Here is a 144,179-nt window from a genome sequence, read left to right as displayed (position 1 = left end):
GAAAACTTGGAGAATAAGCTAGAAATCCTCTCCAATGAGAGGTGGACATGTGACCACTATATGAGAGAATCCTCTCCACTCATGGAATGACACATGACCACTACTTCTAGCAAATCATTTCCATTAGGAGAGTACCACATGGCCTCTACTTCACTCATGTCTTGTTCATCAAATTTCAAGACTACTATTTGACCCTTGGTCAACTCTCTTTTATGCACCCCTTTTTGGTCAACCTTGGGCGTTAACCCAAGTTGACTTAAGTTGACCAATATTCCTAATCTATTTTTGTCCATTATACAAAGTCCAAAATGAATTTGCTATACTACTTGGTCGAGAATGCACAATCCAAATATTATTTAAATATATACAACGAATCTTAGACTAGGTCTTCATAATTTTTAGTCCATGTAAACATCAATTTGAGTCTATTTAGCTTAGTCGAATCTCAATCTTCTTATATCCTTCTTATCATGATTCTTGTAGTGGGTCCTTCGGCTAAAAATTTGTCATCAAACCTCTTATATTGTAGGTCATAACTATTAATCTAACAAAGAAAAGAAGTTAAAAATTGAAATTTTAAAAATATTAAAATTAAGAAATTATAAATTTATAAAAATATAAAATTATGAAAATTATAGGATTATAAAATTAAAAATAATATGTAATAAAAACAAAACAAGGTGATAAATTAAGATTACTTTAACATAAAATTTAAACAATAATGATTTAATTAAAAAAATATAAATTTTTTAAATATTTAATATACTACAAGAGTTTAATAAAGACTTAAGTAAACATTCCCAAGCTTATTATAAACTTAAAACTTAACTAAACCTAAATTTATATAAAAAATATATTTTATTTTTAAAAAAGTAAAGTAACTGTAATAATAGTACATTATAAGCAACACGCAAAATGTGTAATATAATTTGACAATGGCAACATGAACACATCCCTGCGAATATGAACACAACCCTGCACCCATTGGTTAACAAGGTGAAGTTGTCAACAGAAAATGAAGTGGCACGAAACAGGTACCATAGGCACGAATGTGGTCACAACGACCCTTACGTTAGCAACAACCTTAATCCACCCCCAAATATCTACCACACCCATTCTCTTCTCTTCTCATTCTCATTCTCAACGAGTTCACCATTGCGTCTCTCCAATTCAATGGCTTCCACGCCTTTCTCCACTCTCTGCCACTTCCACAAACCCTCCCTCCGCTTCTTAGCGTTGGACAGGTCCACATTTTGCGGCGCGCCGGCAATCTCGTTCCCAAAGGTTCGGAAGAACCGCAAAATGGGAACCTTACCCGTTTGCAGAATTAGTTCTGCTGTCGCCTTCCGAGACCTCGACGCTGACGATTTTCGCCACCCGCTTGATCAACAGGTGCGTCCAATTTATTTCAGGTTTCTTCATCCGTCTTCGACAAATATCTTACTTCTTCTGAGTTAAAATCATCCTACTAACTTTTTCTATGAGTTGTGTAAATAGTTTTCTCTTTTATGATTTTTTGTTTTCTGGGAAGCGCTAATGATTGGTGGTGAGATTTTAATTTTGATGTTCCAGAATACGGTGATACTGAGAGCGATTCCAGGATTAAACGAACTTGGAAAGGCTCTTCTAGGTAACAAACAGATACCTCGTGTTCTAAGTAGCGGTGTTGTGGTTTATTGAGTTCTTGTGATGTTTAATAGCATGTGTAATTTGTTGAGATCTTAGTTGACGAAGAGTATTATGAAATCATAGTATATGAATGAGAAAAATTATGAGTCTTAAGTTCGGTTTTGTAGAATTGGGTTTTGTAGGTTTGCGTTTCACTAAAACTCCATATTTTAAGACTGCTCTAATTAGTAGTTCTGGTCAATTCTAACTTCTTTTTTTGCACCCCACTTTTTTAGTGGACGATGGAGATTTATCGAGCAATGGTACCTGTGAAAAATTATATTAACGTAAAGATTCTTATGTAATCCTCGTTTACTCAACTTGGGTGTTCTAAGTATAAAGTGGTTGGAAAGTCACGTTGAGTAGTGATATGTCTAAAGTAGTCTATATAGAAGGAGGACAATCCTCATACTAGCTAGCTGAATTTGGGGATTTGAGTTAGAAAAAGTGTTGGACAAAACCTATATGAAGTTATTTAGGTGTATTTAGTGTTGTTCTCACAATCAGAAGTGAAATTTTACCATCGAACTTATGCTGACTATTAGAAATGTAAGATAATATCTAAATATCTTTGGATATTTCTTATATTTCTAACTAACCTTTAATGCAAACATTTATTACATAGAAGTGAAACTATGATTCTGATAAGAACATAACACTAAAATTATATAGGAAATGTATTTAAGTTGTCATAAGTATTGAGTCATCATCAACTGGTAACTACAAGGATCATTGGTGTCAATAGTTTATCGACCCAGTACACCTTTGACAGGTATGCTAAGGTAGAATTTGGCCGCACACCAAATGAATTAGAAAGGTTTTGCTCTGTTCTCCGTAATATTCCAATCATTTAGTGGAACCAAGATGTGCCATCTTTTTTAACTCCATATTTTATTGTATTCTGTTTTTAGAACGTACAATCATGGAATTTACCATTCCCACATGTTGACCAAACGCGCCCTTGATATACAAGAATCTCTATGACTCATACCCCTAATATATTTCCATGCAAATTAACGTAGTTTATGCAAGCATCTGAAATTATTTAAGTTGGTAAAAAAGTCACAATATATATTTGCCCACACAGCTAGCCATTACGTTATATACTTTGTAGAAGACCAGAACAATCAACCGTAAGTAATAAATAGTTACAATAAGTGGCCCATGAATGGTTTTATTATATCTTTTAATATCAGGATCTCCACATCTGTTCACAATTTTGTGCATGGTTGTGGAGTGGTTATTCTTTTCTATATAAATAGTGAATTTGTCTGCTTTTCTATGATGATCAATGATGTTCAATTGGTTTTTTGGGGCACAAAACACCACCGCTATATACTAATTAAGAATATTCATAACTGCAACATGCTTTCAGATACCAGTGGGAAAATAGTTGTCATTGTAGTGTAGGTCCATGTTTCGGACATGGGTTTTATTGTATGACATGGTTCCTTAAAATGAAATGCAGGCACTGTAGCTGAGCAGGTTATGCTCCTTGAGAACATCGGGACATCTGTCCTTGTTTCTAAAAATCAGGTATCCTTTACACTAATCAAAATCCTTAAATAAGTACCTGCAAAGGACATTATAGGAAGATGCGCAATATAATAGATAAACTTTTCCTGCATCGGATAGTCCTTGCCTATTTTGTGGTGATGAAGGATTTCGTTGCAGTTCACTGTTACTACTTGCAAAAGAACGAAAATACAGTTATGATGCAGTTGTCAATGAATTTTTACATATTTGAATTCAAATATGACAATGTATATGCATTGGAAAAAACAATGCATGTCGGAAAACTATAATTATTTGTGTGAATTCCACTTTCTTTTTTTTATTCTTCACAAATGAAGAATCAGACTGTCAGAGTACATTCAATTGATTGTGTACTTGTAGATATGAATGTGCATGAGTCTGTGTAAGCCTCCTTGACAGATGAGGAATTTAACTTGTCCAATTTATCTATGTTGGTTCTGATTAAATATGAGAACTGTGAAGTATCCTCCCTTCCGATTTTTATTTCCACTCAGTTGAGCTGTGATATAATTATCTTTAATTAATGCAATTAGTTTCTTTCTGATTCGTTGACATCTAATATTACCTCAAGTAATTAAATAAACTTTTCCTCTTGTTTTGTCAGCTTCCTGATCTTTACCACCTAATGGTCGAAGCTGCAGAAATATTAAATGTTGATGCCCCTGATCTATATGTTCGTCAAAGTCCTGTACCAAATGCGTATACTTTAGCTATAAGTGGTAAACGACCTTTCGTTGTCATTCATACTAGCCTTGTGGAGCTCCTTACAAAAGCAGAGTTGCAGGTTATAATCTATTTCGTTTTTACAGTTTTTTAGTATCCACAAAGTGCTCCCATCTCCCTACTCAATGATGTTGGGTGTACGATCCATTGCATGATATATAAGCTTTCTCTTCAAAGATGCCTGATCAATTATTATTCAAACCATCTTTGTCTATCGTGTCCATTGTTCTGGTTCTGAATGTTATTTACTTGTGATCACTTCACTTTAACAGGCTGTTTTGGCTCATGAGCTAGGTCATCTAAAATGTGATCATGGTGTGTGGCTTACTTACGCAAATATTCTAACCCTTGGAGCCTATACTGTACCTGGTAGGTTACATAGAGTATTTTTTTTTTTTTCATAGACGTATTAATACCCACATAAATGGATATGTATACACTGCTTAAGTAGTTAGCTAGATTGAATGATCAAAGTTGGAGAAACATTTTTTTCTCTTACTCCGACAGGTAGAACAGGGAATAAAATCCATGTCACTCTTGTCACTAGTTGAGTATAACAACCTTAAAGGCTTGCTCATAATGCAATATTTTCGAACTTTTCTCTTTGACCTTTGAAAGGGTACCTTATTTCGACAGTGAAGTCTTGTCTTCTTTGTTCAACTCAATTTTTCATAACTAGTGCCGTTTGATGTAGGCATCGGTGGTATGATAGCTCGAACTTTAGAAGAGCAGCTATTCCGCTGGCTTCGAGCTGCTGAGCTGACTTGTGATCGAGCAGCTCTTCTAGTTGCTCAAGACCCTAAGGTATGCTACTATGCTGATACATGTAGATTGGTTATTATTCTATATTGATTAAAATACTGAATTATAAATTTTTCATTCCCCAACCCCACAAGAGGTCGTCATCTCTGTCCTCATGAAATTAGCTGGGGGATGTCCTTCTATGGCTGATCAACTAAATGTGGATGCATTCCTGGAGCAAGCTCGCTCTTATGAAAAAGCTGCTTCCAGCCCAATTGGATGGTATATAAGGTTTGTAGAATCTTGTTTAGGGCACTGGAAAATTATGTTGAGATTTTGTTTCCATTCAGAAGCTAAACTTCTGGCTGCTGATTAGGAATGCACAAACAAGGCAACTGTCACATCCTCTACCTGTTCTACGTGCTAGGGAAATTGATGAATGGTCAAGAACTCCAGCTTATAAATCCCTTTTGAAACGTGGAATTCAGATCAAACCAATAGAACAGAGTGTCTAGCAGTGTGTGCATGGATTTTGTTCAAAGTGCTCGGCAACTCAAAGGTTCTTCGAAGGTAATTTCTTTGAACTCTAATTTCTGCTTTACTTTTCTGCCCGTCATCCATGTCGGCAATATCTAAAAATATTTTGTAGGCTTAATTAAATTTAGTATTACGGCTGTAGTTAAATTCAAATTTGGTCTTACTTTTTTTTTCATAGATTTAATCCCACTAAATATTTTAAATATGCAATTTTTGGTTCATCTAATAATTTAGCATCTCATATTTAATGGGAATGTTAACTTGACCCTATCTATGTAGGACTATTGCATCGGTACGTCTATGTTGACGTGACATATTATTACACTTAGCATTTATGTTTAGAGTACAAAGTTATGTTAAGAGATGAATAAAGAAAAATAGCTAGAGAAATAAATTCGAAAATGTAAAAATAGGGAGACTAAATTCAAATTTGGACAATGAGAGAAAGACACTAAAAGGTCTATTAATATATGAAGTCCATTAATCTGTTTGTGTATAGGATGCAATTAATGTAATTTGTAGATATGGTATAGGTAATTTAGGTAAATTTATACGAAGTGTTTTTCAAATAAAAAAATAACAAAATGAAAATAAAAAATAAAACATATTTTTCAAAGGAAAAGTTAAAATTAATTTAGGTATAAAGTAGCAAGTTTTTTTTTATATTAACTTTTCCAAAATCAAATTTTTAACACGTCTAGAAATAAATTTCTTTATTATAAAACTCATTTTAGATATATCACTATGAATCTTGACACATTAGTTTCGGTAATTCAAAGTCCATCAATCGTACTTGTCACTTGAAAAGTTATTACATATAAAAACGGAAACAAGAAACATGGGAACCAAACTAAAGCCATGCCAGGAAACATAGAAAAGCAAACTCAAAAGGATAACAGAAAATGATTTGATATTTATTATGATTAATCTAGAGGTAAAACATTAAATCACTTCAAATAAAATCTATTATCGATCCTAAAATTAGATAGCCTCTTTATAGAGTGATTATTTTAATGAAAAATGTGATGTGAGATATCTTAAGTTTCATATCCTCTCAACTTTTAATACATTTTCTCTATCTACTACTTCTGAGGTCCCGAGGAGCAAAGAATTACACTCCAACATATAAATGTCTATCTCATTCTATATTATGAAAGATAATTAATATGAAGATTAATTTGAGTTTAACTTAATTTTACGAAACCAGAACCTGAGGTTTATAATAATCGGTGACAGATCTTGATCATAAATTTTAGACTTAAAATTTATATATGTTGCAAGAATTAATATAAAACTCCTCATATGCATCTATAATTATTTAAATATTAAAGAAGAGTTTTTCTAATTCAACAATCGGATCTTTGGATCTTTAGTATGATGCTTAGACGGAATCATTTTATCATTCTTAAATAATAAATTTATTATTTTATTTTTTTATCAATATATCTATTTTACAAAAAAAGTTTGAAAATAATATAATTTATCAAAATCTAATAAAAATTAAGAGATGTAATTGGTAAAAAAAGTTTATAATATTCAAATCAAATTAAAAAATGATTATAAAAGAATATATAATACATCATTTTTCTTTTTATATTCATAAGAAAAACAAATATACAAAAATTTCATGAAATAAAAAAATGTTAATTAATATTTCATTATCAAATAAGGTAAAAGATAATTATATTTTTTTTATCTTCAATAATAAAAGAGAGTATATGAGAAATGAGTAGATAAAAAGTGAGTTTGTACCTAATTTATTTTTTCTGCATAAAAAAATAAAATAGGTGAGTGAAAGATAAATACAATCTTGTGAGAAATCCAAAATATAACAAGAAAAAACATAAAAAATATCTCTTTCTTATTGAATTAATTTTATATTTTTTTATAAAAAAAATTAAAAATTTACATAATTTAATTTTCATTAATATAATATATATTACATAAATTTAACAAATTTTAAAAAATTTAGGGCCATGGGCCCTGTAAACCGCCATTTTATAAAATTATATTTACAATACATTTATATATTATGTATTTTTGGTCATAATCCAAGACGCTTGCCCAAGGAAGGAATGAATATTTTGAGTGAGAATATAGAAATCCAATATCGAAGGACTGAATAGGCCTGATATACCTTATTAGGGACAGACAATGATAGGTTTTGATATCATATTAGAAAATAAATTTAAAGATTAACTAATTTATAAATTTAATTTAAAATTTAATTCAATATAAAAAATTAATTTTATAAGGTGATGTTTAAATTTATAATGTGAAATTTCTAACAAGAACAATGAAAAAAAAATGATATATATATATATATAACCGTGCATGGGAGAGAGATCTAACAAAAACAATGCATAAACTTTTATTTCGCATAATGTCCCTTTTCAACACTTGGTAGCATTTTTATTTCTCACTATGTTGTTTTATTTTATTTAGTGGAACAGCAAGTGCTTGGTGGCGGTTGATTGTAGCAGGCTGCTGCAAACTTCTTGTGTAAATCTACAAATGTGTATTCAGTTTGTAATATAAGTGAACCTGTAAGTAGAGTTTTGATGACATTGATTATTATTTCATAGAAATAGTTACCCTTATAAAGGTAAGGATTACCTGTATAATTCTAGCCTAGGAGGGAAAAATAAATAATAAACCTTTTAGTACCTCAGATTTGAATTAAATTTTATTTTAATCTCTGAATCTTAAAGGGATATTTTAGTCTATCAAATATAAACCTAATATTTTAAATCTCTCTAATTTAAATAATAGTTTTAGCAGTCCTCTAAATTTAGAAACATTCCTTTAGTTTCAATTTAAAGTTCGTTTTTAAGTTTTCTAATCTAGAAATAATTCGTTTTTATTTTTAAAGATAACAATTCATTAAATTGAGTAAGAAAATTTTAATTTTAATTGTCTTTTTCATATTATTTTCCTTTCATTGTAATAATGGTACGAGTGAATGCTATTATGATTAAAATGGTGTGGTCTCTGGTGACAAAGGGGACAATTTGGATAGATTTGATTTTGATTTATAATCAACATGGTAAAATAATTTGGATAAATTTGACTTTGAATTATAATGCACTAGATAAAATAATTTATTTTAATTCATAAGAAATTGATCCCATTTTCATTTAATAAAAACTCAATCAATTCATCTATGGAGAATTTTTTCATAGAAAGATATCCAACTCATCCGTCAAAAATTTAAAAACAAATTATAATTTAAAAATGTTCAAAACTAATATTTTTAAAATAAATTTAATATTTTTAAATTAAAAAATATATGAAATGTTTAATTATAAAAAAGTTCGGATTGTAACACTCATTTAATTAATAATACTAATTAAAGGAAATGTCACACAGGATAAAATAGTAAGCACGGTCTTGGAGTATAAATGCTACTCCTACAGTTATCCCAAAAGGAATAAGAAGGATTAAGGCACACCACGATGCCAGTAACAAAGTATAGTAAGAATCAACAATAATTCAAAATAAAGCCTAGAGGTAAGACAATACATGGGTCGTAGCCCTAGGAGAAAAACCCAAGCAAAAGGAATCCAGCCCGAGCAGGCTATGTAGTGGAGTCACCATTTCTGTTGACCACGAGAATTTCTCGTATCTGCTCACATCATTAAATTGATGATCATTGCAAAGAGAGAAAACCACACAAATAGAACATACAACAAACAAAAGGGGTAAGCTAGACCAGAAGATGATTTATCATACAATTACATACAATTTTATAATTCAAGATGTATAAGCCAACCAATCATGTTATGACTTGCAAACAATACATTAAGACTCAGACACGACTCATCTGAATACATATAATTAGTCGGATTCAGCGAATGCTTGCACTTGTGGTGGACTTCCCTGCTCTATTGAGCTAAATGTTACAGTGTCTCACCTCCCACACACAAGGTTAACCCTTAATGGGTTCCAAGCCTCCTGCTACTCTCACCACTAGGGTCAGTACGCTCTATGTGAGACTAACTGACTCTTTAGAGTGTCAGGATGCAACCTTACCTTGAATCCTTACTAAATTATATAGATGGGACACCATCATGAACTCCCACTAACAGGGGTCATGGAATTACATCCCAACCAACTGAGGCACCACCATGAGGTCTCACCTAGAGGCTCATGAAATTACGCTCTAACCAATGAGGCACCACCACGAAACTATTGTGGAATTACGTCCTAACCACAAACGAATCATGTTCCACCAACCAATCAAATACTTATCATGCATATAAATCTCATGCTAACCTTTATAACCAACCTTCATTCATATTCCATGCCAAAACCATACCAAGTTCATCATTCTCAATCCATGAACCAATCCATACATGCGACATCACTCCAAAACATACTTTAACATACTAATCCAAACCAAACAAGTGGCATACATCCAAGAACAGAGGAAAAGCATAACAAAACACTCTCTCGCCTAGCTCCTCGCTCAGGCAGAAAGGTCTCGCTCAGGCGAGAGGTTTCCCTCGCTCAGGCGAGCTCCCTTCGCTTAGGCGAGAGCTCGAAAAGAGGAACATGGAGCATTCGCGTTCTCTCGCTTAGGCGAGACCTCCTCGCCTGAGCGAGATGGATCTCGCTTAAAACAGGAGCTCGTCGCCTGAGTGACAACTCACGTAAACTCCAGGGAGAAACCCCTAGTGCTCTCGCTTGGGCGAAAATACCAGGGTTCTCCACTGTTCTCGGGTGTACAACCAAGGATTCACAACCAAACAAAGTTTTAGCACTTTTTTCAAGCACTCACAACATCAAATAAGCCACCATAACATAAAACCACACCAAAACAAGCATAAAATCGAAGAACAAACAAAACCCTAGCTTCCCTTACTTGGAAGGAGCTAGTACAAGACCTCGACACTGAACCGCGGAGCACAGCAGCTCTAGAGTTAGATTTCACGAGGTGAGCAGAAGTGAGGTTATAACGAAAACCCTAACAATGACCACAAAAACTAGACCAGAGAGGAATAATATGAGTTGATGAACACTTACGTAAGTAAAAACGAGGTGGGGCTAATCTTGGATCTCATTGAACTCTAAACCCTAACAGAGCTCTGAAGTGGAAAAAAGAAGAAGAGTAATCAAGGTACTATTTTGCAAGAATGGAAAATGTGAGGGGGTTTGACTACCTTAGGAGCTTTGTATACCCTATGGGCCAGCCCTAGGCCCAACTATTTTGGAGCAACCTTTAAACGTAAGGGCAGAAAAGAATGGGCCATACAGGGATTGAATTATTTTTCTTCCAAACTATTAAATTTTGAAAAGTAATGTTGAACCATTAAACATCTACAAAATAAAAATAGATTAATTTAGTTTAATTTATTTTTTTATTTTTTATTATGGATAATTTTAGTTATCTATACATAATCTATTTGAAGGGAGCACAAAGTGCAAAATTTTTAAAATGTTCAAAACTAATATTTTTAAAATAAATTTATTTTTTTAAATTAAAAAATATATGAAATGTTTAATTATAAAAAATTGGGATTGAATTAATTTTCTTCCAAACTATTGAATTTTGAAAAATAATGTTAAATCATTAAACATCTACAAAACAAAAATAAATTAATTTAGTTTAATTTAATTTTTAATTTTTAATTTTTATTATGGATAATTTTAGTTATCTATAGCACAAAGTGCAAAATTTTTAAACATCAAACAAAACACAATTAAAAAAACTAAAAAAAGAAAATTTTCAAACACTCCACAACATGACACATGGTTAGATAATAACATGATGACATGTGACAATGTCTCTTCTTGATGTGTTCACTTATTTTATCTCTTATTTTATGACTTTTATTATTTTTAAATATTCAAAACAATATACATATTTAGTTATGTATAAGTACAAATATTTTTTTATAATATATATTTATATTTAAATAAATAAATAAAAATATAAATAAAAGGTTAAAATGATAATAATAACAAAATGAAATAAATTTTTAGTACTGAAGTCATGATTTTTATATTAAAATTTAAAAGAAATATATAAAAATATTAAAATGAATAAAAATAACATAATTTAAAAATTATAAATATCTAAATAAAAATATTATTTTTACAATCAAAACAACACAGTTAAAATAATAATAAGAATACATTTGACCTCTATTAAAAATTTAGTACCACTACACCATGATTTCTATATAAAAAAGTTCAAATAAAAATTTTGAAGGGAGCATATGTTCGAATGACATATCTATCTATACATAATATAATTAATTGAAAAGCAAAATTAAAAAAAAAATCAAAAAACTAGAAAAAAAAAAACGAAATTTTCAAACATTTCGACACACGATTACATAATAACATGACATATGACAATGTCTTTTCTTACAATGTATCTATTTATTTTATCTCCTATTTTGTGACTTTATTATTTTGAAATATTCCAAATAATATATATATATATATATATATATATATATATATATTTATGTATAAGTATAAATATTTTTTCATATTAATTAAATAAATATAAATATAAATAAAAAGTTAAAATGATAATAATAACATAAAGAAATAAATCTTTTTAGTACCGTAAACATAAATTTTATATTGAAATTAAAAAAAATATAAAAATATAAAAATGAATAATAATAACGTAATTTAAAAAATATAAATATCTAAATAAAAATATTACTTTTACAATGAAAACAAGAAAGTTAAAATAATAATAACAATAAATTTTACATGTGTTTCTATTAAAAATTTATTACCACCACACTATCAAAACGTAAATCCCACAATGGGTTATGTTAAATATGCATAGAAATGATAAAAATTAGTGCAAAAACATAAAAAACGAGTGGAACACCTCCACAGACACCCACCAAAGTTTGAAGAACGAAAATGGAGGTTCGAAAGGAGTGAAGAAGAAGGGAGTGCGACTCCCTTATGCATGAAGACCTAATTTTTGTGGTCACCTCAAATCTGCTAGCATTATTTAGCAAAATGCCATTTTGTCACTCAGAATTACAAAAATGTCACTACTAGGCCTCAAGTGTTGGCTCATTCACTCAGATGACGTGGAAATGACGTGGAAATGACGTGGAAATGATGTGGCAATGATGTGGCAATGATGTGGCAAGTCTCTTCAACTAAATATTAATGTCCAAGCTCCAAAATTGCTTCACCCAAATACCTAAAAATAATTAAAAACGAAAATTAGGCCAAATAATATGAAATTAACCCAAATTCGGAACAATGACCCAATAAAGCCCAACAGATGAAAACACACTAAAGATGAACAATTAAGCACTGAACAACTGACAAATAGGTACACAAAGGCTAGTGGAATGAAGGAAAATAATGACTCATCAACCACCTGGCGGCACCTTGCTAGCCGTTAGGCGCTAGCGCAATAAATTTGGAAATTTGTGGGTTATGAGATGGAGTGCGAGGTTGGGAGTGGTTGTTTGCTTTTGATGTACGTGGTCTACAAGGCTTTGGTGATACCTCAAAAGTCAACTTGCTGGAGTGTTCCTTGAGTTGTGGCTCGAAACATATCCCTTGAGTTGTGGCTCGAGATGGCAGATGAACACAAGGAACTTTTGAGTTGTGGCTCGGGTTGACGAGTGTTGTCGGTGTAAGTGTACGAGTTGTGGCTCGTACAGATGGGTCCTAATAGATTGCCCTCTTTAGTATTTATTTAACGAGTTTGGTAGTCTTGGGACGTTACGAACTATGTTCGTATTGAGAACTCCACCTGGCGTTACATAAAACAAGAGAGAAAAAAAGAGACATAAGACAAACAGACTCAAAACAAAATAATGGAGACACATCCAACACAGAAGGGTTCAAAGCTGCTAGGTATCCATGAACATCATCCATGCAATTCAAAACATGTCAAGTACTCAGTTTAGCTCGAAGAGAGAATCGAAAGCAACATAACCTCACAAAATATGCACTGTATCAGTCAAATTTGTAGGCTACTGTTTACTCTCAAAGCACCCTTGAAAAACAAACATCAAACGGACTTAGTAAGCCTTTAGAACCAACAACCAAACCAAAACGCATGCAGGTTAAGATCAGAAGGACTTTTCAAGGTTGTAATAGGACTGAGGACAAGGTGTGGAACATATGGATAAGTAGCTAAGCAACAAAGGAAATAGAAGAGCAATGAGGAATAAGTCTCAATCAAGCATGAAAGTAATCCTAAACACCAACACTTCCGAATTCGGTTCTCATACAGTGCTCAAATCCAAACTTCTTTTATTTCTTTTCTTTTCTTTTCTTTCCTTTTTGTTTTATCACTTCTCTTTTTTTTTTCTATACAAAGAACATGCAGAGAAGCAACAATTTTGAAATCCCATATGGGTATACAAATGAGCAATTTCAAGAACCAATAACAAGTGCGCGCACAACCACACTTGTTGTGCGCGACCACACTTAATTGAGCACCCATTCCCAAAACAATTCCAAAGCTCCAAAATTTCCTAAGGCAGGAATAATCATGGTTTTTCAAGCTAAGGGCTTGTAATGAGCTGTAGAACAATGAAAAGGTAGGCATGCTCAAAAAAGGGTATCAACGGACACAGTTCAAGGTGCGCTCATCTGGCTATAGGCTCACAGAACAAAATTGCCTAAATCATATCCCAACATGCATTTGAATCAGAAAAGCATCAAAAAGAGTCAAGCCAAGGCCATTGTGCAAGCATTCAAGAGGCATATATCACACAATCAAAGAACAGAGAGTGGCTCAAATCATCACACAGGGTAAAACAATTTAAAAGTAACTTGACATGCAAAGAGAAAGCAAGGATATCAGTCCACAGAATAACCAACAACTCATCCTCCAAAAGTGAAGTGAGTGTCCCAAACAGAAAACAAAAAATAACACAAATTAACACAAATTAACAAAAAGGAAACAAACAAAAGGAAACAACAACGGACATACCTGGACAAGTGCAATAAAAGTAAAGAAGGAGAAAGGAAACTCCCTGAATCATAGTGAAATAGAAGTGGGATCAAACTGGGAAGTCTCCTCTACAACAATATCCACCAAGGCAGGATTGCTGAGGAATGACTTCAGACGATGCCCATTCACTTTGAAGCTCTTATTGGTGGATTGGCTTTTGATCTCAACTGCACCATAAGGATAAAAATTAGTCACCACAAAAGGACCAATCCACTTTGACCGCAACTTACCCCCTATGCGTCCAAGTCTAGAGTTATACACAACAAACTCCTTATAGAACATAAAGTTCTGATATGCTTCTACATGGATCTCATCTAACTCGTTCAACTGCAGCTTCCTTTCCTCACCAGCTTGATCAAGTGAGAAGTTGCATGACTTGACAACCAGTAGGCTCGGTGCTTAATCTCCATTGGAAGGTGGCATGGCTTATCAAATACAACCCGATAAGGAGACATCCCTATAGGTACCTTGTTAGCAGTCATGTGAGCCCAAAGAGCATCCTGAAGTCTTGATGAAGGCGTGGTTCAGGATCGTCATAGGGATTTCAGAGCAATTGATGGAATCATGCCCAAGACCTTCAAAGAGATCTCAGATTAGATTCAAATTGTAGAATATGAACTCTTTTATAATTTTTGTAAAGTTTTTTTTGTTTGGGCTTTATCGGACCTTTATTTGTGTTAGGCCTTTTTGTGTTTCTGCCCATAGTATATAAGTCCTTGTGACACACATTTGTAGGGAGATTTGAGTTTTATGAAACAGTGAGTTTTCTCTCAAGTCTCGAGGTTCTCCTCAGAACCACCGATCCTTATCTTTGAATCTCCAATTCAAAGTGGCGGATCTTCCTCACTTATCTTGGAATCTCCTCCAAGTGGCATGAATTCCTCCTGTTCCGAAAACCCCCAAATCGACGTCCTCCATTTTCTCCCATTCGTTCTAGGGTTCATACCCATTTTCGTTCTAAATGAATTTCCACCCCAAATCCGAGACGATCCTTCATCATATGGTATCAGAGCTCGGTTAGTTGTACTTTTGATATTGGTTTCAGATTTTCTCGCTTGTGCTTCCAAAATTGTTCGTGGTGCATTCGTTTGTTAACTGTTCTTGTTCGTTCTTCGGGGTTTTGTTGTTTTTCTTCGTTAGTTCTCGTTCATCATTATGTTTGGATCATATTCGTAGCTCTTCGTCTGGCTTGCTTTTGAATTGGTGAATGGAGCTGGTTGTTTATCCATAGCGGCACAATTTTGTGGCTTTCAAAATGACAGTGTCGCAATGGTCGTTCCGTGGTGTTTGGGGGTCGTGAATTGCCACAAGTAGTTGTTCTTGGTTCAGTTGTGGGTTTCTAAACCTCGACAATGAATGGACTGTGGTCTTGGTTCATCTTTTATTTGAAGTTTTGGTAGACGCACAACACTAGAGGAGTGGATTGTGTTTATTGCAATTGAGTAAAGAGGAGTTAAGAATGCATACAAGATGTTTGCGAAAATGACTCACTAAAGATTTTTGAAGATTTTTGTCTCATATTAAATTGGTGAAACTCCAAACAATTGGCATATTGATGTGGTTGGATTGGCACTGAATTTGTGAACACAACAGGGTGTGTGGTGTTGAAGCATGCGATGTGTTGTGTTGCTTGAAGCGATGGATACTAGTGCATAGTAGAAACTTCGTACTTGAGGATTTGTTGGCCCTATCTTGAAGCAACAAAGGTCTTGGTGCAGTAGAGAGAATTTGATTGGAACAATTGGAGAAAGTGCAGCCAGTGTTGATTTTTGTTTGCAGATTCATGTGATGGCAATTTTGTTGCAGCAATAAGTTTGTGGCCTTTTGGTGTAGAATTCTCAGTGGTGCTGCAGCAGTCTGATGCATTTGGTGGCAGCCAACTTAAGTCTCATTCGGTGCACACCAAATTACAATTGAAGTTGATTCATTCGGTGGTGGATGAAACTAAAATTTTCCCTGACAAAGCAAACACGTCGTACACATTGTTTTTCTAGAATCATCAAAAGCCACATGAAGTATTGGCATTGGTGACAACGTTTTAATCTAATTTAAATGGGGGCTGGTCTAGTAAGTGAGTGGTTGTGTGAAGTTGTTGGCTGAGTCAAATAGTTAGAGACATAGACAATTTTTTTTTTCTGAATTAGTGCGGTCCGAGCAGCGGATTTATCTCATTATATGATCTTGTGTTTTAGTGTTGCACTTGGTTTAGCTTGGTGCTAGTCTATACGGTGACAACAGCGGGTCTAGGCCATTGGGTGCAAAATTTCTTCAAAACCTCCTCGCTTAAGCGGGGTTCCAAGCGGTGCAGTGTGGTTGGCTCCTTGCTACATTCGGTGGCAGCCTTTTAGGCAATTTGGTGAAGTAGCTTGGACTCCTTTCTGTGCACATTTTAGAGTGTTCCAAGCGGTGCAGATTTGGAAATGGTTGTTGCTTTCATTGGTGCAGAACAAGTTGGGTATGACAGCCAACTAAATAGGTGAATGAGCAGTGTGCTTGCTGAAAAATTCAGTGCAACAATCACATTAGGCAGTAAGTGGTGTGTTGGTTACTTCCCTTTATCCAAAGTGAGTTTGGTGCAAAAGGAATTCATCATATGAATTTGGGACGTCTAGTGGCAGCAGCGAGAACTACCTTGTGGCAGCAAAGTCAGCAAGATTCATTGATTACATCGTTTTATTTCTTTGCTTTTGGAATTCTTGGTGCAATTTGGATTCTTGCAGCTACATACCAGATCGGTGAGTGATGTTAAAGGAGGGACCACTTAAGATAGCTAAACGATGTAGCTGGACAGCAGGCAATTTTGTTCTTCTCAAGCGGTGACAATAACTTTTTTTTTTCTAGTTCATTGGTTAAATTCACGTGAATTTTGGTTGGATTGGCTGAATCTTTTGGAGGCTTAGATTGGATATTTTGTCTTGGTGCATCGGTGACAAAACATAAATTTTGTGTAGTGTCGCAACCATTTATTTATTTCAGTTGGTGTCAGCCTTTTTATTTTGATGTGGGAGTAACCTATAATCCTGTTTCGGTGCAACAGGTGTAGTGAATTGCCACGTGAAATTGGAGTTAGAAGTGCTAAAACAGTTTGGACCAACTATAGTAGCGGTAGTGCAACAGTGCAAAGAATCCGTGAATTAAGCGTGGCTTAGTCCTTTTGGTGCAGAAATTTCACTTGAGTATCTAGTTCATGCGGTATTTCTTTGATTGGCACGTGAAATAGGCTAGCGGTGGAGCATGGTGAAAGTAGCAGATTCAAGTTGTTGGTGATTGTGATTGGCACGTTGTTTGGTATTTGGGTTCAGTGAATTTGGTTTGTTTAATGTCAGGTGCAGATTTGTTTAAGCTGCCAGTGCTTAGTCATTTTGATGTAGGACATCAACCCCCTTGCTTAAGCGAAACAATTGGGTGCAACAACTTTTGTTTTATGCAATTTCATTCGGTGCAGAATTGGCAACAGTGCAACAGTAGGCTGATCCAAAACTAGCCCCTGCAGCCACATGTTCATGACTGCAACTTGCCTAGGCCATTTGGTACAATTTTTTTTTTGAAACGTGTTGGTGCAGAACATTTTGACCAAAGCCGTGATTCTAGTGCAACACTCTTCGTTTGGCTAGTGCCTTTGTGGTTCAATGTTAAGTTAGTGAACGTGGATTAATGCAATTTGGTCCCTGTAGCATTTTCATGTTCTATTCCTAGTGCACTCTCACATTTTGGTTTGCCTAGTCTTGCCATTTAGAGTTATTATTTGTTCACCTTCGCTTTGCTTGAGTCTTTTGTCTATCACATTCCTTTGAGTTTGCTTTTCGTTTGTTTCTTGTGTTGTGGGACAATGTACCTTGAGCTAAATTGTTGGAAGTATTGCTTGTGAGAGTTTGAATTAATCATCACATTTTAGCTTGAGTATGTTATTTCACATTTCTAGTAGTAATTCTAAATACACTTGTGAACACCCAATTTCGTCCGGGTAACAATGATAAAAATAATAAACAAAAAAATTAATTAATTAAAGTTCAATTGAGAAGAATAAATAAATAAATAAATAATAAAAAAAGGGAAAAAATATGTTTTAGTTCGAGAAAAAAATAATAAATATCTATGTTTATTTTATTATTATTATTATTTTTATTTTTTGATTTAATTTTGTTTTATTTATTTATTTATTTGGGCTTATTTTATTTTCCTTTCTATTATTACAACTCCATTTTTGTTTTACGTCTCTCATTTTAGTTTAATAAAAAAGAAACAAAATAACAAAACAAAAAAAAAAATAGTAAAAACTACAGAAAAGGAAAAAGGGAAAGAAAGAGGTAACGTAAGGTCTCTTTGTTATCAGACCCATGCCTGCTATGCTATCATGGTTTTGTATTGGGAATGATCTGTAGCATGGTCATGATGGCTGAAGGAGCAGGAAGCAACATCTGCTCTCAGCCTTGTCCCAAATTTCGAGATTGGGAGGTGCATAAAGTTACGTAATAAAAAGGGGAAGATTCATGAGAAGAGGGGTCTTTTTTTTTGGGATTACTACTGAGAGGGGTTTGGGCACTAGAAATCAGTGAGGGAGAGAAGGAGTCAAATTTTAAAACAGAAGCAAAAGCTGTTAGTGCATTAAGTTTTATTTTCACAGTAAGTGTTCTTAACCCCTCCTTAGCTTATGTTACCGTGACTTGATGTTGCTGTTGATGTTCATGGGTGTATGAATTAGAGCTTATGTTAACGTGACTTGATATTGATGTTCATGAATGTATGGATGAAAGATGGTATGAGATGAGCATAGTTACATCTGTTATTCATTTTGTTTATTCCCATCGCACCTGGGTACAGTAAAGAACAGAGCACAATGTTTTTTTATTTTTTTTATTTTTTTATTTTATCTGCCAAAATATGTTCTTGTTTGGGTGTTACTGCTGTCCGAATGAGTGCTGGAAAATAACCTCACCCTCAATCTCAATCTCTCTCGCCACCATCATCTTTCCCTTATCACCTTCTACCTGCGAGAAATTGCCAAACCAGAACCCAAACACATTTCACCAACAATTATATTTTGCAGAACACATTTTTACTAACTTTCTCGTTCACCATCATCTTCATGTCACACCTGCATATAAAAAAAAGGGACATAGACCCAAAAGCAGTACTCACACGGTCATCCACACTATTGTCCCATCATCCTTCGTTGTCCACTCATCCTTTCATTTTCACTCCACTCCCATTATTTCTGCACAACCGAAACTCTCCTATCATCAGCCTCATCATAAGCCCGCACCAGTCCGCCATTAATGAACCTTCATCACCAAATAGCAGATTCAATTTTGGACTCTTATTCTGCACTACAACCACACCCATTCTTCATCATCAATAGAAACCACCTTGTTTCTGTTACAACCCATCCCTACGATTCGTCATCACAACCCAACACAAATCGAAAAAGCGAAACCACAAGAGGAAGGTGGTGGCAACTGGCATCTCGGACAGTGCTCTTTGTAAGTGGCTGTGGCGCCGTGGCGGCAGTCCAGGCCGCGGCGGTTGGAGATGACGAACACGAGGCTAGACCGGCATGGTGTGCGACGGCGGAGCTCCAGGATCTGGTCCTGTCTTGCGCGAGAGAAGAAACGACGATGAAGGCGATTTGGGGAGCTGAGTTCCCGCCGGCGATGCTTTCGGTGGAGGCTGGCGTTGACGGCAGCGCGTCTCGCCAGCCGTGGGACTTGCGGCAGTGGCACATGCGGCTGGAATCTTGTGGCTCGGGAGAAGAGAAGAAGAGCTGCCGTGGGTGAAGTTAAGAGAAGGTAGGCTTGAATTAAAATTAGTTTTCTCCTTTTCCTTATTTCAAAATCAGCCCACTCCTGCTCGCTGCACCTCCATCTTTATCTTTCACACCCTCTTTGCTTTAGGAACTCCTTCGCGCAACCCCCTTTTTTATTTGTACACCTCCATTCATTTGTTCTATTTTTGTTGTGTATTATTTTTCTCCGTTGCACCCCCATTTTTAATCCCTGCGCACCCCCTGTTTTTAATTTATGCAGTTTCACACATTCTCTTTATCCCTGCGCACCCTCTGTTTTTAATTTATGCAGTTTCACACATTCTCTTTATCCCTGCGCACCCCCTGTTTTTAATTTCTGCAGTTTCACACATTCACTTTGTCCCTGTCCACCCCCTGTTTTTAATTTCTGCAGTTTCACACATTTTCTTTATCCCTGCGCACCCCCTGTTTTTTGATTTCTGCAGCTTTACAATTTGTATTACTTGCTCATTTATTGCAGCCCTTTGTTTCACTATGCATACACCTCCCAACTTTCACTTCCTCGCGTACCTCCATAATTGCTAATCCCGCACCCCTGCACACACTTTTTACTCCTATTTTGGGTTTGTTTTATACTTTATTTACTACACCCTCCACCCTTAATAAACACACCTCATTTACTTCATGTACCTCCCACTAATTACTCATATACTCTCATATTTTGTTTTCTAGTTTCATCTTTTAATTAAATTGTCTTTTTTTCATTATTATTATTAATTTCTTATTTATTTATTTATCTTTTATTATTTTATTTATTTTCTTTTCTTTTATTTATAATTTTTTTTGAAAATTATCAAAAATTGCAAAAAATAGAAAAGTAAAAAAAAGGGGTAAAAATACTCTCTTTCACTTTATTGTGTCTGTCCGGTCGCTCGCACCATGTGACACTTACTTTCTAAAAAATACCAAAAATAGTTTCTTTATCTTTTAGTATTTGTTCGACCGCTCGCGTCGTGTGACATATTTTCTAAAAAATTCAAAAAACCCAAAAAAATACAGTTTTCAAAATATAAAAATATCAATATTTTCAAACAAAAAATGTCGTTTTAAGGAACTACGTAACCCTGATTTCTTATTTTTAATGAGAATACGTAGGACAAAGGTCAATCCTTGTCGGGCCCAAAAAATTAAAAAAATATATTTTTGTTTCTTTCTAATATTTTTGTCTTATTATTTTTGGGCAAAATTAATATTTTGAAATCCACATCAACTTTGCATTTTTAATTAAAGGTACCGCCCTCGGGCGGACGTGGTAGGATGCTAACACCTTCCCTACGCGTAATCGACTCCCGAATCCAAAATGTGGTTTTTCGCAGACTTGTCTTATCTTTATGGTTTTCCAGAATAACTATGGTGGCAACTCCAAAATCTTTTTTAAACCTGTTTTCTTTTTTCGGTTCGCCTTCCCGTCGTGATTCCGGTTGCGACAGCTGGCGACTTCACTGAGGAAGCTAGAGAGTCAAGCCATTTAATTAGATATGCGAACTTCATGTGGTTTTTTCCTTATGTTTTATTTCCTCTTTCTTTTTCTTTGTTTATTATTGTCTTTATTTGCATGTGTATATATTTGTCTCTTGAAGTGATTGTGTGTAAATTGTTTTGCATATTTTGCTATATATCTGCCTAGGAAGTTTTCTGGTTGTTTTGCAGGTAGGGGTTATGGTATGCATCATTCTCCCTCCACACACACACTTTGTGCATATCATGAGCGGGGCCCTATACCCGGGTCTATGTAACTTAGAGTTAGAGGGGATTGTGTAGCAGTGCCACAGTGGATGAACTTCCCAAGTGGTCATTGTGAGAACCCCAGCTAGAGTTTGTTTACTTCGTTGGTACTCCCACATCTTGTTGTCTACCAACTGTTGTGGGAAATGCCAAGAAGTGGGCCATAGCTCTAGTGACCTTGATCCTTAAGTATTAGGGAACCATCCTGGCAAGCGCATATATTTTACCTTAGGACCATTAGGGGTCGAACCTCTAATAAGGCACAAGGGGAGACATGTGCATTACCTTAATTCTCATATTATTTTTCTCGCTTTATTTGATATAGCAATGAAGTCATGTGTCTGTACATTCTTTCGCGGCATCATCATACATGCATTTTGATTATTTCTTCATGCATAACATGTATTTTGTCATGCCATGCCATAACATTTCTTGTGATTCTAGGTTAGAAATTTTAAGGTTGTGATTGAGTTTGTGAAAAAAAAAAGAAACAAAAGAAATTAACATGGGATTTCAAGTCGAAGGGAATTTAGGGTCGAATGCCTAGAAGAAGAAGTTACCTATCAGGGTTATAGATAGCAATCTGAATGGTCTAAGGGAAATAGTGCAACAAATGAAGACTATACAGAAGAATGCTTTCAAGAAGCGGTATGGGAACTTATTGAGGTTGTTGAATGTGGAAGTCCAAGCGTCCACAGTCACCGCTTTGGCCCAATATTATGATCCGCCGCTCAGATGTTTCACCTTCCAGGATTTTCAGTTGGCACCAGTAGTAGAAGAGTTCGAGCAAATTTTGGGTTTGTCGGTGGAAGATAAAGTCCCTTACAGATATTCTGAGCAACGAGCATCTATCTCTACGTTGGCAGGAATCTTGAAGGTACACCCTGCTGAGCTAGAGAGTAAAATGGCCTCCAAGGGCAACTCGAAGGGGATCCCCCAAGGGTATTTAGAAGGGCACTTGCGTCGTTTGGCTGAGAAAGAGATAGGGGAGACGTTTATGGATGTGTTGGCTCTCACACTATATGGAGTCGTGCTCTTTCCTAACATGGAGAATTTTGTTGATCAAGCAGCCATCGATGTGTTTGTCGCTTACAAGATTCATTCGGAAAGCCCAGTCACTGCGGTTCTAGCTGATGTCTACGTGGGTTTGAATTTGTGCTACGCACTCAAGAGGAAAAAGATGTTGTGTTGTGTACCTATATTGTATGTATGGTTTATATCCCGAGTCTGCTTGGGTACAGTAAATGCTGAATGTCAAATTAGGGAGTTGCCACATGGTGGCGTTGAAATTTGAGGGGCGAAGGAATGGGTCCAATTCTGTGCAGGTTTGAATGGGGGAAAGATTAGATGGTATGTCCCTAGGCTGCCCAAGTTGCATGTCATCTCTTGTGGGGACTTCCCTAACGTCCCTCTGATGGGCACCAGAAATTGTGTGAATTATAACTCTGTTTTGGCTCAACGTCAGTTTGGGTGCCCAATTAAGAGCTCTCCAACTCCAGAATCTCTGGTTGACATATGGACTTATTATGAAGAAGGAATTTCTCAAGATCTAATTCGACGAGTTAGGAGTGCCTGGGGTGAGGTTTTGCGCACAGAAAAAGACCCAAGGCCATGGGTAATAGACGGAAAGATATCTTACTGACAATGGATTCTGGAAAGGGTTAATGTGATTAAGTTACCCTTCAGATCAGACTCTCCTACTCTGGAGCGATTGGAACCTGTTGAGTCTGAGAAGGTGAAAGGGCTAAAAGAAGAGATCGAGAAGATGAAACTAAAAAATGCCAAATTAATTAACGAGCTTCAAAGTCTCCGACATGAGTATGTGGATCTGAGGCGTGATAATGAGGAAATGACAAAGGCGTATGAAGGGATTCTTAGGCAACAAAGAGAAGAACGAGATCATGCTTTCAGAGTGAAACAAGATTTGGCCGCAGCAAGCACCGCACTAAAGTCAAGGGACAGAGAGAGAGACGCAGCAGCAGCATCTAAGCGCCAAAGGGATCAATTGTGTGAGGAATTTAAGAGAGAGAGAACCAAAGCACTGAGACGGTTGCACAATGCCCAAATGAGAATTAGTGAGGTCGAACGACAAATGAGAGAGGTGGTGTCGACCTATGAGGTGAAGATGGACGAGGAGCGTTGGCATAGAGCTGAATTGGAAAAGGAACATCGAGGGGTGATTAGTCGGATGAATGAGTACACAGTTGAGCAGGAAATGACTATAGAACATTGGAAGAAATGTTTCTCACAGCTGGCTGCCTTGGCGAATGGAGCAATTGAAGAAATCCCACGATTATTAGCTGAAGTAGAGACTACACTACCGATCTTCAATCCGCCAAAGGAGATTGAAGCCTTCTTTAATCATTGCAAGAAGTTGATGAGGGAGATGAAGAGCATGATAGTCAGGGTTAGGGAATATGTTTTCTTTCTTTTCTCGTTTAATCAATGTAGAAGACTTGTTAATGATTGGGTTGTATCAGTTTCGTGTTAATTTCTATGATATATTTACCTTAACGTTCTCACAGCTTTAAATTTTCGACTAGAATAAATGTTTTGCATTCATTTTCTTTATTTTTATTCTTCATAATTGATTTCATTTAACGAAATAATAGAGCAAAATCAAATACAACGGCAGAATTTCCACGACATCCTTATCGCACACGAGCTAACCATAAAAGCATGGAAGATTGGGAAGAAGCCCATGAAGCTGTGAAGGCTGACATTAACGAGCTGAAGGATCAAGTGGGCCAAATCCTAGAGGCTTTGAAGTCACTGAAGGCTTCAGGGGAGGCCTCATCCGCTAGGGTCGAGGAGAATGCTCATTCTTATGGTATGCCTCTAGGCGCGTCACTTCCGTTCCCGATGTACGGTCTGCCTCCGGGATACACTACTCTAGTTGAAGAATATTCAGATGCATAACAAACTTCTTTCTCTTTTCCTGCAGCTAACAACACGCTATCGAACGGTACTCAAGGGCCGATGTTAGCTTTGACTCCTGTGATAGGAGCGGAGATGAATGAGACAGTCACATTCACAGGACCGAGGATGACTGTGGCGCCCCAGCCTCCGAAAACATTCATCGATGCAGATGCTGCGACTAAAGCTGCACCACACACTACAATCCAAGCAATATCCACTGTTGTTGATGGGGCTAAAAGTAAGCTTGAAATTTTTGAGGAAAGGATTCGTGCCATTGAGGGTGGTGGAAGCTATGGGTTCGGTGATGTGGCGAGATTAAGCCTGGTTCCTGGTGTGATGATACCACACAAGTTTAAGGTCCCAGAATTTGAAAAGTATCACGGCACCACATGCCCTAAAAGCCATCTGACAATGTACGGTAGAAAGATGGCTGCTTATGCCTATGATGAAAAATTGCTAATACATTGTTTCCAAGATAGTCTGGTTAGGGTAGCATTGAATTGGTATACACACTTGGAGCCATCTCGAATCCATTCCTGAATGGATTTGGCCGACGCCTTTGTGAAACAGTATAAATACAACACAGATAGTGCGCCAGTTAGATTGCAATTGCAAAACATGGCCAAGAAGGATATCGAGTCCTTCAAGGAATATGCACAACAGTGGAGGGAATTGGCTGCTCAGGTTGAGCCACCTCTACTTGATAAGGAGATGGTGGCGACGTTTATAAACATGCTGTAATCACCATTTTATGAGCATGTGTTGGGGAATGTGTCTTCCAATTTCACTGATATCATTATCATAAGGGAAAGATTAGAAATCGGGTTAAAAAGTGGAAAGATTGCATATGGCCCATTCGCGGCTGTAACTCCTAAGAAACCCAATTTTATTCCCGGAAAGAAGAAAGAAGCGGAAGTACAGGCAGCCTCAATGATGCCTATGTGGGAAAGTCGGGCTCCTACACATAATTATCGACCACACTTGAACCAACCTCCTTATGTGGCCAATGCAGTGTCTGTTCATCAAACACGACCTCAACAGCAAGGGTTTTATCAACCGTCGAATCTTTATCAACCACTACATGCTCCAAATAATGCTTGGAAAACTGAACCTAACTCGAATTTCAACAGAAATGCGGGACAAAACGCTAATCTAAGGAGGAATCAAGAGAGGAACTTCGTTCATTTCACTCCTATTCCTATGTCATATACGGAATTGTTGCCTCATCTCCTCCAAAAGCGTTTGGTGGCCATTTGTCCGATGAAGCCTGTGCAACCTCCGTTCCCCAAGAATTATGATCCAAATGGCAAATGTGATTATCACGAAGGGGGAGTTGGTCACTCTATTGAGAATTGTGTGTCCCTTAAACACAAGGTGGAAGCTTTAATCAACTCGGGATGGATAAAGTTCCATGAAGACAAACCTAGTGTTGAGGCTAATCCCCTTTCTGGTCTTGGGAACCCTTCGACAAATGCCATTGAGGTTAAGAAACACCGACTGGTAAGGGATGTGAATGAAATTCGAAGCTCCAAGCGGTTTGTTTTTGAGACACTATTAAAATTGGGAATATAACTTGAGTGAAAAGTGTGGATTCCATCCGAGTGCTAAACATTCTATCGATGAATGCACCGAGTTTGAGGATGTTCTACAAAATCTTATAGACAAAAACTTTGTGCAAGTATGTCACGGGGACATGGAGGAAGAAGTATTAGCACAAGATGGTGCGGAACCATGTGTGACTTTGCCAGAGCCATTGGTGATTCATTTCACTAGATCCACCTCTACCCCGACAATTTAAGAAAGGCAATCTATTATTATCCAAGCACCCTCCCCATTTCCCTACAAAAGTGAGAAAGCTGTCCCATGGAAATATGGTGCATACATGTTGGGTGAGGAACAACGGGTAGGTGGTCAACCTATCAGTGGTGAAAAATATATCAAGCATCGGTGGAATTAAGAGGAGTGGTCGAATCTTTACGCCTCCAAACTTGGTGAAAGATGAAGTTGGCAATAGTGAATCAGTGAATACCAAAAAGGCTAAGGAACTCTTGAAAGGGAAGACCATCCAAACTGACGAGGGTCTAAGAAAAGACGATGGGAAAGAAGTATCTGATGAGCAGGCTTGCGAGTTCTTGAAGTTCATACAACAAAGCGAGTATAAAGTGGTCAAACAGTTGAATCGCCTGCCTGCTCGAATCTCACTTTTAGAACTACTCATGCATTCAACCTCTCATAGAAAGTTGTTAATGAAGATACTCAATGGAGCGCATGTGGAGCAAAATATTTCTCTGGATAATTTTAAGGGAATTGTTTTCAATATCACTGCTAATAATTACTTCACGTTTAGCGATGAGGAGATACCTACTGAAGGGAGGGGACACAACAAGGCCCTCCATGTCTCTGTAAAATGCTTGGATCATGTCATAGCACGTGTATTGATCGACAATGGATCTTCCATGAATGTAATGTCGAAAACAACATTGGGAAAGCTACCGTGTGAAGGTATTCACATGAAACCAAGCGTAATGATAGTGAGAGCTTTAGATGAGAGTAAAAGAGAAGTAATGGGAGAGGTAGAATTGCCAATCCAAATAAGGCCATGTGTCTTTCAAATAACTTTCCAAGTGATGGACATCCTTCCAGCATACAGCTGCTTGTTGGGTCGTCCATGGATTCACTCAGCGGGCGTGGTACCTTCAACCTTGCACCAAAAGTTAAAATATGTCATGGGTGAAAAGTTAGTGATTGTTTCAGGGGAGGAAGATATTTTAGTAAGTGGACCTTCATCTTCTCGGTATATTGAAGCAGCAGAGGAAGCCCTCGAGACAGCTTTCCAATCTTTGGAAATTGTGGGTAATGCCTATGTGGAGCCCTTTCCAATGAACCCACACTTGTCGCGTACTTCCTTTATGACGACCAAGGTCATGTTGAAAGAGGGATATGAGTACGGAAAGGGACTAGGCAAGTACGAGCAAGGATTGATGTATCCTTTAGAAGTCACCGAGAAAAAGAATAAATACGGCCTTGGATACAAGCCTACTAGAGAGGATAAGAACAGGCTAGCGGAAGAAAGGAGAGAGTGCGGTGTGGCTCGAATCCAAGGTAAAGAACTGAGGTTAGGAAAGATTCGCATCTGCGACATCAAAGATAGCTTCCGCAGCGCGGGATGGATCAACACTAGTCAAATAGCAACTGTCAGAGATGAAGATGAACTTGAAAGCTCGATTTTTGTGCAGCCTTGTGCTCCAAATGCACTACTCAACAATTGGGAGACTTTGGATCTACCCGTGATGTTTAATTTGGTTAAAATGTAATATTTTTAATTTATCCTATTGCTTTACCAGGAGCTTTAGGATTCATGACTTAACGGGATGACACCTTTTTCCTTTATGCTCAGCGTGATAATCAATTTGTGTTTGCTACCTTTGTTATCTTTGTTTGCATTTTTCACTGTTGTTTGTTTATTTATATTTTTTTATAAACTCAAATAATGTAGATATGATAATGAATGTTTTGAAAATAACAATGTCGATATCCCTAATTTCGAGCACCTTGTCAATAACATGGAAGATGATTATGAAGGTGATTCGGAACCCTCCCCCGAACTAATGAGATTAGTAGAACAAGAATGTAGGGAAATAAAATCCCATCAGGAAGATGTTGAAGTGCTTGACATGAGTGAGGGGGATGAAAAGAAAGAAGTGAAAATTGGCACGAGTATAAAGAAAGAAGTGAAAGAAGAATTGTGTGCGTTGCTAAAGGAGTTTAGGGATGTGTTCGCTTGGTCGTACAATGATATGCCTGGTTTAGATACTGATATAGTACAACATAAGCTTCCACTCAAACCGGAATGTCTTCCAGTCAGACAAAGGCTAAGAAGGATGAAACCAAAAATGTCATTAAAGATTAAAGAAGAAGTGCAAAAGCAATTTGATGCTGGATTTTTAGCTGTGGCAAAATACCCTCAATGGGTGGCAAATGTTGTACCAGTGCCCAAGAAAGATGGGAAGGTTCGGATGTGCGTTGACTATCGAGATTTGAACCGTGCGAGTCCAAAAGACAACTTCCCATTACCGCACATCGATACATTAGTGGATAATACAGCCAAGTTTTCACTATTTTCATTTATGGATGGCTTCTCGTGATATAATCATATTAAGATGGCACCTGAAGATATGGAGAAGACCACGTTTATCACATTGTGGGGAACATTTTGCTATAAGGTGATGTCTTTCGGACTTAAGAATGTTGGGGCAACCTATCAAAGGGCCATGATGGCGCTTTTTCATGATATGATGCACAAAGAAATCGAGGTTTATGTAGATGACATGATCGCCAAGTCTGAGTCAGAAGAAGAACACATCCTCAACCTAAGGAAATTATTTGAGAGATTGAGGAAATTTAAACTTAAACTAAACCCGGCTAAATGCACATTCGGTGTGAAATCTAGAAAGTTGTTGGGTTTAATTAGTCAAAAGGGGATAGAAGTCGATCTCGACAAGATGCGTGCGATAATCGAAATGCCTGCTCCAAGTACAAAAAAAGAGGTACGAGGTTTCTTGGGCAGACTGAACTACATTGCTAGGTTCATCTCCCAGTTAACCGCCACTTGTGAACAAATATTCAAGCTATTGCGTAAAAATCAGGTGGTTAAGTGGAATGAAGACTGTCAGGCTACTTCTGAAAAAATTAAACAATATCTACAAGATCCTCCTGTGTTACGCCCACCCGAACCGGGAAAACCACTCATTATGTATTTAACGATACTCGATGATTCAATGGGTTGTGTTGGGTCAACATGACGAAACTGGAAAAAGAGAGCATGCCATATACTACCTGAGCAAGAAGTTCACGGAATGTGAACAGCAATACTCGTGTTTAGAACAAACTTGTTGCACATTGGCATGGGCTGCCCATCGTCTAAGACAATACATGTTGAGTCATTCTACCTGGTTGATATCCAAGACTAACCCTATCAAGTATATTTTTGAAAATCCCACTCTCACTGGAAGGATAGCCCGGTGGCAAATGCTATTGTCAGAATATGACATTGTGTATGTCACTTAAAAGTCCATCAAGGGTAGTGCTTTGGCTAAATATCTGGCCCAACAACCCGTTAACGATTACCAGTCGATGCAACCCGAATTTCCTGATGAGGACATCATGGCCTTGTTTGAAGATGACCAAGAAGATGAGAACATAAAGAAATGGACGTTATTATTCGACGGGGCTTCTAACGTCATGGGACATGGTATATGGGCAATACTAATATCTCCAGAAAACCAATACATTCCGATGACAGCAAGGTTGTGTTTTAATTGCACAAATAATATCGCTGAATGGCTATGGGCATCCAAGCCGCAATTGAGTCAAAGGCAAAATTTTTGAATGTATATGGAGATTCAGCGTTGGTTATCCATCAACTAAGGGGAGAATGGGAAACTAGGGATCAGAAGTTGATTCCCTACAAAACTTATATCATGGAATTGGTGGAGTATTTTGATTTCATTGAATTCCACCATATTCCGCGAGAGGATAACCAATTGGCAGATGCCTTAGCTACTTTATCATCGATGTTCAAGATTAATCAGGATGGGGTAATGTCGATGATCCAAATGAAGAGCCATGAAGGGCCAGCATATTGCCATTTCCTCGAAGAAGAGTTAGACGGTAAGCCGTGGTATTTTGATATTAAACGCTATATAAAAACCAGAGAATACCCTGAAGAAGCATCTAAGAATGATAAAAGGACACTGAGAAGGTTGGCTACAAATTTTATCCTGAGTGGGGATGTGTTGTACAAGAGAAATCATGATATGGTTCTCCTTCGATGCGTGGATGCAAAAGAGGCCGAGTCAATATTGGAGGAAGTTCATGAAGGAACTTTCGGCACACACATGAATGGACACTCGATGGCTAGAAAGATCTTGAGGGCTGGTTACTTTTGGTTGACTATAGAGAATGATTGTTGCACGCACGTGAGAAAGTGCGAGAAATGTCAGAAGTATGCAGATAATATCAATACGACACCCACTACTTTAAACTTAATGTCTGCCCCATGGCCATTTTCAATGTGGGGGATAGATGTCATCGGAGCTATAGAGCTAAAAGCCTCAAACGGACATCGCATCATTCTAGTTGCAATTGATTATTTCACTAAATGGGTGGAAGCTGCTTCCTACGCTAGTGTGACTAGGAAAGTTGTGACTAAATTCATAAAAAGAGAGTTAATTTGTAGGTACGGGTTGCCTAGCAAGATAATCACTGATAATGCCACCAATCTAAACAATCAAATGATGGCCAAATTGTGTGAAGGATTTAAAATTCAACATCATAATTCTTCTCCTTATCGTCCAAAGATGAATGGGGCAGTCGAGGCTGCTAATAAGAATATCAAGAAAATTATACAGAAAATGGTGGTCACATATAAAGACTGGCATGAGATGCTTCCCTTTGCTTTGCATGGGTATCGCACCTCGGTACGTACATCAACTGGGGCAACACCTTTTTCTCTGGTGTACGGAATGGAGGCAGTACTACCCTTCGAAGTAGAAATCCCATCCCTACAAGTGTTAATGGAGACCCAATTGGAAGATGCAGAATGGGTTCAGGCCCGATTTGACCAGCTTAATCTCATTGAGGAAAAAAGGCTAGCAGCAGTGTGTCATGGACAATTATACCAAAGAAGGATGAAAAAGGCGTTTGACAAGAGGGTGCGCCCTAGAGAGTTCCATGAAGGCGAGCTAGTCTTGAAAAAGATCTTACCTATACAAAAGGATCATAGGGGCAAGTGGACTCCAAATTATGAAGGCCCGTATGTGGTGAAGAAAGCATTTTCTGGTGGGGCGCTAATTCTCACAAGGATGGATGGAGAGGAGTTACCGTTACCGGTCAATTCTGATGCGGTCAAAATTTTTTTTACATGATGATTCCTTAATAGGAAGTGCTACTAGGGGATATTGACATTGTCTCCAAATTTTGTTGTATTCTGCTTTGTTTTTCGTTTAATAAACACCATTTAGTTCTATCCATAAATTTAAAGCAATGAATGTCACACTAAGTTTGTAAAGAGAATAATAAACAAAAAGAAGGGAATAAAAGTATGTGGATACCAACGAGGCATCACAAGTACAGTCACTAAGAGCAGACTCATTTTTGGAGGGTGTCGTGGAAAAAAAATTAATAAGTAAAAAGGCAAAAAATAAAGCCGCCTATAAATTTTATCCATGCATCCATGCATTTATGCATCCTCACTACATTACATCATTTGCCTAAAGATTGAATCTTGCCGGCTAAGCATTCAAGCAGTGTTTGCTGACACATCAAAATCAAACTTCGGGTTCTCCTTTCATATATAGACATTCTCCCCTTAGTTTTCTTATGTTTACATCAAGGCCCTCTCCGATGGAATGGTCATTGATTTTCTTTCTTTACATCAAGGCCCTCTCCGATGGAATGGTCATTGATTTTCTTTCTTTACATCAAGGCCCTCTTCGATGGAATGGTCATTGATTTTCTTATGTTTACATCAAGGCCCTCTCCGATGGAATGTTCATTGATTTTCTTTCTTTACATCAAGGCCCTCTCCGATGGAATGGTCATTGATTTTCTTATGTTTACATCAAGGCCCTCTGTTATCAGACCCATGCCTGCTATGCTATCATGGTTTTGTATTGGGAATGATCTGTAGCATGGTCATGATGGCTGAAGGAGCAGGAAGCAACATTTGCTCTCAGCCTTGTCCCAAATTTCGAGATTGGGAGGTGCAGAGAGTTACGTAATAAAAAGGGGAAGATTCATGAGAGGAAGGGTCTTTTTTTTTTTGGGGATTACTAGAGAGAGGGGTTTGGGCACTAGAAATCAGTGAGGGAGAGAAGGAGTCAAATTTGAAAACGGAAGCAAAGCTGTTAATGCATTAAGTTTTATTTTCAAGGTAGGTGTTCTTAACTTCTCCTTAGCTTATGTTACCGTGACTTGATGTTGCTATTGATGTTCATGGGTGTATGAATTAGAGCTTATGTTAACATGACTTGATATTGATGTTCATGAATGTATGGATGAAAGATGGTTTGAGATGAGTATAGTTACATCTGTTATTCATTTTGTTTATTCCCATCGCACCTGGGTACAGTAAAGAACAGAGCACAATGTTTTTTATTTTTTTTTTTATTTTTTATTTTTATTTTATCTGCCATTGTTAAAATATGTTCTTGTTTGGGTGTTACTGCTGTCCGAATGAGTCCGAATGAGTGCTGGAAAATAACCTCACCCTCAATCTCAATCTCTCTCGCCACCATCATCTTTCCCTCATCACCTTCTACCTGCAAGAAATTGCCAAACCAGAACCCAAACACATCAACAATTATATTTTGCAGAACACATTTTCACTAACTTTCTCGTTCACCATCATCTTCATGTCACACCTGCATATAAAAAAAAGGGACATAGACCCGAAAGCAGTACTCACATGGTCATCCACACTACTGTCCCATCATCCTTCGTTGTCCACTCATCCTTTCATTTTCACTCCACTCCCATTATTTCTGCACAACAAAAACTCTCCCATCATCACCCTCATCATAAGCCCGCACCAGTCCGCCATTAACGAACCTTCATCACTAAATAGCAGATTCAATTTTGGACTCTTATTCTGCACTACAACCACACCCATTCTTCATCATCAATAGAAACCACCTTGTTTTTGTTACAACCCATCCCTACGATTCGTCATCACAACCCAACACAAATCGAAAAAGTGAAACCACAGGAGGAAGGTGGTGGCAACTGGCATCTCGGACGGTGCTCTTTGTAAGTGGCAGTGGCGCCGTGGCGGCAGTCTAGGCCGCGGCGGTTGGAGTTGACGAACACGAGGCTGGACCGACATGGTGTGCGACGGCGGAGCTCCAGGATCTGGTCCTGTCTTGCGCGAGAGAAGAAACGACGATGGAGACGATTTGGGAAGCTGAGTTCCCGTCGGCGATGCTTCTGGTGGAGGCTGGCGTCGACGGCGGTGCGTCTCGCCGGCCGTGGGACTTGCGGCAGTGGCACCTGCGGCTGGAATCTTGTGGGTCGGGAGAAGAGAAGAAAAGCTGTCGTTGGTGAAGTGAAGAGAAGGGAGGCTTGAATTAAAATTAGGTTTCAAAATCAGCCCACCCCTGCTCATTGCACCTCCATCTTTATCTTTCACACCCTCACACCCTTTTTGCTTTAGGAACTCCTTCGCGCAACCCCCTTTTTTATCTGTACACCTCCATTCATTTGTTCTGTTTTTGTTGTGTATTTTTTATCTGTTGCACCCCCATTTTTAATCCCTACGCACCCCGCTATTTTTAATTTATGCAGTTTCACACATTCTCTTTATCCCTGCGCACCCCTTGTTTTTAGTTTATGCAGTTTCACACATTCTCTTTATCCCTGCGCACCCCGTGTTTTTTGATTACTGTAGCTTTACAATTTGTGTTACTTGCTCATTTATTGCAGCCCTTTGTTTCACTACGCATACACCTCCCAACTTTCTCTTCCTCGCGCACCTTCATAATTGCTAATCCCGCACCCCTGCACACACTTTTTACTCTTATTTTGGGTTTGTTTTATAGTTTATTTACTGCACCCCCACCCTTAATAAACACACCTCATTTACTTCATGTACCTCCCACTAATTACTCATATACTTTCATATTTTGTTTTCTACTTTCATCTTTTAATTAAATTGTCTTTTTTTTATTATTAATTTCTTATTTATTTATTTATTTATCTTTTATTATTTTATTTATTTTCTTTTCTTTTTATTTATAAAAAAAAATATTTGAAAATTATCAAAAATTGCAAAAAATAGAAAAGTAAAAAAAAAGGGGTAAAAATACTCTCTTTAACTTTATTGTGTCTGTCCGGTCGCTCACACTGTGTGACACTTACTTTCTACAAAATACCAAAAATAGTTTCTTTCTCTTTTAGTGTTTGTTCGACCGCTCGCGTCGTGTGACACATATTTTCTAAAAAATTCAAAAAACCCAAAAATATACAGTTTTTAAAATATAAAAATATCAATATTTTCAAACAAAAAATGTCGTTTTAAAGAACTACGTAACCCTGATTTCTCATTTTTAATGAGAATACGTAGGACCAAGGTCAATCCTTGTCGGGCCCAAAAAATTAAAAATATATATTTTTGTTTCTTTCTAATATTTTTGGCTTATTATTTTTGGGGAAAATTAATATTTTGAAAACCATATCAACTTTGCATTTTTAATTAAAGGTACCGCCCTCGGGCCGGCGTGGTAGGGTGCTAACACCTTCCTTACGCGTAACCGACTCTCGAATTCAAAAGATGGTTTTTCGTAGACTTGTCTTATCTTTATGGTTTTCCATAGTTTTCCAGAATACCTATGGTGGCGACTCCCAAATCTTTTTTAAACCTGTTTTCTTTTTTCAGTTCGCCTTCCCGTCTTGATTCCGGTTGCGACAACACTATTTAGATTACTCTTGTCTTTAAAAGTGCTTTTCTCGTTGTCATAGTCCTAGTTTTGTCACATATTTACTCCCTTTGGTTTAGCCCTTTCTTGATTTTGGTGCTTTTTTAGTTTGTCTTTAAATTTCCCTTGTTTTGTCTTGGAGTTTTCCTTTACTTGGCCTCCTGAGTTGAGCTTAGATTCGTTACGTCTTTCACTTTGATGTTGAATTCTGGATGGATTGATTGGAGTTTTTTTGCAGAACTAAACAGGAACTTGAGTGCGAGTGAGTACACTTTGCAAGTGAAACACGAGTGGAATTGAGTGTAAACACGTAAGGAGTGGTGAGGCCCATTTGATAATTTTATCCACATTACTTTTGCTAACCACTTATTGTGTTTTGTGTTAGTTCTTGCTTTCTCTCTTTCCCTGCAAGAATTAGGAATTCTGAGCACTCCAGAATGTTCCATACACGTTCGACCTTGATAGAAGATATCAACTTCATTGTGTGTAGAATTATCAGGTTAAATAACAAACTTGGGAATCTTAGAAGGGAGCACTATGAAGATAGACGATCATTGCCAAAACAAGTGTTGTTAGGTGCACCAAGTGTTAAGGTTATGGACCCGAAAATTATCAATGTCCTAATTGGAATGCCAAGTACATGACTGTTCAAGAACTCTAAGATTACATTGTACACTTAAAAGAGGTGAAGAGGAGTGTTAGAAAAAAGCTCGAAGTCAAACAAGCGCAACAAGCAAAAAGGGAACATGAAAAGGCGGAAAGAACACTAAAGGAAATATGGGAAAAGGCCAGCCCAGGGATGAGATCAATGGTGAAATCCACATCCCTGCTTGGCGGTAACTCTGGGATTTTGTCAAGGAAGACATTCGCGTATTCATCTACCACAAGAATCAGACTAATATTCTCTACAATACTCTTCTTCTCCGTCTGAGCTACTATCATAAAAAACGTAGCCCCCGCTTCAATCTCCTTCTCTGCTTGGTTGGATGATATTAATTCCAGTCCTTCTGCATCTGGAAACACCACCCTGCATTGCCCACAATCAAGCACCACATGGTTGCTGGCCAACCAATCCATACCCAGAATCACATCTAACCCCTTTATTGGTAAGCAGATGAGATTCACCTTGAACCTGCGGCTGGCCACCTCTATAGGGCATCCCACACAAACAGATGTGGTGGATACCTCTCCAAACGCTGGTGTCACAACTATTAACTCGCATGCCAGCTCTCGCATCACTAGACTGAGCCTCTCACGCATTCATTGGATACGAATGAGTGGGTAGCTCTTGAGTCATAAAACACAACAACCTCATGGTCAAATAACAAACAAGTAGTCTACACTAGGTTACCTGAATGGGCGGCCTCGGTAGTCGTCAAGGCAAAAACACGACCAGGGGCTTTAGGTCGATCCCCTACTGGTTTCTTCGCTGGTGCACCTCCAACTAGTTTTCTATTCGGGCAGTGTCGTGAAAAATGGCTTGTCTGATCACAAACATAGCACTTGCCAGTGCTACCACCACCAACACCACTAGAACTGCCTGAGGGTTTTGGACAATCCCTCCGATAATGCTCTCCACCACAGTTGTAGCACTATAGTTTCTTAGCTGAGCTCTGTGGCCTATCATACGACTTCTTCTGTTGCCGTGAATCCGAGGTAGTCTTCTGTGGTCAAGCCCCTTTGTTGGGCCCATCTCCAGCTGCTCTACAACCTTGGTCTGCTCCACCAAAACTGGGAACTCCCTGATCCGGAGAGGTACAATAAAGCGGCGTAGCTCATGTTTCAACCCGCCTTCATATTTTCGGCATCTCCACTCCTCGGTAACAGTAGGTGTGTAGAACCTGGCCAAATATTCAAACCTGTTTGTGTATGCCTGCACAGTTAGGTTCCCCTGCTGGAACGTGAGGAATTCTGCCTCTCTCTCATGCCTGGCACTGGCTAGAAAATATTTTTCCAGAAATCTCTCTGAAGGAAGTCCAGGTAACCTCCTCACCCGAGTCTGCATGAGCTGCTACATGCCTGCCCACCAGTATTCCATATCAGCTATCAACAGGAAAGATATGAATGAGAGCTTCTAGGGGTCTGTACAATCAATCACCTGACAAATTTTCTCGCACTCTTTAAGCCAAGCATCGACTTCATCTGGAGAAGATTTGCTTGCAAATTTTGAGGGCTTATGCCTCATAAAATCCTCCATCGACACCAGACGTGTGGGTGCTACCACGGCTCGAGGTTGCGCTGCAATGGGCTGCATCGCATCTACCATCTGATGTATCGCCTACACGATCTCATCAGCCCCAGCATTATTCCTCCTCCTCCTATTTGCCATAGCTTGAGCACGCCACATATAACTGTTCACATCAAACAGCTTGGTTAAGACTTCATACTAAAAGTCAGATAACAACCAATGATCAAAATGATCTCACAAGCACACGCACGGTAAGCTCACTCCCCATAGACCCTAAAAATCATTTTGAAAACAAAGCTCTGATACCAAATGTAACATCCTACTCGGATATTACGAATTTAATAAAAATAAAATAGAAGTACACGTCGGCATCATTTATTAAAACCTCATTTTATAATAATACCACGTTTCCCAAAACACAGGAAAATGTAAAATTTCATTAAATTACCAGAAGTTCATAAATACAAAACTGTGAATTTAGTCAAATAGGCCATGAGCCTTTACATCATATATTAAAAATAGAGTTACCAAAAACATGAACATAAAAATCCCCCATTATCAGCCCCTCTCTATAGCTAAGCCTCACCAGCTCCACCTGTATCATCACCTGTTCACGTGTACCGCGTACACGATCATCGCCAAACACAAGTAGATAGGGTGAGCTAAGAGATAAAGCATACAAAAATATATATACCAAATATATATATGCATCTTTAACAAATACAAATAATAAACAACAACACAAATTCTTTCTTTATGCTACATGGCACAACCATATCAAGTATCCTTTCTTTTCCCATTGTATCTTACTCTATTTACATCACATGGCCACCACCATGTACACCGATGCACCTAATGGAAGTCACGTTACCTTCCCTCCACATGGCCACCACCATGCATAATAGGTACATTAAAACCTCGTTCGAGTTCTTCTTATGGCCACAACCATGTATGCAGTGTTCTATATCTTCTATTGAGTATCTCTAGGTGCCTTGCTGCCACACCTATCGGCCACAACCGATAGAGTATGTGTGGAAACCATGCTACGGATCACACACCGTAACGCCAAGTGGAGTTCCAAAATACGAACATAGTCCGTAACGTCCCAGGACTACCAAACTCATCAGCAACCACTGAGGAGGACAATCCATTTAGACCCATCCGTACTGGCCACAACTAGCACACTCACACCGGCACACTCGCCAACCCGAGCCACAACTCAAGGTTCCTCATGTTCATCCGCTATCCTAAGCCACAACTCAAGGATACGTTCCGGGCCACAACCCATGGAACACCAGCAAGCCCACCATCAGGATTTCTTTAGAAGCCTTATAGACCACTCCTTACAATTTCCATCAATACAACAATAACTCAGGCCTTGAACACTCAGTAACACCTTTGCTCACTTAGGCCAAAAGCCTTTGTTACGCCAATCCAGCCTATCTCGCTTAAGCTAGATCCACTAGCTTGGGCGAGCCTCTAGAAGGTCTGTAGAACACGTACTCTCGCTTAAGCGAGCTCACCCTCGCTTGGGCGAGACCCTCGCTCGCCCAAAATCATAACTCATCTCGTTCAAGCGACGAGTTCTACCAAACAGCACAAGTCATCCTCGAAATTTCGCCTAAGCGAGAGACTCTCGCATGAGCGAGACGTCCCCAATAGCCCCCTTCAACATGCGCGTATCCTCGCCTGAGCGAGACACGCTCGCCTAAGCGAGATGACCTGTTGCTCAGGACCAGACCCCCTCACCTACGCGAGATGATCGCGTAACACAAGGATTTCCCCTTTGCCACTCTCGCTTAGGCGAGCCTGGCTCGCCTGAGCGAGAAATGCAGACCCCCAAATCTGTTCATGCACACACACCAGCAACCATGCCCAATTCAACATTCCAAAACATACCAGAACAGTGTACACATATTGCAACAACACATAGGCATAATTCTTGACTCTAAAAGGTTCTCAAACTTCCAATTTAACAAAATTTTCATCCTAGCTCGTGCATGAACCCATTATATTCAGAAACTTAGGTTACACTTTCAATAAAATAGTACCAAAATCATAAACCCCAAATCTCACCCCTTACAGCACGAATTCATGGTACAAAACATATCAGAATCGCAAACATACGATGGTTTAAACGAAAATACGGATTCAGCTCCCCTAACCTGAAATTTTCCTTTGCTTAGACAATTGCCGAACATTGGGAATCTCTCCTTGATCACTAGGCAGCCCAACACCTTCCCTTCACTATACTCTCAAATACCAAAACCCCTCTCAAATTTTCGCACCCTTGCAGCACCTTCAGAAAATAGCTTCTCTAAACCCCTCTTCCTTCCTATCTGGCCCCATTTGCTAGGTTTCTCTTCCCCTTTTCATATTCTCGCCATACCCATTTTCGCAAAAAGAGAACTAAAGGTGTTCCATCAAGATTTGAACCCATGACCTTCACAACGCCAAGTCAAAGTTAAACCACTAGGCCAACTTATATTTCTTGCTAACACACACAATTCAAGCATTATCTCATACACAAATGTGGCCCAACATACTATTAAAATAATAATAAAAAAAATACACACAATTGGCACACATAGGACTCGAACCCAAGTCCTCTCACACAAGCCAAGTACTCTCAACCATTTGAGCTAGTACTTTTCCACGTCATACATAACAGAATTTAATGTCATAAATGCACTACTCTCTCGCATTTATTAATTAATCATTTATTTAATTAATTAAATTCCTCGGATCTTACAATCCACTTGCTTTGTGATAGTGGCCCAAGAGAAGATGATGAGTACAGAAGAGAAGATCAGTAAAATACCAGTGGTGGATGAATATGCTGATGTTTTCCCAGATGAGAGACTCGAGTTACCACCCAGTAGGGATATAGATTTCTCAATTGATCTAATCCTTGGAGCAGGGCCAGTGTCGGCAACACCGTATAGAATGGCACCGACAGAACTAATAGAGTTGAAGAAGCAGATCGAGGACTTGCTAGAGAAGAAATTTATCAGATCTAGTGCCTCACCGTGGGGAGCTCCGGTGTTACTGGTAAAGAAGAAGAATGGGAGTTCTCGGTTGTGCGTCGATTATCGACAGTTGAATAAATTGACGATAAAGAACAAATACTCGCTGCCGAGGATTGATGACTTGCTCGATCAGTTGAGAGGGGCAGGTGTGTTCTCTAAGATCGATTTAAGGTTTGGCTATCATTAGATCTTAGTCAAGCCAGAGGACGTTCAGAAGACAACTTTCCGATCGAGATATGGGCATTATGAATATGTTGTGATGCCATTTGAAGTGACCAATGCTCTAGCTGTCTTCATGGATTATATGAATCGAATCATTCGCCCCTATCTGGATAAGTTTGTAGTGGTGTTCATAGATGATATTCTCATCTATTCTCAAAATAAGGAGGAACACGTAGAACACTTAAGGATTGTACTGGAGGTATTGAGAGAACACCACCTGTACGGTAAACTGTCAAAGTTTGAGTTTTGGTTGGAAGAGGTACAGTTTCTAGGGCACGTTATCTCTTCACAGGGTATTGCAGTAGACCCAAGCAAGATTGAGACAGTGCTGAAGTGGGAAAGACCTCAGATAGTAACAGAAGTCAGAAGCTTCTTGGGGCTGGCAGGGTATTACAGGAGATTTGTAGAGGGGTTCTCTAAAATGGTGAGTCCATTAACTCAACTCACTAGCAAAGATCAACCCTTCTCTTGGACCAATAAATGCAAAGAATGCTTCGAGGAGATGAAGAGGAGGTTGACAATAGCTCCAATGCTTGTTATTCCAGATACTAGTAAAACGTTTGAGGTATACTTCGATGCATCTTACCAGGGTTTGAGTTGTGTACTGATGCAGGAGAAGAGGCCAGTGGCCTATGCTTCTAGACAGCTAAAGGTACATGAGAAGAACTACCCTACCCATGATTTAGAGTTGGCTGCTGTAGTGTTTGCTCTCAAGACATGGAGACACTACTTGTATGGCTCCCAGTTACAGGTTTTCAGTAATCACAAAAGCTTGAAATACTTGTTTGATCAGAAGGAGTTGAATGTGAGGCAGCGACGATGGATGGAGTACCTCAAGGACTATGATTTTGAGTTGCTTTACCATCCTGGTAAAGCAATTGTTGTTGTGGATGTCTTGAGTCGGAAAAGGATGCATATCTCAACCATGATGGTGAATGAGCTATAATTGATTGAGAAGCTCAGGGATAAAAACCTGGTATACAGTTGAGTGAAGATTCCATCAGATGCAGTGTTCTGACACTGACCAATGATGTATTGAAGACCATCCATGATCAGCAAAAGAACGATGCTGAGCTACAACAGTTTATGAGTTGGATAGGAACTGAGAAAGGAAAGGATTACATGATGGGATCAGATGGTATCTTACGGTTCAGAGATAGAGTTTGTGTGCCGGAAAACTAGAGGTTGAGGAAGAAAATTCTAAAGGAGGGACACAAAAGTCGTCTTAGCATACACCCAAGTATGACTAAGATGTACCAGGACCTGAAACAGTCCTTCTGGTGGAACGTGATGAAAACTGATGTTGCCAACTTCGTAGCATCATGCTTGGTATGTCAGAAGGCCAAGATTGAACATCAGCGACCAGGGGGTACACTAGAGCCGTTAGACATTCCTTAGTGGAAATGGAATAGTATTACCATGGACTTCGTGACTCATTTGTCGAGGTCTATTAAAGGGCATGATTCAATCTGGGTAATAGTGGACAAATTGACTAAGTGTGAACATTTTCTCGCCATTAACTAGAAGTGGTCATTGGATAAGTTGGTCAAGTTGTACGTGCGAGAAGTGGTCAGGTTGCATGGTGTGCCAGCTAGCATAGTATAAAACAGAGACCCGAGATTCACATCTCATTTTTGGCAGTCTCTACAAGCAGCGCTGGGGACCCAATTGAGGATGCGTTCTGCATATCATCCACAAACTGATGGGCAGTCAGAGCGAACAATCCAGTCTTTAGAGGATTTGTGTAAGACCCGAGAATATTAAATAGTTAATTAAATAATTATTTAATAAATGCGGGTAATAAAAGCATTTAAGGCATTTAATGCAGTAAGTTATGATGTGGAAAAGTACTAGCTCAAGTGGTTGAGAGTACTTTGATTGTGTGAGAGGACTTGGGTTCGAGTCCTATGTATGGCAATTGTGTGTTATTTTGATTTATGCATTATTTTGATGATATACTTGAATGCTTGATGTGATAGTAAAATCCTAAAATTGTAGGAGTTATCACAAATATGAATTGATTGATTTGGTTATGCTCTTGATCTGGTGATTGATAGGTTGTGGGTTCAAGCCTTGCTAAGAACCAAATTAAACTCTCTTTTTGGCTTAATTTTATTTTTGCATGGAATTTGAAAAGGGCAGCATAACCTAGTTGTCTAATGGGCTAGAAAACTAGATTAAAATTTCATTGAATAGCTATTAAACCTCTTTTATGGTAATTTTTGTTTTGGTGGAGAAAACGAGTAATTAGAATGGAAATAAGTTAGAGAGAGAGTGAATTAGTGAAGGGAGAGGTGTTGTATTGCGTGTGAACCTTGGACAGAAGGATTATGGTGAATTGGGGCTGATTGCAAAGGGGGAGTGAGAAGGAGAAACCATCGTGGGAGCAAAGGCAAGGAAGCTTTTGGATTAGAGATACACACACTAATTTGAATTTGAAGCGAATTCCATGTAAGGGGAGTTGTTTCTACGTGTTTTTAGTTGTAATCCTTATACTGAGCTTGTATGATCGCAATTGTATGATTACCATTCTGTTTGCACTGTTTTATTAGAGTTTCTGGATTTTTCCCAGAAACCGCCTGGCGGCCTAACCCCTGCCGTCAGGCGACACATAAGAGGTGTGCCTTGTTCTTGATTCTGCCATGAACCGCTTGGCGGCGATGAAGATCTGCCAAGCGGCGCGACATTGTGCGCGTGTTTCTTTTGATTTGCTGTGTGCGTAGGGGTCAATGGGACTTCTGATTGTGATTTTGGGTATGATGCTATGAGTCAATAGTATGAAACTGTTAGAATTGGGGTTTCTTATGGTGCTTTGGAAAACTCTTTATGAATAACCATGGATGGAGTTGGGGGTTTTGGAATCGGTAGAATCAGAATTTGAATTATTGTGGTGCATAGTAGGTGCGACTTAGGGGAAATAATGTCATAGGAAGTTGGGTGGGTAAACCATGAGAGAATTATTGTGTGGTATTGAATTTGGAGGCTGAATTGAGTCATGGACGTCTTGAGCAAGTCGCGGGGGCAGTGGCACAATGTTGCATTGAGTTTGGTTGGTCGTGAGGGAAGAGGCTGTGAGTGATATTGGAAATTAAAGGGGGACACAGTAAGATATAATATACTTATGTAAGTGAGTATGGGAATAGAAAGAGGTTTGATGGTATGACTATGTGATGGGTGTTGATAGACGTGTTAAGGAAAGAAAGAGGGAAGGATAACATTAATTAAGAGTTTAGGTGTTGGAAGCATAGTACCTTGCATATGTGTTATTAAATATATGTGATTATGATTTATGAGCTTTTGGTGTCCTTAGTGACTTGTAAGCTTAAATAAAAGACATATGATTATGCAATATTGTGTGGGACAACACTCATGGCAGTATAGTGTGAGTGGAGTATGTGGTGAAGAGGTGTGACATTATTCTTGAACAATGCTATTTAGGTAGCGAATGGTGTGCCTTGGGTACTGGTGTAGTGATTAATATTGATAAGAGAATGAAATAACTTGAGCATGAGAGACAGGAATTTAAAGTGATGGTGGAGTGGCTAGAAACTAACAGACCCTGATAAAACAAAGGTGCAATATACTGTAGAGCATTCTGGATTGCAGAACTAACCAATTTAGGTGCCAAAACCAACACCAAGGAGTTTCTGATATGGCGCCTGACGGCCTACTGATACTCGCTAGGTGATAGGAACTGCAAGAGGGATCCCTACATCGCGTGGTGCTTGGCGGCAGGGTGAGCCCGCCAGGCGGTGACTGAAAGACAATGAGGGCTAGAGGGTGCTGGCGCCTGGCGGTGGGAAGGTACCGCCAGACGGTCTGGATCAGTTTCGCCTGGCGACGCTAGGTGTCGCGGCGGGCGACAATCCTACAGTCTATGGCTTGTTTTCGTCATTTTTTAGCAATGTTGCTATACTTGGATCGAGAGATGCTGTGCCATGAGCGGGTAGGTTCATGGATGGTGGTTAACATGTAATGATATGAGCGGAGAGGTTCATATCCAGTTACTCTCATGTGGGGATACGAGCGAGGTAGGTTCGTATGTTCTGTGCTCACGTTCGAGAGATGCCACGTGCGGGGAGGTACGGGGCTGGAGGATTACATGTGTTGGACTACGGGCGGGTAGGTCCGTAGAGTAGGACTATGAGCGGGGAGGTTCGTAGAGCAGGACTACTAGCGGGGAGGTTCATAGAGGCAGGACCACGAGCGGGCAGGTTCGTGTGAGCATCATAGTATCGAGTCCAAGGCTAACCTTTTGTGTGAATTGAAGGCTATACAACCTTGGGGTGAAGGTTCTTGCCAAGAACTAAGTAGGTTGGACTAGACGGGTGTATGATTTATCTGATACTAATATATATATATATATATATATATATATATATATGCTATTTCTTTATTTTCTCAACTCAACCTTTTTGTTTGTGTATGGCGATGATCATGTGATTCGTTACACAGGAGCAGATGTGGATACAGGTGATGCTGAGGACGCTCAGGCGACGGAGTGAGGGCTAGCTTGGGGATTAGAGCTAGGAGTTTTCATCTTATATTTATGATGTTTTATTTATGATTAGGGATTTTTTTTGGAAATTATAACATCATTATTATTGCTATCTTATAATTTTGGCACGTGTTTAAATATTTGAAAATTTTTCTGCGTTTGGGAACAATATTATCGTGACGTTCTTTTCATTTTATTTCATTTTATTTATTTATTTATTTAAAAATTGGTAATATTCCTTAGGGATGTTACAATTTGTTACGAGCTTGTGTGTTGGATCATATGGAAGGCTAGAGTGAGATGCTTCCATTGGTGGAGTTCACGTACAATAACAGCTACCACTCCAGTATAGGCATGGCACCATATGAGGCCCTATATGGGCGACGATGCAGGACACCGCTATGTTGGAACCAGGATGGTGAATCCCTGGTATTGGGTCCAAAATTTCTGCAGTAGACTTATGAGAAAGTCAAGACAATTCAGAAGAATGAAAGCTACATAGAGCAGACAGAAGTCATACGCAGATAAGAGGAGGCGGCCTTTAAAGTTTGAAGCTGGGGGCCATGTATTCCTCAGAATGACATCGACGACAGGTATTGGAAGGGCCATCAAATCAAGGAAGTTAACTCCGAGGTTTGTTGGGCCCTATCAGATATTGAGGAGGATTGGCGCTGCAGCTTATAAGATCGCCTTGCCACCGCACTTGGCGAATCTGCACAATGTGTTTCATGTCTCTCAGTTAAGGAAATACATAGCAGATCTGTCTCATGTTTTGGAGTCAGATGAAATGCAGATCAGGGAAGACTTGACGGTGAACACCGGACCAGTGCAGATTCTAGACTCGCAAGTGAAGAAGTTGCAGGGGAAGGAGATCAGGACCGTAAAAGTGCTTTGGGATGAGGCTACTCAAGAGATGATCTGGGAGATAGAGGATCGCATGAGGCAATCCTATTCGTACTTGTTTCCTAGTAAGTCCTAATTTTCAAGGATAAAAATCTTTAAAAGTGGGGGGAATGTAAGACCCGAGAAAATTAAATAGTTAATAAATAATTATTTAATAAATGCGGGTAATAGAAGCCTTTAAGGCATTTAATGTAGAGAGCTATGACATGGAAAAGTATTAGCTCAAATGGTTTAGAGTACTTGGTTTATGTGAGAGGACTTGAGTTCAAGTCTTATGTATGCCAATTGTGTGATATTTTAATTTATGCATTATTTTGATGATATACTTGAATGCTAGACGAGATAATAAAATCCTAAAATTGTAGGAATTATCACAAATATGAATTGGTTGAATTGGTTGTGCATTTGGCTTGGTAAGTGATGGGTTGTGGGTTCAAACCTTGCTGAGGACAAATTCATTCTCTTTTTGCCAAATTTACTTGGCATGAATATGAAAGGGTTTAGGAACCCTAGTAGCTAATAGAGAGGCAACGTAAGGGCTGAAAAAATATTCGGTAAAGGGTATTGAATAACCATTAAAACACATTTTAACTTAATTTTCGTTTAGGGTGTTAAAGGGTAATTAAGAGTGGATTGATTTTGAGAGAGAGAGAGAGAGAGTAATTAGGGTGAGAGAGAACTGTGGTGTGAGTGTTGGGCAGCAAGTTTTGTCATATTGGCACGTACTACAGAGAAGAATTGGAGTGGAAAACCAGTTTTGGGGTTGTAAGCAAAGAACAAGAGTGTTTTGGGTTAAAGACACATCAAATTCACGTTTTAGCAAGGAATCCAAGTAACGGGGTTGTCTCTTACGCTTTTATTTCTCTTTCAAATAACTGTGCGATGCCATGAGTCAATATATGATTTTTCTCACACTGTTTCTACATTGTTTTGAGGATTTCTGGGTTTTTCCCAAAAACCACCAGCTGGCGGCTCAATCCTTGCCGCCAGGTGACACATCAGAGGTTAGTGTTGTTCTTGATTTTTCCAAGAACTGCCTAGCGGCGATGAGTATCTGCTAGGCAGCGCGACACGGTTCGCGTTCTTTTTTATTGTTTTGATGCTGGTTGTGCGAAATGTCAATTGATTTCTGGAATTCGATGTGTGTATACCCCATTGGGTGCTTTGCTGATATGAAACTGATTAAAAATTGGGTTATGGTAGTGTTTTAGACACACGCGTGCATGTTAAACCATGATCATATGGCAAGGGTGGAAGGAAACGAAAATTGGATTGAATCAAGAGAGGAAAAGATCAAGAAAATCTTATGAATTGAATTAAGAACAAAAAGTTAGTCTCTTATATTATGCATTGTCACATTATGGTGTGTTTAGCATCAGGGATGGATATTGGTCATGGGCTAACATACTCGTAGGTATGGAGAAGCCTAGGTTTAGGCTGGTTCTGGTGTACCCTTGGCGGCGCTAGGCTTGCTGCCAAGCGATGGCGAGGCATTGGGGATGTTTTACGAGTTTAGGTAGTGGAAAATGAAGAGGAAACCTAGGTGAGTGATTGGTATTGGAAGTTAACTGATGAAATAGGAAAGGACACCCTACCTATGGTAAGTAAGTATGTGATGGTAAGAGGTTTGAAAGTATGAGTGTGTTATGGTGGGTTTGTGGGAATGTTAATGCAAGAAAGAGGGAATCATAATTCTCAATAAAAGTTTCAAGTTTGGAAAGCATAGGTTGGCTTGAGAGTGTATAATTGGAACGTGAGATGGTGTGTCTTAATGAATTGAGGTATAAGCTATGACTTGTGTAAGAGAAATCGAGAGCTAAATATGTCGAAGTCGTAATACTGTTTGGCTTGGCGCTCCAAGAAAGGGTCTGCACTGTTTGGCGCCTGGCGGTAGGGTGAGATCCGCTAGGCGGACACGGAGCAGTATGTGTTCTATATGGGCTTGGCGCCTGGCGGTGTGGCTTGAACCGCCAGGCGGTCTGCACTGGTTTCGCCTGGCGGTCTGCACTGGTTTCGCCTGGCGGCGCTTGGAGTTGCACCAGGCGATAGTGTTGTAGATTATGACTTGTGTGTGTGTTGCTTTTTAAGATATAATGCTATACTTGGATCAAAAGATGTTGTGCCATGAGCGGGTAGGTTCATGGATGGTGATTAACATGTGATGATATGAGCGGGGAGGTTCATATCAATTTACTATCGCGTGGGGATACGAGCGAGGTAGTTTTGTATGTTCCGTGCTCACGCTTGAAAGACGCTACGTGCGGGGAGGTACGTGGCTGGTGGATCACTTGTGTTGGACTACGGGTGGGTAGGTTCGTAGAGCAGGACTACGAGCGGGGAGGTTCGTAGAGGCAGAACAACAAGCGGGCAAGTTAGTTTGAGCATCATGTTTCCGAGTCCAAGGCTAAGCATTGGTGTGATTTGAAGGCTGAAAAGTCTTGGGGTTAAGGTCTTGGCCAAGAATTAAGTAGATTGATTAAGATGGGTGTATGATTTATCTTATGTATCATATATATGTTATCTTTATTTTTATCAACTCACCCTTTCTGTTTGTGTATGGCGATGATCGTGTGATTCGTTACACGGGAGTAGATGTTGATATAGGTGATGCTGAGGATGCTCAAGCGACGGAGTGAGGGCTAGCTGGGATTATAGCGAAGGATTTTTATTATGTTATCATTTATGATTTTTGACTTTGGAAATTGTAAAGCTTTAATACTACGACTTTAATAATTTTGGTGCGATGTTTAAACATTTTAAATTTTCCCGCGTTTTGGGAATAATAACATTTTAATGTTTTAATTTATTTTCTTTAATTATTTATTTAATTCAGTAATATTTCTTAGGGACGTTACAGGTTGCAGGGGTCCAAGAGAAAGAGATTTAAAAATAGACAAAGGCATTACATTTATTGAAGCACCAAGATCAAGCATTGCATTTTCAAATTTATTGTTACATATGATGCAAGGTACACAAAATGTACCTGGGTCCTTGCACTTCTCAGGAATTTATGGAACAACTTTACCTATCAATGCTGACACATTTCTCCCCATGCTGATCTTCTCCTTCCCCTTTAGCCTCCTCTTATGCGTGCATAGCTCCTTCAAGAACTTGACATATATGGGAATCTGTTTGATGGCGTCCAAAAGAGGTATGTTCACCTCCACCTTCCTGAATGTTTCTAGGATCTTCCTGTCAACCTCTTCTATCTTCTTGCTTGGAATGGCTCTTGGAGGGAAAGGAAATGGTATGGAAAGTGTAGCAATAGAGGTGGAAGGCGTAGAAGTCACACTAGATATGGAAGGACCAGCTGCATGAGCATCACACTTTCTCTGAAGTGTGGCAGGGTTGACTTCCTTTTGAGGTGTAGGCTTAGGAGTGGGAACTTCAATGTTCTTCCCAGATCTCAATGTAATGGCACTCACATTTCTCGGATACTCCACCGTCTATGATGGCAACTTGTCAGAATTCTGAGCCTATGATTGGTTTAGCTGAGTGGCCATCTGCCCCATTTGATTTGTCAAAGTCTAGATCGAGGCTCTAGTCTCCTGCTAGAATTGCATATTCTGAAGTGTCATCATTCTAACCAACTCCTCCAATGAAGTAGAAGAAGAAGGTGTAGGTGCTGCAGCAGGAGCTAGTGTGGGTACAGGTGGAACAAGAGCAGCTTGTGCAGGTGTATCTCTTTGTTGTAGAGGTGGCTGCACATTTTGAAATTGTTGGTTTTGCTACTGTTGGTTGCCCTGGTTTCCCCATCTCAAATTAGGGTGATTCCTCCATCCTGGATTGTATTTGTTTGTTGACAAATCATGGTTTTGTTGCTGGTGTTGGGGCCTATTGTTGTAGAAAATATTAGTTGCATACGCCTAAAGAGTATCCACTGGTGTAGAAGAAGTAGCAGCCTGTTGTTGCAATGCTGGGCAAAAGTCTGTGAAATGATCAATAGATGTACAAAGGCCACAAACTCTGGCAGCAGCTGAGGCTCTCTGATTGGAAGCAAGTTGATTGACCAGTTTGGTAAGAGCATCAATCTTACTCTCCAACTTCTTGGTGTATTCGGCTGCCCCTACATCAATCCTTAAGGAGGAAGACTCTCACAATGGTTGATACACAAAGGTGTTTAATTTCTCCAAAATGCTCAACCCTTGTACAAGTGTTAGAGGTCCCCTTAAATAGAAGTTTTTAGGGGCCTCTTAGCAAAAAAAAAATAAGCTGAAAAGGATTACAATGCAAATATAAAAACCTAGAGTCTAGAAAGTAGGTCAACAAAGGAGCACATGGACACATTCTAGAAGCCTTCTTGGTCAAGGCAAGATGGATGCTCCTTCTAGATGTTTCTAGACTTCTTGGTGGCCAAGGCATGTGGTCATCCTTTCTAGATGTTTCTAGAAAGCTTTGCTCCTTCTCTTTCCTCCACATGTGCTCTCCAAAAGCCATCTAAATGTGCCACTTGTCCTTCCTTGTCCCACCTCTTAATGATCCTACAAAACAAGTTATTTTTGAATTAGCATGTTGGCTTTAGGTTAAGCTAATTCTTTGAGTCCACAAGTCAACTTAAAAATAGTCAACCAAGACAACTTAATGGAATTTTAAACTAAAGAAAATAAAAGCAAAGGAAGGAATAAAAAGAACTCCCTTTCTTCTAAGCATGTGCCATGGGCCATCATCCTTGGTAGGGATCAATCCTTTATCATTCTCCCCTTGTTGGGGGCAACTTGAACAAAGATTCTTGAACCTCTCCCAGTACTCATAGAGGGTCTCCCCATATTGTTGCTTGATTCTGGAAATTCCTTCCTTATGGCTGTTGTCCTTGAAGCTGGGAAGAATTTGGCAAGGAACAATCTCTTTAGGTCATCCCAACTCGTGATGGACCTGGGTGCAAGGTAGTACATCCAGTCTTTTGCATTGCCCTCCAAGAAATGAGGAAAGGCCTTCAAGTATACATGGTCCTCCTGGACGTCTGCAGGCTTCATGGTGGAACACACGACATGAAACTACTTCAAGTGTCTGCATGAGTCCTCACCTGCAAGTCCATGAAACTTTGGCAACAAGTGTATTAATCCAGTTTTTAACATATATGGACCTCCCTCCTCAGGATATTGAATGCATAAACTATCATAAGTGAACTCTGGTGTAGTGAGCTCACTCATGGTCCTCTCATGAGGTGGAGGAGGTTGAGCCATATTATCAGTATGAAAATCAGAATGATCAGAATAAATAGTATACTCAGAATGCAAAGAATGCACAAAATGAGAAGTATCAGGAGTATGAAAAGAATTAGAGGAATCAAGAAAAGTAACAGTATAATCAACATGCAAGATGGAATCCTAAGATGCCTACGTCCTCTGTGGGATGTCCTATCAATCTCAGGGTCAATGGGTCGTAACTCACTTGGGTTTCCCCTAGTCATGCACCAAAATACATTAATTCTAGTGATATTGGCACAACATAGGGTATAACTACAAGTATACTTAAACAAACTCCAAATTACTTGAAAATTGGTAGAATTGTCCTTTGAGTGCTCAAACAATACCACAAAAAAATCAGATCAAAACTCAAAGTGCAAGTATTTTTAAAATATTTTCAAAAGTGGAAAAAATGAAGAAAAATCACAAAAAACATTGCTGAAATATAGAAAATGACATTTTCTGGAGAATCGGAGTTTACAAATTGGTAGCGCAAGTTCCAACAAGGTAGGAAATTAAATTCCACCCCAAATCCATATAAATAATGATGATTTTGATAACCAGAGCAAAAGTTATGGTCCTCTGAAGTTTAACTAAAACTCAGTCCAATTTTTTTTTTTTTGAATATCTCAAATCAGACCATACCAACTACTCCAGCTATTTTTCCCATCAAGTTCAATGTCTTAGAAATGGGGGAAAAAATTCAAGTCAAAACAAGCATCGTAGCTACCAGAACAAAAATCCACAAGTTAAATGCCAGAATCATACATTATTCAACATTATTCACTACACTAGAATTGACATTATTCATGCGCGTCGCAACACTATTCATTCCACTACATAGACAACACACACACTACACAGAAACACTATCACAATGAACATATACCAACTCAACCACACTTGAACCACAAACACACGAAAACACCAATACACAAACACAAACACAAACCCACTGAAAATTTTACTTTGATGGTCATTAAGAATCTTGAGTGAGTGTGACTGATAGTCATTTGATAGCATTGGAAGAAGGATTGCTTGTGAAATTGTAGGAATAAACAGAGAATTGCATTGGGAAGTCTTGGGAGGGTTGCAGGTGCAGTAGTTTCTGGTTGTACCCAGAATTCTATGTACCGCTGATAGAGGTCGTACCCCACCAAATTAAAACACTTAAAATGCAGTTGTGACAGTTGAACCAAGTCGTCTCCCAACGACCAATGTTCTTGTTCAAAGCTTCAATTTCCAAATTCAAACACAAGGGGGGGTTTGGCAGATTCAGTATGCTAATTAACAGATTAAATTAAATGCGACAATGATTAAAAACGTATTGACATCCTTGATTCAAACACAATTTCACTTATCATAGGCCACCAAATTAACACCTCTTCCTTCTCTCAATACACTAGATAATAATATACTAAGCAAAACTTACAATCCAGCTTCATTATGCAATTACAATGCACACATCCTTAAATTCGTCACAGCCAAGCTACATACATTAAGCATGAACATAACTTAACCCAAACACATGCAATTACTCAACAAATTAAGCACAAACAGATTCACCACATACATTCCCTAAATTCAGAACAAAGAGACATGACAGATTTCACAAAACAATCATATATTTCCCTCGTTTTTAGGAAAAAAAGGCAAAATAAATAAATGATTATTTATTCTTTATCTAATTTTATTTTATTAAAATTTGTAATGTCCTGCCTGGATGTTACATTAATCATGATTGAATTCATCTTTACTATTATACCCTAGTTATGATTGTTTCTTAACATTTCTAACCCAACAAATGGTATGGACTTGATATAATTCAGTCTTGGATTGAACAATTTCAACCGAATGGTTCAACATAGTTTTTTATAAAATTGATCTCACAATTCAATTTTTCATAACTTTGTACTGTGTTAATTTGGAAAAAATAATAAACAATAAAGGAAGAATCTATCAACTGAACATTGTTTTGTAATAACGACTATCCAAAGAAGTCCCCCAATTGTTCAATGTCATTCCCCAAGTGTAATCTTTTATTGTTTTTATTGTATAAATCTAATGTGAAGTGCTTGGTAGGATGATTGAATTGTTTTACTATGCTTTCTACTTCAAATTTTCAATTTTTAACAACTTGAAATCTCTTCTATTAGAGATCTAATTAAGTTATGTCCCTGAAAGTTCCAAATTATGTGAATCAATCTAATGGGTGAAAGTAAATACCATTATTAAATTCATAAATGAAAAAACATAGTAAAGGAAAACTATGTGAATCAATCTATTGATTTCACAATAAGGGTTTCACAACAAGTAGGCATGGGTGTGCCTTTTTCCTTTACCATGTTTGATCCATTTTGAATATTCACATTGATTAGCATATTGTATCATATGTAGGGATGTCAACGGGGCAGGTAGGGTATGGGTAGTAGCTCCCTCGTACCCTACCTGTTGGATAAATATCTGCCCCATACTGTACCCAAATCCGTGCAGGTATCCGTTATGTGGGTACCCGTATATTTTTTAATATCCATGAGTACCTGCGAGTATTTACAAAAAGGAAAATTTTATATTTAACAACAAATTTTAACTATAAATTCAAATAAAAATACAATGCATAACATTTATAAATTTCAAACAAAGTGCAAATAACCCATTTAAATAGTGTTGAATGACAATGTACAAATAAATGAAGATTTTTTAAAACCAATTGATAAAAAATAACCCATTCAAAATCATTGTGTTAATATTTTAATAATTTTTTAATTTAAATTATAATACAATGGGTACGAGTATCCATGGGTACGGATACTATGATACCCGTACCTACCTCGTTACATGCGGGTATAAAAAATACTTGTACCCATTACCCATAGATATCAATTTTTAATATCTATTTCCTATTCGTTGCGAATTTTATTCGTAGATACCCACAGGTACAAATTGTTTTGACATTCCTAATCATATGGAAATGTAGCATTTTGTATCTTTAGGGGACAAAGTGTATTAGACTTTTATTTAGATATGTATATATATTTTGTAATTGTAATTGTTTCCATGTTTTTGAGACCGTATGTTTTCAAGAAACTCAATATAACTATACTTGGTAGATTTGAGGAATCATATTTTGTCAATTGATTTTTATTAATTTGATTTAATTTTTTGTTAGTTACAATTTAGATTTGCATTTTCTATTTTAGCTTATTTAATCATTATTTTATCTTTTAATTGAAAGAAGACATTCATATAATTATAGATATTTATAAAAATATAGAGAGTAACATTTGTGATTATATTTGTAATAAAATTGAGAAAGTAATAAAAAAATTGTGGAAGAGTAATTAAGGCAAATGTGTGAAATGCTCTCAATATCAAGGCATTTACCATTCAAATTAAGAGTAACCTTACACAAGCTTAGGAGGCTTCCATTTATAGTAGAGAGACCTTCCTTAAATGCAATGCAAATGTGTGTGGAATGAAATGCAACGCATGGATTAGGCAACAAGATTGCCTCTCGGATTCATGATGCGAGGATCAAGCGTCAAGTGTCCATTCACACCTACCATGTGTTTTCACCATGTGCACCATGTGCTAGAGAGCACTCTCGACCAAGCTTGCAAATGGGGTTGAATTGGCCCAATTTCGAAGCTACTCATCAATGTACTTTGGCCAATTATTTTATAAAGCATGGCCTAACATGTGGCCTAAAAATAAAAGACTATGCTAATGCTTTTACATGAAACCCATCATATTTTGATATCTTCTTTAGCCAAAGAGAATAACATGTGAAGTCAATGAGGATTATTGGGCTCTTGTTGATCTAGGCCCTCTTGAATCTTTCTCACCATACTTCTAGTTATTGGGCCTCTTCATGGGCTTGAGCCTTGAGTTGAGAATGGCCATGTAATGGGCTTAAGCTGGATCCATCAATTCAAGAAGTGTGTTTGTAATAGTTGCTTTTATGTGGTAAGAAATATTGTAATATTTTGAATTAGTGGAACACTTTGCTCATGTTGCCAAGTATACTAGACGTAGCTGTTAAAGAGTGAATTAGTATAAATATATTCTTTGTTCTTATTGTTTCTCTTTAAGATTGCATAATTCAAGACTAACCATAATTTGATGCAATTTGTTTTTTAGGTTAATCCTAAAGACAATTTAAGAATTAAATTTGAACACCTCTATTAAAAACTCTGATAAAATCATTAATCTAATCCATCGATGAAATTAAGTTTATTAAAATTATTATATTTCTAATTTATCAATCAACTATAAACTAATTTCAACTAACTAAATGAGTGGTTTGTATACAATAAATTTCATATACTTGGTATAAACGTAATCAATAAGGATTTCAGAGTGAGTTCAATTCAACCATGTCTTGAACTTAGTCATATGTTTTCAACATAAATTAATCGAGTTCATCAAATGATACACAATATATGAGTTCATTGGACGAGTCTAAGACAATATAGAGTATACAATTATGGAAAAATGCATCAGATGAGTCCAATGACAATCATGTTGGTGCAATATGGCTTTAGAAGGGGCAAGGCGGTGGGTGAATAGTGCCTAAAAACAAATTCAAAAATTACACGCACAACAACTAATTACAAAGAAATTAACTTTTCAAAGTAAAAATGTAGGGATAGACAAAATGCACACAATAGATTTTTATTGGTTCCAACCACTAGAGGCTACATCTAGTTTTAGCACTTTGGTCGTTTGTAAACAAATTAGCTTCGTTGAACTTTCGTATGGCCTTGCATCCTTTATAAACTTATTGCATTTGCTAGCCATTAAGAATTATATTTGCAGCTTTTCATCGTTATCTTCTTAATAAGGAATGACTTGACCAATTCTTTAATTTGAAGTTAAAATACCTTTTTGGTCCCACTTTTCCTTCAGTTTTGTCATTTTAGTCATAATATTATTTTTTTGTTCAAGTAGGATCCAAATTTTGTCAATTTTATTCAATTTGGCCCCTTTTGGCTAATCCCGTTTCAATAACTAACAGTAATGAACAATGCCTCATGTGTCACTTTTTGTTTTTTTTTTAATGTTTAAAAAAATGTCCACATGTCAATTCAGTAGTGTGCCACATAGAGTCAATTATTTATATTTATTTAGTCCCTACATTCATTTATTTTTGTCTAATTTAGTCCTAATTTTGTTTGAAATTGAACAATTTTATCCCTTCCAAAATTAATATCAAATTTATTTTTTATATAAAACTTATAATGATATTTTTATTAAAATTCATATCTTTAGTAAATATGTTTGGTTGAAGGTTACTATTATTTTAAAATTAGAACGAAAATTTTAAGGATGACAATTAACACCATATATCTATACAATTTTCATTCTAATTTTATACTAATTGCAACCCTAAACCAAAATATTTAATAAAAATATGAATTTTATTAAAAACATCATTATGACATGTATATAAAAATTAAATTTGGCCTCAATTTGAAGAGGGACAAAATTGTTCCATTTTAAAAAAGTTGAGACTAAATTGAACAAAAATAACGAATATAGGAACCAAATTGAATATAAAACATTGACTCTGACAAGTGACATAAGGTTGCATTGACACATGAACATTTATAAAAAATTTAAAAATTAAAAAAAATTAAAAATATCATGAAATGACATGTGGGAGTTATTGTTCATTAATGTTAATTATTTAAACGACGTTAGCAAAAAATGACCAAATTGAACAAAATTGACGAAAATTGTGACCTATTTGAACAAAAAAACAATATTAGGACAAAAATGACAAAATTGAATGAAAATTTGGATCAAAAAGGTATTTTAACCTTAATTTTATTATTCAGTTTGAATCTTCGTCATTCTTCAACACTTCAATTCTGAATCAGCTAATGCTCTTTAGGATATCTTATTTCCTTTCTTGAATAAGCTCATATTTATTTTGAATTATCCTCTCCTTAAACATCATAATTGTCTTGTTAAGAAAACTTTGTGGAGTATGCTTCTGCATTTGAATTGTTAGAGCAATAAAATTTCACATCCAATCAAACAGTTCATTCATTAATTATTTCATAATATTTAAATCCTTTGAATTCTAATAAAAAACTAACTTCTTCCGCAATGTAATTATCAAAAGATAATTTTCTTGAACCTTAGAACTCATATCAATATATTAATTCATATGATCATTCAAAGAATAAGGCATTCATGATAACAAAGCGCGTTATAATTCACTATTTTTTTAGCTCATCTAATGCTTTAGTCATCTTGTGCTTTACTTAAGTCTTTTAACACCTTGTGTTACCTAAAGACACATGGGTTGTCTAATGATTCGGGTAGTCTAATGCTTTAAACCTGTTGAATATAATTTATGTACTCACATAACACCTTGAGTTGTCTATTACTTAGACTCATCTAATGCTTTGACTTGGCCTTTGCATTTATTAGACTTCCATCATACGCTAACATACGTGATATTTAAATGCTAACAATTTAAGCATATAAAGAATAAGTATAAATCACACACTGATCTCCAAACTGTTGGAAATATTTTAATATAATTTACAAAATAAATAATTAAAATAAAATTCTACTGTTACTAATATTTTTCATGGACTTTCAATTTTATAGGTTAATGTTATTAATGGTTAACGACTATATTCTTGTTACAATTTATTCCTTTATCTCTCTTTTCTACCTATAAATACCACTTAGGTGCATGAGGAAAAATAACAACAACAACAAACATTATAGTCTTCTCAAAAGTGTTCTTCTTTTCTTCTGTATATTATCTTTAAAACAGTGGTGTTCATAAGGTTCAGAGATCCTTCACTACTCTTGATCAATCTGACGGGTTGTTGTATCTTGGGAGAGAAATGCATATGATTTTGTTGTGCCTTATGCAGTAGGAGCATTTTCTCTCTAAGGATAGTGTTATGCGTGCCTCAATCCAGGCTTTTTCTATCCTTTCCTCATCTATTTTTTATCTATTATTGTTATTATAATTGTTGATCTCTATTTAATATTCATTGATTTATATATATGCCTTGGTATTATTATTGCTCTAATAATTATTATTATATATATATATGCCTTGGTATATATATATATATATATATATATATATATATATATATATATATATATATATATATATATATATATATATATATATATATACCAAGGCATATTATATATATGCCTTGGTATTATTATTGCTCTAATAATTATTATTATTATTATATATATATATATATATATATATATATATATATATATATATATATATCCCAGACCGCATGACGGGTGACGCGTACTGCCAGGCGCATAGCGCCTCTGATTCAATCACGCTGCAAGTACCGCCTGGTGGAAGACCCTCCCTGCCAGGTGCACACGGTCTAGCAGCTCCCTGTTGGGAAGTTATCGCCTGGCGGAACCACTCACGCCGCCAAGCGCACGCGATCCAAGTGCTCTTTGTTTTCACATCTATCACCTGGCGGATTTACTCCGTCGTTAGGTGTTGTATGAGTACAACAAGGCCTTCTGATTTAGGTTCTTCATCTCTGATTATCCAGTGTTAATAAACTTTAACACCCATTGTAAAACTCACTAAGGGTATTACATCAACTATGATTATCCCAATTGCAGCATTGCCTTTCTTATACTTCATTAAGTTCAACACTTGGAATTCCAAATCTGCCAGAATTAATCCTAACACCAGTTAGGATGTTCCATCAGTTACTCCAAGTAGTACCTATGTCTCCCACTAGACTTGCTCCTACTTTTCCCTCTTCATAGCTTACGCATATACCAAAACCAATTCACCATCTTATACTCCATTCTCAACTAAACTCGTGCATTCACTTTGCATTCAAACAAGGCTCATCAGGACCCTACATTTTAATCAATTCTGCATCATACCAGTATCTCAATAACTATTATGTCCTAATAATTCCATATCCTTAACTCAACATAACCTATCTACAATTTGAGTGGGATTCAATTCATAAGCTCATAATCTAGTGACCCCATGTTCCATCATAATGAACCAATTCTTACAAGAAAAGTCCCCAGACCCTCGACGCCCTCTCAGCCATGCACTATTAGAGCATCTGCGTTGGCGCCTAGCGACAAGCCCCGTGCCGCCAGGCGGTGCATACCATCTGGGCATTTCCAGATTTTTTTTCTCAGCACCCGCGATCCCAACCTTTCACCATTCTCCCTTCTTTGCAAATTTTCTATCAATCTCCACCCGATTTCATTCACATTCAAAATAATCCATACCCTAACCACATTGATCAATAATTTCCAATGCTAATTCACAATATTCATTCTCAAATCAGGAGTAAAAACACCCCAACATTCAACCTCCAACCATATATAATTCTACAATATAACACATCACATCATCAATAATCGAGTAGAACTTCATTTTTCCCCGATCAGAATCACCCCAGAACACACAGAACATTAAAACCGAGTCAATTCGACTCGCGTCGCTTGACGGGTGTTCATCACTGCCAGCAAGTTCATCACAAAACCCAGAAACTGGGTTGCAGGTTTATATCGCCTGGCGGTATAGGGATTCACCGCCAAGCGATTCCTCAGGGAACCCAGAAATACACTAAACTGGCTTGTGTCGCCTGGCGGCTATAAATAGCCCGCCAGGCGGTTTCTAGAAATTTTCCAGAAACACAAAATTCCACATACAACAGGAAGAATTCATGCATATTCAAGTCACACCTCATACAATTAATCAAAATTATAACACTAACATGGTAAAACTCCCCTAACCTGAATTCCTTAGCTTGAACTTTGGCAATTGGAATCCTCCCTACACCAAGTGCCTCCTTAGCTCCCTCTCAATTCAGCCCCCAAGAATCTCACTTAAGCCTCACCATATCTCAGAATTCGTGCTTTGTTTCTGGGTATAATTTCAGCCTTGCAAAACCTTTCCTAATACCCCAATTTTGCCTTTTAAATGATGCCTTAAAGCTAGGTCAATAATTAAAAACGAAAATGCAAATTAATTGATGGTTAATGGCTATTCATTGTTCCATTATAGGTTGTTTTACAACCTCTTGGCTGCTAGTTCAATTAGGGTTTCCTTTAACCCTTCCCATTCCATCCAAAACTAACATTAGCAAAAATAAAGTTTAATTTAGGTTCCCCATGGCTTGAACCCACAACCATGCAATTGCCAAATCAATGCCCAACCATTCAACCACATCATATTCATGCCAACTAATATAATTCAAATATTATATTATTAATTAAGATGCACAATCTTATTATTAAAACAATGATAATTAAATAACACATAAATGTCATACATAAGACTTAAACCCAAGTCCTCTTGGACAATAAAGTACTCTCAACCACTTGAACTAGTATTTTTCCACATCATAACATCCGTATTAAATTCCTTAAAGGCTCCTACTACCCGTATTTATTAAATAATTATTTAATTAATTATTTATATTTCTCGAGTCTTACAACTATAAATATAAATTATGATATATGACATGCTATTATTAGAACTCTTGAGAAGTTTGTTAGAGGTCATTCTATTATAAAATTTTAAGGTACAAAATTAATTAAAAAGTTTGAAGTTATGAATATATTTCTTTATAAATGGCAATACATGTATATATAAATGAGTGTTTCGTGTGAAACTCATGGTATTATTTATTAAATAACATCTTCATATAGTGCTAAATGGTGCAACAAAAGAAAGAAAAAAAATGCTTTGATATGGTAAATGTTATTCTACAAGTTCTAGTTGTCTAAAATTTATATATTGTAAAACTTATAAAAATTTATATATTGATGGTTATATTCTTAAATATATTTCCTTACAAAAGGTTGTGATAAGATTCCTTGAGTTATGGAAGAAAAAGAAAAAAAAGAACCACTTTTAAAATATTTCAAAGTGTAGGGGTATCTTGTAAAGGTTAATATACCTCTTAATGAGGAAAAAAAATCCTTGGTTATTTATACTGATAAATTTATAGAGATGTTTCTTTGTTTCCTTCAAATGATAAATTAACATAATTTGTTAGCGATACCTCTAGTACTATTTTGCCATCTAGTAATAATATTATTTGTGTTTCTTCTAAGTATGGCAATATGTCCAAATTCTTGAGAGGATTGAAGGATATATTAATGTAAATTGGATATTGATTCTAGTGACACAAGATCACATATTGCTTATGGTTATGTTTTAACCTTGGATGGAGGTTCACTATCATGTAAATATGTTAAAAAAATCTTGTTTTATCATGATCTACTATGCAAGCATAGATTATTCTTATTATCAATGCATCTTGACAATCAAATTGTTATATTTAAAGTTTCTAATAAAAATGTCAATGAAAATTTGACATATGAGAATGAGAGACAAATTTATAAGAAACTTAAATAGAAAGAAATATTGCAGATCTCTCTTGACTTTGTTAGAATATAAAGAAATATTACAGATCTGCTTATCAAAGGATTGATGCATCAACAAGAATTGGATTCGTCTAGAGGAATTAGATTAAAGCTCATAAATTAGTTGCAACAACAGACACCCAACTCCACATGAATGGCGATCTCATGGAATGGAGTTCAATGGGTAACAACAAAGTTGTTGTTGACTAAAGTAAACCAAATAATTTGATTAAATTTATGTCTCATTCCTATGGCGAGGTGTACTATAAATTGTGGAAATAATAAGGTTGAGTTATGTGCATTATTATGCTTATTTTATAAAAATACCTCTTAATAAACCCAATGACAATTATTGTAGGGGTATGAGTCACAAACCACCCTTTGAGGGTTTATCTAGTGAGTGTAATGGTGGGACCGCCATTGTGAGACATGGGCAAGTCTCTAAGTGACACTCATGAAATAAGATACATGCACAAGGTTGTAACCTGCACCCATTGATTAAAACCTATAATGAATACCGATATTGTATGTGTTATTTACTAAAACTCGGTAAGAGGGGATGTAGCTCAAGACAATTAAGTCTCTGCATTTTCTCGAGTGGAAGTTTATAAGCACTAGGTGTAAGGCTCAAACCTAGAAAGTTCCTTACGTTGAACTACAATATTTTGTTTTAAAAGATAATATATTTTATTTTATTATTTTTTTAAATGATGTGGGGATTGTTGGAAATATTTTAATATAATTTAAAAATAAATTCTACTATTACTAATATTTTTCATGGTCTTTTAATTTTATGGGTTCATGTTATTTATGGTTAACGACTATATTCTTATTATAATTTGCTGCTTTGTCTCCCTTTTCTACCTATAAATACCACTTAGATGCATGAGGAAAAATAACAACAACAACAACAAACACTAGAGTCTTCTCAAAAGTGTTCTTCTTTTCTTCTCTATATTATCTTCAAAAAAATGGTGTTCATAAGGTTCAGAGATCCTTTGTTGCACTCGATCGATCTGACGGGTTGTTGTATCTTGGAGACAAACGCATATGATTTTGTTGTGTCCTATGTAGTAGGGGCGCTTTCTCTCTAAGCATAGCGTTAAGCGTGCCTCAACCCAGGCTTTTTTTATCCTTTCCTCATCTATTTTTTTTCTATTATTGTTATTATAATTTTTTATCTCTGATTAATATTCGTTGATTTATATATATATATACATGTTGGGATTATTATTGCTCTAATAATTATCATTATATTATTTCACATTTTTATTATTAATAGTATTATTTTAGTAATCATTTTCTAACACAAACTATATTGATCGATTACAAAATGTCATTCTTTCTGTTAGTTGTCTAATGTCGCTTCACTCTTAACTAGACACTTATTGTTATCATAAAAACCTTATTGGTAATGAGGTTCGTCTACTCAACCGTACGAACTATACAACTTCAAAGACACATTGTCTAAACAACTTAGCATGTATCATTTTCTCTTCTCAATCTTCCATAACACTTCTTTTTTAAGCTTATGAACTCATCTTCTCCAAATTATTGGAATGTCTATAACTCATCATGCTAATATTGTCTATAGAATCATTAAACCTTTCATTGTATCATATATATATATATATATATATATATATATATATATATATATATATATATATATGACTTATGATCTTATTTACACTTCAACTATACAAAGCACATGTTAGAATGCTAAAAAAACATCTATGCATTTTATCATATCATTAAAACTCAACTCATGGATGGTTCATCAATTCGTCTAGTGAACTTCAACAAAACTACAATCTCTAATTTAGACACGTGTCTTATGTATTTCATTTACAGAGATCATCTTTTGTCTAATAAAGGTTAGAAAATATTATGTTAGTGAATAATTTATTTAAAGCTCAATTAATCTCATTTGAACAATTTCCAAACTAGATTCAAACTCAATTATTCTTTAAGAAAGTTAATATTAAATGTTCTAAATGTGATAAAAAAAATATACTCATCATTTTGACAATTTAATTTTGTTTAAAATTTTAATTGTTTTACAAATTCAATAATATTTATGACATTTCTTTTTATTATTTCTTTAATGATGTATTAAATGTTTTATTTCATAAAATTATTGCATTAATTTAAACTTAGTTTACATATACAATAACTAACACTACAAAAATTTTATATATTAGTTACGGAAAATTTCGTAGCTGATCCATAGCTAATTCGTAGCTAAAACATTTTGCGACAGATTACCTACCAAACTGTTAGAGAATTTTTCATAGCTAAATACATGTAGCTAATTAGATAGGGATATAATTCGTAGTTAATTCATAGGTAATTCATAGCTAATCTCTCTCTATTTCTTCTCTAAAAAGTTTTAAAATTTTTAGTTAATCCGTAGTTAATTTGTTGCAATTTTTTTGTTGCTAATCCGTAGCTAATCTGTCGCAATTTCGTTGTCGCTAATTCGTAGCTAATTTGTCGCAATTTTGTTCTCGTTAATCCGTAGCTAATCTATCGCAATTTTGTTCTCGCTAATCCGTAGTTAATTTTTCGCAATTTTGTTCTCGCTAATCCGTAGCTAATTTGTCGCAATTTTGTTCTCGTCGCAATTATCTTCTCGTTAATCCGTAGCTAATCTATCACAATTCTTTTCTTGCTAATTTGTAGTTAATTTGTCGCTAATATATCATAATTTTATTCTCGCTAATCCGTAGTTAATTTGTCGCAATTCTTTTATCATTAATTTGTATCACAATTGATTAGCTAATTTATTACAATTCTATTAATATCCTATAAATATTATTTTGTTAATTGCAATTACTTCATTGTTATTCACTCTCTATTATGAGTCATGTCCATGAACCTATGCCATAATAAAAAAAGAAGACAAAGAAAATAAATGATTCACAAAAAGTGTCTAAATACCTCCAATATTTGCAATAACTATTTCAAAATGATAGATAATCAATCTTATAATGATCAAAGTATATCCATAAAAGTATGTGCTTCCATTTCTACTTGTGCCTTCATTTGTGCTTACATTAATCCTTGTATATCAATATGTGCTTGCAACTGTGTTTTCACTTGCTCTTGCAATTTTTTCAGTCATAGCATTTTCATATGATTCCTACATCAAAATCAATATGTTAGCAATATTATAAATAAATAGTTTAACATTTATAGAATAACCACATACTTACAATGAATTTCATAGGTATATTTTCTTCATTGAGACCTTCAAATACTTGTACCACACATTATTGACTTTCTATTCTATGGGTGATAAATAAACAACTAAATTTTGCAATATATATTTAAGCCTATTATTGAAAGTATCACTGATAGCTAATAGCTAATAGTTACGAGCAAAACTACCACTCTTTTGGAAAAACATAAAATAAATTTTATGTACACTTACTATCACATAAAGAGCTTATGGAGAAGTTTGTTCAAACAAAACCCCTAGCATTTTAAAGGAACACCTAAGACCCACATTATTTTGTTTATGTTCAAACAGACAAAATCCTGCAAACTAAATCAGTATACTTGGAAGTCGAGAGTAACAAGATCTTTCTTCGCATCATCTACTAGATAGGGCATAAGCATAGGATTACCAATAGAGAGGTACATTAAAGGCATAAGCAGTATAAATTTGTACATTAAGGGCATAAGAAAGCCAACCTCAACATTTCAAGTATATCAGGCATGCTGTAATGAAGTTTCTCTCCATACCTCTGAAAGAATTTGTATAAATTATCATGTACACAAACAGGAAATAACAATAAAACTTGACCAAATAGTATTAGCGTTACCGCTAAGACACAAAAGAATTTATTGACTTATCAAGAAATAACCTAAATGGAAAAATTCCTTTTGATATTAGGAATTTAAATTCACTATAAACAGACTCTATACTTATAGGGGTTGAATTAAGCGGCTCAAAGGATAACAAGTATGCTATTCCATTAACTTCTCTGTTTTAATTTGCAATGTTTATTAATCTGATTTAATAGTTAAATAAATCAATGTCTTCTTTTGATGTGAAACAAGAAGAATATCTTTTTTTTTTTAATTTACAATGTTTATTAATCTGATTTATTAGTTAAATAAATCAATGTCTTCTTTTGATGTGAAAAAGGGAGAATATCTTTTCTCAAAATAAAAATGAAAATCTTGGCATGAACCGAATTTTCAGAATTTACTTAATTTTAGAATTTTAACTAGATTTTGAGTTTACAATATAAAATAAAATAATTCTTTTTGGTATGAACATATTCCCTACTAAATTAAATTATCTCAGGCCATAGCATAGTTAATTTGAATTGCATTATTCTATAATATGACATTAGGTCGAGTCTATAATATATAAAAATATATAACAAAGAGGTTATCTAACAATGCTAACAATAAGAAAACACCATATCACAACCATCATTCACAACCATAACTTGTAGAGAGATCCAAGTTACTCCAAATTATGTCACACGTCATAAAATTCAAATAATAAGAAATAAGTACAACTAAAACTCTATTTAATTTTTCATTCCAAACCAAAACTATATCCTTCAAAATTCATGTTCAACCAAATTCAAAACACTAATCCAATGCATTAAACAGGTTAATATAAATAACAAAAAATGCTCACCGATACCTAAATAACAGCTTAACAATTTCAATTCAGCTTCAACAACCCCTAACTGAATCAAATCCAACCCACATTTAAACAATGAATTCTAAAAAATGAGCAGACAGAAGAAGAGGAGAGAATAAGGATGAACCTCGACGGCACCAACGAGGTTCCAACAGTGGCTAATGAGGCCATAGATGGTTGTGCGCCTAATTCTATTCTCGCGTCGCCATTCTTTTTCGCTTTGGTTCACAAACTTTTGGTGGTGAGCTCGTGCGGTGGTGTCGCGGAGCTGAGACAGAAGTTGCATGGTGGTTTGCGGAGGAGGAACGATAATAGAGAGAAATAGAAAAATGTGAGTAGTCTGTGAGGGTTTGATGGAGAAGAATGAAAAATTGGAGAGTGAAAGATTGGGGAAAATGGAGGTCTTTGTCCTAGTTCCACCAAAGAATAAAAGATTTGGATGATGAAAAAGATCCGTGGGATGTGCCTGGTTTCCCCTTGAGTGTCCTGAGTGTGTGTCCTGTGTGCATTTGAGTAAATGGTTAGTGTTAAAAAATAATATAATAAATCAATTTTATTAATAGTAATAAAATATTAATATAATTTATTAATTTATAATAATATTTGTTTAAAATATAATTTCATACAATTTATAATAATATTTATATAATAAACATTATTATAATTTCAATTAATTTTAATTTTAACTTTCTAATATAATTAACTGTTATTTCTTTGAAATTTATAAAAAATAGTTACATGGGTAACTAATAATATTTCACTTCATTGATTAAAAAATAATTAAAGATATTTTCTAAATAAACAAATAGAAAACAACTTTAATATTTTTTTCAAAAGTGTCTTATTAAATAAAAAGTATAATCAGTTTTAGTTAAAGTATATCAAGCTACCTCTTTCTTTAATTTATATTTATCTTAAATTTTCAATTCTTTTATTAAAATTAAAATTAATATATTTAATCTACTCATTATATATTTTAATTAATTTATTAATATTTATATTTATGATTTATATTTCAATATATACAATTATATTTAAAAAAATAATTTTAAAACATTTAAATTAAAAATAATTAAAATTTTTTAATTAAAAGTAATTTAAAATATTTAAATTAAAAATAATTTTAAAATATTTAAATTAAAAATAAATTTTAAAATATTTAAATTAAAAATAAATTTTAAAATATTTAAATTTAAAATAATTTAAAATATCTAAACTAATAATAATTTTAAAACATTTAAATTAAAAATATATATTTATACTAAAATTAAAAATATATATTTATACTAAAATTAAAAATAATTATAGTACATTTTAATGTAGAAGAATTAGTTACAAATATATTTTCTAATAAATCTGTAGCAATTTTGTTATGAACCAACTACAACTTTATTCCTTCACTGTTTCGTCACAAATTAGTGAAATATTAGGTATAAATATATTTTATTGTAAATCTGTAATTATTTTGCTACGAAAAAGCTACAAATTGTTTCCTTCGCCATTTCCTCACAAATTAGTGAGAAACTAGTTATAAATATAAACTCTGACAAATTTGTAACTATTTTGCTACAAACTCGCTACAATTTTATTCTTCCGCTATTTTCTCGCAAATTAGCGAGAGATTAGCTACAAATATTTTTCCTTGCTAATTTCTCTAGCAAAATAGGATTTTTCTTGTAGTGTAATGTTTTATTAGTAAATCTGTAATAATTTAAAAGAACTAGGAGAGAGTGACGTGTTGGTGTAACTTCTAAAATGTAAGGCTCTATTTTATAAGTTTTAAAGAAGAAAGTTTAAGTTAAATGGAGAAGGTACAATTTTTATTATCTTGAGTTATAAAAGTGATATATTAATCAATCCTACAAGAAAATATTTATATAGTAACCAATTTTAGTGACAAAAATAAGTAGTCACTATAATGACTAATTTATATACCAGTTAACAAAATTAAAAATTATTGTTTATTAAAATAGTCAGTATTATAAATAAAAAATTATAATTAATTTATAAATTGGTCTCTAAATTTTGGTTATCAAAATTTTGGCACCAAAAGATTTAGTTTTTAATATTAATTTCTAAATCATGAAAATTTAACCTGATTCACACAAATTGAAAAGAATTAGTGATTTGGACAATATACTTGTCTGGATTAAACCCTAGGTTAGATACCTATGAACGAACTTATGTAGTATTAATACGATTTTGATTTAGAAATGAGTATGATGAATTTTGATAATTAAATGAAAGGTACTATTGGTGGCGATGAAATTTACTTATATAAAAGTGCACGTAATTGATGATTATAAAGAGTGTATGCAAAACCTTGAGCTTTGTGATTAGTTTGAAGTTATTTTTATGTGATGTTGTTTTAATATGTGATACATGAAGTTGGTATTTAAATGTAATGCTATTTAACAACTTAGCTGCTTTTGAGTTTAATTGGACTAAATTAATATAATTTGAATAGTATATAGACGAGAAAATGTTTTACATTAATTGAAAAAGTACATGATTTTGTTTAATCGGAATCAAACACTTAGTTCTTTTATGTTTGTTTTCGTCACTCAAAAGAGGAGTTCCAAATCTCAAGCTATGATTGGAAGTTGAGTGAGAAGGAAGTCATTCTAATTCTATCTTCTTTTAGAGCTTGGTCACTCAAGTCTCCAAATACATACTTGAATGAAAGATATTTTGTATAGTTTAAGCTACAATATGCACAGGTAAGCAAACAAGAAAAATACAGACAATTTTCTCTCATTTGAAAGAATGACACATAGCTGACCATTGATAAAGTTTTTTTTTTATCTTATTTTAATTAAGATTTAATGAGCATATGTTATTATAAATTTTGATTTTTATGATGTCTGACATAAGGTGTGGTATTTATAGAAATTTTATATGATGATTGATGAAATTTAAGTGGAATGCTTTTATATTGAGAAGATAAATGGATAATTGATGTTAAATTACATGTGAGTAATTTATGTGAATTGGCTATTACCAATATTGAGATTTCAAGTTTTACTAAAAATTATATCACATAAATGGAGGTTTCAAGAAGAGGTGAGAAGCTGAAGAAGACTTGAGTTAACTATAGGAGTTTGAAAGAAATCTCAAATTTTGTAAACGTTTTCAAAATCTGAATGTAAGAATTTAATTAGAATGTAATACATTTAGAGAGCATATAATACTATAGGAGTAGAAATATCATCAAAATATATAGAGGAACTATTGAAATATTTGAATTTTCATATATTTTGAAAGAAATTCCTTTTATCTTAAACAGATTTTTGTAAAAAACTATACAAATATTATATACAACAAATTTATATATTTGTAAATTTTTAAAAAGTTTATTTTAGAAATATTACATTAAAGAAATAGTATATTGTATATTTCCTTCTCCCCTCGACAAAACCGGTGAAACTCCTAGTCTCTGCCTAAATAACATTGCAAAATCCTCATCGGATCAATAAAAGCTCGTTTATAGATTACATAATAATAAAAAATCATAAAGCGTTTTTTTTTTTTTGGTGGAGCCGTGGCACGTGAAATATGGACCATGTAGGTAGATGTTTTAAGAACGAAGATCCATGAAAGATTTGTACCATACTCTCCCAATGCATCAAATAATGCTTTTTTAGCAATCAAACTTCAAACGAAAATTTGAATACATGATTCTCTTCCCGTTAATATTCCATCACGTGGCCAATTTAAAAAAGAAAATCCTTTTTCATGTGAGAAGAAAATTAATCTTTTATCCCTTTATATCTTTTTACCTAATAAACATTTCTTATAAATAATGGTTTGTAAATATAATTTTTTCTTGTAAGTTAAAAAAAAAACAGTGCAAGATTTTAAAATTAGTTTAGTTAAGGATGATTGTTGTTTTAAACATTAGAATTTTTTTTTCTAACCTTTTTTTATTTTGCAAACATATTATGTTGTAAAAATTAATTTAAATATATACTTTTATGGAAAAAACAACAATACAAACAATATATCAGAGAATGCAGCATATATAATTTCCTCTAACTTGCAAAAATATACAAGGAGCAACTATCAAAGCAGTAATAATAAATTACCACAATCATAAATAAAGACACAAAGATTTTTAAGGTGTGGAAAACCCCTCAAATCAAGGTAAAAATCATGAGTCGTCCAGACCAAAGAAATAACTCCACCATGATCAACAAGATTACAAATGAGTCTCAATCAGCTGCACAAATTAGTGCCAACACCCAACCAAATAACAAAGTAACAAAACTTTCAAATAGAGAAGAACAAGAGAGAAAAAAAAAAACCTATAAAATCATTATTGCAATACGAAATTAATTTCTCCCAACTTAGACCTCTTACCAACAATGTGACCAGTCAGAATGAAAAACAATGTGTTCCAAACCTGCTGTAAAAGTTTTAGCCCGATCTAACGATGAACGAATCTGCAATGCCAATTTCATGGTGACAGCTCTATGAAAAACGTGAACAGACTTTTCCCTTTACATCTCCCTCTATGTGCTAGGGTTTTTAGTGTATTCTGACTCTATTATTCTGCCTCTCTATTTATTTTGTAGTCCCCTCTCCACTAGGTTAAATGAGACATGGGCTTCTCAAGTTTTGGGCCTTTTCTCCACATAGGAAGGGAGCTCAATACCCAACATATCTCCCCCTCACAACTATGTGGAAATAACCGCCAAATCGGTGATCTCACAACAAACTTCAAACTTCGCTTTTGAAAATGCTTTAGTCATCATATTAGCACCATTATCATCTGTATGAACTTTTTCCAACGCAAACTGCTTAGCATCCAAAGCATCACGTATCCAATGATACCTCACAACAATATGTCTTGATCTAGAATGGAAAGTTTGATTCTTACCAAGATGGATAACACTCTGACTATCAACAAACAATGAATAGTTATATTGCCCAAAACCAAGCTCTTGGAAGAATTTCTTCAACCATAGAAACTCTTTGCATGCTTTAGTAATGGCAATGAACTCCACCTCTATAGTAGACAATGCTACACACCTTTGGAGTCTGATTACTAAGCCACAACCCCCCTGCAAAATTAATCAAACAGCCCAAGGTGGACTTCCTGAAATTAATGTCTCTAGTCATATCTGAATATGAGTATCCCACCAAATTAGGCTTATCACCTCCAAAACAAAGTTTCATATCAACAGTACTATGAAGATACCTCAAAATCCATTTCAAAGCATTCCAATGCTCTCTACCTGAGTTTGACAAAAATCGACTAACTATACCAACAACATGTGAAATATCTGCTCTCGTGCACACCATTGCATACATCAAACTACCCACTGCTGATGCATAAGGAACTCTGCTCATATACGCCTTCTCATCTTCATTTGAAGGACTCTATTTAACACTTAGTTTAAAATGAGTAGCAAGAGGAGTGCTTACGGCTTTCGCATTTTCCATCTGGAATCTCTATAACACCTTTATAATATAGTGTTTCTATGACAGCCAAAGCTTCTTTTCTTTTCTTTCTTAAATGATTTTTATTCCAAGAATTTGTTTATCAGCTCCTAAATCCTTCATAGCAAATGACTCGCCCAATTGCTTCTTGAACCTATTAATTTTAGAAACATCTTTCCCAACAATAAGCATGTCATTAACATATAATAACAGGATAATAAAGTCATCATTAGAAAAAATTTTAACAAAGACACAATGATTAGAAGCACTCTTCTTGTAGCCTTGCTCACACATAAAAGACTCAAACTTCTTATACCATTGTATTGGAGCCTACTTCAAACCGTATAGACTCTTCCTCAGCCTACACACAAAATCTTCCTTGCCATCAACAAGAAAACCATCAGGTTGCTTCATGTATATCTCTTCCTCCAAATTACCATGAAGGAAAGTTGTCTTCACGTCCATCTGCTCAACCTCCAAATCAAGAGTAGTAACTTAACTTAGCATAGTTATGATGGATGACATTTTCACCACAGGTGAGAAAATCTCATTAAAATCAACACCCTTTTTCTGTCTGAAACCTTTCACCACTAATTTGGCTTTGTACTTTGGAAATGTAGAATTAACATCTTGTTTCACTTTGGAGATCCACCTATTTTCTAAAGCTCTTTTTTCCTTTAGGCAATTCCACCAAGTTATAAATGTGATTATCATGCAAAGATTTCATTTCATCTTGCATTACATCCAACCACTGTTCTTTTTCTTCACTCTCCAAAGCCTCTTCAAAACACTCAAGTTCTCCACCGTCAGTCAAGGTTATATACTCATCACAAGAATACCTTATAGAAGGTTGTTTCTGTTTGTTAAACCTACTGAACTGGACTTGAGGTGGTTCAGGTATATCACCAAGATCATCATCTTGTTCCTCTTGAGCATCATCAATTGGAACCTGTACTCCACCTCCAACTTGTTGATCATCAACATCACCATGTTGCTCATCATCTTGAGCTTCAATGTCAACATTCTCCACATTCTAAACAAGCAACCTCATCGAATTACCATCATTGAGATTACTATCTTTTTCAGGTGTGGTCTTCTCCACCTTATTAATGTCTTCAATGGTCTGGTCTTCCATGAATTCTACATCATGACTTTTAACAAGCTTCTTCTCAACGGATCATAAAACATGTAGCAAAATTCATCCTCACCATAGCTAATAAAGATGCACTACCTTGTCTTGGCATCCAACTTGGATCTTTCATCCCTTGGAATATGAACAAATGCCTTGCAACTGAAGACATGCAAATGATTATAGCTTACATTCTTGCCAAACCAAATTTTATTTGGCACTTCACTATCCAGAATCTCAGTAGGAGTGAGATTGATAACGTGCACCACCATGTATAGTGCCTCACCCCAAAAATACTTGGGTAATTTAGCATCTGAGAGCATACATTTCACCTTCTCAAGTAATGTAATGTTCACCCTCTAAACTAAACCATTCAATTGAGGAGTTTTAGGAGGAGTCTTCTCATGTCCAATACCATGTTGTTTGCAATAAGCATCGAAGGGTCCACGATACTCACCACCATTGTTAGAATGGATACATTTCAGCTTCTTCTCTGATTGCCTCTCAACCAAGGCATGAAATTCCTTGAACTTATCAAGTACTTGATCCTTTCGCTGAAGTGCATAGACCCATAGCTTCCTAGAACAATCATCAATAAAGGTAGCAAAGTAAAGTGCACCACTAAATGACTTTACCTTCAACGGGCCACAAACATCAAAATGCACCAATTGTAACAATTCTAACTTCCTTGAGGTCGAATGCTTCTTGAAGGATACTCTAGTTTGCTTGTTATCCATGCAATGAGAAAATCTCTCCAATTCTGCATTTTCTAGCCCTTGAAGAACATCCTTTTTAGCTAAATAATTCAACCCTTTTTCACTTATATGACTAAGCCTCTAGTACCAAAAAGATGCCTCCATATCCATGGCATTCATAGTGTCTTTAGAAACCAAAGCTTTTGTCCAATATAGTTTGGCTGATTTTTCTTATCTAGCCACAACCAAGTTACCTTTGGTGAGTTTCCACTTTCCAAAATCAAAGGGACTATCATAACCACCATCATCAAGCATGTGCACAAGATTAAATGAAAACGGACATCAGGAGCATGTTTGACTCCTTTAAGCAACAAGTACACTCCCATGTTGATTTGTAGGCAAACATCACCAACACCAATCACTTTAGACTCACTATCATTACCCATCTTCAACACTCTAAAATCACCAGAAGTGTAAGATGTGAAGAACTCCTTCCTAGTTGTAACATGCAGTGTAGCACCACTATCAATAATCCACATGCTCTTATTAGATACAAGATTAACGGACTCAAAGTCACAAAGAAGAACAAGATCACCACCTCTAGTAGTAGTGACACGATCATCACTACAATCATTCTCTTTCTGCTTGCCCTTCTTATCTACATTGTCCTTTTTCCACTTAAAACAATATTTCTAAATGTGCCCTATTTTATTATAATAATGACACTCTATATTCTTATATCTTAACTTGGAGTTGCTCTTGCTTTTCTCTCTACCACCTTTCGGTTTCTTTTTCTGACTTCTCCCCCTAATTTCTATAACAAGCATATCAGATTGAGATGAAAAACCATTTGCCTTTCTTCTCATCTCTTCGTTAAGAGCACCACTCTTTACCATCTAGAAAGAAACAATTTCATTCGGGGCAGAGTTTGTAATTGAAACCTGAAATATCTCCCAAGACTCTGACAGAGTCTTCAGTAGCCATAGTCTTTAGACTTCATCATATTTTATACCCATTCATGATAGTTGATCTAAGAGCCCTTGAAACTCATTTAAATTATCAGAAATAGAATATTCTCTCTGTACCTCAAATTCATCAAGCAATTCAACAAATATAGTTTATTATTGCCCGACTTAGAAGCATACAAACCCCTCAATCTTCTCCCACAAAGTTCTAGCATGTGTCTCATTAGCAATGCGATTAGAAACATTATCTTCAACATATTGTCGAATAAAACCACACACATGTTAATGCTCAAAGTACCATTCTTCAATAGACATAGAATTTGGCTTTTGTGTAGTAAATACGGGAAGACGCAACTTATTCACAAACAACAAGTCTTTCATCTTGTCCTTCCACAAGTGATAATTTGAACCATTCAATGCAACCATCTTTGCTTTTACCTCCATCACTCAAGCAAGTAAATATAGACCAACCAAGAACTCTAATGCCACTCTAATAGGGGAAAACAAAAATAAAAACAATATGCCACAGAATGTAAGGGATATAATTTCCCTAACTTGCAAGAATCTATAAGGATCAATTATCAAAGAGCAACAATAGTAAATCACCACAATCACAAATAAAGACACCAAGATATTTTATGTGGAAAACCCCTCAAATCAAGGGTTAAAACCAAGAGTCGTCAAGACCAAAGAAATAGCTCCACTATGATCAACAAGAGTACAAATGAGTCTTAATCAACTACACAAATTAGTGTCAACACCCAACCAAATAGCAAAGCAACGAAGCTTTCAAATAGAGAAGAACAAAAGAGAAGAAAAACCTATAAAATCATTGCTGCAATGCAAAATTAGTTTCTCCTAACTTAGACCTTGTATCGACAATCGGACCATTCAGACTAAAGAACAATGTGTTCCGAACCTACTGTAAAAGTTTTAGTCCGATCCAACGGTGACAGCTCTATGAAAAATGTGAACAAACTTTTCCCTCTACCTCTTCTTCTATGTGCTAGGATTTTCAGTGTATTCTGACTCTATTGTTCTGCCTCTCTATTTATTTTGTAGCCCTATCTCCACTAGGTTAAATGAGACATGGGTTTCTCATGTTTTGGGTCTTTTCTCCACATAGAAAAGGAGCTCAATACCCAACATTTTTTTGTCACAATGATTGATAAATTGTCCATATAAACTATGTTAGTAGATGTGATAGTAATTGTAACTATCGAATTATAAGTGTAATACTTTCTAACATATAAGAAAATACAGTATTAGCAAAATTATACAATTATCATACTTCTTATTATAACACATATCTCTCGTTGAATGAATGACATTCCATATTCTCGATATTAGTTTTCCACCAAGGTCTTCAAGCATGTATGCTTCATTCTAGGGTGCATTATTTATGCAACAAAGGGCCATGCCGATTAGCTGATAACTTTCCTTCATGTTTGTCTATACTTGCTTCTTCAAGCTTCCTCCAAACAACGTCTCCTTTTTGGAACATTAGTGCTCTAACACATGTGTTATACTAACACATGTGTTATACTATCATGTTTCCCTTGTCTCTGAGGCTTTTGCATACCATTCTATGCCACTAATAATACTTTTTAAGATATATCTACCTACATACCATGCCACCAATAAGACTTTTAAATATCTAGAAACATCTTGATTATATTTGGATGTAAAGTGAGCTTGCTTTCGCCATGATCCATAAATAACACCATCTATCTTAATTAATCATCCTTAAGCACACATTTTTTTTTCTTCTATACCTTAAGAGATTATCCATTTTCACAAAGAAGTCTTTAGTTTTATTTTCTTCTCATAAGCTCAAAATATTCTTCAAATTCAAACCAAACAACTACTTTACTCACATTTTGTCTTCATCTAGAAACTCATTATTTATGACAACAAATTCAAACCAAACAACTACTTTACTCACATTTTGTCTTCATCTAGAAACTCATTATTTATGACAAGTATATTGTAACCCATGTGATCTCTAATCTTAAATTTTGACACTTGTATGTCCTTGTGACTTAAGCATCTGCTATAAAACTTCATTTTCCTAGATGGTACCTGATAAGTTGTCATTCACCTAGTCAATAACACTACTTAACTAAAGCAACTTCATTATTTTCAAGTTAATAGTTAACAAGTTAGATAAGGTTAAGTTAACCCGGAGTCATATCCCAATGAATACGAAATTGACTTTCAACAATTTGATTTTTATGAAATCCTAAACGAAAGGTTAATAAAACACAATGAAAATAATAAAAGATAAAAGTAAAAATCTAACCTAATAGAATTGAAATTAATAATTAAGAATAATATGCAAAAGTATAAAGGTGAATATGATAACAATAAATGAAACAAGAAATTAATAAAAGGGCATTAAACAATGATATTGAAACAGGTCGATTCCACTACTCTTCCAAAATAGATTATTCATTGGTTAGCTAAAGATTATCATTAAATTTATTATTGTTGTGTATTTTCAAATCAATCAATGTAAAGTACATTCTCAATTAAAAGTGAGAACATTTAGATTATCCACAGTAAATTCAACCAAAGTACATTGTCAATCAAATTTTAGTATACCTAATCATCCTTATCCCTTTGCCTCATCACCAAGAACAAAGTTAATTAATTTAAGTAAAGTCTTGAAATTTTAGTTAAAATGATTACCTCTAATCAAAGTAAAGTCTCAATTATTGGTAAAAATTCATTTAATCACATGAAAGTTTATAAATTAAATCAAAGTATAGTGTCAACAAAATTTAAAAACTCTAAAACCCATATGATCAACATGCATATAGATTAAAACATCTCACTAATTAGCTAAAATGTAAAAATAATTACTTTATACTAGATTCAGAAACAAAAGACATAGAAATAAACGAAAACTACAATAATAATAAAAAAATCAAAAAAATCAATTCATTCTAATGGTTCTTATGTGATGTTGTTCCCATGGAAGTCGCACATATCATACTAGGTAGGCCATGACAATTTGATAAAAAAAATATTACATGATGGTCATACCAACAAATACATTTGCTCACACATGGGAAAAATACCACTTTGCTACCTTTATCATCTCAAGAAGTTAATAAGAATAGAAATATAATAAAAAAGAGAGAACTTGATAAAGAAAAAGTGCAAGTTTCCACCAAAATGTTACTTGCTTATAAAAAAATGTCTTCCAAAGAAAAAAGTGCATCCTCATTCTTCCTTCTCTTCTAGAATAGAAAAAGAAGATCAAATGCGTAACAAAGGGAGGAAAAATGGCTTAGAAAAGAAAAATGGTCTATCCAAAGCTAGGTGAGATAACCTAAGAAAAGATGGAGGAACACCTCATGTGAGGGAAGCGTAATGTCTTCCTCAACTCAAGCTCCATCAAAAAGGGCTTTAAGAATTTGTGGTCAAATTCTTTCCAAGAAAGGGAAGATAATGTAGTCTTGACCCTAACCAAGGATGGAGGCACATGATTAAGGAGACTATGCTTATTTCGAAAGGGATTTCCCCAATCCTTCATCCCTTTCTTGTTTCCATTATTTTGTTTCCCCTTAGTTGACTTGGATGACTCAACCTAAGTTGACTTGTTTACCTTTAACTAGGTTAGACTTGTTGGCTAGAGTTTACTTAACCCAAGCCAACATGTTAGTCCTTGTTTATGTGTTCTGTAGGTTTGATTTTTTAAGAAAGTATGGATGATGTGGTGCACGCATAGGTGGAAAGGAGAGATGATTTGAAGTATATGGGATGGAGATAGAAAAGGCAAAAGCATAAAGCACCATGTACTTTGTACCACCTTTTACCAGTTGGTCTCCTTTATCTTTCGCACCTTTTGGCCTATTTTTGGAGACACATTTGGTCTCCTTTATGGCTTGGATGAAACTTAGCATTGCACACACCATAGTTAGCTCATTTGTCTCTCATTTTGTAACATAATTTGACCTAGTTTCTAGAAGCTAGGGTTAGGATTTGTAGAGACATCCTTATGTATCTTTTATTTGCTTAGAGGTCCCTCAATTTTTCTATATAAGTGGTGCGCCTAGACTTGTAAAATGGTTGATCATTTTGAAGTAAAAACAATCTTGTTGTTCAACCATATTCGTGAACTCTCCTCCAAAGAGTGAAGTTCTCTTTTATGGCCTTATCTTGAGCTTTCAAGTGGCGACATTCATTGCTCATTTCTAGGAAAGAGTTAGCCTTTTGGTCCTCACCTAAGAGTGGTCTGCTTCCCTTTGCTCCATTTCCATATTCTATTGCTTTAATTTTCTTCTTTGTTTATCCTTCATTTCATTTCGGTTAAGGTGTTATAATGTCCATTTATTCTTGTTTCTTTGATCAAACCATTACTCTCCTTCTCTAGAACCTCTAGAAGTGAACCTTCACATCTAGATAGCTTGATTATCTTAATGTTCAGTGGGTATCTCTTCTAGGTTTTCTTAACAAAATCAAACACCATATTTCAAAAAAACTAAAATGAACCTACATCAGAATTTCAAAATCTACTTGAATTTTCCTAGAGGCATTAATGGTTTTTCTAGTGACTCTCCAAGTTACCAATGTTCTCAATCAAAGGTTCCATTTGCAACACAACACAATAGGGGGTGTTGGCAGATTCAACTGAATGGCAATTTCACACAATGGCAAAACAAAATTGATGAAACAGTGATTAAAACGTGTTGACTCATTGATTCAAATTCAATTTCACTTATCATTGGTTAAGAAAATTAGTGCTTTGTTAGCTTAACTATTATTCCACTCATTTTTAATCAACTAAGCGAAGATTAACAACAGTTTTATTATACATCTAAGCAATGCACACATCAATTATTCCCACACACAAAAATAAGAAACCCACATTCATTAAGCATTAATACAAACAGACTTAACCATGAAAATACCTAATGCATATTAAGCATACACAAATATCAAATTACCTAAGGAGATTAAATGATGAAAACAAATCCAGAATTTAACACAAAAGAAGATTATTGAACAAAAACCTCAAAGCTCATGCATTCTCTTCAGCGAATCAAATACAAGGTTAACCTCCATTAAAATGAAGTTACAACAGAAAACAACCAAAATGAAATACATCATTCAATGAACCAAAGAGAAGAAAATATGAACCAAAAGAAATGAAAACGCGATTTAGATGAGCTGAAACGAAAAGCCCTAGCTAGGTGATCTTCAAAATGCAGCAAAAACGAAACTCAATGGTTATGGCTCCTCAAAAACATAAGAGACAAACTTGAAAATAAGGGTTTTGTCTCCTAAAAACGTAAACCCCAACGGGGTCACATCACCATGCATGTTCAGAATTATAAACCTTTTATTATAGGCAGCAGAATTACAAAATTGCCACTCTAGGCCAAATAGAAGCTGGCCAATTACTAATGTTGACGTGAAAATAAGGGTTGATGTCACCCAAATGATATGACATTTCTCTCTTTAGCTTAAGATTAATGTCCAAGCCCAAAAGTATTTCACAAAAAAACCTAAAAATAATCAAGGAACAAAAATTAGACCAATAAATCCAAATCAACTAAAATTTGAATTATTGGCCCAATGAAGCCCAATAAATGAAAATGCACTAGCAATAGACAATTAAGCACTAAAAATTCATCGAGATGGATATAGAAAGGTAAGAAAATAGGGGAAAATAATGGTTCATCAATCACCTCGTGTGTGCATAGAATGTGTTTTGAGTTAGGGTTTGCGATGATCAAGCAATCCAAGCTCTACTAGTTATTGGATTCACATCGAGGAATGTAACTACATGGCGAGAGCTTATTGAGGTCTTTGTTGAGTTAGCATGGTATGAAACAAAACTAGGACTATACCACAAAGTATTAACCTGCCATGCGTTTACAAGTTATGGTTTTGGGTAGGCCAAGATTCTTGTCCAATGTAGGCTATAGAGCCACCAAATTATGTTGCAAATCTACCATTAGTACCTCCTAGATTTATGGACTGGTAGAGTCACCCACCACATCCAAAATCTACCTTGGTATGACAGATGCAATACTTCTCTATGGAGTTGATTCAATCCATGTTCACTTTCCGGAAATAGATTCACAGTTCATGCATAATTGCATGACATTATGACAAATTGTGTTTGGGTCTTCATGAGAAACCGTACTCGTATTATACTTGTTGTTTTATGATTACCTTACTCTCATTTTGTGTGTTTGTTGGCTTTGCACTGTTATGAACATGTGTTACACGGGAGTAGATACTGATGTCGAGGCTAGTGCACATATGACAAGGGATTTAATGCTCCTGGAGATAAAGGAGAGTTGATATTTTTGTTTAGCTTTATTAAGATTCAAAGTGATGTATCTCTTATTCAAAAGAATTGGTGATATATGTATATATGTAAATACATATGTATGTATATACATATATATATATGTATGTATATACATATATATGTATATATGTTTATATATATATATATATATATATATATATATATATATATATATATATATATATATATATAAACATATATACATATATATGTATATACATACATATATATATATATATGTATATATATACATATATATGTATATTGAAACTCCTTTTTATTCCTTAAAGGTTTTTGTGTGAGTAGAATAATCTCATAATGGTTGAGCCTTAAGAATAATGTGTAAGTTACCAATAGACCACTCAACCGATTAGATGTCACCCAATTCATAAATAATGCATTAGACGAGTAAGTTTGAATCTGTTAGATGACCTAAGCATTAGATGACCTTGGCATTAGATGACCTTAGTGTTAGACAACCTTTGCATTAAATGGCCTTGGTGTTAGGTGACCCTGATCATTAAAGAATTGGTAGTCTCTTAAGTTTTGTCTATATATTTCTTAAGCGAAAATTTTTCCCTCCCTTTTTATGTTCACGGTTGTGACACCTAGCGAAGGGGGTTACACTTGTACCTATCAAATGATATATTAGATAAAAAGCTAAAACTACTTTTCTTTAACAATTCCCTAACATTAGAATTGCCAACTATAGAAAGACTATTTACTTCATAGACTCTACACTTTAGACAAATTTAAGGAAAGGAACGTTGCCCAAGAAGAGATACATACATCCCATTATTGGGATGCTATGTAAATGAAGAAAAGAGAATTTAATGCATCTTTCATAATCAAGGTCGTTAGATGCTTGAAAGACACTCAAAAGAGCTATAGTTGCTCAACAAATAGAAATGGGTTTGCAAGAACTAGTTTCTTTAGAGTCTATATAAGGTCTATATATAATAATTGACATATACAAAGAACTAAACTCTAAGCCTCTCTTTGATTTTATTTCATTCCGTAATTCCTCACGGTCATTGTTTGATGATGAATATGAGAGTGATCTCCCGAGGAACTTTTCAAAATTTGCAACTCAATGTTTAAGCAATATTTATAATTAAAGAAAATTTTTACAAAATTGTCTATAGAAAATCAAAAGCCCACTCAAGACACATTTGCAACTGATGAGAAAACATATACTTTGAAATAGACCACTTCTTCAAACATATACAAAATTAAAATGTTTGAGGAAGAGATAACTTGTGAGCATAATTTTAAAAGTTCTTTAGGAGCTCTAAAATTGACCACCATGGTTTGCACTAAGGATTAAGGACAATTGTAGTGGTAATCCTTCTTGAATCAAAGTCATGTTCCGATTATATAATAATTTAGTAGAAAGTCGTGTTCTGATTGAATATAGTCATCTAGTATAATATAAAATTTAAAAAGTTGAGACAATTTTAATTATGAATATTTTAGTGCAGTTGATTTACCCAAATTAACTCACTCTTCTACAAATTGAGTAACGAGTTCATTTTAGACGACTCAAAACCCAATCTTAGACTAACACATTTACTTATGTTATGGACAAATTGTGTTATGTTTTTCTCACTAATGCAAAAATTACATACCACAGTGCTTATATAGGAGTAATTACATCAGTTTTGGATGTGATGTAGTTATTCTCGATGTAATAAGTTTAATATTTGTTACATCAATTTTTCAATAACTTATATAGTATATGTCATAAAAAAGAAAAAAAATATATTCACAAAGCTTCTCCACTGGTTATGAATCATCATTTATCCTGACTTTTTTCAACATTCTCTTGTCTTATACAAACTTTTGCCACCCTCTTCAAAAGTGGCTTTCTTCATATGAGATTCCTTCTTATACAAACTTTTGCCACACTTTGTGGTTTTCTCTTCAAAAGTGGCTTTCTTCATTTGACATTCCATTTACCACCCAAACAGGCCTAAGTTTCCGGCATTATAAAAATTCCCTTTTTAAATTAAATATAATTAATACAAAATTTAAAATTATAAAAATTACCTAGGTTCCCTGTGTAAGTTAGGGTTTCAATGTGCAAAAAATTAAAGCAAAAGAGAAAGGGGGAAAATGAAAAAAAGAGACTTGATTACATTGTTAGGAGTAATAACCAATGTAATAATATTGTTTTCAGTATTTTCGAACATGTCACCATGTTTTTATTACATTGTTTCTTCAGTAACCAACCTAATATGTTTTTGTTATATCTTTGTTTTACACTAGTGTTTTCTTTTTTATGTCTTGAATCAATTTGGACAAAACTTGTTATGACTTAACTTATTAACTTACTTGAAGTCTTGAATTAATTCTAATAATAAATATTGTATTTTATTTTAATTAGGTTGATATTAGAAAATTATAACTTTTCTTAAGAAATTGTTTTTTCAAAATTTTATCCAATCTATCTAACTTAAGAATGAATTGAGTTAAATTATATTTAACATAAAGAATCATAAAAACAATCCAAATGAGACTCAAGAGTTTGAGAGAACTAAAGAAAACTTAAAAAATGAGACCTTTTATTTAAAATTTATTTTTTGAGCTTTTTTTTATGCAAAATTATTTATTAAATGTTCATAATTAATTTCATTTAAGATTTCTTTTTCAATAGATAATAGAACTAATCTATTTAATATTTCTTATCACAGTGTTGATCTTAAATAAGTTTTTATTATTATCTTTATCTTTGAGAAACATCTTTCAGCTGAAGCAATTGACATTAGAATTGTTAACATTATCCTAATCACTAATTATTTCTCTTTCTCTATTGTTGTTTTCACTTATATCTATATTTTTATTATCTTGTTCATTCAAAAAGCATCCACCTATATTTTTTAATTCATTTATCTTATCTATTTTTAAAATTTTATTCATAGCTCCTTTTTGTGATGCAATTAATGCCTTGATTCTTCTCTTTTCTTGAATTTTTTAATAGCCTGATTTAAACTTTTTAGTTGACATATCTATATATTTTTATATGAAATAAAAAATTATAATATATAAAATACTACTAAAGATAAGTATATAAAACTAATGAATTAAAACAATGTTTTGGCTGTCAAGGAAGTAAATTTGATAGTAGACTTGTAGTATCTTGAAGTCTCAAACCTCTTTCTTCTAAGTCTCAATTTTTTCACAAACCTGCATAATTTATTTTAAGATGAATCATTAATAAAAATAATTCAAAAAAAATTATTGTTCTTCGATAGTAAGTGGACAAGATATATGAAAAAAAAAACTCTTGAAACCCGTAAATTAAAAAGTACCGAAAAACAAAATAAAAATAAAAGCAACACAAATATAAAGAAGAAACATACTAACCAGAAATGAGGATGAAAATATTGATACACACAAACAACATGAGATTCAAGATGAGGATATTCAAGAAATGAAGTATGCTAAAACCCTAATAAAATGACTCTTAGAAGAGAAAAAAGTAAGGAGAGGCAAAAAAAGTCACAGAGAGATCAAACAACAAAATAGAATACAGATTGATTCTAAGAAAGTAAAGATATCTCAAATCATTCTCCTTTTCATAAACAAGACTATAATTTACTAAAAAAAACTTTAACTCATTAATTATCATTTTTAATACCAATAAAAATTGTCAGACAATAATTATTTTATTTTATTTTATTTTCAAACATAAACTTATAATTAATTTAATAGAACTATATTAGTAATAAAATACTTTTTTAAGACTTTTTTCTTAAACATAATTTTACAATTAATGTAATAGAAATATATTAGTACTAAAAAAAACTTTTTTTTAAGATTTTTTTTCCTTAAACATAATTTTATAATTAATTTAATATAGAAATATTAGTAGTAAAAAGAAAATTTGACTTTCTTTACATGGACACCTCACTTTATCTTTGAGGCGGCCACGAGTGAATTAAGTAGAGGATGTATTCAAATCGTGCCGAAAAGAAAATGGATTGCGCATTTTCCGGATAGAATTGTGAGCGTTGTAGAATGGAGTATATAATAATATGAGGGCATGCGAATAATTTAATATGCAGTGTTAATGAATTTAGTGAAGTGTGATTGAAGATTGTGTGGGACAAGTATGAAGGGTGGATGAATGAAAGTGACAGAGCGAAGCGAAGAAACAATAAAAGGAATTTAGTTATCTTAGTGGATAAAGAAGCATGGGGTGTTCTTGGACGGTAGGTGCGTCTGAACAGCCACAACAACTGTGTTCGTTTGGCTCTTAGTGATAATTTCATGGGTAGGAACTCCTAATATAAGAAAAGGAAAGGAAAGTTGTCCTTTCAATTAATAATGTAGGTAACTATTTTTCTAAAAAATAAGTTATTTTAGATTAATTTTGGGAGAGCTATTATATGTATTTATTGAATTTTTAAAGTCTGATTTGTTTTTCTTGCTATTGAAGTGTGTATATCTGACTTATGTAAAAATGAAAAAATATTTTAAATATGATTTATATTATATAAAACTCAAGTTGATAATATAAGTGGTAATGGTAGGAACAAAATATGATTGGAAAAGGGATAGTTACAAAAGATAATTAAAATATTTCATACATCAGGATTATTTTAAAAAATCAAAATATTCTTTAAATTTAGTTGTGAATACTCTATCATTAATTAATTGCAAATATTTTTCAATGACTTATAGGTTAACCCGTTCTAAATTTTGATAAATTTATCATACACAGTAATTTCTAATTAAAAATAATACTAATACAAATTTTACGTTATCTGTATAATTTATTCCGAGGGAGCGATATTTATGAATTAAGAATGTAATAAAAATGTTTTACATTAAAAAGAATATAATATATATAATTTCAAGACAATTATTATAAAATAATAATAATTTATCATATATAATGATATGTGATTACATAACAATTTAATATTTTTAAGTGGAACTCATAAACTATTTTATCTTAATCAAATTGTACTTAATTTTTAATAATGTTTTGTGCTAGAAGTAAAAGGGTCAAAAGTAAAAGGTGATATTCATAGATAAAAGTAGTGTGTGTAATAGTTTACATACATTCCAAAATTCAATTAAAGAAAATTTCTCTAAATCATAAGGATCTTACAATGATTCTCACAAAATTATATGGTTAGAAGTGTTCAAAAACTTACATAGATCGACAATTTTGAATGTTTTTCTTATTCTCTTACTTCCTTTAATAATTTTCTTGATTGATGTTCATAGGTATTGTTCTATGTTACCCTTATCTCTTGTGTTCTAAAGAACATAAACTTTCTTTTGCACGAGAAAAGTAACATAACACCTAAAAGGAAAGGAGATAACAATTTTCTTTTAAATTATTTATTAAAAGATCATAATGCCCTTGGTGAAGTGAGAAGAGATGGAATAATTTTAATATATCTAAAATATTCCCATGACTTTAATACATTTATAATGTAATAATCATCACATTAGGAACCTTTATATTAAAGTCGTTCTATAAATTACATGAGCCAATACCAAATTAAAATAATCTAACATTCTCCCACTTGGCTCAAGTAGTGACTTGAGAATTCAACTTTAAACTTTAATTGCACACTGTACATTGTCCTTCATTGACTTAAGCTAGAAGATTGGATTGTAGCAGTTGCAAGTTATCCAACTTGACTTTAATTAAAATGTAATAGATATTTGTAATTTCCTTTTCAAGATACATTCAGTCATTTTACTAAACAAAACAATAATGTGTACCAAGTGATGTGAATCATAAAATAAATAGAAGCAACTATAATGGAAATCACAAGTGTCAAGCAATATGAGCATTTCAACCATAATGTATATATATATATATATATATATATATATATATATATATATATATATATATATATATATATATATATATATATATATATATACACATCAAACTACATTCTTAACAAGGATTTATCCAGTATACCTATTGTTTCAACATATCCAATAAATTTCTTTTATTGGTAAACCTTCACTTGACGAATCTTTTATCATTAAGCTTGTATGAATATGCTCAATTGAGATCTTTAAATACTTTAAATCTTTGTGTTTTTCTACTTTCGAGTATTTATTATTCTTAGAAAAGAAAATGGCTATAGAATTATAACAAGATATCCTCATCGGTCTACCTATTGATACGATCCTATCCAGGAAAGAGTATGATCGTTTCTGAATTTGATTCCTCAAGAGGCACGACACGAATAAATAAGAGAAGAATGCGAAATAAGACAGAGATGGAGGACGCCACAATCTAGCAAATTGATAAGTCAAGTGAAGATTCGCCACAAAGATGTTAATCTTTGATAAGAACCAGAGGCCTAAGCCAAGAACAAAGAGAACCCTCTCTTTAATGAAAATCAAATTCAATATATGACTAAAAGTGTCTACATCAGTTTTTAGTACCTTTGTTTATAGGCACATAAGTTTAAGCAACCCTGCAAACCCTACAAGAAGGCCCAAGCCCAAAACATAAAACCATAAACTAATTATAAAAGAAAGCTCAAAACCCAAAAACATAAAACATAACTAATTTCGAAAAGAAAACCCAAAAGTTCATCTTCAAGTTCTTCTTGTATGGAATCTTGGGATAGTCCTCTATCATTCCCTTCTTCTTGAAGAGAATTTGTCCTCAAATTCGTACCACTTGAAGTTTAGGAAATAGACTTCTATCGTACCCTCCTTCTTAAAGAGAATTTGTCCTCAAATTCGTCTCACTTGAAAATTCTTTATCATTCTCCCCTGTTTGGAGAGAATTCGACCCGAATTCTGAAAGGTCCTCCTGGGTCAAATACGCAACTTATAATGATATATTTGATGGCCCTACAGGTATTGCACATCGACCCCAATTTATCTTTCATAGGTACCGGAATGACTAGAATAGCACAGGGACTCAAACTTTCCTGAACCGATCCTTTGTCCATAAGTTGCGCCTCATGCTTTTGTATCTCTTTAGTTTCTTCTGTGTTACTCCTATAGGTTAGCTTATTAGGAAGGGATGCACCCTGAATGAGATCCATATTATACTCAGTACCCCTGTTAGGAGGTAAACCATGAGGGATGTCTTTAGGAAAGATATCATCATACTTTTTGAGAAATTGCTTCATACCTAAAGACAAATAAGCTTGCACAGAAGAGAGACAAATATTGTTAGGCATAAGCAAATATAAGGGTTGTTTCTTAAGCAACACTCTGTTTATTTCTTTTTCTCTCAATAAAAGGCTTTTATCACTCCTTATTTTTTTATCTTCCTTTTTCTTGCCTTCTTTTCTCTCTTGCTCTCTTCTCACTCTCATCTTAATTTGATCCTCACAAACTTCTCTAGGAGATAAAGGTGTTAGGGGCACCTTTTGCCCCTTAAACAGGAAAGAATACTTATTGGTTAGACCATCATGGGTTACCTTTCTATCATATTGCCAAGGCCTCCCCAACAATAAGTGACTCGCCTTCATAGGTACCACATCACATACTACCTCATCGACATATTTACCGATAGAGAAAGCAATGTTCACCTGCTTATCTACCACCAATTCTCCATCCTCACTCAACCATTGCAAAGTATAAGGACTAGGGTGCATAGATGTCACCAAACCAAGCTTTTCCACTAGTCGTTTACTAGATACATTTGTACAACTTCCTCCATCAATGATGAGTGAACGCACCTTTCCTTTAACCATACATCTAGAATGGAAAATATTTCTTCTTTGGGTCTCATCTTCCTCCTTATTCATACTACCCAACAACCGCCTAACCATCAAGAGATCTCCCTCCATAGGGGGGACTTCACACTCCTTTTCCTCCTCATCACTACTAGATGATTCACCCGCGGAATGCTCACTAATGTACTCACCATTCGCCAACAACATCATAGTTCTTCTGTTGGGACATTCAGCTGTGATATGTCCTCTACCCAAACATTTAAAACATTTTATTGCACTAGAACGTGAAGAATCATTATTACTAGCTTGACAAGTTACTTTACCATTTGAGGACTCCTTCTCCTTAGATTTAGGAATGGTAGAAGTAGCTTCCTCCTTCTTATATTTCTCTGTATCTCTCCATGAGGTGGATGACTTCCTATAGGCGCTTCGTCTCTTGAGCTGTTGTTCCACTCTGGTGGCTTAGTTAATAAGATCCTCCAAGGTCTCATAATGGTGCATTTCCACCACATCTTGAATCTCCCTATTTAATCCATTCAAGAATCTAGCCATTGTAGCCATATGTGTTTCTTCCACTTCAGCTTTCATCAAGGTGACCTCCATCTCTTGAACATACTCTTCAACACTCTTATTTCCCTGTGTAAGTCTTTGTAATTTGTTGAAGATCTCTTTTTTATAATAAGGAGGCACAAATCTTTCCTTCATAGCTACTTTTAATTGCTCCCATGTAGAAATTGGCAACCGCCTTCTTCTAGCTATGTCCACAGTGATTTGATTCCACCAATTCATAGCATAGGCTTCAAACTCCAAGGAAGCCATAAGCACCTTATCATCATCCTCATATCGTAAGAGTTGAAGATTTGGTCAAGCTTCATTTCCCATGCCAGGTAAGCTTCCGGGTCATTAGCTCCATTAAATTTAGGAATTATAATATTCTTCCACATCTTATCTCTTCGAGGTGTGTGGTTCCCGAACTCCTCTCGTCTTTGGCCTTGTCTTGGCCTAAAATCATGCTCTTCCTCATCATTATCCCTTCTAAGCATGTGGTTCCCAAATGCCTCATGTCTTTGGCCTCGTCGTGGCCTAAAAACATGTGTCGCTTCATCATTATGAGAAGAATGGTCTGAATCAATACGTCTCCTTCTTCTTCTCTCCACTCCCTCTAATCTCACGCTCACATCTTCATTAAACTTTTGGAGCCTTTCGAACTGTTGTTGATTGTGTTGTTGCATTTGATTCATTTGTAATATGAGCTTATCAAGTGCAACCATAAGTGTCGTAGTCTTAGGTGATAGAGGCTCACTATTCTAGGAAGAAGTCATGCCCTACAAGCAAATGTTAGCAACAATATATTTTTTTGGACCTCACCACTCTGCTAAGTGTTTCACTCGTGTATCACACTTATAGGCTTTTCTGGAATGTACTCTCTTGCCTTTTACCACTCAAATTCCCTTTAGGGCTTGACAAAGAACTCTAGTAACTTAAGCAAAGAGTGAACAAACAATGTTAAAAATGTTGCGAGATATAAATCTTGACTTGAGAGGACAAAGAAAATTCAAAACACTAGACAAAACTTCAAGGAAATTTAAAGACAAAAAATAAGAAAATTAAAATTAGAAAATAATAGGACTACCAAAGAGATTTAAATGAGACAACACAGAGACTCTAAGAGAAAGACCAAAACAAGAAAATTAAAATTAGAAAGTTAGAAAATAATAGGACTACCAAAGAGATTTAAATGAGACAACACGGAGACTCTAAGAGAAAGACTAATTGCAAGTAGATATTAATAAATCACAAATAAATTGCAATAAAAGTTGTATTGAACTCCCTTTTTTTTATCCTTCTTTTTCTACTTTTTTTTTCAATATATATTTGTTTCCTTTGGACTTGATCCACAATATTTTTTTTTGTTTTTTTGCAGTTCAACAACAAAAAAATAAACTTAAACAATTGATCCCTCAAAACCTCATACTCATGTAAATCAAAAGTAAGTGTACTTGCACATCCCAAACACAAAAATAAATAATTTCCACGAATCAAATGTAGAAATACACAATTTAAATAAAGAACAGAAAAGAAGAAAAAAAAAGGCCAAATAAAAAAAATTCAACCAAATTGGAAACAACCTTAAGGGTTTTACTCCTTACAAACGAAACAAACAAAATTTAAAACAAAACACAGAACAAGTAGACATTGACAAATTATAGTTTTTTTTTTTTTCATATGACAGAAAAATAACATAGAAGAGGAAATTCAAACCAGAACCTTGCTCTAGATACCAGATGATACGATCCTATCCAGGAAAGAGTATGATCGTTTTTGAATTTGATTCCTCAAGAGGCACGACACGAATAAATAAGAGAAGAACGCGGAATAAGATAGAGATGGAGGACGCCACAATCTAGCAGATTGATAAGTCAAGTGAAGATTCGCCATAAAGATGTTAATCTTTGATAAGAACCAGAGGCCTAAGCCAAGAACAAAGAGAACCCTCTCTTTAATGAAAATCAAATTCAATATATGACTAAAAGTGTCTACATCAATTTTTAGTACCTTTGTTTATAGGCACATAAGTTTAAGCAAACCTGCAAACCCTACAAGAAGGCCCAAACCCAAAACATAAAAGCATAAACTAATTATAAAAGAAAGCTCAAAACCCAAAAACATAAAACATAACTAATTTCGAAAAGAAAACCCAAAAGTTCATCTTTAAGTTCTTCTTGTATGAAATCTTGGGATAGTCCTCTATCACCTATACTATTAACAATACCAAATCCCAAAGTATAGTTCCACAACCATAATGCTTGAATTATGGCCTCAAAGCATGCCACAAATGTGTTGATGTAATGTGGCTCTAGAAAGGGGGACAAATAGAGCTGGTAAACATTTTAAAAAACATTTTACACAATAATCAAAATAAGAGTATAAGAAAGAGATTACACACATAAATAATTGAAACCAGGTGATGCAAGGTCCCTCTAGACAAAAGGTCTAAGTAATTTTGATGATAACAAAGCATTATACAGTATGAAAAAAGGTCTTTTTAATTTTGATGATAAACACGATATGAAAATGAAGATATGTATTGTTATTCATATAACATGTTTAGTCTTTCATATGAAAGCTCCTAATTGTCAAATTATAGAATATACTTATGCAAGGACTAGATGAAGAAATACCATATCAAGTACCAATAAACTATATACACTTATTAGATGACACACTGATCAAATGTTATATAAATTGTGATTATATATTTAATTATCTAATGTTTGTCCATGAGTTTCAAGCAAGCCTATAACAAAAGTGTAATTAGAAAATAAAAAACAAAATATAAAGATTGGATTAAAAAGGTCTAAAAGTGAGCATGAGCTCAGTCGAAGATGTTGACCAGACGAGTCTTGGCATAAGACGGGTCAACAAAATAAAATGAAGCACTAGATGACATGTATAGTTTGAAAGAGCTGCGTAATTTTGGCTAAGTCATTTCTTTCATTTAATTACAGATTGAATAGTTAAATTAATATTTTTATCTTATTATTTGGAATCAAAATCATTGAAAGAGTCATATCATTTTAAACTATTTATTGATATTTAAATTTGATTTAAAGGATTTCATAAAAGAAATTATATTTTGAAATTGAAATAATTTTCAAATGGTCATAGAAATATTTTATAGATGACCACCATTGTTTTTATTTTATATTTAATTTACATGATTATCTTGATTATATTTGATATTACTACTAATGAGATATTACATAATTTGTTTCCTAAGTTTCCTTTAGAGAGAAAATAATATCAAAACTTTCTAGATCAAATGCACTTTGATCTCAAGAAGGAAATAATGGATTAAAGCTTTAGAGAATATATTTCATCATAAAAAAACTTCAACAAAGAATTTCTTACAAATGAAGGATCACTAGGAAGTTATTTGAAGAAGTCAAATGAAGAAGATTCAAGTAGAGAAGCGACAACGAGAAAGTAGTCAAAAGAAGAAATATAATATATAATGTATTTCAAAAGAGATAAATTTCAAAGGATAAGATATGAATATTACATTATCTTGCAGATTATATCAATTGAATGCCTCTATGATATAAAAGTAATATATGAATTAAAGCATGAAGATTGAAGAGGAAATTCAAAAAAGGAAAGAAAGAATTATTCAAGAGATGGAAGATCACTAGACAAGTAAAGTGAAGCAATGTTGACCAGACAAGTAAAGATCATTAGACGAATAAAGTCAATATCAGAATGCCAAACATCCCTACTAGACAAATGCTTCGATTAGTGCCCACCTATGGAATTTTTCAAATTATTTGCAAAATTATAGGCTTTATTCTTTAAATAGCCAAATCTTATAGCCTAAACTAGTATAAGTTTCAGTTATTTAAAGAACCAAAGCATATACTAGTATAGGCTTTGGTTATTTAAAGAACCAACGCTTATACTAGTATATGCTTCGATTATTTTAGAACTGAAGCCTATAGTTACACAAGAAAGTTCAAAAATGTCATTGCATTTTGAAAGGCTTCGTTTTTTCTTGACACCAAAGCCTATTAGGCAATTTCGAAAGTGTGTTTTGCACTAGTAACCTAGTCATCTAGTGTACTCGTCTGGTGAACTTCTTGTTTTGTGTTCATTCATCTGGCCAATGAACTTGTCAAATTAGCACATCTAAGTCATCACTATTTGAGTCCTCTAGTGGCTAGGTCGTCCGGTCCAACTTTTCACTTTGACTCATGAAGTTAACATTTTTGGTTGAGCTTGTCTAATATTCATTTTCTATCTTGTTTACTCCAATCTTCATATTTCATTTGTTTTGTAGTGATTGTGCTTTTGATGTATCTTGCTTGAAACTCAGGAACACACATTAGATGAATAAATCTATAATCACAATTTATAGTGTTTACTCAATTGGGTCATTTATTGGGTACTTGTCATAGTATAATAATGTCTTGATCTATTCTATTGATAGATAACTTCAATGATTATGAGCAACCTAAAAGAGTGAATTTGTATCTTATGACATTAACTTTCTCTTACTTAGGTACCATGTCATATTTTAATCATTTCATTCATAATGAAATGTTTTAACTAGGAATGATTTTATTTTTTAGGAATATTTCATATCTAGGAATGACTTATATTCCAAACACTCAATTTTTTAGCTAAGAGTAATTGGGTTCAAATAATACTTGATTGGTCTCTTGTAGTATAAGCTTCCTTAGTAGAACTTGATTATGTTGATCAAGAATTAGAAGTGATCTTATTTATAGACGAACCATTATAAATATATATATATATATATATATATATATATATATATATATATATATATAAAGTGTAAATCTTACTTTCCCTTTAACTCATTCATATTACATATTATCAAATTGTTTTAACACAAAATGGAAGAAGCATTTTTTGAAACAAGATCTGAGAAACTATTTGATGTACGATTATCTTGTTTTCTTTTAACATTCATGAATATGGTGATGATTTTCATCACCATATTCATGAATGTTAAAAGAAAACAAGATAATCCTACATCTATGGCCTCTCCTTTGTAGTGGTATGCTTCTCACATTCACTCATTTCTATTCTTGCCATTTTTATGCTTTCTTTCCTCTTATTTGGTCTTGGGTTGTATGTTCTATTTGTGCACTATTTTTATTTTCAGTTGAATCAATTTTTCTCTCTCTCTCTCTCTCTCTCTTTCTTTCTCTCTCTCTATTTCTCTCTAGAGCTTTGTGAAATTAACCTTCACATCTAGATAGATTGCTATCTTAATGTCCAATAGGAATTTTCACTTAACTTTCCTAAGAAATTATCACCATAGTTATTGATTTGAATGTTTAAATTATGAAAGTTTTATACTAATTATAATTTTCTTAATTATTATAATTAGCATAGTTAGAGAGTGTAACAACTTAACTTTCCATATATTATAATATACAGCACAGAGGTTCTAAAAATTTGGTACTAAAGCATCACATAGAACAAAGAGTACATGTATATTTTAGTACAGTCTCGAAAAATAGTAACATCTTTTCAAAAAATAAATATAAACTTTACAAACTTGTACAAAATAAATACACAATATATTCTACATATATCTTATTAGTATGTCCTTAGGTAGTCTAACTGCAGCTCATGATCTATACATGCATTACTCTCTGCTCATATGAGTAACGTGGTCATAGCAAAAGAGTAAAATCAAACACAACAGTACAAAACAGGGTAAGCTATGTGATCGTTAAAAAAGGCTAATGCCAAAAATGGGGATTGAACTAGTGACAAGTTGATAAAGAATTGATCCCTACCAAGGATGATGGCCCATGGCACATGCTTAGAAGAAAGGGAGTTCCTTGATCCCTTCCTTTACTTTTATTTTCTTTAGTTTAAAATTCCTTTAAGTTGGCTTGGTTGACTATTTTTGAGTTGACTTGTTGACCTTGACTTTGGGTTGACTTGTTGACTCAAAAGATTAGCTTAACCTTAAATCAACATGCTAATAAATTCCTTAATTTGCTTTTGTAGGAATAAGAAAGGAGGAGGGCCACATAGGAGACACTTGGCGTCCTAAGGAAGAGAGAGAAGGAATAAGACTTTCTAGAAGCATCTAGAAAGAGGAGGCCCACATGTCTTGGACACCAAGTCTTCTAGAATGTTCTAGAACCTTCCTTTGGGAGCCTAGGCCATGAAGACTTGCCACCTAGATGGCTTGGACAAAAATTCACCCATATGCATCCTAGGATGACCTACTTTCTAGAACATGCTAGGTTTCTTTTGTAATCCTTTAACTTAGTTGTTTTGCTAAGGGGCCCCTAGACTTGTCTATTTAAGGGGACCTCTAACACTTGTACAAGGATTGAACATTTTGGAGAAATTATACACTTTGTGTTTCAACCTTTTGCGAGAGCATTCCTCCTTAGGGAGTGGAGTTCTTTCAAGCCTTATCTTGCCTTGGCAAGTGGCGGCATACACCACTCATCTTCAAGGTTGCCATGGCTTCTTCTAGCCTAGCCTTGTAGTGGCGTGAATCCTCCATTCCTCCCATTTCCCTTGCTTTTCATTTTATGTTTCTTTACTCTTCTTGGTTTATATTGTTTCTATTATATGTTTTTCCTTTTGATTTCTTACTCCCCACCAATCCATTCTCCTCCTTTCTAGAACCTTAGAAAGGAACCTTCACATCTAGATAGCTTGCTATCTTAATGTCCAGTGGGGATTTCCTTGGTTTTCTTAATCAACTCACACCATATTCAATAATCTTAAAAAGGAACAAGATAATCCTTCATCACAAGTCCCTTACCTCTAAAGTTTTTCTTAGCTATTTGTGCTATTTTGGGTAGGTTTAAGTTGTTAACTACGAGTAATTAGCTTAGAATAAGTTTAGTAAGGTTTTTAGTCTAGTTTTACAAAAGTAGCTTAATTAGTCTTTTTAATACAATTTTAGTGTAAGCCTTAGAAGTACTCTAAGGATGGTCTAATGATACGTGATTTAGCTTAGATGATAAAATCATGGATAGGTTCATAACATCTAAGTTTAGATAAATAAACTTAGGAGTACTTATAAGAATAGAGTTTGTTGTCTAGTTTAAGTGTTATTAGGAAGAGTCTTCATGTGACTCACATTTGAGCTTTGTGAGTATATAACAAAGCTAAAAGGTTCAAGGTAGCAGTGAGGTAATCATTGAAAGTCATTGGAGAATCTAAATTAGCCAAAACCCCATTAAAGTGGTTCATAGTTGACTTTTTCAAAAAGAGTTGACGAGAGGGTTGTCTCAAAGTTGACTTTTTGCATTTCACCTCCAATTGACATGGCATCTGTGGCAAAATCTTAAGGAGACTCAATTACACTTGCCCTAACCTTGAAATGACAAAGAAGTTGTCCAAAACTACATTGAATTTCATATTTTAATTAGTATTTGTGTAGTCAACTAATGTAGTGTAGTTTGTGGTTTACTTTCTCAATTTTAACTTGTTGTTTAGGTTATGAATGTAGAGAGGTTAGTTTGGCAAGGTTTTGAAGTCACTCTTGAAGCCAAACAAAGTTTTTGAGATGAAGGGTTGTGATGGACCAAGGCTACTATGGAGAATGCACACGAAGGAGTTGAATTGGAAGCCAAGGGTGAGTTATCATACAGTTGGTTGCATCACCTATTGTAGGAGGTTTAACAACTTGAATGGACATAATCATCCAATGTAGCTTACCTACTCCAATTTGTGGCTACAACTGGAAAACCTGCCACTTAGGTTGCTAGTGAAAAGTAGTTAGTTAGTTTAGTTGGAGAAGAAGTTTTTGGCAGTTAGACAACCTATAATAGGTAGTTTTAGGTGTTGCAAAACTGATATATACGTTCATGCACCATTCTACAAAAAAGACCTAAACCATTCACACACACCAACCACAATCATACACTCCATTGTACACGCTCACTCCATAACAAATCCGCATTTTTTTCTCTTATGTTTCCACTATTTTTCTACAATTTTTGGATATTCTTGGATTAATGACTGCACAGTTGGCGTTGGACCATGGATCTTTCCTCTTTCCATCCTTTTATGAGTTTTGCTTTCATTTCCACTAATTGGAAAAATGTTTCCAGTGTTCTTATTGAATGAAATTGTGATTTTTTTTATTATGTTAGCACTTGTTCTTCCATTTATCAGCTTCCTTTTAATTTTAATTGAGAAGTTACTTTGATTAAAAGTGAAACTTTTATTAGAATTACCAAGAAGTTACTTTGATTAATTAACTTTTTACTAGACAAAAGAGAAAAAAGAATTCATATGATTAGGCATAGTAATATTTGATTTAGAAGTTACTTTAGTTAAAAGTGAGGACACCAACAAATTAATTGAGAAGTTACATCAATTAATTTAAAATCTTAGACAAGAAATCAACAACAATAATCTTTAGAAAACCATATGTAAAATCCTAGAAAAAGGCATTTTAAAAGTAATAGTAGTTTAAAAATAGTGAGACTCAATTACTTTAATATTAAAAGGTTTTATATAAATACTTTTGTTATAAACGAGTTTCACTATTTTAAAACACATTATTCTCTAGAAACCAATTTTCTAGAGTTCTCTGTCTTCTCTCTAGGAGTTTTCATCCTTTGTTCGCTTGATTGAATATCTAAAATTGTATGAGTGATCCTCGTAGCAAGGTCTTCAATTTGGACCGATCACTTTCTCCTTTCACTTAAGTTGAGTTTCAACCCTTTTTTCTTGGTCTCTTCTGTTTTTTTGTTTCATGTAAGCCTTTTTCCTCTTGCATGTGTATTTTTAATCTTTTATATGAGTTTCTATTGATTAGTGATCATAACGGTATGTTCTGATTGTTTTTGTGATGTTTATATGTGTAGATAGAGTATCCTGTGGAGTTAGAAGCATTTTGGTTTTTATAGAGTTGTTTAAGCTGGAAAACAGGTAAGGGGAACTAGTTTCAAATTTATGATTGTATGAGTTTACCAATTTTGGTGAAATGTAGGTTTCTACTCTCTTGAATGTTAGGGATGAAATTTGATCATTTTTTATTAATATGTTTGGTGAGTATGTTCTTATGTAAATTGGTATGTTAAAGATGTAAATTGATGTTTGAATGATCTGGTTGATTTGTTGTTGACTAGGGAGATTTGGAATCTAATCAATTGTACGAATTGGTACTCCCTTTTTTCTGCTAAAACTGTTTTGAACCAAGGTACTAAGGGAGGAGTACCAATTTGAGAAACTAATCATGTCTAAGATCACTCAAAAATATAAAATGCCTTTGCTACAATCTGATGTGGCAGTGAGCAATAATTTTCACCGTGGAGTGCCACATTTCTTGAGTTGATCACTAGCTTACCCTTTTTTATGCCTTGTGTTTTCCTATGTTGTTTATCACTTTCTTATGCGATGATCACCTATTCAGTGTGAGCAAATGAAGTTATAGATTTAATGGCACCTTTGAAAGATGAGGAGCTATCAGTAAGAGTAGTGGAAGGTCTCAGGGAGCTTTAGTAGTGGTTAGTTTTTATATAGAGCTTGTTGGTTTAGTTTGAGTTTATAAATGATATAATTTTATAGTCCTATCTTTTGTAAGACTGTATTAATATACTTTATTAATTGGATTACTTGTTTTGAATACTATGATGAAGTGTTATATTTTATTAGTTGTAAGCTACTAAAATGGAATGTTACACCAGTGATGAATCTTGTTTTGAAAGAGTATATTTTCTTTATAATTGTTTTTATATTTTTTTATCTTTTCAATTTCATTTATTTCTATCATTAATTATTATGTGATTTAAACTTTTATTTATCTTTATTTTCTTGTATTATTTTTATTGTGTTTGACTAACTTTTTTGTATACTTTTATAAGAACTAATTTGTTAGGAATCAATTTCGTGTTCGTTGGGAGACGACTTTGGGTTATCTTACCTATACTAATATTTTTGGCTACTATCTTAGCAATATTGATGTTGTTATAATTTAGTAATATTAATTTGATTGCGTCAACGATAGTGCTATCAACTATATCAGAAGAAACATACAACCTGATTTTCTACGTTAAGACACTCTAATTGATTTGTCCAATTGTTTCTACTCATTTTATAATAAAATATAAATTTATAGCCCAAATCATCTCATTTTCAACAAAACCTTTAGAGTATCACAATATAGAGAAATCACAACACATGCAAATTCATGAAATTATACAATTAATTCACACATTTCATCACTTAGTGGAACCATACATTTTTCAGGCCAAAATTAAACAATTTATTTGATCTAGTAAGCCTAACAATGCAACTTTTTTTAATCCTACACTTCAAATCCCATTATAATACAATTTTGTGCAAAATTTCTAGCTCCCTTACCTTGAGATTGGACACCTATAGCGCTATTTTTTCCTTCATAGCTCACTCGTCTAGTGATTCTATCTACACAAGAATAACCTCAGATCAATGATCTGACCTTACTACAAGAATTACAAACACACAAAGGACCAAATAGAAGAAGATGGAATTGCATGCAGCTTGCCAAGCTCACATGCATGGGCAAAGTAGAATAATCGTTTAAAAAAGGGTTAAAGGAAGAACTTACTCTAATTGAGATTTTAATCAGATGGATGGTATCTAATTGCAAAATATATGAAAGATGGGTGAAGAAGCTTAGAGAAAAGCCAAAGAAGATATAGGGAAAGGTTTCTGGAGAGATGAACAATATTTCTAATCTAAACACTATATAATCAAAACTGAATTATAGTTTAGCCTTTTATTAATAAATATATACATATTTGATTTTAATAAACCTTCTATAGTTTTATAAATACCCAATTACTAGGTCCTTACAAGCCTGTTTTGTGGGGTTGAGTTAAGCTTAAAGTTCATTTCTTAACATGGTATGAAAGTTGTGGTTTAGAGCCTATTCTAGCAAAATTTGATGTTATATTGGGTTTATTGTTCTACTCGCTGTCTGCCCACTACCTTGACATGAGGGGTGTGTTGGAAGTTCCACATCAACTAAAGATAAGGGCAATTTACAATATATAATTGGGTGCAAATCTCACCTTACAAGTTGGTTTTGTGGGTTGAATTAGGCTTAAAGTCCACTTCTTAACAAATAAAGCTTACTTGTTTGATATCTTAGAAAGTTTTGGTATAAGAAGTCTTGCCATGTTTAAAAGATAATGGGAAAATGACTTATGAAAATTCGATGTTATGTTGGGTTTATTGTTCTACTCGCTATCGACCCACTTTCAAACCACTCCCACACATGAAATATATATACCTTGGCAAAAGGGGTGTGTTGGAAGTCCCACATCGACTAAAGATAAGGGCAATTTACAATATATAATTGGGTGCAAACCTCACCTTGCAAGTTGATTTTTTTGGATTGAATTAGTTTTTCATTTCCAAAAAAAAAATCATTTTTTCATATATAAGTTTGTTCCAACTTATGAAGAAATTATTTTTTTTTTATTTTTCTTTAAAGAGTGTTTTAGAATTTTTTTTTCAGTTGAGATGGTTATAAATTTATGAGGTTAGAATTTAAAGGATATGAAAGAATGTTATAGGTTTATAAAAAAAATCCATCAATTTTAGGAAAAAGAGTGAAAAATAAAAAATTTAAAGAAAAAAAAATTCAAAGTTTGGACAAAGAAAATTTGCTTACATCTTAATAGTAAATTCGTGTTAACTTCATGTCTTCCTATATTCCTGTACTAGCGTTTTTATTATGCATTTCATTTTAGATTTTGGGTTGTGTTTAAGTTTAAAACTATGGTCCTAGTTTATAATGTTGAAAATATAAATATTTATATATTGGTTTGACCAAGAGTTTGTGCTTGAGAAACTTAACACGACTGCATACAAATTTCTTTACCGCCTTCAATAAAGAAGGAATGGGTTATATGTGGTAGATACAAAGTGTAAGGCCCAATATTTTTTGCCCTTATTTTAAAAGGAGCTGCCCCAAGCAGTTGGGCCTAGGACTGGCCCAAAGGGGACCAAGGACCCTAAACTACCCTAACCCTACTTTTTTCTCACTTTCAAAAAATAGTCCTTTTGCTCTTCTCTTCTCTTCTCTGCTCTTCTCTTCTCTTCCGAAACTATGCTCTGCTAGGGTTTGATTCCTAGCCTCCGTCAAGTTCACTCAAGCCCATTCCTGCTCCGCCTCCTAAATCTGTTCCTTGAGCTTTTGTGCTCCGCAGTTGGTGTTGAAGTCCTTGCTCAACCTTTTTAGGTAAGGGAAGCTAGGTTTCAATGTTTATTTTGATTTCTATGGTGGTTTTGATTTTGTTTCTTGGCTTGAGATGATTAGTTGTTGTTATCGTTACATGAGACTGTTTAAAATATATTGATTTGGTTGAGATGGTTATCTGTGCACGCGAGAACAGTGGAGAACTCTGATAATCTCGCCCAAGCGAGTCAGTCTCACTCAAGTGAGAGTACCAGAGCCTTTTCCCTATAACCTGTGCGAACTGTCGCTCAGGCGACATGCCTCTATTTTGAGCGAGAGTCCATCTCGCTCAGGCGAGAAGGGCTCGACTAAGCGAGAGGACACGAAGGCTATTGTTCCCTCTTTTCGAGCTCTCGCCTAGGCGAAGGGAGCTCGCCTGAGCGATGGAAACCTCTCGCTTGAGCGAGTCTCTTCCGCCTGAGCGAGGATTGGGCGAGAATGTGTGTTTTTTTCTGTTTCTTCCCTGATCTTGAGTGTTTGATATATGCTTGATTGAATCGTTATGTTATAGTATGATATGGGTGAATATGCATGATTAAGGAAGGTTTTTATGTGGTGAATTGTGAATTTGGCATGATCTTGATATGGACTATACATGAAAGGTTGGATATATATGTGGTCATGAATTTGGTATGAGCAATGATGTACATTGATGGTTGGGACCATGGTTTTGGTTTGGTTATGACGTAATTCCATGAGTCTCTAGGTGAGACTTCATGGTGGTGCCTCAATTGGTCGGGACATAATTCCATGACCCATGTTAGTGGGAGTTCATGGTGGTGCCCCATCTATATAATTTAGTAAGGATTCAAGGTAATGTTGCATCCTAGCACTCTAAAAAGTCAGTTAGTCTCACATAGAGCGGACTAACTCTTGTGGTGAGAGTAGTAGGAGGCCTGAAACCCATTAAGGGCTAACCTTGTGTGTGGGGGTGGAGACATTGTAACACTTAGCTCGGGGGAGAGCAGCTCGGTAGAGTAGGAAAATCCACGACAAGTGCAAGCATCCGCTAAATCCGACTAATTATATGTATCTGGATGAGTCGTGTCTGAGTCTTAGTGTATTGTTTGAAAAGTCATAACATGATTGGTTGGCATATGCATCATGAACTGTGAATTTGTGTGTAACTGTATGACAAACTGTTTTCTACTCTAGTTTACCCTTTTGTTTGTTGTATGTTCTGTTATGTGGTTTTCTCTTTTTGCGATGATCATCAACTTGTTGATGTGAGCAGATGTGAGAAACACCCGTGGTCAACAGGGAGACGATGATTTTGTTGCTTAGTCTTTGGAATGGCTTCCGCTTTTGGGTTCTTCTTTTAGGGCTATGGCCCCTGTATTGTTTGGCCTTTATGCTTATCTTTTGGGATATTGTCACTACGCTATTATACTTTGTTATTGCATCGTGGTGTGCCTAGTTTCTCTTCTGTTTACCTTTGAACAACTGTATGGAGTGAGGTTTATACTCCAGGAGTATGCTATTATATTATTCAGTGTGACGCCTCTTTTAATTAGGACTATTAATTAAATGGGACGTTACACAAAGTATAACAAGATAAAGAAGAAGAAGAAGCAGAAAATCTTGTGAAAAATTAAATGAAATCCATCAAAATTCAATAGTTTCGACGAGAAATCCAACAACAATATTAGAGTTTATCATCACATTTAAGATATTGTCTACTTTGGACTCTAGGATTTCGTTATTTTGTCCTTATAAAACGTCTTGAAGGATTATAAGAAGAAGGAGTATATAAACTTCCTGAATTTTGACTTTTAAGCGGTGTGAGAGTATTAGGTGTACTGGAACAATTATATTTTATTTAGTTCAGTAGAATACGATAGACTTTTACTATGTTAAAAAAACAAAAATACTGAATATCGTCAAATTTTATCACCTCCTTAAATTCATTTAGATTAGCTAATTAGATAATACAAAATTATTTATATCATTTAAATTTTTTTATAAAATACAAAAAACATATTTTTTTAAAAAATTCCTTGAAATCATAAACAATCAACTTAAGAAAATAAAAATAGAATTTAAAAATGTGTCTTATCGCAAATTCATCTAGTGAGCTTTCACTTAATGAGCCAAGTCGCCTAGCGACAATACAATTCGCAGAAATGTTTGTCGAGCAACAAATGTTTTCCCAACGAATGTAACTATAAGTTATGATCTTCATGTTTTGAGGTCTTTCATGTTCTTGTATCATTATGAGTTTGAATATATTTGTTTTTACATTTTTTGACTTATTGTCCATGTCATAGACTCTTTAAATTTTCATAATTTCTCTTGAAGTTCTTTTTGTATGAGTTTTATGGATAGTTCAGAATTACTTTTCCTATGTTATCAAATTTCACTATGAAGAATGAAAATCAATTCAAATTTTGTTTTAGAATCTATTTTCTTTTTTAGGGATGACAACACTTTTTCATCAACACAATAAAGTTAAAAGTTGCAAATTACAAATGTGTAAACCGATGTGTAATTGATAACAAATAAATAAAAATCTAACTATAAAAAGGCAAAATTTATTTTTGACCGTTCTTTTAACACTCTTCATATATGTTGAAGATTTATTTCTTTTTATCTCCCTTTTCAGATAAAGACCTCGTCTATTGGGATATAAAAGGAAAGGCATCAGTCAGAAAGTCATCTCTTGGAACTTGTCCATTTGCCCACTCTCCTTTTTGTTGGATTTTTTTTTTTTTTTACTTTTCATGGTCTCTTTTGTTGTTAAACTTCTTATTTTCACTCAAATGGCCATCATGTGAGTTTTCCATCCACTAAGTGCACGTTGCATTTCCGTAAAAGCAAGTCAATAATTTAATAAATACAGTGATGAAAGAACTATATACCAAAAACCAATGTTAAAAACATAATTATTATAATTATTATTTTTTGGTCGTTGTGAAATAAAAATAAAAAAAAAATAGCCAAGGAGCACTGACCTAGCATTAATTTATTTTCCACGTTTGCCATATTTGACTTGGCATGTATATGTACGGACTTCAACTTTTATGTTTTGTTTTTAGTGGCTACATATGTTCTAAATTAATAGAAGAATGCACTATACGAGCAGGTTCAGGTGAGGGAAAAAAAGTAAAATGACAAAGTGATACACATAACAACCGTTATGACAGAAAGAGAGATATAAATAAAGAGGGAAACCAGATTAAAAAGAGTATTTATAATAATTATTAGTGAAAATGTTCGCAACTTACACATGTGTTCCTGATTTACAATATCTCACTCGTTTTTACAAAAAAATTATTTAAAGTAATAAATTCCTATTATAATAAGGTAAACAAACAACGTGTAAGCGTCTTGATTTTTATATTTAAATAAATATAAATGAAATCCTTACTATTGGAGCTCTAAATATTTGATATGTAAATATCTTTTGTATTTTTTTTAGGTGCTATTTACTAATTTTTTGAAAAAAAAAAGACAATAGGTTTTCTTAAATAAATGGGTAAGAGTACAATTAAAAAGAATATTGATGTTGTATTAAGATTTGAAAATGATAGTTAAATGAAACAAAAATCTTTGAAAATAGGATAGTAAAAACTAAGAATATTGGAGGAAGTATTTATGTAAGGACTCACAAATATATTTTTTCTCTCACTCAAATAAAGGGAACATAATTAATAAATAATTATCATAATGCACATAATTTAAATTTAAATGGCATATAAGAGTCAACTCATATCATGTTTAAGAGTGCTCTCCATATATTCTGATGGTAATATGGGAGCATTCATGATCCTCCTTTCCTTGGAGCCCCTCCTCTCCTTCTTCTTCCTCCTCATCCTTTTCTACACCGCACTGGTAGAATTCCGGCGACGGAATAAATTCTCCGGCACGGGTCCGGCTACGTATCCCCTCATCGGATGTCTGATATCCTTCTACAAGAACAAGCACCGTTTGCTAGATTGGTACACTGAGTTACTTGGTGAGTCCCCGAGCAACACCATAGTGGTTCAAAGGCTTGGTGCACGTAGAACCATTGTCACTGCAAACCCACAAAATGTTGAGTACATACTCAAGACAAACTTCAACAACTTCCCCAAAGGCAAGCCCTTCACGGAGATCCTTGGAGATTTCCTTGGGCAAGGGATTTTCAACGTGGACGGAGAGCTGTGGCTTACACAGCGCAGATTTGTGAGCCATGAGTTCTCTACCAAGTCCCTGAGGGAGTTTGTCATGCACACGTTGGAGAGGGAAGTGTGTGAGAGGCTTTTGCCGGTGCTTGAGGCGCTGTCCGATGAGAACAAGGTGGTTGACTTGCAGGAGTTGCTAGGGAGGTTCTCGTTCAATGTGATCTGCAAGTTCACACTGGGGACTAATAGGTGCTGCTTGGACCCTTCTGTCCCTACCTGTTCCCTCGCAAGGGCTTTTGATGTGGCTGCAGAGGTGTCTGCGAGGCGTGGGGCAGCACCTTTGTTCATGATCTGGAGGGTGAAGAGATGGCTTGGTGCTGGATCTGAAGGATTGCTTAGAAAAGCTGTTGGGGAGGTTGAGAGGCATGTGATGAGAGTGATTCGGGAGAGGAAGGAGAAGAGAGAGGAGAGTGAGGAAAATGGTGTTGTTGAAGATCTCTTGTCAAGGCTTTTATGTGCAGGTCATGAGGAGGAGTTGATCAAAGACATGGTGATAAGTTTCATTATGGCAGGGAGGGACACTACTTCAGCAGCTATGACGTGGTTCTTCTGGATACTGTCACATTATTCCCACATGGAGAAGCAGATAGTGGAAGAGGCAAAAGGGGTGTTGGATTACGAATCGGTGAAGAATTTGAGTTTCTTGAAGGCATGTTTGTGCGAGTCCATGAGGTTGTATCCCCCAGTGGCATGGGACTCCAAGCATGCCAGTGGTGATGATGTGTTGCCGGATGGCACTTTGGTGAAGGCAGGAGATAGGGTCACATATTTTCCCTATGGAATGGGGAGAATGGAAGCCTTGTGGGGGAAGGACTGCTTTGAATTTAGACCAGATCGATGGTTTCTGGAACCTGGAAACAGTGAGGGAATAATGTTGAACGAAGTTTCTCCTTTCTTGTTTCCAGTTTTTCAGGCTGGTCCAAGGGTGTGTCTTGGCAAAGAAATGGCCTTCATTCAAATGAAGTATGTGGTGGCTTCAATTCTTAGCCGATTCAAGTTTACAATTGTTGCTCCACAGAGGCCTATTTTCGTGCCACTGCTCACGGCACACATGGCTGGTGGTCTAAGAGTATTGGTTTCCAAAAGGGAAAAAACTGAGTGATTGACTCAGATTTTTAAATTCCATTCAGTCAATCGCACTCATTAGTCCCATATTTTAATGCTGATGCTTCATTATGTATTACATTTTCTCTTCTCACATTGAATACTATTCAACTTATTTTTACCTTTTTTTGCTTTTCAAAAACTGTATAGCAAATACTGAAAGTAATGAAATCGTATTTTTGCTTACTTTACTCACTACAGACAGCGTCAACTTGTGACTGCTTTCTGTTTCTTTGGCAAAGGAAATGATTGGTTGCAAATAAGTCTCACAATGAAGTATTGTTCTACACACGTGTTCACCAGCCTAACCTTTGTCATTTTACATGGTTCATCAGCATCATCGGTGTGAACTCAATTCCTGCAGAACATGGTTTGTTTCTATTTGCCTAAATTTCTTGGAAAGCTGGTCAGAATATTGCACATGCTCAAACTAATTGATTATTATTTAAGGTATGGCCTATTAAAGAACCACGTAAGATTATTTGACTAACTTATCTTCTTACTGGTGAGATTAAAGCACCCATTTATTTTCTTGAGCACGTTGCTAGATGTATACAATTTATAGGCAGAGAATCTGAGTAATATTAATGGTGGCTAAATGAAATCTTGAATGAATAGTTTACACGTTTTGTTCCCATAAAATGGTGAGAGGGGCCTTTTCAAAAGTAAGCTTCCAAATTGCTTGGATGCAAAAACTTCAGCCGAGGAAAGAGATTTCAGAGAATTTCTTATGTCAAAGACAGTTTCAGAATTAATTAAGATGAATGTATATTTTTCAATGTATTGATTATGCATGCGACATGGTGCATGCCTGAAGACTAGATTACTGCATAACCTCTCTTGTCAATTTATAGATTCTAAAACTTATATTAAAATAGTGTGAATGATTAACCTGGTATAGAAAATTATCAAGTAAAACCAGAGTGAATCACGAGAAAAAAAATAAGTGCAGGCTATTTAAACAAACATCCAGGCAATAAATAACAGCAGTTTTATGGAAGCTTAGATAGGGGTGGTTGAGTTGCTTTGAATCATTCAAGCATATGATTCTTCATTTTACTCACATTTTTTGGATGGAGAATTAGTGTGGTGACATGTTGTGCTGACTCTGGTTCTAGATTTCAAAGATTTCAAAGTATCTGATTTCTTAAATAGTGTATTATTCAGAGATGGGTTTTCTCTATCACATTATAGTTTTTTTCAGTAGGTTTTGGCCCAATCCCTCCACTTGCTTGTATGACACTTCTATCTGTTTTTATGGTACTTGGGATGCTACAAAATGGTTGTTATTTGGGATGACAAATAAAAAAGTGATATGCTCTAGAACTTAAATGTTTTGATAAAAAAAAAAAAAACTAAGAAACCAATAATTATGTAGAAGATACTTTAATTAACTAGGGAAAATGTTGATACCTTCGGCTAAGATGGAAATGATATTTATTTCCTCCTGATACCTTGGATACCCCATGTCTGTATCCACCTCTATAGGTGCCTAGAGTGCTAGGAGATAGTCTCATAGCTTCTTTATCAAGCTTGTGGTGGGGAATCTATTAAAACAAATCAAGTTTTTAGGGACTATTTGTAGATATTTGTAGCCCCATTTAGCCAGCTTGTATAACATGGTATGCAGAAAAATCATTCTTGCACCGTTTGGGAGGAGACACATTTAGACAGAGGAAAAACAATTGATATGATAAATGATGTGATGTAAAAACAGAAAGATAGAGACGAATAAGAGATAACAATGAAGTGTTTCCACTGTTTGGATGTCTGAAAGTTAAAAAATAAGCATGAAAGAAAACACAAATTTATGTGTTAGAGGCTTACTGTCCTAAAGTCAGAAAGATATTAAAAAAACTATTCTTGTCCGCAAAAGTTCCCGTACTTACATAACAAAAAAAGCAGTCAGTCAACAAGCCTTTTATGAAACATAGAGATCTAGTACTAGGAAGTCATTTTCATATGTTTGTTCCAGTACCATTGTAATTAATAATAGACTTTCTTAGAAATGTTGTTTTAGTTTTAACTCGTGATTTAAATAAGGAATAATAGTTAAAATCGACTCTAATGTAATCTTAAAAGTTATATTTTAATCCTAATTCAACCTTAAAAGATAATCCATAAAGTAATGGTTTTGGCCTGCAGTAATCAACTCGGCATCTCTGAAGTAAAATCACAATACCACAGTTTCTTATGTGCTGGACTGGGAAACACTTAGCACAGTACGAAAACAGTTTATTAAAAGGAATTGGGCAATTAGGATGTACAGAAATTGTCCTCGTGCTGCAAATGCACCATTGAATTTCAACTTGCAATGATGAAACCGCCGATGTTTTTCCTTCCGGACACAAATGTCCTTTAACTATGGCCACTTACCCAAGGTTTTAAAAAATAGCCTCCAAACACAACTTTGTCTGCAATATCAAGATTATTAGGTTTCTCTGTAACTACAATTGTGATGGTACTAATCGCATTTATTTATAAATTTTCACAATATTAAGGGTGACAATGAAACTGTAACTACCCATTAATTAAAAGGCAGGCACAGGCAAAAAACTGGAACGCGACAAAAAATAGAGAATAAGAACAAACAGAAAATTGAAACCACTTTTAGGAACTGTAAGCAGATTGGGTCGCTATAAAACTGACAAGAAGGTTTACCTTTCCCTTCATTCTGCAATTCGTAGCATCAGGCAACAAAACTTGACACTTAGCAGTGGAAAAATGGAAGCAGACTTCTCCAAAGGGTAGAGTATAACAAAAATGTTAGCAACACATTCATTTTCATAGGTTGAAATTTGTTTATAATCAGCTTCACAATATAAAGAAGTATCAATATCATCCCACTGGCCATCTATCCCAAATCAAGTTTCTCAAGAAACCTTAGGAGGACATTGATATGTTCTTTGTCTTTGCCTCATTTATATTAGTCTCTGTCACTACCCTTATACTTTCTTGTAACATAAAAAAATTCCTACCAACGTGCCATTGCACGCTTTAGTCCCAAAACTAGGGAGCAGAACAGAACATCACATGAATTTTAATGTGAAGCCAACGTGGATTCACAGTTTTCTATTTGTCTTTATCAACTATAGTTTAATCCACTGAAACAATTTTATCACCAAGCTGAATGCTAACACTGATTATACGCATATTTGGAATAACATTAAACACTGACACAAGATACGTTGGAATTAAGAGTGAAGAGCTTTTAGTTAATTTTTACTCTAATAAAATTCAGCAACATATACACGAAGAAACAATCATGGCATGGCATACAATATTTCTTTTCCTTTATATTACATTATCCGCCATAAGATAACTTAAGTCTGAAATTAGTTGCTGTACACCTATCAAGTCAAGGGACATTGCTTGCACAACATATGAACTGCAAGGCAAGTTGCAGCACTGAAACTACTAAATAGTACCTATCAACTTAAACAATCAGAGCTTCCACGAGCTCAAACGAGCCATGTACAATGATCAGCACAAATGACTTGCTACATCTAAAATTCCCAGAATAAACCTAGAACTCTAGACATCATGTGCTCCCCGGGGCATTGCTTCCTGCTGCTGGTTTGCGATTCAAATAGCGAACAATAGCATCCTCAACCCTGTCGAAGTTGTCAAACAAGGTTATAAGGACAACATTCAGCAGTGCCCACGCTCATAGATAAGAGCAAAGTGAACCCTTTTCAAGTTCATCTAGCCCAGGCACATGAGCAAATTGAAAAAAAAAAAAGTCTATCATGCCCTATTCAGTCATTTGAATTGAATAAAATCATATAAAAGGTCAAGAATAATGCATGCATCCAACTAAAAAGCAATTCCAATTATATAATGCATCATCATCTTTTCTTAAGGCAATTTATGGAAAGGAGCCATCAATCAAGAAATTTTAGACCTGGATGTTAAATCATGCTGACTAAGCTAATGATCATCCATAACAAATTGGTGACATGTTACAACTACTAAATGAAACAAACAAAATGAAAGAATAGAGGACAATGGTATGCAGGCTTACCATGGTTGCTTAAAGAAATCTGATTTACGCTCCTTTTCAGCACTGTGACCAGATTCTCCGAGTAAAACTTTGAGATCCTTGTTTTGAGATTCAACCAAGGCCTTAATAAATTCCAGAGGAGATTGACTAAAACCAATATAGAACGCTCGCCTCCTTCGGTGCTCGTGTATTTTTCTAATGATTCCGCATATGGATTCATCACAGGCATCAATCTCTTTGTTCCTCTCCACATTGGCCACTAGAGCATTCAATTCCCTCTGAATGGGAAAAGGAACATCAACCATCACATCATAACAAGCAGACCCGACCGGACTATTCCCCGAGAGCTTGATCATATGTTCCAAAAGAATAACCTGAGGAGGAAACAAATGCTGTGATATCTTCTGCGAAACCATCGAGAACCTCACCTTATCCTCCCCAAACACCTTCTGAAGAGCCTGATCACAGTGAAAGTACGAAGGATCATTCTGGTTCTGCAACTTCCTCGCCTTCACATAATGCCATATCGCTGAAACAATCCTTGCCCGCGTGTCAACCTGAATACCAAGCACTTCCCTCAACACCGGCGAGAGCATAAACTTCTCCGGCACGTAATTCATCTCCAACCGAATCTGTGCCGAGAACTCCTTATCCCCTTTCCTCTTCACCTCAAAACCTTCATGAGTGGCAGATGACCGCGAATTCTCCCACGTGATGACATTGTTATCCGGATATAGCCTCTTGTCGAGGGAAATCGTTACCCTTTTGAAAAAGGCAGAGAATTTCGGGTACAGAGGTGGCATCCTGTGAGCAAGAACTCCAGGTTGTTCAGCTTCTTCACCATCTTCCAAAATCCTCCCAACAATCTTAAGAGTCCATGTGGGTGCGGAAGAATCCCCACTCTGGTTTGCAAACGTGTTGAACACGAAAATTCGAAGGGTTTTCTGAATGCAGGGTGGGTTTCTCATTGCTTCTTGAATGTCAACCTTCTTTCTAGTAAGTGCAGCGTCCACACGCGCCTCCACGTCGAGGAGCTGCGTATAGAGTGCCGACTGTGGGAGAATTGCGGAGGCTTTCTCCGGAAGCTGTTTCTCATTTTGCCTGGGCTTCTTCCTCCGAGGCCCCAGCACGGGTTCCGTTTGTTTAAGCGGCGTGGCGGTATGAACGGGGGGTTTTGGAGGGAAACGTTTGGCATTAGGGGTGAAGGAAAGCCCGTGGGCTTGGAGCTGGGCCTGGAACTGGGCTTGGACGATGGCGTGAGCCTGGGACAGAGGGTACTGGCCCGGTGCGATTTGGGGATGTTGGTAGCCGGAGGAAGAAGCCCCAAGGGGCTTGATAGAATTGTAGTTGTTGTTCATAGACATTGGCTTCTAATAATAGCCAACCAAAGGCATATATATGAAAATTTCTATCACTGAAACACCAAATCTGACTGCGGAAAAGGAGGGATTTACCTTACTGAGAGAGAACGTTGAAGAAACGGTGAAGATTGGGCTTCGAGTTTCCGCGATGTGGTGCCTAGGGTTAGGAAAATGGAACAACCAGAGGTCACTGTTGGCTCAGTACTCCAGTGTTTGGAAAGGGAAGTTAGAATTTAAGAAATGCGTTCAACGTCAATCATGATTTACAACTTTTCACGTTTGTTGAGAACGTAACCACGACTTTCCAAACACACTCCAAGGTTTCAGCTAACTGCATCAGCAGGAAGTCTCGCATACTTCATTGAGGGCTGAAGAGCTTATTAACTAATATTTAATATTATATTTTCCATTTGACTGTTAGTTGAAGTTTTTTTCTACGTATTTTATTATCAAAGTCTTGAATGCTATATAAATTCATTAAATTTGCAAAACACTTGTTATAAAAAAAGAACCCTTACTAAGGTCTCTTCAGGAAATCAAGGGACTTACCACACACTGTCCCATTTCCGTCCTCGGCAGGAATCGAGCACGCGGCCTTGCTCAGATACCAAAGGATGAGCACGCAGCGCTAGCCACTTGACCAAAAGCTATAGCTGTTAGTAAGGGTTCACACTTTGATACTTAATCTCTCGGTCCGGTGAGGTAAATACATTTCACTGTTCTGAAATATTTGATTAAAATATTGTGATTAAATATTATTTTAATATAATGAAAAATAAATAATTAATTATTAGCATTTAAGTTGAAATAAATAATATGTGATTGATGATTTGTGATGAGTTAGGATTAAGCTAAAATACACATGTACGATGTAGTGTGATGATTTAAGTTCATATGAGAATGTGATATGTAAATTATTATATGGATGTGTGAACGAAGTAATCTCTTGAGAGGGAGTACTACATTGATGTGATGTGATGATAGGTGGTGTATTGAGAGGGATTTTTGTGTGGAGACTATTATGGATTTGCTAGTATCAAACTCAAGTAGAGGATGGTTTCTAGTAGTGAGAGACGAAGGAGGTTTCTATACTCTATAGTTTGATATATAAGAGGACTAGACCTTGCAGATATAGAAATTACCCTGGTCATGCTCATGATGAGATTGTGAATCCTAATCTTCAAATCTATAGCTATAACTTCTAAGAGGCAATGAGAGACATGACAAGTGTAGAGTATTTGAGTTTGCTTAATACAATCTTCTAAAGGTAGAGTCAAATTTTTATGTTGTGAAGATTGAGTCGTGATGACTCTACTATAATAGATATTTGAGTCTTACTATTAATGGTTGATTTCATAACTGATAATGAATTATGTATGGATTGTTAAATCATACTTATGATAGAGATTAGGAGAGCGTGATAAATGATGAGATATGTAACTTTTTTATAGAATGATTATTTATGTTTGGTGAAGAATGTTGATTTTTGAAATGATGATGAAATTGTCATATGTAGTATTGTTAATTTTCACTAACTTACCATTTAATTTTGTGGTGTAGTGTAATGATTGTATGTTATACATGAGGAGATTATCGTGCAAGTGGTGGAGGAAATGAAGTGAGGCTACAAAACTCTTAGAATGTTAAAGTAGAATGTTTATATATGTATATATTGTTATATTTGATAGTACCTCTAATGCTTGTAATATTTATATTTCTTCTAAAAAATATTGAAAATAAATTTTTGGAGGACTATAAATATATTATGTATATGTATATTTTGTGATGTTATTGGTTATTTCAATATTAAGACCAAAGTATTAATTAAACCAAACAAAAACAAGGAAAATTAAATTTGCATATGCTCGTATATAAAAAATTCAGCAAATATTTCTTAACTTAAATCATAGAAAGTGACAATATTTCAAATCTATCAAACTATACATCCTGTAAGGCCCAGTTTTCTACCTGTTTTAAGGGTTGCCCTTAACCTAATGGGCCTAAAGGTTGGCCCAAGGAGTAAAAACATACCCTAATCTGCCCTAACAGTCCCATTTTCCCTTCACTTTCAGAAACAATACACTTCTTGCCTCCGTGAACAGCCTCAACGTTCTGCTAGGGTTTTGCTGTCAACCCATTCCAAGCTAGTTAATCGATCTCTTCTATTCCTCTATTCCACGTAAGTACTCTTAGCTCATCTTCGCCTTTTCCAAGCTGGTTATTCTGAGCCAACGAAGATTCATAGTGACAACTTTATGTTCTTCAGTTTCCCGTTTTCAACTCCTGAATCTACTCTTAGATCTATTGTGCTCGGATGTGAGTGTCGAAAGTCCCTTTTCTAGCTATATCCAGGTAAGGGAAGCTAGACCTTACCATATTTTCGGTAGAATCTGCTTGTTTGATGAGTATATAATGACTGAACGGCCTGTGTGTGAATATAATCGGTTGAAAATGCCAGTTGGACTGTGTGGGTGTGTGTGGGTGACTGTCACTCGAAAGAACAGTGGCGGGCACTAGTTTTCTCGCCCAAGCGAGCATGCCTCACCTAGGCGAGACTGACAGAGGCTCGCCCAAGTTTTCCTGCACGAACGGTCGCCCAGGCGAGCTGGCTTCATTTTTGAGCAAGGTGCAATCTCGCTTAGGCGAGAAGGGGCTCGTCTGAGCGAGACCCCACAGAGGTCACTATTCCCTAGTCGCGTCCTCGCCTAGGCGAGATGGGACTCGCCTGAGCGAGAGGATCCCACTCGCCTGAGCGAGCCCTGCTTGCTTGAGCGAGGCAGCGGGTTTGGATGTTATTGTTGAGTGGCTCACTGATGTGTGACTTGTTTGTCTGACCCAAATGCTTTACTAGAAGGGTCGTGTGATGATGGTATGATTTATTTATGAGTTTGAGATGGAAATGGCATGGTATTTTGTTGGGTATGAATTGGAAAGCATGAGTTGTATGATTGGTTGTTTATGCATGATGTTAGTATTTGAGAGAAATTTCTGATTGGTTGGCGAAACATGAACTAAGTGTGGTAGGGCGTAATCCCATGACTCTTGTAGTGAGAGATCTTGGTGGCGCCTCATCTGTTGGACGTAATTCCATGGACCCTCTTAATGGGAGCTCTTGGTGGTGCCTCGACAAAAGGACGTAATTCCACGGGGGGTCGTGGTGTTGCCTCAGGGCCAGGGCGTAATTCCACGAAGGCTACATGGTGGTGCCTCCTGTAAGGGTATAATTCCGTGAAGGCCTCGCGGTGACGCCTTATTGATAGGACATAATTCCACTGCCACGTGGTGGTGCCTCAGTCACGTATCCGGATAGTCAAGTCTTGGAGTCTCATATATTTTTGATAGCTCTAGTGTGATGCTTGTTATTTATGCTTGGCTTGAAACTATCTATGAATTGTTATAATATGATATTCCTTTATACTAGCTTACCCTGTTACTTGCTTGTATGTTGTGTGTGGTCTTCTCTATTGCGATGATCATCAACCTTGTTGATGTGAGCAAATGTGAGAACCCCTGATAGCGGTAATGATGGTAGGGATGTTGCAGCCTGATGGATTTGATGGGTGTTGGGCCATTGTGGGGCCCGACAATGAAGGATTTTATTAGTCATGCTTCTCGTTTTCGAACAAGACCTAGTTTAATTACTTGTTTCTTTTAGTGTATTTCTGTTTGGGCCGTGTGGAGCCCTTTCTTTGTAATTTGGGTATATCTGACGTATGGAATACTCTTATACCCTAACCCCGTACTCTCTGAATATTCATGTATGTGATGTTTTATTTAATTTGAGGTTATCCAGTTTTTGGGACGTTACATTTATGGTATCAGAGCGGTCGACCCTTAGGATCTATGGTCTAGTGTGTCTGCTTAGCTACCGTTGTAACTTTTGTGTTGCTAGCTAAGCTTTCAGCTAACCAAGTCTAACTCTTATTTTTCCTGTGTGCCAGTGACATGGCACCTCAGCGTAGGAATTCTCAGCCTTCTTAGGGGTACGCACCAGACATCGCTAGGGCGATAGAAGCGATGGTGGCTGCTATGGCACAACCGAGTACTGCAATGATGCAACAACATCAAGCATCAATGCAGCGACAGACGACCTCACTTGAGCAGCAACAGCTGGTTATGCAGTAGATGGAAGCTGCTAGGGTGGCTACTGAGGACGCTCACCCGTTAACACATGGAGGCCCTCCGTCAGTTGGAGGTAAACAGGACCACTACCCCTGTCCATGGTCCTGAACCGAGACCTCTCCAACGGGAATGGAGTTTGGAAGGCTTTCTGAAGCACCATCCGACTAAGTTTAATGGGAAGACCAGTCCAGATGTCGTAGATTAGTGGTTGAAGGACATTGAGAGGATTTTTGATGCTAAGATGTGCCCCGAGGAGAGTAGGTTGGCTTTCACGGTATACATGCTCACAGGGGAGGCTGAGCACTGATGGATCAGTATGAAGTCCATCATGGAAGAGAGGCAGGAACCAGTTACTTGGGAGGTCTTTAGGAGAAAGTTTCTCTCCGAGTACTTCCCCGACAATGTCAAATATGCTAAAGAGGTAGAGTTTTTGCAGTTGACTCAAGGAAGCAAATCTGTGGCTGAGTATATTGGAAGTGTTTTCAATTTTGCAATAAAGGTATAAATGTATGCAAAAGTTATGTGTCGTCAGGGGACGCTACTAGTCGTAGTTGTGTAAGACAGACACAACAACATATCACCGATTTCATTCATTGTCTTAATAGGTGAGACTATTGAGGCTTGGTTCTTTTTCCTGTGAAATCTACATTCTTTTGTAACTCCAGAATGTATCTCTTTTTTTACCACCACAAATCAATAAAGAGTGCATACTCTGTAACCAACAATTGTTGGAATGACAATAATTTTGTGCATGTGTACTATAATTGGCACATAACATAGAACTTCATTAGACAATTTAGAAATACAACACCAAAGAAAGATGTTGTCAACATGGGTAATTCTTTTCATTTGTATTCTTATTCAATTCATTACAATTTTTTTTGTCCAATTGTTTTACTAGTTGCATTTATAACAAATAATCGCATACATGTAGAATGACGTAGTCATACTTCTTTTACTACTACAACATAGTCAACAATGAAAACCTCGACACAAGGTAATAGTTGGATGATATCCCAAGGGATAAGTGAACTCTTACATGGGACAACACCCGACAGTGGAGACATGTGACTATAAATCTTGTAGAGTGAATCAACTAAGTGTTACGAAAATAAGAAACCTTTTGATCTCTTCTATATTGATGACAACATACATATGCAACAACAAATTCTTCATAAATGAAGGTAGGTAGGCGGTACTATACTTGCCATGTATACTCTGAAGTGGTAGCAAAGGCATTCAAAGATGAATAGTCTAAGGTACTCATGGAATGTTTTCCTTTTATCAGAGATCCCGTAGGATCATCTCAGATTTGGAGTGAATGGGTCTTGAATGAATTAAGTATGAAACCCAGAACGAAGATGGGGAAAAATTGGAGGACATCAATTTTTGGGGTTTGCAAAACGGGAGGAAAGCACGCCACTTGGAGCAGGTTCCAAGATAATGAGGAAGATTTGCCACTTTGAATCGGAGATTCAAACATAAGAACCGATGGTTCTAAGGAGAACCTCGAGACTTGAGAGAAAACTTAACTTTCCATATAACTCAAATTTGAATACAAAATGATTCACAAAGGCTTATATACTATGGGCCAAAACACCAAAAAGCCCAACATGACTAAAGGTCTGATAAGGCCCAAATAAAAACATTCCAAAAAGTATAGAAAAAGAGTTCGCATTCTATGATACGAAGCTAATCTGAGATCTCTTTGAAGGTCTTAGACATGATTCCATCAACTGATCTGAAATTCCCATGACGATTCCGAACCACGCCTCCATCAAGAGGAGCATGAGATTTTTGGTGGAGGAAACACAAAATCTAGGAGAGGTACGATCATTAGGCAATTTGTAGTTTGCATGGACGAATTACGGTATGATTATAGAAAATTCTAAAAACCACACCAACCATGCTTTTATGTGCTTGTTGTAACATCCAAAAAGACATAAAATTATATATATATATATATATATATATATATATATATATATATATATATATATATATATATAGGGATGGCAATTAGGGCCTGGCCCGCGGGCCCGGCCCGCAGGCCCGCATAAAAAACGCGGGGCGGGCCAGGATAGTGAGCCCGCAGGCCCGTGCGGGCCGGCCCGCAAGCCCGCATAAAATTAAAAAAAAGAAAAAAAAACTTGCACTTGTGTATATTAATTACTTGTTTTATGGACTCTTGCATTAACATTTCAAATTCTTGTATAACTGGAAAAGACAAGTATTATGTAATTCTTAATGTGCTAAAATTTAAAGAATACATTGTGTATGTCATAGTATGAATATGATGAAAATGTTGAATTATCAATTTATCATCTAATTCCCCAAAGTCTTTACTTAATTTTGTGAACTTCTTAAAGTTTCCCAATTTTTAAACATTGAAAGTTTTATCATAAAAAAAATAAATAAATAAAAAAAATTTAAAAAAAAAAAAGTGGGCCGGCCCGCGGACCCGCGGGCCAACCTTTATGCGGGACGGGCCAGAGTATGCGGCCCGCATAAAATGTGCGGGGCGGGGCGGGCCGGCCCGCGGTGTGCGGGCCTTATGCGGGGCGGGCCTAAACGGGGCGGGCCGGCCCGCATTGCCACCCCTATATATATATTATTTAAAATATATTATTATTATAAATAACAATATATCTATAATAATAATTTGTAAACATATAAATATGACAATTATAAATATAGAGGACTAATTAACTAATAATAAGTTTATACTACATGTTAAATGCTAATAACTTCAAATAATCACATAGTTGCAATTATTATAAATTAATTCAGTGTATAAGAAACATAAATTAATAATATTGTATATATACTATAAATTTATTTTTTAACATAATTATTAGTTTATATAATTGATAAAAGAAAAAGGGAGTGATAAAGTTGCACATGGGAACTGCAATCCTTATCTACTATGATGATCATTAATGAAAAAAAAACTGGAAGAATGTTAAAAACAAACCTAAAGTAATAGTGTTAACGAAATATACTTAAATTTAAACTAAAAGTAATGATTACTTTAATTCTTATAAATAGGTGTGAGAGGTGAATGGAATCAAAATGTTAGAAGAGGTAGAACATGAGAAAGGAAAAAAAAAAAAACAGATAGGGATTTAGTGCTCTAAGTTCATTCATCAAGTTCATCCAATATAAGAAAGAAAGATAAAGGATAGGTGGTGTGAGTGAAGCGAAGAAAAAAAAATATCATCAAAGTCTCATACAACCTTGGTATATCTTCCACAATAACTAAGGTAAAGGGAGGAGACATTTGTCATTTTATCTTTTTACTTTTATTATCTTTTTATCTTTTCATAACTATTTTTATTTTTATATTTACTTTAAGTTAGGTGTCCCCTAACCTCATTCTAATTTATATTTAGTTCTCGTTCTTATTTATTTATTTATTTATATTCATTTCCAATTGTGTACTAATCCTATTTATTCAATTTATATTTATTCTCATTTATTTATTTATATTTATTTACAGTCATGTACTAGTCTTCTTTATTTATTATATTTATTTTTAGTAATGTACTGATCCTATTTATTTATTTATACAATTATATGATTTAATATAAAAATAAAACATGACAAATAACGATTTGATTTTTGTAGTTGGAGGTGTAACCTTGGGGATTTAAATGAGTAGTTAGTACTCAAGATGAGATGTTCTTGAGTTACTTTGTTGGTCATGATGAGACTCAATTATCTTGATTAGTTACTACAAAATTAATCAAAATCTTTAAAAATAAAATAAAGATCCAAGTTTTATGGATTTGAAAAGATTTTTCATTTCATTTTATTTTATTAAGAGATGTTATATTTTCATGTGATAGTTGTCTCACTTTCCTATTTTATGATTTCTTATAAAACAAATATTATAATCTCATCGTAGATGACTGCCCCTAACATGCCATTCTTTGTCGTGTTTGGCCCATTCTTTGACGTGTCTGACCAATTCTTTGACGATATCATATCGTAGCAGTTTTTCTAGAAAATGCATGACAGACAAATGCGGTAAATAATTTGGTAACATTTTAAAAAATGAAAATTTTTACCATTACATTCCTAAATGCTCCAAATGCACCGGTTATCCTTGAAGGATAGATTGAAGTCACTTTTTATTTACCCTCAATAGTTCAAGTGAATCTTATCCGTAACTTTTTTTCTTCCACATGTTTAAAGGCTAATATACCAGGGGAAACTGTAAATAAATAATATTTCTTCCTCTTCTATATAGAAAATATAATATGTACCAAATAATGTAAATTTAATATGGATACAATATTGTAAAATATATAAATATATGTATATGTGAATATTTTAAGTATAGTATATATTATTGTAAAATGATGTGTTAAAATATTTTAAATGTAATACAGAAAATAATAGTAACAAAAAAATTTGGTCGTCACACTTTTTGCATGCAAAATACATCTTATATATATATATATATATATATATATATATATATATATATATATATATATATATATATATATATATATATATATATATATATAGGAAAAAATTATTATTTCTTAATAAATATATTAAACCAATTTTATATTCACTAAACTTTCCATTCCAATTATAAATTATTTCTTAACTTCACATTTTAAAATTATCATTTTAACCTAACATTTATTATTAACCATTTATATTTTTTAGCACCAATTTTAACACAACAAATATATTTTTTAATAACCATCATACACATAATAATATATCTTTTCAACATTCAAAATGATTATTTAAAAAGTATTATCTTGTTATAAGAAGACTACAATTTTGTCAAAGACAAATTTACTCTTCTAAAAAATAAATTAGGTATATAAAATGATATACTTCGTTATATCCATAAATTAAAAATGAAATTATGTATATTGTAACTTCCCATTCTAACATATTTAGACTACTATCTGATTTATTACAATTTAAGCATTAAGCAATAAACAAAAACATAGACATATAATATGTATTTATAGTCCTCCATAAAACTCATGATACATTTATCATAATATATAATCTTTTCTAGAATGGAGAATCTATACAATACAATATTATATACCCACAAACTATACTCTAACCAACAATCAGTAGTCTCACGCTTCTTAACCCTCCTACTCTCACTATCCTCTACTCACATATACCATACGATAACCGTTGGTGGATAAACCAACAACAAACATAAAAAGAAAGGTAAGCCAATAGTATTTTATATTATCACATATTATAACACCACAATGATTAAACATAAACATCAGTCAACACATTTCACATATAAGAACTATTATCAATTAATTACATCTTATAATTCTAACATAACCTATTCTAGACTCAATTCCAGAATATACATTGAATTAGATACTCAAAGTCCTGCACCTACCATGAGATCATAAAAGAAATATCACGACCAACCCAAAGTTACTAGGTCTCAAGGGTAAATTTACTTATTGCCTCGCTAGAAAAGAGGTCCCTTGCCCCAAATCCTGTTATAGGACTTTCCTCAAATCTCATCACCTAAACTCCATTCTCTATATGATTTTGTGAGCTTAGTAGAGTTAGGATAACTTTAATGTGGATCACTACTCAATGCATAACACTATACTAACTTATACAGTCTTTCTCCTTAGGAACACCATATTATACAATATATATATATATATATATACACACACACACAAATCATTTCATCACTTTGTCTAACTTTCATTCACTTAAAATCATCACATTCCATAGTATAGTAATTCCTCACAGCTTCTCCACATTTCAAACCACACGTAAAATACCAAGATTAATATACTCACTTAGTGAGTTCACTTACTCGCTTAACGAGTTTCTTCTGCGAAGGCACTCGCTCAACGACTAAGCAACTAGCCCAACGAGTCAAGTACTAGAACAAAATACAAATAAATGCACCCAGTAAGAGTATACTCAACCAACACCAAACCTCCCATGGTTGTCTACCAAATTTGAATTTTCCTTTCGCTCAACGACACATTTCTCTCGCCCAGTGACTCAGGTCTTAAGAGTTTTTTTAATCAAGTTGGCCTAGTGAGCTCTAACTCGTCTAATGAATGAAAGGTCTTAATGCTCTCAGTGATTTTAATCAATCACAAATCAAGAAGACTAACATTACCTTGGGTGGTAGATGCACGACAAAGGAATCCATCATTGATGAGGTTGATGGATTTCAGCATTAGAACAAGTGACACCACTCCAAACACAGTGTATACTAGGTCGATCTGAACCTTAATGTGGATGAAATTGCCGTCGATGGTGCGACATGTAAGACCCGGGAAAAATTAAATAATTAATTAAATAATTATTTAATAAATGCGGGTAAAGAGAACCTTTAAGGTAATAAATGCATAATGTTATGACGTGGAAAAGTACTAGCTCAAGTGGTTAAGAGTACTTGGTTTGTGTGAGAGGACTTAGGTTCGAGTCCTATTTATGCTATTTTTATGTGTATTAAATTAGTATTATTTTTATGTATATTAAACATGTTGTGGAGTTTTATAATAATTGAATTATATTGATTAGTATGAAATATGAATTTGGTTGAATGGTTTGGCATTGAGTGGCAATGGCATAAGAGTGGGTTCAAACCTTAGAGGGACTTGAATGAAACTCTATTTTTGCCATTTTTAGGTTTGTCTTGAATTTGAAAGGTTAAAGGAAACCCTAGTAAACTTAGCAGCCAAGGATGGCTGAAAAGGCAGAAGATATCATGCAATTGAAGGGTAATTAACACTGCCATTAAGCCTTAATTTCGTTTTTGACAATTAAGCATTATTAAACCACCATTATAAGGCTTATTAGTAGTAAAAAGGAAGGTTTGGTTAGCTGGAATTGGAGGAGGTACTGTGAGAAGCAAGAATTCAGAGAGGAACGTGTTTCTGGAGTGATAGGCGAGTTGAGTTAGGAGGGTAATTTGGGAGTAAGCCATTGGTGAACATTGGAGCTTTCAAGAAGTCAAATTTTGAGCAAGGAAAGCTTTAATCCAGGTTAGGGGAGTTGCTTACATTGATTTTATTTTGGTGATGATAGATTGTGCCTTGTATGGATGAAATCGCATGTGTATCTTGTTGTTTTGCGTTAATTTTCGTAGTTTCTGGAATTTTACCCAGAAACCGCCTGGCGGCGTTGAAGGCCCGCCAGGCAACTCATACCATCAGAGCCCAAAACTGGGTTTTTCTTCATGCACCGCCTGGCGGGTAGGGGCTGTTCGCCAGGCGCTACGAATTGGCTGGTTCAGTTCTGGCGGGTTTTGGGTACTCCGTGATGTTGGAACGTTTGGGGTTTATTTGAATGATTGGTATGCGTGTAATTACCTGTAATTGATTATTGTTGGAATATTGCATGAATTACGTCTGAAATTGAGTCCTAGAATTCAGATTGGGATTTTGGAAGGAATGTCATAGGTGATGATTAGGAGTAGCGTAGTTGTTAATTGGAGTCAATGATAATAAGAGTGCATTCTGAACTTGAGGCATGATATATGTGGGAGTACATCAGTTTGAGGGGAAACTTGGAAATTGTGGGGTGTGTGAGTCACTATGAACGCGAGAGAAATCTGGGCAAAATCCAGTTTCTTTTCACGCACCGCCTGGCGGTACTGAGGTTGCCGCCAGGCGACCTGACAGCAAAATAACAGGTTTGTTTTGGATGATGGTCTGGTAATGGGTGTGTTGAGGGGGGGGACCATTAAGATAAGTGGTTAAGTGGTGATAGGTTGGAATTGCATTAGCTATGAAATTTAAATGATCAAGGTGAGATGAAACACACAAATGGAGTTTCCTTATCTATTGGTGGCTATAGTGGCAGTTTGGTATCCGAGTATAGGGGCAACACTGATCAGATTGGTTATGACCTGAGTAATAGGAGTACTAAACGGTAAGACCTTATTGAATACGAGAACAGGTTTGGGTAGTAAATGGGGAAAAGGATGTGTACATGATAATTAAATTAGCACAAGTGGTGTATGTTGTTGTACTTTGGGTCTGGCATGGTAAAGTGGATAATTAGTATTATGGTAAATGGTGAGTATAATATTTATATTTTATGGCTGTTCTTTTTTAGGACTCAAGTGAGGCAGGTTGAGATGTGATGATAGTTGAATTGGGCATGAGCTAGTTGTACATATTAAATTCTGGATGGTTTTATGTCTTGAAATGCTATAATTGATGACTGATAGATATTGTATGGTTAAGGTCTATTAAGACCTGTAAAAAGTGCCAAAAATCAGTGGCATCGCGCTACCGGTATGGCGCCTGGCGGTGCGGGATGAGCCGTCAGGCAACAGGACTTTAAATCAATGGCAGTGGCCACTGCGTACAGGAGGCGCCTGGCGGTAGGGTTGTATCCGCCAGGCGGTGACGGAGAAGTACGGGTTCTGTTTTGTCAACGGTGCCTGGCGGTGGGAGTGTGACCGCCGGGCGGTTTTCTGCCAGTATCCGCCTAGCGGTGTCTAGGCGATGCCAGGCGGTTTTGGTGGCTGCAAAATTGGTTATTGTTTTGATTAGTGGACTTGAAAGACTAAGTTCACTTACTTTTATGCTTGGGCTTAATGGACTAAGTCCAATAGGGGTCTGGGATGTGCTTAGTGGTGGGACGCATGATGGGCATGGAACTGGTTAGTTCCCGTCGGCTACTAATGGGCGAGGAGTCCTTAGTATGGTGATTGCATGCGTCGAGCGCACGATGGGCAAGGAATAGTTTTATTCCCGTTGGTTGCTATTGGGCGAGGAGTCCATAGTATGGTGATTGCGTGCGTGCCAGGGTCCAAGCTTGGAAGGCTTGGATGTTTTACTACAGACGAGGAGTCTGTGGGGTTGGACTATGAGCAGGATTGGCTCGTAAGGTGGGACCACGAAAGGGACAGTTTCGTGGAAGCACAGAAAAGTTCCAAGACCTAGTTTCATGCATATGACTCATGAAGGAATATGAGATCAGGGGTGGACAACTGTAGTTAACACATATCAGTAATTTTATTTCTTGGGATGGGTATCATATTTAAATTGTATTTATATATGCATAGCTCACCCTATCTGTATGTGTGTGGCGATGATCGGATGATTTATTATCCGGGAGCAGATGATTTGACAGGTGAGCCAGGAGACGCTTGAGACTGGAGTGCAGGATCATAAGGGCTTTTGAAGACTTGAGTTTTTGATGTTTTTATGTTTTGAACATTAGCCATTTTGGGCTTTTATAGTTGTAATAACTTTGAATTGAGAACATTTACAATTTTTTAAACTTTGCGATTTTAATTTTCCCGCGTTTTGGGAACATGTATTTATAAATGAGGAATTTTCGATATTATCTTATTTATTTCATTTTATTTAATTGATTATGTTATTTTCAAAGTAATATTCCTTAGGGATATTACACGACAGGCTTGAGATCGATTATGGGGTAGCCAACGAAAAAAAGACTATTCAGGAGAAGTAGAATCTCTTGCTTCCTTATTGAGGTTCGGTGGTTAGGGAACACACCACATTCCATTGTGGTGATAGTGAAAAAGGAGAACTGAACCACAAGAGTTTTAGTTAAACTAAGATTGAAATTCTCTGGTTAAGGGTGTGAAAATGGAGAAAGTTTGGTGAATACTTTTGGTGCTGGGTTTGGTAGCAGGAGAATAAAAACACAAAAGCGAGAGATGAAAGTTGAAAAAGCGAGACATGAAAAGTGAAAAGCGAAAGGGAAAGTGAAACTTGAGAGGAAAGTTATATTGATATTTATTAGAAAATGGTAATTAAAAACACCATATTTTACATGTAAAATATGGCAGATCAAAAAATGGAAGTTGAAAATGTCATATTTTACATGTAAATTGTGGCAATTATCTAATTATTCACATTTGTTAGGATCGAACACTTACCACTAGACCAAAAGCTATAACTATTAGTTAGGGGGCAACTCTTTTTACTTAAGAGTGTAACAGCTCAAGCGTCACGATTCGATTGTGACCCAACCCACTTGGCCTCTACCATAGGACAATTGATGCCACCTACAATAATCTCTCCATCAACAATTGTCCTACTAGGAATCTCACTCTTGGATTGTGACTTGAACCACTTGACCTCCGCGATAGGACAATTGTGTAACCCGTAACAACATTATACAGTAAAAAGCGGTGATTTTAAAGATTCATCATATTAAAACCGTCACAATATACATGATTTTTTATAGTGACCTAATCAACGAATAGAATCATTCTAACAATAATAATCGAATAAAGATTCATCTTGAGCCCTTAAAAGTCACATGCAAGCCCAAAACACTCCACATGCAATAAATTTCTTAATAGACCAAAATGAAAAGTAAAAGATACCCTTTGTTCAAGATTACGATCATGTAAGATTGTAGATCTTGACACTGGAAGTCTTATGACGTACTTCGATCTTTGAACAGAAAAAGGATAAAGTCAAAGATTTAAAAAGAAGATAGAGAAAAAATTTAAAACATGTTTCAAAGGTGGTGTTTTTTTTTAAATCAAAATTGATTAATAAAAAATTTATTTATAGTTAAACTTTAAATAAATAAAATAGTAGAGTGTCATCGTTAAAATGATTACTTTTCTTAAATTATTTTTTAATTCTTAAACACAAATATTAATACAAATATTAATGTATGTTGGTCACATTTGATGTGAAATTTTGTTTTTTTAACTTAAGTCCATTTTTAATGTATAAAATAAATATTAATTTTATTATAACAAATCTACTATAGTTTGTCACATTAAAATAAAATAAATATTAAAAACATTATATTTTGTCACATTTTTTTTATTCAAAAAACTGATCATAGTTTTAACCAATTTTGTAAATATATTTATTGCTTTTACTCATCCAAATTAGTAGCACGTATATAAAAAAAGGTTTGTGATGTGCTTTTAATTTTTTTTTTCTCAACATTCAAACAATAATTTATTTATCATCATTATATAACAAGTATAAATTGATTAACTTTTATTTCTAATCTCTTACACTACCAAAAGAATGTTTTTTTTTTAAACCACTACAACAAATTTTTAATGCACAAGTCCAAAATTATATTAATTTTTTTTTCAACAAACTAATAATAAAAAATTTAATCTCAAATAATACTACAAAACCAATTTTCTTTTCCCTTCCCTTTCTCAAGTGAATTAAAATTTATTCACCCCAATTTTAGTTAATTATTTAATTTTCTTTTTCCTTATTTTTTTATTTTTTTCTCCTCTTCATTTTTTTTTTAATAAAAAAAAAATTCTTTTCAAAATTTCACCTTTGAAATCGGAATTCCAATGGTGTTTCATCCAGCAGGAGATTGAAAATGGAGTTTCAGCCGGAAGGAGATTGAAAAGGAGAATTTAACTTTCGGCGTGATGAATCCCCAGCGCAAACAGTGTGGTCGGTGCTACTTTGCAAATAAATCGCACTGAATCCATTTAAATGATATACACTACAATTCAAGATTATATTGCTATCAAATGTATTAGATATAAATTTATTTAATAAACATATTTAATTCTATAATTTATAATTATTTATTGTTATTCTAAAATACATTAAACTTAAAAAAAAATTAAAAACTCTGCATAGAAATCAGATCATTAGAAATTAAATTGAGAATATGTTCATTCTGGATATTTGTTTTTTCGAATTGGATTTATTGTGAAAAAAAAAAATCTATCAAACTCATAGTCATAAGTATTATCTAACCCTGATGCAATAAAATTAGAACAAAAGAGGAATCTTTGGCTGTTGTTAACCTACACGCCGAGATCTGAAGGAAGATTGATTATATACACTTACACGCAAATGCTGTGCAGAGGATAAGTTTGTCATTCACAGTTGTACTTCTCAGTCAGTAAAATTTAATTGTGAAATGATAACACAATCACAAAGTCAATTTGGTATCTCAAGGATCAAATTTCAAAAGCTAAGCTTTGGCTCCCTTTAATAAACTTGGAATAAAGATTTAAGAAAAATAATTTATATGATTTTAAATTAAATAATTATTTCAGATACAAAATATTTTCGATTTGGAAGGATGGAAGAAAAGAAGGAAAAAAAATCATGTAATGAATGGAAAAATATTGCCTTCCAAATATTCGTCCTATTTCCGCTATGGTTCTCCCATTGTCTTTTCTTAGAAAAAAAGCACAAACAGAGGGAAATATTACTGTTCAGAGCTCTGAAGCAACTAAATAAAATTACCTTCATATCAGTAGTGGGATTCGATGACAGAATTGAAAAGTATTTTGAACATGGCAACTCAAGTAATGAGGCAAAGGATTCAAATTTGATGATATCCAGTAACACGATAAAATGTAGCATAATCAGCAGAACAAGAGAAAAAGTAGCATTTGAGATTTGAAGCTCCTTATCTGGTTTTCATCACCAACAATAATAGGATATTCCTTGCCATTTTCACTCCTACTATGTTAAAACGTGAACAAGCTTCCTAATAATAAGTTGTTCTAAAAAGCGACCCCAACATGTAACAAAACAGAAACAAAGATGAATCATGAGATGACAGAAGCTGCTTGTTGTAATGAAAACTTCATCCTAGTAGTCTCCAAGTTTTATTTAGAATGTTTTGGAGGTGTTGATGAAATAAGAATTTCAGGTCCACATAACAGCACAATTGCGGATGAAGTGATTGAGCTGAATGGTGCTGCATCCAATTTGCCGCCACCTGAATTTGTGATCAGCAGGATCAGGAGAACCAGTGTACATACACAAGGCTCGCTCTGCCTGTGACACAGAAGGTGCACCGATCACAAGCAACTCATCACCAAGAGACTTAAAAGCCACACCCCAACCTCTTTGTTCATCAGCTCTCACAGGAACCACTCCCAAAGTCTTCCATGAATTGCTTCCCTTCATATAGATCTTCAACTCATTCGAAGAAGCATCCAGTGTGTAGAGCTCATTGTTCACAACAGCAAGAAGAGGTGGAGAGTGTTCAGCATTAAGAGGAATATCCTTCCACATATCAGGAATCAACTTCCAACTATTTGTCTTCCCATCAAAGAATTCACCGCAAGTGAGGACCCTCCCATCCTCGTCTTTCCCTCCAATGACATAGAACTTGTTATCCATGAAGCAACCAGAGCAAAACTTCCTCCTTTTGTTCATCCTTGGGAGGGGTTTCCAACACTGGCTTTCAGAGTCGTACATCTCAGCAGTATCCAAAATCTGGGTGTAAGTTGTTGCATCATAGCCCCCAGCAACAAAAGCAATTGCACCAGATGTAGCTGATGCAAAAAGACACCTTGGATTGATCATAGAAGGCCCTTTGAGCCATTCATTATTTGTTAAATCAAACCTCCAAGTTACAGGCCCATCAATCTCCTTGCCAAACACAAACAGGTGGGATCCTGCACAAAAAGACTCCTTGTCTCCACACTCAAAATTATAATCTGATTGAATGGGAGGGAGTTTCTTGCTTGACATGAAAGGCCACTCCATTCCCCACCAATTGCTCTCTCCACTGGCTAACATAAACACAGATGGCTCTTTCAGTCCTATCTCCTTCCTGATTTTGTAGATCTCGCCACTCCGAGCTAGCGCCAAGAACCGCTTGTTTAGAAAGCACAATTTCCAAAGCTGTGACCTTGGAAATCTTGCCAAGATTGAAGTCTCTAGCTCGTCACTTATACTAAGAACATTACTATAATCTGCATCCTGAGGTAAAGGTTCATCTTCCTTAGTAGAGGAACCATTGTCACCTGAGGGTGATAACTCCAAAACTCTCATCTTTTGCGTCCTATGACCCAAACAAAAGCCACTAACAACAGTTGACACAGGTAATGCTTTTTTGTTGGTCATAATAGGTCATTTGCAGGCAAATGCTCCTTCAATACGTCCTCTGTTAAATGTTGATCAGGGAAACCTTTTACCCTCTTACCGCCAATGAAATTGTCCGAAACTGCAGACAGAAAATCCAGACAAAAAATATCAGCAACTCCTGTGGACATACGAGACTTTACCATTATGAATGGAAATCCAGACACAGTATAAAGGAATATAAAAACAAATCACAGACGTTACAGATTGGGTTTTCATTACTGTTCAAAATTATAGGAACTCCAAGAAAATACAAATAAATCTTGTGACATATATGAGACACCTGATTTAGGCATCTCCATTTGTTGATTCACAAAAGTACAAGCAATAGAAGATTTATGTGAATTTCCGCCAGAGTAACTAATGCTTATAATCAGAACAGATTAATTTCTCAATGGATTAAGAGTTGCTTACCCTAATGAAAGACGCCCCCACACAAAAACCAAAAAACTTCACATCATGAGAAGCTGACAATACACCGGCGTTCATAGAGAATAATAAACAAGGAGCAGAGATTGATTTGGAAGTGAAAGTTGAAATAAGGGAAGATTGTGAGACATGGGTAGGTTTGTGCCTGTTTATTTAGCAATTAAGAAGAGTAACGTCCATGACACAACATTGGTTACATGTAAGATATAAAGTCGGAAAGAGAGAGAAGAAATAAAAAGAGTTGCAAAGGAGAAGACAAGTCAAAGGCCGCAATAAATGGAATGCGAGAGCGTTACACAACATGCAATGAAAACAAAGAGACGTTGGAAGTGAGTTCAAGCTAACAACAGAACATCATGAGATAGGATAAGCCGTGTGAGAGAGTGAAATTGAAGATAGAAAGATGGAAGGAAGAGAGTGAAGGAGAAGGGAATAGTGAGTATGAATGTTGAAGGAGAAAGAAGAGAGAGAGATCCAACATAGAGACACCCACCATTTGCTGGAAACATATGCTTAATTTAGTATATGCTTTTTATATATTTTTTGTGGGATAAAAAACAAACCCAAAAACCATAATGTAAGTATTTAAATGGCAGTGTTGCACCATCGCCATCCTAATTTTTAATTCCCCATTTGGGAAAAGAGAAGGGTGAAGAAAGAGAGAGAACTCACTGTGGTGTGCACAGTGACTGAGTACAGCAGTCCAATGTGAAAGAATAAAGAATGAAAAAAATAATGTTATGAAGAAGAAAGGGACATGGGCGGCTTGGTCTCTCTCTTAGAAAACGGTTGGCGTGGAAGAGTAGGAAAGGAAAAAAAAAATGTTAAATTAATGAAAATTTCTATTTGTGCTTATCTTATAATTTTTTTTGGTTTCATAAGTTATTGATTTTCCATTAAGTCACGTGGATTTTTAGATAGAGTATTTTACACTCTTTTAGATATTTGGTTTCAATATTATGAATAAAAGTGAAATATAGAGAAAAAAAAGATTTCAATGATTACTTTCTTGTTTTTGCCATGTATTGGTTTCTAAAAGAATAAACATTTATTCGTAAATCTAAATCTAGAATAGGAAAAAAAATGTAAACTTTTATATGTTTCTGATTTTATTTGATATGTTAACTCTTCTCATTCCGTTTCATAATTGTGCATAAGCTTTCACTTATATTTTATCTGAATTTTTATTTTTAACTTCCTCAAAAGTTAATTATTAAGATTATTAAGTTTTAGAAAATGTAACAACCTCTAATACATTGAAATATTAAGTCCATTGTGAAATATAATTTTGATAATAAGTATTAATAAACATGAAATTTTATATATATATATATATATATATATATATATATATATATATATATATATATATATATATATATATATATATAATAGAAAGTAGGCATTTCTCAAATGTGTTAAGTAGGATTAAAATTAGATTATCTACTGCTTCTGATATATCAAATAAAGGAAATTACCAAAGGGAATAATGTCATCTCCAGATATAAAAATAATTTAAATAATAATTACAATTAAATTAATCAAATAATTTAAATATAAATTTCAAATCACAATGAATTATATTTAAACCAATATTTGTGTAACACCTTAAAATTTATATATAATATAATTTTTGTAATTTAATACCTTTAAATAAAATCAATCTCATATAAACTTTTTTAAAAAAATAATGTCTTTATGTATAAATAATATTTGTGTAATAAATTGCATTTTAACTTTTAAAGAAATCATTGTTAAAAGTAAAATTCAACCTTGAATGTTTTGATTGTACTTTCAAATATAACCGAACTTAAAAGTTTGAAAATATGAAGTTGCATCAGATATATATTAATCAGATTGTGTCTGCATATGTACATATGCTTTGATTGATAATTGATTATTGTGAATAGAAGCACAAATATCTTAACCAATTAAAATCGATTATTCACTGATTATATAATATATATATATATATATATATATATATATATATATATATATATTTTGTTAGTCCCATTTTACAGCTTATATGGATATGGGTCTGGCCCTTTTCATAAGCCCAAGACTAGCCCCTTAGAGGATCCTAAGACCTCTTCCAGCCCCATTCATTCTCACCTCACTTTTTTTTTCTTTAGATATCTGAAAAACTCTTTCTTCCGTCTCCCTACTGAAGCAAGAGCTCTGCTAGGGTATAGAGAGATCCTCTCATCTCCAAGCTAACGAAACTCATCCCACCTCCAAGTAAGTTGAACCTTAGGGTTTTGGGTCTGTTTTTCCTCCTCTTTACACCATTTAGGTATGCTGGTTAGGGTTTAATCTCATACCCTGGTTTGCCTTGGTTTTCATGTTTCAGCTCACTACTCTAGCTCTTGGAGCTGTGGTGCTCTTTAATTGCGGACTTGTTGCTTTTGCTAGTGTTTTAAAAGGTAAGGGAAGCTAGGTCATTTTTTGTGTCTTGAAGTGTGTGGTCTGTTTTGCTTCTGTTGTATGCTTAAAGTGATTCCAAGATGCTTGTGCTTATTTATGAATGAACTGTATGGATTGTACTTTGCTGTTTTTAGGTGTTGCATGCGTGAAATAGTGGGAGAGAATTGGTATTCTTGCCCAAGTGAGCTCGTCTCGCCTAGGCGAGAATATCAAAAGCTCGTCCTGGTTCTGTTCGAGCTTCTCGCTTAGGTGACCAACTCTGGTTTTGAGCGACGTATCATCTTGCTCAGGAGAGAATGGCTCGCCCAAGCGAGCACTTGAGGAAACCAGTGTGCTCTCTGCTCGCGTCCTCGTTCAAGCAAGGGACTTTAGTTTTGGGCGAGTGGTGACCTCGCCCAGGCGAGATGGTCCTGCCCAAGCGAGAGCTCGCAGAGTGCCACTGTTGCAGGTCTCGCTTAGGCGAGGATGCCTAGCTTAAGCGAGGCAGTCGTTGTTGCTTGGGCGAAGGCTCTTAGCCTAAGCGAGAATGGTGCATGTTTGATTATGTTTTCTTTAATTTATCCATGGATTAGTTATATGTCATGAATATGCATGGTTACTTGATCTATATACACTGAAATTGGTATGTTTGGAATGAGTTATGGCATGGAATTGTTGGTTAGTGGTGTGATAACATGAGAATTGGATGTTTGAGGTAAAAGTGGTGGTTATGGCATGAGAAACATGAAATTGGTGTGAGATAGGCGTAATTCCATGAATCTTGTGGGGAGATCTCATGGTGGTGTGTAGTCTATATAATTAAGATAAGGATTCAAGTAAGGATCGCATCCCGAAACTCTAAAGGATCAGTTAGTCTCACGTAGAGCAAACTGATCTAAGTGGTGAGAGTAGCGGGAGGCCCTAGTCTTTGGCAGGATAATGACCTTAGATGCTTGAAGGCTAACCTTGTGTGTGGTAGGGTGAAACCCATTGGCAATGGCTCTGCAGAGCAGTAGAGGCCACCACAAATGCAAGCGTCCAGTGAATCCGATCTTATTATATGCATCTGGATAATTGAGTCATAATGTTCTGCTTTTGTTTGCTATAACATGATCTTATGCCTACTCTATTGCATGCTTGAGAACTGTTTTAAGTACTTGCCTGCTATAATATATTAAAAATTATTTTACACTAGCTTACCCTTTCATTTGTGTTTGTCTATTGTCTTATTTTGTCTTTTGCGATGATCGCCTTATTGGTGGGAGTAGATAAGAGAAATGTTGAAGGTGGATCTCATGGCGGTAGTGGTGCAATTTAGTTGGTTTGATGTATGTGGCTCTTAGGAGCAGTTTTATGGCCCTAGTGCTTTTTTTATAATTTCCTGCTCTAGGAGCAACCCTTCTGTAAACTGTTGAACCTTTTTGGGACTATGTTCTGCTCATGGCATTTTGGTGTGCCTTGGCATCTTTTAAGCACTTTCATGGATGACTGTAAATAGTGGAACTTTATGTATACTATTCATTTGATTGCTCTTTTATTACTAAAATTATGCGATGTTTTTATTTAGTAGATTGAATCTATTTAAATGGGATGTCACACACACACACACACACATATACATATACATATATATATATATATATAAAGAGATTCTTTCTTTTGTGTCCACAATTTAAAATACCAATTTTACCCTTTAAAATATAATTATTTATAAAATTTTTGAAAATTGATTGTTACTTTTACAAACGTTTTTTATAAAATCGTTTATCTCTGCTTTTCTCTTTTTCTCTAATTATCAACATTTATTCTCTCATCTTTTCTGATATATTTCACTTTATTTTTAATAAATATAATTTTATTTTATATATTAAAACTTAATAACATTACATTATCATCACTTACTAATATACTATCACGTATATTTAAAAAATGCGTATATACAAGCGCGACAACGCTTGTGTGTACGCTAGTATAATATAAATAAGATATATATATATATATATATATATATATATATATATATATATATATATATATTTTCAGATTTTATTTTAAATTTTACCTTAAGTCTTTTAAATAAAATTAATATTTTATCAAATTTACCCTTAGCCATTTGTTTGCCTTTTTTTCTACTTTAAGTTTAACGATTTTTCTTAATTTGACAATTTCTTTTTAAACTTAATAATTTTTTAATTAAAATATTATTTAAATTATTTTTTTCTCAATTTTGTAATTTCTTTTTAAATTTAATAAATTTTAATTAAAGACCTGTCACCCTTTATAAATAAATTATAAAAATTATTTATTTTAATTTTATAATTATAATAATAAAAATATTATTATTAATTTTGTTATTTTTTACTATAATAAAAAAACAATAAAAACAAGTGAAAATACATACACATTTTTAATATATAATAACAATAATAATAATTACCTTCTGAAATATTAAAGAAAATTAAATGGTAAATATATATCACCTTGAATGATTTTACAAAAATATGACAAATTTTTAATTAAAAAATTATTTAGAAAAACATTTTTTTCAATTTGACAATTTGTTTTTAAACATAATAAATTTTAATTAAAGAGATGTCCCTAAATAATTAAAAAATCTTTATAAATAAATTATAAAAATTATTTACACTTAATTTTATAATTATAATAATAAAAATATTATTATTAATTTTATTATTTTTTATTATAACAAAAAAGTGAAAATAAATATACATTTTTAATAATAATAATAATAATAATAATAATAATAACACATTAGTAATAATTATCTTTTGAAATATTAGAGTAACCGAAATGGTCAATATATCACCTTGAATATTTTACAAAAATCTCCTTGTGATTCAATATTTTCCATCATAATCTAGACAAATTTATTTAAATTATTGGTGTTCCTTCTCTATGGTGCACGGATACCATATGTGTATCCTGTGACGAATTTTACCAAAATTTCTGGAAGAACCACAATAATATATTTAAAATTTATATATTTATCATTTTTGTCATTAATTTAGTGAAAATTAATACATAATTTAATATAACTATAACTATAACAAAAAATAAACATATATAAATATTGTCATTCGTTTTTTCAAAAATTTTTGAACTTATTAAATAATTGAATCATAACTAAATATTTAAGCTATTTTTTGTTCAATGTAAATAAACCATATTATCTATAAAATATTCATTTTTCATTTTATTAATGTGCACATATCGATTCAAAAGTCATCACAAGCTTTCATTTCATTATTGTTATGCTTATGTGATCATTGTTATGCTTATGCGATGAGCAACCTTATTGTCTTGTTCTCATCTTCACTTCTTTTTGATCAATTTAAAAAAATGAATTTATTCTTTTATTTTTTTATTAATATACCTATCTATAAAGCAAGTTTAAACTAAAAAATAATTTCTTATAATTTAATTAAAAATTAAGAGACATAATTGCTAAAAAAATTATGATAATCAAGTTACAATTAAAAATCCTCTATAAAAAAACACATAATACATTACTTGCTCTTCTATATTCATAAAAAATGAATATACAAAAGGGTAATGAGATAAAAAAAGGGCTAAATATTAAATAAGTATTGCATTATCAAGTGAGACAAAATAATTGTTTTTTTCCTTTAAAAATAAGAGAAGATATGAAAAAGAATAAGGACATAAATAATGAATTTCTGTTTAAAGAAAATCAATCTCATGTAATAATCAAATTTAAAAAAAAAATATTGTTAATGTAAAATACAGCTCCTTGAATATATATATATATATATATATATATATATATATATATATATATATATATATATATATATATATATATATGATCAAAATATATATGATATTCAAAATCAAGGATTGTGGAACAAATATTTCTTCATTTAAAAAGCTATTTAGAAAGACACTTTTGACATCCATTTGGTTTAGTTTGAAATTTGTAATGCATGTATAGACTAATAACAATGTAAGAGTCTTAAGTCTAGTCACAAGAGCGTATGTCTCATGAAAATCTATTTTTTTTTCTAATTATAGCATTTTGCAACAAGTTTAGCCTTTTCTTCTAATGATATTTACAGCTTTATCCATTTTGTTTCTAAAAGCCCATTTTGTACCAATCACATTCATGTTATTACTTATAGGAATAAGACACCACACATCCTTTTGTAAAAACTGATTTAGTTCTTCTTGTATAGCTAGAATCCAGTTGATATCTTTTAATGCATCAATTATATGCAACAATTTCACAATAGTTGTGGAGTTTAAGTCTAGTAGAAAATTCCTTATCTATTTCACCAATGATGTTGTCTCTTGATAACCCTTTTGGAGTCCTCCAATCTTTAGGTAAATTGTTGTGAATCACAATCTTTGGTTCAGGAACTTCCTCATTTATCTTTTCTACCTCTGACCCAGTTTGAAATGCTTCTTCATCATCTGTATCATGAACCTTTTGTTCTAGCAAAGTATGACCAGTTTCATCAAATACTACATGCATATATTCTTCATGACCCTTTTATTATATACTTTATATGCATGACTATTTGAAGCATGTCTAAGAAATATACCTTCATCATCTTTAGCATCAAACTTGTCGAGATTTTCTCTACCATTATTGAGAATGAAACACTTGTAACCAAATGGCTAATTATTGGTTTAAGTTTTTCTTCAAAATAGGTCTAAGTAGCACATGTTTAAAACATAGCAGGTTATGTTTACAACATCTGCTCAAAGATACTTAGGAAAAATAGTTTCATTCAACATAACTAATCCTTTAAATATATGTTCATCCTTTCAACTACTCCCTTTTGTTGAGGATTTATAGGATCAGAGAAATTATGTTTTATTCCATGTTTATTAAAAAAAAAAAAATCAAACCTCAAATTTTGGAATTCTTCTCCATGATCACTTCCTAAAGAACAAATTTTACAATATTTTTCATTTTGCAAAACTTTGGCAAGTCTTTTGAAAGCATGAAAAGTGTCATTGGTGCAAGAAACAATGTCCATGCATATCTAAAAAAAATCATTAATAATGACTAATGTATAAAAGTTGCCACCAATGTTAGCACAAATGACTTTAATGCATAGAGATTTGATGAAGATATTTTATATAAACTTGATCAAGTTATGAAGGATTGATGAAGACTTGATAAAGTGTGAAGACTTGAAGAAATGGTGTGTTAATAAAGCTTGAAGTGTGCTTAATCTGGCTAACAAGTGAAGAACTTGAAGCTTGAAAATTATTTGACATATAATAGGTGTATTGTGTTTGGTTGTATCCTTTTAATTTATTAAAAGACTTTTTGACAGGTTAATTGGCTTGTTGTTATAATTCTAGTATTAACATATTCAATTAGTTGAATTATCATTCAATAAGCTAGTTTGACTTAAGTCAAGATAAATCAACATATTGAACAGACAAATGAACCTATTGAATAAGTTAACTGGCATACTATAAAGCCTACTTTTTTCATAGAGGTGTGTGATAGATTCATTCTTTTAGCACGAAATCAGTGTGAAATCTCTGAAAAACTTATCCTCTCTGAATTAAATAATGTTGCAAACGTTAGTGAGTTGCTTCTTAAACTATTGGAGCCTTGTTAGATTAGTGTGGATGTCTTGAAAAAAGCATTTGGTTGGCTAGGGAGAGCCATCATCGATGTTTGGTCTTTCTTGGATATCTAGGTTTTGTCTAGTGTGATTTTAGATTTGCAAGTGAGAGTCTTGATATGTTGAATTAGATTCTAGTGGGATTCAAGAGTCTTGGTGTGATTTTTGGTTTTGTCAAAAGTGTAATCTTGTAAGAATTTTGTAAAACTTTTGATATAGTGGAAAGTTAAGCTAAGGTTGTCTTGACTAATTGGATGTAGCTTTGTTATGAGTGAACTAGTATAAAAATCCTTGTGCATTGGTTTGATTGTTATTCTCTTAATTGATCCTTTATAAAATCTTAAAGAAAACCATTTTAATCAATCTTTTTGTATAATTTTGATGCCTTAATGCAATCTGTTTCTAAAATTTTGCTTATACTATGAATTGTGATTAATTTTGATTGATAGTTTGATTATATTTTGTGTTCTGTGTTAATTACATTTTCTGCATAATTTTTCAGTTTTTCAACTCGCTGATCATGTTTTTTAATCGATTGAATTATATTGATCTTACAATGTGCTTCTCTATTAAGTGATTTCAACCTACTGATTATGTTTTTAATCGGTTAAAATGTATGTTCTAGATGTGATAGATTGCAGAAACATGGTCAATTGAATTCACACAATAGTTTTTTTAAAGTCTAAAATTGTCTCAACAAATGATCAATTAACAGATATATTTACAAAACCATTCATTGAAGAGCGTTTTAGTCATCTGAGTATCCTTTTAGGCATGAGTCTCATAATGAATTAATACAATGTGATGAGTATTAAACCCATTTATGTTTATTAGACATGTGCACATTTATTTGTCATATGCATTTGAATGGCATTTTTGTAACTTCATGCATTGCATTTAGAGATCTTGATTGATACTAAATATTTGTGTGACTCATTATTACCGTAAGGCTTAATTATTTTCTACTCTTATTTTTAAGGGCTGTCCCTAATTAGTTAGGCCTAAAGGCTGGCCCATAGGGTGCTAAGGCCCCTAAAGCAGCCAAGATCCCTCATTCTGCACTTACTTGTCAAAATCAGTGCTCTCACTCTTCCCTTTTCTCTCCACAGAAGCTCTGCTAGGGTTTAGGTCTTACCCTTCTTTGCGTTAGCTCAACTCCATTCTTCAGTCCACGTAAGTTGATTATCCATCGTACCTTTTTCATTTCCGGCTCTGTCATCATGATTCTAACTAGGGTTCACCATGGTAACCCATTTTGAATCTATTCCACAATTTTACAGCTCGTGAATCTGCTGTATGGTCGATAATATCCACTTGCTTGGGTGTCGGAATATTCTGCTAGCTTTTTCCAGGTAAGGGAAGCTAGGGTTTATGTTTTTAAAGTTATTTTGCCGATTTTTGGTCTGTTTGTATGGCTGTGATGCTTGAATGAGGCTGTTGGTCGAATAAAAATGTATGGTGTGCGAGTATGTTTGATTGATGTGGCGTTACTCTTTTTTCTACACTGCACACTTTTCGTAAAATGAAGGTTTCTACTACGTTAATCGTTGGATCGAGCTGAAATTTTAACAGCTGATCCTTAACACATAGTTCTTGACTTTGACTAGTCGGATCTTGAATCGGAGCTCTATAATGAGAGCAGTTTTTATCGCAAGATCATTGTAGTTTGGTTGTTGACAACACTGTACACTTTTCTTAAAATGAAGGTTCCTACTTCGTTAACCGTTGGATCACGCTGATATTTTAACAGTGGATCCTTAACACATAGTGTTTGACTTTGATCGGTCAGATCTTGAATCGAAGCTCTGTAATGAGAGCAGTTTTTATCGCAAGATCACTGTAGTTTGGTTGTTGACAACATTGACCTTTTCTTGCTTGTTTAGTGCATAACTTTCTTTATAGTTATTCAATTAAGTTGGTTCTTGATTCAATCATATTTAATTTTAATATAAATACAAAATTTTTGGAGCTTTACACAAGCTGCAGTTTTATTTCTAAAATTCCAAATCGTTCGCATAATGTGTTGTTAAGTTGGATTTCTATGTTAAAGCATGAGATAAGTGAATATGCATGAGTAAAATGGTTTATGGGTTGTGAATGATGAGTTTGGCATGATCTTGGTGTGTAATGAGTATGGGATGGTTGGTTATAAAAGTGACATGGAATTGGTATGAGCAATAATGTTATATTGATTGATGGAAAATGATGTTGGTGTGGTTAGGACGTAATTCCACGATAGTTTCGTGGTGGTGCCTCATTGGTCAGGGCGTAATTCCATGAATCTCTAGGTGAGATCTCATGGTGGTGCCTCATTTGGTAAGGACATAATTCCATTGACCCCTGTTAGTGGGAGCTCATGGTGGTGCCTCATTTATATAATTTAGTAAGGATTCAAGGTAAGGATTGCATCCTGACACTCTAAAGAGTTAGTTAGTCTCACATAGAGCGATTGACTCAAGTGGTGAGAGTAGTAAAAGGCCTGGAACACTTTAAGGGCTAACCTTGTGTTTGGAGGGAACAAGACACTGTAATAATTAGCTCAGTAGAGCAGTTCGGTAGAGCAGTAAAGTCCACCACATGTGCAAGCGTCCGCTGAATCCGACTAATTATATGTATCCGGATGAGTCGTGTCTTGAGTCTTAGTGTATTGTTTGCAATTCATAACATGGGTGGTTGACATATGCATATTGGACTATGAAATTGTATGTAACTGTATGATAAATCATTTTGTGCTCTAGCTTACCCTTTGCTTGTTTGATTGTTATGTGTGTGGTTTTCTCTCTTTGCAATGATCATCAATTTATTGATATGAGCATATGTGAGAACCTCTCGTGGTCAATAGGGAAACAGTGATTCTGCTGCATAGCCTCTCTGGGTTGGATTCCTGCTTTCTTTTAGGGCTATGGCCCATGTATTGTCTTGTTTTTGCACTTTCTTTTGTATTCTGTCAACCCCTTTCACTATTTTGGTTACTGGCATCGTGGTGTGCCTTAATTTCTATTCTGGTTTCTTTTGGATAACAGTAAGGAGTAGTGTCTATACTCAAGAACTTTGCCTCTTATATTATCTGTGTGATATTTCCTTTAATTAGGGTTATTAATTAAATGGGGTGTTACAATTACTACTTCATATATGTTTTTAACTATTTTGTTTCATATTTCCTAATTTCGAAGATCATATATTAAAATATTTTCTAAATTCAAATTAATTACAAAAATATCTTTAATCTGGAAAGGTTTTGATTTTAATTTCAAAACAAATTTCAAATATTTTATATTTTCACCAAAATTTGAAATTAATTGTTGCAATTATAAAATCTTTCTCCAAATGTCTGAGCTACAAATATTTCCAAAACTATCCCTACTTATATATGATTATCATTAGTTGACCCTAAATCACTCATCTCCATCCTTGTTAACCTAATTTTTTCTTGAAACCATGATCCAAGCAAAAAGGTTGGTACCTCCAACAAAAGGAAAGCTTGTGACTCATGTCTCTTCATCAAGAAACCTAGTGTTCCTCAAAATTTACCCATTCGCAGGAAAGCAACACTGAAACCATATTCTAGTGTGGATACTTTTGAGTCTATCATATATCCAACTAAAGGCCCATCTTGAACCCATTTTTCGTATGTGATCCTCACGTTATACCTTAATCCTCCATTGATACCAGCCATGCCTCTCGTGGAACCTGAAAGGGCCACAAGGAATATAGACACCATGAAAACGATTGTGTATAAGACCATCATGCGGGGATGTGAAAATACTATCAAGTTTTTGATTGCGTATAAAGCCAAACATGATGAACACAATGCAACCTATCACATGTCAACCATAACGAGAATTATGTTTGCTGATATCTGTTATGCTTGTGACATCATACCCCTACCTCCTCCTAAGCCTTCCCCGTAGTAGTGATAACTTCTTTCTTCTTCAAATCTTTTTTATTAATGACAAAAAGGGGGAGAAATGAAGAGAGATGAAGAAGAGGAATGCAAGGGCAATTTCTAAGTTTTCCAAAAATTTTCTAGTTTTTGATTTATTTGGTTTTTAAATTTGTTCTTTAAATTTCATAATTTTCAATTTTATTGGTACAACTTTCTGTTGCTTGTACATTGGTATTTGCTTTCAATAATGACAATTTGAATTTAATTAGTTTTGATTAATAGTTTGTTGTTAGATGATCTTATGTTGTTCACCTTGATATTATGATCAATTTTGTACTTTGATATATGGAATTCTAACTACCAATCTTAAAATTTGATACTTTGGATAAGAATTGTGCTATTTACAATATGGCATATTTTGATCTATTCTATTCTAAGATATGATTTTGCAACCATGTGCTCTAATATTTAATGATATGCATTAGTCTTGATGGGTTGTGTCATCATAAAACAAGGGAGAGATTGTTAAAGTAGATGAGCTGCATTAAACCAATGAATTTTTTATTATTACAAAATAATCACTCTATTAGACAAGGAAGTTTTTGTTTAGAAGTGAAACAACATTAGATGAGTAGCAAGAACATCTACGTGATAAAATCAATTATAGTGATTGATTAACATGTTTTACATATTAAAATATATATATATATATATATATATATATATATATATATATATATATATATATATATATATATATATATATATATATATATATATATATATATATATATATATATATATATATATATATATATCACTAATACATGTGTTCTCACACATTTAATTGTTGAGATTGAAGCATTATAAATATTATTGTAAGATGGAAGTATGAAAGATGCAAAAGCAAAGTCTTGGCATTAAATGAGTCCAAACAATACAAAAGTTAGTGCATGAAACGAGTACACTAAAGGATAACCGATAGGTATATGCATTAGACGACCCAATTCATTAGACAACCTGTGTCTCTAGATGACACAAGGTGTTAGACGACTCAAGGCGTTAGACGGCCCAAGGAAACTTACACCATTAAATGACTAAGTTATTAGACGACCTAAACAGTAGAACTCAACTTACATTAAATGAATTGTTTGATTGAGTGGGAAGAAGTATTATTGCTCTAAAATTTAAATGCAAAATCGCATTGCATAAAGTTTCCTTAATAGAACAATTGTGAACGTTGAAGAAAGAGTAGCATTTGAATCAAGCTTAAGCTCAATCAAGAAAGGAAAGAAGATATCTCAAATAGCATAAGCAAATTTAGAATTGAAGTCTTGAAGTAAGATGTTGAAGATATATTTTGAAGAATAAAATTAATGAATTCATCAAGTTATTCCTTATAAAGAGAAATCATGATGAAGCGTTACAATTGAAAGTCTCCATAATTATCAAATGCAACAACTATATAAAGGATGCAAAGCCATATGGGAAGACTAACGAAAGAATTAAAAATATCAAAGTGTTGTGAAACTACCATATTAATAGTGTTTAGTGAATATTGGGTTGAGAGCTTACATAGTATAAATCCTTCATTGAGTGAAGTTGTAATCTATGAGCTGAATTGTGCACTTCACTATGTATTTCTGGTTACTCATTGTAATTGGGTGTTCTTGATCTCAGGGGGAGATTAAGAAGGATACTAGGATAGGTTGGTACTCAGTGTAGCCTAGAAAGATTTGTACTTTTGATGCCTAAAGGGGTTGAAACTCGTTGTAACTTTGAGAGGGTGATACTCATTACTGATCAAAGGTATTGATTAGTGGAATTTCTTAAATAGGTAGCCTAAGAGACTGGATATAGCCTCAATGGGAGGTGAACCAATATAAATCCTTTGTATTCATTTTATCTATCCCTACTCTTTACTTTGAATATTTTGTTTGTGTGAGAATACTCTGAGAGCATAAAGTCAAATTCATTTTGCATAGAGTGATAGTAGGTTGAGTGGTAACCATTGTAATATCCTTAACATT

General features: G+C 34.7%; 8 protein-coding genes, 2 long non-coding RNA genes and 1 pseudogene across 13 annotated transcripts; 5 read left to right on the top strand and 6 right to left on the bottom strand.

The window, feature by feature from the left end:
- The first annotated feature begins 955 nt into the window (after window positions 1-955).
- LOC114176376 (Peptidase family M48 family protein) lies at window positions 956-7,908 on the top strand. 3 transcript variants are annotated; one of them, XM_028061433.2, is made up of 9 exons: window positions 956-1,392; window positions 1,573-1,630; window positions 3,137-3,204; window positions 3,809-3,988; window positions 4,200-4,296; window positions 4,622-4,731; window positions 4,826-4,959; window positions 5,096-5,238; window positions 7,651-7,908. In XM_028061433.2, exons 1-8 carry the CDS (start codon window positions 964-966, stop codon window positions 5,181-5,183), a joined length of 1,164 nt encoding a protein of 387 aa, XP_027917234.1. In that variant the 5' UTR covers window positions 956-963; the 3' UTR covers window positions 5,184-5,238; window positions 7,651-7,908. The 3 variants fall into 3 exon arrangements, with proteins under 3 accessions (XP_027917234.1, XP_027917227.1, XP_027917220.1); XM_028061426.2 differs by having other exon boundaries at window positions 962-1,392; window positions 5,045-5,238; window positions 7,659-7,908; XM_028061419.2 differs by having other exon boundaries at window positions 962-1,392; window positions 5,045-5,238.
- A 17,243-nt stretch (window positions 7,909-25,151) lies between these two features.
- LOC114189126 (uncharacterized) lies at window positions 25,152-28,756 on the top strand. The gene is made up of 5 exons (XM_085666229.1): window positions 25,152-25,348; window positions 25,418-26,111; window positions 26,197-26,367; window positions 26,519-27,921; window positions 28,108-28,756. The coding sequence occupies exons 1-5, from the start codon at window positions 25,152-25,154 to the stop codon at window positions 28,754-28,756; spliced, it is 3,114 nt and encodes a 1,037-aa protein (XP_085522355.1).
- A 6,990-nt stretch (window positions 28,757-35,746) lies between these two features.
- Window positions 35,747-36,343, bottom strand: LOC114189118 (uncharacterized). Its single transcript, XM_028077827.1, has one exon. It carries the CDS (start codon window positions 36,341-36,343, stop codon window positions 35,747-35,749), a length of 597 nt encoding a protein of 198 aa, XP_027933628.1.
- A 9,254-nt stretch (window positions 36,344-45,597) lies between these two features.
- LOC114189098 (uncharacterized) lies at window positions 45,598-45,999 on the top strand. Its single transcript, XM_028077810.1, has one exon. It carries the CDS (start codon window positions 45,598-45,600, stop codon window positions 45,997-45,999), a length of 402 nt encoding a protein of 133 aa, XP_027933611.1.
- Window positions 46,000-48,931: 2,932 nt separating this feature from the next.
- Window positions 48,932-50,896, bottom strand: LOC146888779 (uncharacterized). Its single transcript, XM_085666219.1, has 4 exons — window positions 50,659-50,896; window positions 49,805-49,989; window positions 49,511-49,624; window positions 48,932-49,369 (listed from the first exon to the last, which is right to left on the bottom strand). Exons 1-4 carry the CDS (start codon window positions 50,894-50,896, stop codon window positions 48,932-48,934), a joined length of 975 nt encoding a protein of 324 aa, XP_085522345.1.
- Window positions 50,897-64,466: 13,570 nt separating this feature from the next.
- LOC146888778 (uncharacterized) lies at window positions 64,467-66,696 on the bottom strand. The gene is made up of 3 exons (XR_014984040.1): window positions 66,331-66,696; window positions 65,234-65,286; window positions 64,467-64,679 (listed from the first exon to the last, which is right to left on the bottom strand). It is a non-coding gene; the product is annotated as an uncharacterized LOC146888778 (long non-coding RNA).
- Window positions 66,697-87,474: 20,778 nt separating this feature from the next.
- LOC146888777 (uncharacterized) lies at window positions 87,475-88,657 on the bottom strand. Its single transcript, XM_085666217.1, has 3 exons — window positions 88,051-88,657; window positions 87,656-87,897; window positions 87,475-87,570 (listed from the first exon to the last, which is right to left on the bottom strand). The coding sequence occupies exons 1-3, from the start codon at window positions 88,655-88,657 to the stop codon at window positions 87,475-87,477; spliced, it is 945 nt and encodes a 314-aa protein (XP_085522343.1).
- A 16,281-nt stretch (window positions 88,658-104,938) lies between these two features.
- LOC114180532 (cytochrome P450 94B3 pseudogene) lies at window positions 104,939-106,719 on the top strand (annotated as a pseudogene).
- A 2,985-nt stretch (window positions 106,720-109,704) lies between these two features.
- LOC114192996 (SWI/SNF complex component SNF12 homolog) lies at window positions 109,705-112,189 on the bottom strand. 2 transcript variants are annotated; one of them, XM_028082689.2, is made up of 3 exons: window positions 111,914-112,189; window positions 110,481-111,829; window positions 109,705-110,070 (listed from the first exon to the last, which is right to left on the bottom strand). In XM_028082689.2, the coding sequence occupies exons 2-3, from the start codon at window positions 111,821-111,823 to the stop codon at window positions 109,998-110,000; spliced, it is 1,416 nt and encodes a 471-aa protein (XP_027938490.1). In that variant the 5' UTR covers window positions 111,824-111,829; window positions 111,914-112,189; the 3' UTR covers window positions 109,705-109,997. The 2 variants fall into 2 exon arrangements, with proteins under 2 accessions (XP_027938490.1, XP_027938484.1); XM_028082683.2 differs by having other exon boundaries at window positions 110,481-112,189.
- A 16,035-nt stretch (window positions 112,190-128,224) lies between these two features.
- On the bottom strand, window positions 128,225-130,446 carry LOC114173903 (Galactose oxidase/kelch repeat superfamily protein). Its single transcript, XM_028058573.2, has 2 exons — window positions 130,216-130,446; window positions 128,225-129,883 (listed from the first exon to the last, which is right to left on the bottom strand). The coding sequence occupies exon 2, from the start codon at window positions 129,781-129,783 to the stop codon at window positions 128,575-128,577; it is 1,209 nt and encodes a 402-aa protein (XP_027914374.1). The 5' UTR covers window positions 129,784-129,883; window positions 130,216-130,446; the 3' UTR covers window positions 128,225-128,574.
- A 1,897-nt stretch (window positions 130,447-132,343) lies between these two features.
- Window positions 132,344-134,205, top strand: LOC114183977 (uncharacterized). The gene is made up of 3 exons (XR_003604532.2): window positions 132,344-132,471; window positions 132,584-132,656; window positions 133,905-134,205. It is a non-coding gene; the product is annotated as an uncharacterized LOC114183977 (long non-coding RNA).
- The last annotated feature ends 9,974 nt before the right edge of the window (window positions 134,206-144,179 follow it).

Source organism: Vigna unguiculata, chromosome 1 (genome assembly GCF_037176805.1).
Source record: "Vigna unguiculata cultivar grain cowpea cultivar isolate G323 ecotype 2 chromosome 1, ASM3717680v1, whole genome shotgun sequence".
Lineage (NCBI taxonomy): Eukaryota > Viridiplantae > Streptophyta > Magnoliopsida > Fabales > Fabaceae > Vigna > Vigna unguiculata.
This window is presented reverse-complemented; position numbering and strand designations above follow the sequence as displayed.

Bases quoted from the DNA above. Each gene is read 5' to 3' on its own strand.
- LOC114176376 (XM_028061426.2), top strand. From the start codon at position 964: ATGAACACAACCCTGCACCCATTGGTTAACAAGGTGAAGTTGTCAACA. The intron at 3,205-3,808 runs GTATCCTTTACA...TTGTTTTGTCAG, and splicing joins TCCTTGTTTCTAAAAATCAG to CTTCCTGATCTTTACCACCT. The intron at 4,297-4,621 runs GTAGGTTACATA...CGTTTGATGTAG, and splicing joins TGGAGCCTATACTGTACCTG to GCATCGGTGGTATGATAGCT.
- LOC114189126 (XM_085666229.1), top strand. From the start codon at position 25,152: ATGGATTTGGCCGACGCCTTTGTGAAACAGTATAAATACAACACAGAT. The intron at 26,368-26,518 runs GTGATTCATTTC...AACAACGGGTAG, and splicing joins TGACTTTGCCAGAGCCATTG to GTGGTCAACCTATCAGTGGT. The intron at 27,922-28,107 runs GTAATATTTTTA...CAAATAATGTAG, and splicing joins ATGTTTAATTTGGTTAAAAT to ATATGATAATGAATGTTTTG.
- LOC114189118 (XM_028077827.1), bottom strand. From the start codon at position 36,343: ATGCGTGAGAGGCTCAGTCTAGTGATGCGAGAGCTGGCATGCGAGTTA.
- LOC114189098 (XM_028077810.1), top strand. From the start codon at position 45,598: ATGACATCGACGACAGGTATTGGAAGGGCCATCAAATCAAGGAAGTTA.
- LOC146888779 (XM_085666219.1), bottom strand. From the start codon at position 50,896: ATGAAGCCTGCAGACGTCCAGGAGGACCATGTATACTTGAAGGCCTTT. The intron at 49,990-50,658 runs GTTCAAGAATCT...GGATTGATGTAG, and splicing joins CTCTATGAGTACTGGGAGAG to GGGCAGCCGAATACACCAAG. The intron at 49,370-49,510 runs GTTAGAATGATG...TTGCCATCATAG, and splicing joins CTACTTCATTGGAGGAGTTG to ACGGTGGAGTATCCGAGAAA.
- LOC146888777 (XM_085666217.1), bottom strand. From the start codon at position 88,657: ATGATGTTGTTGGCGAATGGTGAGTACATTAGTGAGCATTCCGCGGGT. The intron at 87,898-88,050 runs GCAAGAAAAAGG...ATTTGTCTTTAG, and splicing joins AGAGCAAGAGAGAAAAGAAG to GTATGAAGCAATTTCTCAAA. The intron at 87,571-87,655 runs GTACCTATGAAA...TATTTGACCCAG, and splicing joins GTGCTATTCTAGTCATTCCG to GAGGACCTTTCAGAATTCGG.
- LOC114192996 (XM_028082683.2), bottom strand. From the start codon at position 111,823: ATGTCTATGAACAACAACTACAATTCTATCAAGCCCCTTGGGGCTTCT. The intron at 110,071-110,480 runs GTAAGCCTGCAT...CAACTTCGACAG, and splicing joins GATTTCTTTAAGCAACCATG to GGTTGAGGATGCTATTGTTC.
- LOC114173903 (XM_028058573.2), bottom strand. From the start codon at position 129,783: ATGACCAACAAAAAAGCATTACCTGTGTCAACTGTTGTTAGTGGCTTT.